This window comes from Leucopleurus acutus (assembly GCF_964270905.1).
Source record: "Leucopleurus acutus genome assembly, chromosome: X".
NCBI classification, from domain to species: domain Eukaryota; kingdom Metazoa; phylum Chordata; class Mammalia; order Artiodactyla; family Delphinidae; genus Leucopleurus; species Leucopleurus acutus.
Genome location: NC_139148.1, coordinates 117,366,278 through 117,510,456, shown reverse-complemented (window position 1 = coordinate 117,510,456; position 144,179 = coordinate 117,366,278). Strand labels below are relative to the sequence as shown.

General features: G+C 41.3%; 1 protein-coding gene and 1 pseudogene across 2 annotated transcripts; one reads left to right on the top strand and one right to left on the bottom strand.

Moving 5' to 3' along the window:
• Nucleotides 1-33,543: 33,543 nt before the first annotated feature.
• Nucleotides 33,544-35,055, top strand: GPR101 (G protein-coupled receptor 101; the record flags this gene model as incomplete). Its single annotated transcript, XM_082865181.1, has 1 exon — nucleotides 33,544-35,055. One exon carries the CDS (start codon nucleotides 33,544-33,546, stop codon nucleotides 35,053-35,055), a length of 1,512 nt encoding a protein of 503 aa, XP_082721307.1.
• Nucleotides 35,056-44,358: 9,303 nt separating this feature from the next.
• On the bottom strand, nucleotides 44,359-142,502 carry LOC309978642 (transmembrane 9 superfamily member 2-like; annotated as a pseudogene). Its single transcript has 19 exons — nucleotides 142,314-142,502; nucleotides 136,953-137,008; nucleotides 135,330-135,443; nucleotides 132,174-132,244; nucleotides 131,716-131,720; nucleotides 131,525-131,654; nucleotides 117,142-117,269; nucleotides 112,383-112,494; nucleotides 99,803-99,882; nucleotides 96,285-96,393; nucleotides 95,196-95,327; nucleotides 94,102-94,221; nucleotides 93,840-93,897; nucleotides 76,381-76,495; nucleotides 76,012-76,056; nucleotides 74,584-74,732; nucleotides 71,999-72,110; nucleotides 69,082-69,253; nucleotides 44,359-44,426 (listed from the first exon to the last, which is right to left on the bottom strand). The product of its transcript is annotated as a transmembrane 9 superfamily member 2-like (transcript).
• Nucleotides 142,503-144,179: the final 1,677 nt, after the last annotated feature.

The window sequence follows — 144,179 nt, the reverse complement described above, 5'->3', positions numbered from 1 at the left end:
AATAATTGCCATAAGGAAGGTCGCTAACCCTGACCGGGGTAGAGAGGGGTCCTCCAATACAAGGTATATCCAGTAAGGACCAAAACAAACAAACAAAAAGAAACCAAAACAAAAATTGATGTGGGGCGGGGGGAGGAGAGAAACTGCAGTTTGACCCAATCGTATATCCAGATCGTACGAAAACGATTTATGCAACAGAAAGGTAAAAGTTTGCTGGTTGGCTTTGCACTTCTCAAACAGGTTCTAAATTAACTTTAACGTCTGCTGAAATGCACCAATTGGCAAACTTTCATGGCCTTAATTGATACTGGGGCCCAAATTACAGTTGTACCTGTAAGTCTCACTAAATTTCAACAAGGTATTCTCTATACTCTTAGGGAATTACCAAACATCAAGTATAGGGAGAAATGGTGTGCTTCACCTTAACCATCGGAACCGCTGCCTTGACTAAATTCCCCACGGTCACAGGGCCCATTGCCCTAACATATCCCACAGTGGGCACGGATGCTCCAATCTAATGAGTAATAAATTGAAATAAAATTAAATATTTGGTATTTACAACTGGTGTGACAGAAACAGAACCACATGGACCTCCTCCCTGATTAAAATCAGCCAAGGGAAGACATACATGGGGCCAAGTCCAGGAAAGTTCCAAATGTGGAGCTTCCAGCTGTCCTCTCTCCACAGAGTCATGGACAGTCTTCCTTTCCTGGCACCAGTATGTGACGATACACATGGAGTATAGCCCATCAGGGAAGCTCACCTGAGCCTTGAGTCCAGAGTCTTTACTGGGGCTTGATTGCATAAGCCTGGCTGGCCATCCATGTGGCTGACCTCAATCTCCAGCCCCTCCAGAAGTCAAGTGATACCCCATGACCCAAAGCTCCCACACTAAATCAGACTGTTAGTGTGGCCCAAGGCCCTGAGACAAACAAAGATATTCCTATCAGGCATGGCATTTCAAGGGCTTAGATATTAACTCCAAGAAGCTGAGGGCAAAGGTTGGACCTGTCTTTGGGCAAGATTAAATTCTGTACTACACAGCTCTCATAACTAATATTATTGAAATTACTGGATCCAATCCACCAATCAACAACTGGAAAATGTTTTGCTATTCAATATTTGGTGAATGTGTTCTATTCAGCGGCTATTTCCACAGTCTCTCAGCTGAAGTTTGCCCTCATCTTCAAAGAGACGTAATACACCTGACCCAGCTACACACGGAGTATCTCAGCAACGCTGCCATTGCACACAATCTGTGCAGGGAAGATCTCAACAGCATCCAACTTTTCTTAGGAGCACAGGTATAATATCCCACTGATGACATCTTCCTCTGAAGGGATTCATCTGACACACTCATTCAGGACACAAAAATATTCACAAAGGAGCTCACAAAACGGGATGAGCCACTGCCCCACACCGGGTACTAAGCAGGCCCCACCATTTGGTTAAACTCCTGGGAATCATTTGGCCAGCCAAGGGCCACTCCACCCTGACACTGTCAAGAAACCACTACTGACTCTTTCAGCACCCACATCACTCAAACAAGCTGAACAACTTTGAGGCACTTTGGGGTTCCCAAGGCGACGTATTCTTTGTTTACAAATTTTACTTAAGCCCACTTATGCTGTTACTTACAAATCAGCCCACCTTGAATGAGGTTCCCACCAACAAAAGGCTCTAGAATGTGTCCAAACTGCAAGACAACAGGCAATCCCATTAGTGTCTTCCAGAGAGTCCTTCACTGTAGAGGCTTCAGCAACCTCCTCTCATGCCTTCTGCAGTCTCTTGACCACCTAGGATGGCTACAAGTTGTCTATGGAAAAAACCTTTCTTTTTTCTGGTGCAAAAACTGTTCGCCTCAGCCCCACGCTACATGCATTAGAGCAACAACTGCTGGCTATTCGAGCGTACAGGGCCCTTCTGAAGATGGAGACTGTCCCAGGAGACTCTCTGCACCCAGTTGCCCGGGATGCTTTTGATCATGGCAGCGGCACCCCTCCTTATTGAAATGAAAATGATATTTACATGATGGGGCCAAACCTGGGCCCTCTGGCATATCCCACCTATAGGAATGTGTGGCCGCCTCTGTCCTCAGGCCCCTGACAGATCCAACGGTGCTGAAGGAGACTACCCCTGTCCCAGACTCAACAATCACCTGGGGAGCCCCTTGGGATCAACTACAGATCCGAAAAGGGAGTCTGTACACTTTACAGATAGCAGCACTGCTGTTCATCGTCTAAACTAGATGTCCCTAATCAGGGACAGGACCCAAGTGTCATCAAAACAGACCCAACTGCAGGCCATCATCTTAGCACTAGAGGATACCCTGGCCAACAATCGGTCCCATCTGTATTTTTTTTTTTTACAGACTCTTGGGCCACTGCCAATGGTCTGGCCGCCTGGTCTGACCAATGGCTACAACAATTCCTTATCCAAGGTTGCCTATTTGGGGTAAAGAACTCGGAATTTATTGCCTCACAGATACCGGAAATATAAATCAAGGTCACACATGTCTTTGCATGCATTTAACGCTACAATACAAGGTCTCAGCAAGGCATTCCTTATCCTCTTCAGAGTTCCACACAGCACTGATAGTGAACGAGGCATTCATCTCACTTCTCGGCATACACAATGCTGGGCTCTCGAACAAGGTATCCAAAGGAACGTTCATCACCCTCACCGGTCTCAGGCTGCAGGCCGCACAGAGCACCTTAATGGCTTTACTTAAACAAGTTCAAATTCAATGAAATGAAATATGGCCCAATTCAGTCATCAGTGAAACATCAGAGATCAACTGTAATAAAGATTATGACTCCACGTTCTATGTTTGATCGCTGATGGCTTTCCGGCCCCACCTCCCCTTTCTCTTTTGCCCCACGTTTGCACAAGCCCAGAAGAAGGTCCAGGTGATCCCTCCTTTCGTGCCAGCAGGGAAGTTCAAGCCATCAAAATCTCAGGGAACCCTCACCCCTACCCCATGCCCTAATCACAATGAAACCAAATAAAACCACGAGCCTCTTCCTTCATTCAAGTTAAATGGACCTGCTTGGGAGCCTGCCCTGCTTGCCCCAGAAAGTCTCACGATGGAATGGCTGTTTCATTCCATCCTGGCACATGTATGATATCATCAGCCTTGACTTCAAAACCAATCTGAGGCAAAGAGTTGATTCCATCCTCCTCAGGGCAACCACAAAACAGAGATTCTATCAATTAATAACTAATATAAAATGTACCATCCCATTTGTGATGAAAGCCAACCGCACCTCCAGAAGTAATTGACTTCTAGTCACAAAGGGGGATTTTTGCCACTGTATCCATGAGGAAAGAAGACATTTTAGAAGCTTATATAACATGTCACATACCTCCCCCACTCCCACTTAGGTACAGATTAATTTCCCCTTAAATGTATTTGCAAAAGCTTACTTTTCTAGCCAGGCAGGAAAGAAGGCAACATTCAAAGTCATCATCTGTACAGAAATCCTGATAAAGAGTTTTAAAAAACTGCAAAGTCACAGCTAGCCTGGTATTGTTAATCCTTGAAAAGGAGAGTCAGCGTTGCCCAAGAAAGCTTTGTTAATACGATAACCGTGACACACTTGGCCAACAACAACAACAACAAGTAACCGTAGTAGGATTGAAATCCTGAGTAGGTTTTATAGAAATGAAGGGTCTGTAAGAGGTTATACAGTGAAAATGATATTGACAAATGCCATGGCAACCAAAACTGCTTGTCACCTTGTGAAAATTAAAATCTTCCTGATGGGGCTTCCCTGGTGGCGCAGTGGTTGAGAGTCCACCTGCCGATGCAGGGGACACGGGTTCGTGCCCCGGTCCGGGAAGATCCCACATGCCACGGAGCGGCTGGGCCCGTGAGCCATGGCCGCTGAGCCTGCGCGTCCGGAGCCTGTGCTCCGCAACGGGAGAGGCCACAGCAGTGAGAGGCCCGCGTACCGCAAAAAATAAATAAAATAAAATAAAATAAAATCTTCCCGATGGTCAGGCATTTGGTGTGTGTCTGTAAATGAGTGTATGAATAAAAAGCTTCCCTCGAAATAAAAGCCATTCCAGGGCTGCTAGCACTGTTCAGGAAAGGGGGAACTTCGATTCTGGAAATGGCTGTTTTGCAGTCTAATCCTCCACAGAAGATAGCAATTTCAGCTTCCGATGAAAACAGAAAGGAGAAATCTGTATTCATGTGAGCATGTTGTGTGGAAAGGCGCCTCCAGAGCCAGCCACTGCACCGCCCGCTCGTCAGCCACGCTGTGCTCCCAGGCAGGGCTCTGCAGAGATACTGTGTTTCCGCACAACGAGACTGCGCTTTCTCCCTTTGCCAAACACTGAGCACAGCCCTCACTCACAGAGTTCTTTCTGGGTCTAACTTCCATTCTTCTTGCCCTGGTTTCAGTGCTTCTCATTTTTCTGGAGATTGTTTTCCTTCTGCCTTATTGGTAGATTTGATGATGGTTCAGCATCCTGTCAGCTTTGAGATAAGTCCTCAGCTCTTTAATCCAGCCTTGTCCGTGGCTTTATAAACTCAGAAGTATTTCCATTCCATCACTACGTTCACCCTGACATTAGTCCCTCTTGAACATAAGCGCTCCTCTCTCTCTCCTAGAGTCACTGCGCTTTGCTATTCCCATGTGGAAGGAATTCTAATGGAAGGCTTCCTTCTCCCTCTGCTTCTCCCCTCCCCCCTCCACACACATGTGAGACTTCTCAGGACCCACATTCTCCACAAAGCAGAAAGCACTACAATAACTTGAACGCTTCCTGTGAGTTGTCCACTGGATGACCCCCTCTGATCCCCATTCAGCCCTACAGGTTGTCATCCCTCTTCTCCGTATGAGGAAACTGAGGCTGGGAATCAGAGGGGAACCCTTGCAGTACTAGCGCTCTTCGCAACTGAGATCCCCAGCTTAACTCTTAGCTGCCCCCGGCACTCCTGCAGCCTCAGGCTGCCACAGCTCCCCATCATCAGGCCTGGAGATCAAAGGCAGGGTCACAGGGGGCCAGGCCACTCCCTCCATGCCTCCCAGCTTGAAAAGTGCTAATAACGCCATGAAAATATCCAATGGCCCTTTCTGGGAGTCCAGCCTGAGGTCCACCAACCAACCCCATCTTCCAAGAAGACCAAGTACACGAAACAAACAAACCAGTGCCCCTTTGGCTCTCTGTCTCCTTCTCTCAGGGGTCCAGCTCACGTCCCGCTAAACCAGAGGTATATAGGCCTGTGCTAAGTCCTGAGCAGTGGGAATCTTCTTCAATATTTCTCCTGGTATTCCCTCCCAAATCTTCCCCTTGCAAGGAGGTTGCACAGTTACACAGAGGAGCAAGCGTTTGAACACCGGCAGAAGAAATCAAGTTTGAGCTTTGCACATGTGCAACAATAAAATTAAAAATATAGAGGACAGGTGATGAAAAAAGAAGGAGAAGATAAATGCACATTTAAGAAGACCCACACAATGGGAGTGCTCCTGTAAGCCTTGGGTTTTCTTAAAAGTGACATGCAATTGTTTCTTGCAATTTTATTTCTCTTATCATTTTCTCTCTCCAACCTCTTACAGATCTGCCTTTCACAGAAAACACATTTGGTGATGGGTACTGAATTGGAACACTCTACTTGTGATAAACCTGTCCTGCCGAGTTTACATAAAAGGAGAGGAGAGGGGAGGAAAAAACTCAAGTAAGAGAAGATAATACCATAATTGAGACAATAATAATTCTTCTTCTTACTTTTGCCGTTAAAAACATTTTAACACTTTAAGGGATGAATACATAGCCTCCCAGCCTCTGCTATTCAATAATACAACTCATTACGAGGGAGCAGAGAGAAATCTCCGTGGCATTAAGAACACCGAGCAAGGGGGAAATGAAGGCCGGTGTTACAAGCCCTATGGCCAAATTCAGAAATGAATGATAATTAGATTGCAGTTCAAAATGCGCAGGCGATCCAGACACACTTTTTGAATCCCATCCACATCTGCAGAAGGAAGAGGCAGACGACGCCTGGAATGCTGTCTTTCGAAAGTATTAATGATGCACTATAAATTTCGTCCACGTATTAATAATTCAGTCCTGATTAAACGCCGGTACTGATAGCAACCCACATTTCCACACAGCGGGCCCTCGCAAATTTATTTTCCCTTTGTTAAATCCCGTTTACTTAATAGTTTGTTGAGACATCGACTGAAGCTGCGCGGGGGTGAAAATCCATTTCTACGTCTGATCAGATCCAGGGTTTTCTAAACGGCAGCGCCGCGTTCCACTGACACGCGGGCATCTCGCCGGCTTCCCGGGGCTGCAGATTACGTTTAGTTCCCAGTTGGTGACCAGAGGGAGAACCCCCCTTTCTCCTCCGAGTGCTTCCCCAAGCGCAAATTGTGGCGAGGGCAGCAGATGGCAGCGACCTGGGCGCTGCAGGATGGGGGCTGGCAGTGGCACCGTCTGAACAGGACGGGCACCGTGGTCCCGAGGGGGCGCGGTGGAAACCCGGGCTGTGTTATCCTGCAGGAGCCGCCATCGGGAGGAGACGGCGCCCTCGGGGCAAAGGCCTAGCTCCCAGAGAGCGCCCCGTTTTAGGCACAGTTTTGCTAAAGAAATAAAAGACACGGAGCGCCCCTGGGTCTGCGCCCTGTGGTCCAGGGGGAACTCAGGACACACGGGAAGGGAGGTGGAGGCGCGCGGCGGTGCCAGGGATCTTCGCAATCATCTTCTCTGGGTCGGGGCGGGCTGGGGGCGCGGGCACCCGCGCAGTGACCGCTCCGGGGCACCAGAGGGCGCCATGCGCACAGCTTGCTTGCGCCGCGAGCCGGGCACCGGCGGGGAGTTGGGGGCCTCCGGGAGGGCAGGGACAGGAGCGAGTCTTAACCTGCCTGCCCGCCCGCCTGAACAACCGGCCCTCCCCCGCCCCCGGTAGCGCGCGGCCCCGGGCCTCCCTCTGCAGCCCACAGGGAGGGGCCTGCCCTTCTCGGAAACATCCGATCAGATAACATCTGATGACAACCCAGCAAAACGCAAATGAAGGAGGGGGAAGCATCCATAACACCCACGGGAGCTCAAGCAAATGTCATTTTTAAACTGCTGAGGATGAGCAATTGCCGTCAGACCCTATCCTGCCGCACCTCACAAATCCCTTAGAGCTGGCTGCGTCCTGAGGTAGACCCCAACTCCGAGACGCAAGGCGCCACACACCAAGGGGGCGTCCTGGAGGGATGCACAGAACTGCATCACAATTATCCAAATAGCGCCTACTATTTGCCATTGCTGCTCTGAGTACTTTCACATCAATCATTTTATTTAATCCTCAAAACAATCCCACAAGGCATCCTTAGCCTCACTTTACAGATGCGGAAACTGCAGCTCAGAAGGGGTATAGAATCTGTCCGAGTTCATACGAAAACCACGTTCTTTTCACCGTCCACACCACCTCCCTGATAGGGAACACAGCTGGCCAAATGACTGCTTACACACCCCTTCAAGCCAGCAAGAAATACTGGAGCTAAAAGTATGTATATGAGTTCATAAAGCTAACCCTGGCTCTAATCCTTTTTCACTTTGGAAATAACCCCCAAACCTTCCTCCAGTGTCCTCTGAATGCTGTACCTCAGCCTCGCTGAAGAAAGCCTTCCCCACTTAAGTTAGGAAGTGATTGCACACACCAGGAGCCACAGTGGCCCCAGACACCCAGAGTCTTTTAGACTCTCAGGCATGGGCTCTTGCCAGCATTTGCAAGATCTGCTTTCTGTGCACAGAGGAATGGAAAAGCATCCAGCAAGTGGTCCAGAGGTATCACCAAGCACACTGGTATGAGCTGCTGATGCCAGGGTCCTACCTCCTTCCAGAAGCCTGTGTCAGCTCCTTCAGCCCACATTAGCTTCTTCTGCCTGTGAGCTCCCCCCAGCACTTAATGTAGGAGCCATCCTGTAGTGACTTGCTTGTTTCCATCTCCTGTTCTCTGATTCTCTCACGTGTGTCCATCTCCCCAGAGAGCTGGCGAGAACCATGGGAGCAGAGGCCATGTCAGCACTGAGCATGTAGCAGCTCTCGGGGACTTGTGAAATTGAATTATGGTTGCATCTCTGCTTACAACATCTATCACTTTCCACCAATCAAACAAGGTGCCCCTGTTTGCTTTTTCTTCTAGTTTTGGGGTTTGTTTATTTGAAACAGTGAGGCCTGCTGACAGGTAGAGTTTATAACAAGACAACAGTAATTGTGAAAATGTGAATTATTTCCTTTGCAAAATGTAATGTTCATTGTGTCCTCTCTTCTTGTTTGGATCCCTGTTTCACATTTCTTTTACACCTGTATTTTGATAACAGGTACTCATCTATGCTATAGAAAGCCAAATACAAATGAATATTAATAGGAAACACCACTGTCTGGAAAATTCCCATCTTCTCCACCATTTGCCAGAACGTGCTTAGAGTGTTGTGTAGCAATCAGATGCGCTGGGCTGGCTATCTCTCCCTCTCAATCATAATGCAGTACCCAAACTGGCTGTTACTGATAAGGAATGGAAAAATGGGCAGTGAAGAGGAGGAAGCAAGGATTGATAAGGAAACATGAAGAAAAAGGTGGAATGGGGGGAGGTGCTGGAAACTGGGAAAGCAACGAGGCAGTATGTATATTACAGAACCCAATAACTGGAGAGATGAAGTGTTATGCACTGAATATTTGTGTCCCTCCCCCCAAATTCATATGTCAAAATCCTAACCCCTAATGTGATGGTATTTGGAGGTGGGGCCTTTAGGAGGTGCCCAGGTCACAAAGGTGGAGCCCTCATGAATTGGGTTAGTGCCCTTATAAAAGAAACCTCAGAGAGCTCTCTCATCCCTTCTACCATGTGAGGACACAGTGAGAAGACAGCAGTCTATGAACCAGGAAGCAGGCTGTCACCAGACACTGAATCTATTGCTGCCTTGATCTTGGACTTTCCAGCCTCCAGAACCATGAGAAATAAGTTTCTACTGTTTAATTTCTGTTTTGTTATAGCAGCCCAAAATAAGACACAGAGGAAAGCCTAAAGAGTTGGGACTTCTTGCTAGACCAGGTATGCCACCCAAGCAGTTCCTTCCCAAATGAACACAGAAGCTTCAGAGTTTCCAGATCCACCCCACCATGCTGCCTCAGCTTGAACATGAGTTCCTCAGGCTAGCTAGGTGCTTTGGGTAGAAAAGGACAAAGAGAGTCTCATTCAGGCTTCGTTCTAGTTAATGATCCCCAGTGGCTGCTAACATCACAAAGAGCGAGACGACTGGACATCGTGCATCTCCTGACAGAAGCACATGGCACCATCTCTGAGGAAGTCTTGCCAAAAGGCAAACGAGAGCCTGATCAAACATTGATCCAACTACCAATTTACAGGAAATACAAAGGACAGAGGAACATGTTAAAAGACATCATGGGGATGCAATGAGCAAGATCCAGACTCTGGGAAACTCCACAGAACAAATGATCTCATTTCTTCAACAAATAAATTGGAGAGAGAGGAGGAGAGAGGATAAAGGGAAACCTGTAGATAAAAAAGCTTAAATACGTATCAAGCAATTACAATGTGTAGATCTTATTTAGATCCTGACTCTAACAAAACATATAACTAAAAAAATCCTACAGCATCTAAGAGATAATTGGAAATTTTAATCTCATGGGATAGCTTATGGTGTTAAAGAATTATTATTAATTATTTTACATGTGGCAATGGCGTTGTGTCTATGATTGGGTTTTTTTTAAGGCTCCTGTGCTTGATCTAGAGATACATACACAAGCATTTACAGATGAAATGATAATATCAGAGGTCTGCTTCCAAATGTTCTAGGGGTGAATATTTACAACAGCATTATTCATAATAGACAAAAAGTAGAAACAACCCAAATGCCCATCAGGTAGTGAACGGATAAACAAAATGTGATATATCCATACAATGGAATACTACTCAGCAATAAAAAATGTGCGAACTGCTGACATATGCTACAGCTTCGAAAACATTATGCCAAGTGTACGAAGTTAGAAGCAAAAGCCGCATATTGCATGATTCCATTTATATAAAATGTCCTGAAAAGGCAAATCTATATAGAGAGAAAGCAGATTGGTCATTGCAGGGGGCTCAGGGCGAGAAAGAGAGTTCAGGAAAATGAGCACAAGGAATATCTGTGGGGGTGATAAAAAATGTTCTAAAACTGGATGTTGCGATTGATATTTGTACAACCCTGTACATTTACTAAAAGCCATTGAGTTTTACACTTAAAGTGGGTAAATTTTATAGTTTGTAAATTATGCCTCAATAAAAGCTGTTTTGCTTTTAGTGCTCCAGAGGATGGGAGGAAGAAGGAGTGGGTGGGAATTAAATGAAACAAGATTGGCCATGATAATTGCTTAAGCTGGGTGATTGGTATATGGGGTTTATTAAGCTATCATCTTTAATTTTGCATATGTTTGAGAACTTCCACAGTAAAAAATAATTAAAAAGTGAGAGGAGGAATTTGGAAGTTGAAAGTCATCAGGAGCTAAGGCTTCTCTGGGGACCTGCTACTCTCGCCATTTCTCTTTCTCATGTGTCACATTATCTCTCATGGTGTCTCTGCTCTCTTGCCTGTGCCCCTCAAATGACCAACTGACCAAGGCTCTCAACATTCTCTAGTCCAAATCCCAGAGGGCACTGTCTGCATGGTCTGGCTGATTGCCAAGGCCACTCTTAGGCCAAGCCCTTGGTGCCAGCCTCGGTAGGGACCACTCTTGGGTCAGGCGTCCATTTTTGGTCCAAATAGCCAAGAAAGAAAGGAAAAGAAGGGAAGGAAGGAAGGAAAGATGGGAGGGAGAGAGGGAGGGAGAGAGGAAGGGAGAGAGAAAGAAGAAAGAAAGAAGGAAAGAAGGCAGGAGGAAGGAAAGGGGAAAGAAAGAGAGAAAGGAGGGAGGGAGGAAAGGGAAGGGAAGGGAGGAAGGAAGGAAGAAAAGTGCACACACACACACTGATATGTATATATCTGAGGAGAGGGCTGTGGAATAGGCTCTGCGCTAGAAGTGAAAGTTGAGTCAGACGCTAGCATGTCCCGTCTGGCCCCCACTCCTGTTGCCCACAGAACATAACAGAATGTGTTACCTTTCTGGAACTGCCCCTCCTGGATGCGGCTCTAGCAGTTGAGTTTGAGACCCAGAGCATGGCCTGTCAAACAAGAATGAACAAAAGTGATGGGATGGACCCCAGCCTAGCATTGGATGGCAAAGGTTAAAGAACAAGTCAAACTCTTCTCAAGGGCCCACAAACGTAAGAGTGAACCTAAAGAAAGCCAAGGAATCCCCAGCAACCTACAGTGGTCATTAATTCAGCTTGCCCGGCACCCCTCCTCAGCACCTTTTCTCTGGTAACCTACTCTCAAAGTTTTCTCCCAAAAGTCCTTGACCATAAAGATGATACGAGAGGTCTAAGAAGAAAGAAAGAGAGAGAGAGAGAGAGAGAGAGAGAGAAAGAAAGAAAAAAAGAGAGAAAGAGAGAGGGAGGGAGGGAGGGAGGAAGGAAGGAAGGAAGGGAGGGAGGGAGGGAGGGAGGGAGGGAGGGAAAGAGAAAGAAAGAAGGAGGGAGGGAGGAAAAAAAAACTTCTCTGCCTTCTTGTGGTGGGGCAAGTAAGTGACGGTGAGTGGTCTGTTAGCAGCAGGTCACTCCTGGCGCCTCTGAAGTGGTTGATTATAAACATTTCCTTGGCTATTACCCCATGAGCGTACCTACAACCACCCACAGAAACGGCATGTTGCCTTCGGCAGGGAAAGTGCTACATTTGAGCAAAGAAAGCTATTCAGCCCCCAAGCCCCATTGGCTTGTCCCACTTGAATACACCACAGGCAAAGTAGGACTCTCCTCCTGCCACAGTTACACTTCAGCTGCCACTCCAGCTCTTTGGCTGGGTCAATGCCAGGGGTAAATTCATGATGCCAAACAGATGCCCAAGACTGACACGATGAATTCCAACTAACTGACCCCTTTTTCCTCTGCCTGTGAGCCCCAAAGGAGCATTTCTCTGACGGTACCCCAGTCTAGCCAAAGCCGTTTCACAAGCTCCACCTCTCAGACAGTTACTGCTCACCATGGTGGGTGTGTAGAGCCAGCACTCAACCCAGCTCAGTCTTCAGAAAGGACATTCTGCTTCAAAATGGACCAAACCCAGGTACATTAAGGACGAATCTGCACGCACTGAAGTGCTCTTTGCCCAACTCCCAATCTCCGCTCTCTGGATCCCAGCTTCCCCCTCACATGTCCCCACAGCTCCATTGGCACAGATGAGCAAGGTCTCGCAAAGGAAATCATGTCTCCATCAAGAAAAAATATCAGGGTGAGAGAGGTTTTCCCTAAGGATGTTCCCCCTCCTATACCATTTACTTTTCCTTAGGCTGCTGCTTTTTTAGGTCACTGGCTCTCTGAGTCTACTCATTTCATCCATTAGTTCTTCACCCTCATTCAAACCACTGCCTTGCATTGGAACATAACTTCGCTCTCAATTGAGCTTTTAGCTTACTCTCCACTGGTCTGCTTTTTCATGGATTCTGGCTGGTATAATAGGAAGCAATGGATTCTCTTCCCCATTTGCCAGCCACAGAAGCACTTCCCGGTGATTCTACGTCCACCAGCAAGCCCCCCATCACAGAAAGCTCCTTGACCTGAGATGCCACGAGAATCTGCCCATTGGCCTTCATTCCTTCTCCTTTTTACTGCTAGCAGGGCTTAGCACAACTTCTCAGCTATAGAATTACTATCCAAGGGAAAATGGCTCCTTCCAGACACAGTCAAGGCTCTGGATCAATTCTGGTGGTTTGTTGATCACCCACACTGGTCCTAGTCCATGAACTCAGAGCATAACCAAGCCGCAAGGGAGGACGCTGAGCTCAGTGCTGGCCGGGAGCCACCTTCTAGGGCAGGAGCTAGCAACCAAGGATCCCTAGACTCCAGACTGCTTGGACTGCCTTCATAGGTCATGAACCCCCTACAACTGGGTTCCAGTTGGTGTGTGTGTGTGTGTGTGTGTGTCCGTGTACGTGCATTTTTTGGTGGACAGGGTCCCTAGCTTTCATTAGTTTCTTTCATTAGTTTCAGGGGTCCCTTATTCAGAAACAAAAAAGTTCAGCATGACTGTACTCAAAGAAACACTACGCTTGGTCAACAGTAATCCCCACCCCACCCCTTTAATCGAAAAGATTAAAGAGCCAGAGTACAGGGCTAGGTGTGATGAAACAGAGAATGGAAGTTTGGGACCCTTTTCTCCAGAGCCACATAGCCCAGTCCCAGCCACCAATTCTGATCTAAATCCTGATTCCAGGGTTCAGATACCGGAAGGATCCAACAATCTTGCCCAAGGCTCACTCGATCTGAATCTAACTCTTTACTCATGGACAGGGGTGCGTGTTGAAAACACAGTAATGGAAATTGCATCATCGGGACCACATTTATACACCCCTGTCCTTCCTATGGGCCAGTCCTCTCATTAAAAGGATGAAACAGCCCAGAGAAGAGAAATGGCCTTCCTACTATCATACAGGAAAACTGTGACTGACACAGGCTAGAAGCCAGGTTCTCCCCATATTGCCACATAGCACCTATCGGTTTCATCCGTCCTCTCCCTTCACCCTAGGCCACTATGGAAGATGCAGGCCTATCATTAGTAAGAGATACTGATCAGGTCATTTTGAGTAAGGCTTCTAAAATGTTGATCCCGGAATAATCAGGGCCAGCATCCCAGTGGAAGAGGGAAAGCCAAAGAAATCCACCACAGGCTGACTTACTTCATTCTGACCAAATGTGAGCATTCGTTAGGAAAGAATGTGAAAGAGTTAAGTACGGCAATAACCACAAGAGGCATGTAGATAGTTTAGAAAACATCTTATTGAAAATCTAGGGCAATGTGCACCAAGAATCCAAAATATCAGAGACGTTGAAAGAACTATCTTTGGGCAACTAAGGAGCAGAGGCAAACTAAAACTCTGGGGGACCAGAGGAACTGAAGAGGAACCACGCAAGATACCTGAAAGCCAAAGTTAAGAGCCTCTTGAGGTCTAATCTAAGAAGAATGCCAGCAAGAAAATCAGTGGGGACAACTGACAGTTGGGATAACAGCCATGCTTGGGAGGCCAAGAAGTGAACAAACACCAAGCAGGGTACCACTGGGATGTCTGCTCCCCAGCTCCCACTGGAAGTGTCCAAGTCATGAGACCACATAGTAGCAAATGCTGTGGATGTCCAAGGCCTGCAGAATGGCCTAAATGTGCACCCTTCACTAGGACTCAGGGGCAGAGTGTCTCCATGAAACTAGGCCAGAAGGTGCAGTCTGTCCTCACCAACGGCCCCCACAACAAGGCTGTCACGTTGCCAGTACGAGTTCCATTGATAATGGTCCTAAAGAGATCCCGGGTCATGGGCTGGCAACACATAATTTTTTAACAGAGGATGAGCTCAATGACCATTTGGAAAACCGTTTACGCAAGATGAATGCATGCCTGGCCGATCTATCAGAAACGTTTAAGCACTAAAATCATGCATGGATAAAAAAAGAGAATGTGAAAACAGAAGATTTTGACATAGTTCCAAACCACCACGGGAGTCAGGGTACCGTCATATCATGGATAAGCGATGGGCACAGGGACAAGAAACAGAGATAAACCTGATTTTCTCTGAGAAGAGAAGTCTAGACACCATGGCCTCCCCCAAAAAACTGATGGAGAGATCTATCTTAACTGACTTAGGCGAAAGTTATGTGGAAGAAAGTCAGGCAAAGGGGAGAGGCTTTGCTTCCCACAGCGCAGCCACAGTGCCAGCCTCCGAGCGCCTGTAGCTCCACGTTCATTCGTGGGGGCTGGTAGGATCGGAACCCCATGCTAGACAGAAAACACGAGCCTCTAACGCTGAGAGGAGTTTATGTGGCTGGGCAGGAGTGCCGGCGCGGGCGACTCTTCCTGCGGCAGTGTGGGTTTGAGGAGGCGCCTCGCGGGGTCGAGGCGTTTAGGTGCGTGGCCTCCCCACTCTTGTTGGGTAACCCAGACCTTGGAGCCAGATTTGCTGGGTTTGTACCCCAGCCCCAATATTTATGTGCTCTATGGCTTTGGGCAACGCAAGTAGCATGAATCTCCTCAGCACAGAGACAAAGCTTCAGTGAACTCATTGCAGAGCGGTGGGGGAAGCCGGATTCCATGACGACAGAAGCAGGGTTTGTGGCAAGAATCACGGCTTGCAGGCCGCCCCAGGCGGTCTCGTCTTCCTGCAGCTTGTAGACCCTCAGGCTTAGGCGCTGTTTCAAGCACACAGCCTTGAGAGAGTAAGGCGTTCTTGAGACCATCTGTACCGAATCCGGGACTGAACCCAGTGAACACCTCTATATAAACGCTTAAGATTATGGCAGCACATGTGGAGACCTACTCTTTTAGCCACCGGCTGCTGGAGACAGTCTCATAGACAAAATGCTCCCAAGTCATCCTGTTCTAGCTGAACAGCTACTGCAGACCCTCATAATCTGACTTCAGAATGGAGACCGCCACATTCACTGCCATGCGGCTGACAGAGTCTTGGTGCTCCGGCCGGGTGTCAGGGCTGTGCCTCTGAGGTGGGAGAGCCAACTTCAGGACACTGGACCACCAGACACCTCCCGGCTCCACGTAATATCAATCAGCAAGAGCTCTCCCAGAGATCTCTGCCTCAATGCTAAGACCCAGCTTCACTCAACGAACAGCAAGCTCCAGTGCTGGACGCCCCATGCCAAACAACTAGCAAGACAGGAACACAACCCCACCCATTAGCAGAGAGGCTGCCTAAAATCATACTAAGTTCACAGACACCCCAAAACACACCACTGGACTCAGTTCTGCACACCAGAAAGACAAGATCCAGCCTCAGCCACCAAAACACAGGCACCAGTCCCCTCCACCAGGAAGCTTACACAACCCACTGAAACCAACCTTACCCATTGATGGCAGACACCAAAAACAATGGGAACTACGAACCTGCAGCCTGAAAAAAAGGAGACCCCAAACACAGTAAGATAAGCAAAATGAGAAGACAGAAAAACACACAGGAGATGAAGGAGCAAGATAAAAACCCACCAGACCTAACAAATGAAGAAGAAATAGGCAGCCTACCTGAAAAAGAATTCAGAGTAATGATAGTAAAGATGATCCCAAATCTTGGAAATAGAATGGAGAAAATACAAGAAACGTTTAACAGGGAGCTAGAAGAACTAAACAGCAAACAACCAATGATGAACAACACAATAAGTAAAATTAAAAATTCTCTAAAAGGTATCAGTAGCAGAATAACTGAGGCAGAAGAACGGATAAGCGACCTGGAAGATAAACTGGTGGAAATAACTACTGCAGAGCCTAATAAAAAAAAAAGAATGAAAAATATTGAGGACAGCCTGAGAGACCTCCAGGACAATATTAAACGCACCAACATTCGAATTTTAGGGGTCCCAGAAGAGGAAGACAGAAAGAAAGGGCCTAACAGAATATTTGAGGAGATTATAGTTGAAAACCTCCCTAATATGGGAAAGGAAAGAGTTAATCAAGTGCAAGAAGTGCAGAGAGTCCCATACAGGATAAATCCAAGGAGAAACACGCCAAGACACATATTAATCAAACTATCAAAAATTAAATACAAATAAAAAATATTAAAAGCAGCAAGGGAAAAGCAACAGATAACATAAAAGGGAATCCCCATAAGGTTAACAGCTGATCTTTCAGCAGAAACTCTGCAAGCCAGAAGGGAGTGGCAGGACATATTTAAAGTGATGAAAGGGAAAAACCTACAACCACTATTGTTCTACACAGCAAGGATCTCATTCAGATTCGACAGAGAAACTAAAACCTTTACAGACAAGCAAAAGCTAAGAGAATTCAGCACCACCAATCCAGCTCTACAACAAATGCTAAAGGAACTTCTCTAGGCAGGAAACACAAGAGAAGGAAAAGACCTACAACAACAAACCCAAAACAATTAAGAAAATGGTAATAGGAATGTACATATCGATAACTACCTTAAATGTAAATGGATTAAATGCTCCCACCAAAAGACATAGACTGGCTGAATGGATACAAAACAAAACCCATATATATGCTGTCTACAAGAGACCGACTTCAGACCTAGGGACACATACAGACTGAAAGTGAGGGGATGGAAAAAGATATTCCATGCAAATGGAAATCAAAAGAAAGCTGGAGTAGCAATTCTCATATCAGACAAAATAGACTTTAAAATAAAGAATATTACAAGAGACAAAGAAGGGCACTACATAATGATCAAGGGATCGATCCAAGAAGAAGATATAACAATTGTAAATATTTATGCACCAAACATAGGAACACCACAGTAAATAAGGAAAATGCTAACAGCCATAAAAAGGGAAATCGACAGTAACACATAGTAGGGGACTTTAACACCCCACTTACACCAATGGATAGATCATCCAAAATGAAAATAAATAAGGAAACACAAACTTTAAATGATACATTAAACAAAATGGACTTAATTGATATTTACAAGACATTCCATCCAAAAACAACAGACTACACTTTCTTCTCAAATGCACATAATAAGGTCACAGACACCCCAAAACACACCACCAGACGTGGACCTGCCCACCAGAAAGACAAGATCCAGCCTCATCCACCAGAACACAGGCACCAGTCCCCTCCACCAGGAGTCCTACACAACCCACTGAACCAACCTTAGTCACTGGGGGAAGACACCAAAAACAACAGGAACTACGAACCTGCAGCCTGCGGAAAGGAGACCACAAACACAAGAAGTTAAGCAAAATGAGAAGACAAAGAAACACACGGCAGATGAAGGAGCAAGGTAAAAACCCACCAGACCTAACAAGTGAAGAGGAAATGGGCAGTCTACCTAAAAAATAATTCAGAATAATGATAGTAAAGATGATCCAAAATCTTGGAAATAGAATGGAGAAAATACAAGAAACGTTTAACAAGGACCTAGAAGAACCAAAGAGCAAACAAACAATCATGAACAACACAATAAATGAAATTAAAAATTTTCTAGAAGGGATCAATAGCAGAATAACTGAGGCAGAAGAACGGATATGTGACCTGGAAGATAAAATAGTGGAAATAACTACTGCAGGGCAGAATAAAGGAAAAAGAATGAAAAGAATTGAGGACAGTCTCAGAGACCTCTGGGACAATATTAAACGCACCAACATTCCAATTAAAGGGGTCCCAGAAGAAGAAGAGAAAAAGAAAGAGACTGAGAAAATATTTGAAGAGATTAGAGTTGAAAACTTCCCTAATATGGGTAAGGAAATAGTTAACTAAGTCGAGGAAGCACAGAGGGAGGAACACTCCAAACTCATTCTACGAGACCACCATCACCTTGATAACAATACCAGACAAAGATGACACAAAAAAAGAAAACTACAGACCAATATCACTGATGAACATGGATGCAAAAATCCTCAACAAAATACTAGCAAACAGAATCCAGCAGCACATTAAAAGGATCATACACCATGATCAAGAGGGGTTTGTCCCAGGAATGCAAGCATTCTTCAATATACGCAAATCAATCAATGTGATAGACCATATTAACAAACTGAAGGAGGAAAACCATATGAACATCTCAATAGATGCAGAGAAAGCTTTCGAGAAAATTCAACACCCATTTATGATAAAAACCCTCCAAAAAGTAGGCATAGAGGGAACTTACCTCAACATAATAAAGGCCATATATGACAAACCCACAGCCAACATCGTCCTCAATGGTGAAAAACTGAAACCATTTCCACTAAGATCAGGAACAAGACAAAGCTGCCCACTCTCACCACTGTTATTCAACATAGTTTTAGAAGTTTTAGCCACAGCAATCAGAGAAGAAAAAGAAATAAAAGGAATCCAAATTGGAAAAGAAGAATTAAAGTTGTCACTGTTTGCACATGACATCATACTATGCATAGAGAATCCTAAATATGCTACGAGAAAAGTACTAGAGCTTTTTTTTTCCTTAAATTCCATATATATGTGTTAATCAGTGAATCTGGTAAAGTAGCAGGATACAAAATTAATGCACAGAAATCTATTCCATTCCGATACACTAATGATGAAAAATCTGAAGGAGAAATTAAGGAAACACTCCCATTTACCACTGCAACAAAAAGAATAAAATACCTAGGAATAAACCTACCTAGGAAGACAAAAGACCTGTATATAGAAAATTATAACACACTGATGAAAGAAATTAAAGATGATACAAATAGATGGAGAGATATACCATGTACTTGGATTGGAAGAATCAATATTGCGAAAATGACTCTACTACACAAAGCAATCTACAGATTCAGTGCAATCCTTACCAAACTACCACTGGCATTTTTCACAGAACTAGAACAAAAATTTCACAGTTTGTATGGAAGCACAAAAGACCCCGAATAGCCATAGCATCCTTGAGAAGGAAAAACGGAGCTGGAGGAATCAGGCTCCCTGACTTCAGACTATGCTACAAAGCTACAGTAATCAAAACAGTATGGTACTGGCACAAAATCAGAAATAGAGATCAATGGAACAGGATAGAAAGCCCAGATATAAACCCACACACATATGGTCACCTTATCTTTGATAAAGGAGGCAAGAATATATAATGGAGAAAAGACAGCCTCTTCAATAAGTGGTGCTGGGAAAACTGTACAGCTACATGTAAAAGAATGAAATTGGAACACTCCCTAACACCATACACAAAAATAAACTCAAAATGGATTAAACACCTAAATGTAAGGCCAGACACTATAAAACTTTTAGAGGAAAAAATAGGCAGAACACTCTATGACATGAATCACAGCAAGATCCTTTTTGACCCACCTCCTAGAGAAATGGAACTCAAACAAAAATAAACAAATGGGACCTAATGAAACTTCAAAGCTTTTGCACAGCAAAGGAAACCATAAACAAGACCAAAAGACAACCCTCAGAATGGGAGAATATATTTGCAAATGAAGCAACTGACAAAGGATTAATCTCCAAAATTTACAAGCAGCTCCTGCATCTCAATATACAGTGGAGAAAAGACAGCCTCTTCAATAAGTGGTGCTGGGAAAACTGGACAGCTACATGTAAAAGAATGATATTAGAACACTCCCTAACGCCATACACAAAAATAAACTCAAAATGGACTAAAGACCTAAATGTAAGGCCAGACACCATCAAACTCTTAGAGGAAAACATAGGCAGAACACTCTGTGACATAAATCACAGCAAGATCCTTTTTGACCCACCTCCTAGAGAAATGGAAATGAAAACAAAAATAAACAAATGGGACCTAATGAAACTTCAAAGCTTTTGCACAGCAAAGGAAACCATAAACAAGACGAAAAAATAACCCTCAGAATGGGAGAAAATATTTCCCAATAAAGCCACTGACAAAGGATTAATCTCCAAAATTTACAAGCAACTCATGCAGCTCAATATCAAAAAAACAAACAACCCAATCCAAAAACGGGCAGAAGGCCTAAACAGACATTTCTCCAAAGAAGATATACAGATTGCCAAAAAACATATGAAAGAATGCTCAACATCATTAATCATTAAAGAAATGCAAATCAAAACTACAATACGATCATCTCACACTGGTCACAATGGCCATCATCAAAAAATCTATAAACAGTAAATGCTGGAGAGGGTGTGGAGAAAAGGGAAACCTCATACACTGTTGGTGGGAATGTAAATTGATACAGCCACTATGGAGAACAGTATGGAGGTTCCTTAAAAAACTAAAAATAGAACTACCATATGACCCAGAAATCCCACTACTGGGCATATACCCTGAGAAAACCATAATTCAAAAAGAGTCATGTACCACAATGTTCACTGCAGCTCTTTTTACAATACCCAGGACATGGAAGCAACCTAAGTGTCCATCGACAGATGAATGGATAAAGAAGATGTGGCACATACATACAACAGAATATTACTCAGCCATAAAAAGAAACGAAATTGAGTTATTTGTAGTGAGGTGGATGGACCTAGAGACTGTCATACAGAGTGAAGTAAGTCAGAAAGAGAAAGACAAATACCGTATGCTAACACGTATATATGGAATCTAAAAAAAGAAAAAAAGTTCTGAAGAACCTAGGGGCAGGACAGGAATAAAGACATAGACTAGAGAATGGACTTGAGGACACTGGGAGGGGGGAGGGTAAGCTGGGACGAAGTGAGAGAGTGGCATGGACATATATATACTACCAAGTGTAAATTAGATAGCTAGTGGGAAGCAGCCGCATAGCACAGGGAGATCAGCTCGGTGCTTTGTGACCACCTAGAGCGGTGGGATAGGGAAGGTGGGAGGGAGACGCAAGAAGGAGGGCATATGGGGATACATGTATACACATAGCTGATTCACTTTGTTATACAGCAGCAAATAACACAACAATGTAAAGCAATTATACTCCAATAAAGATGTTAAAAAAAATAGAAAGTCAGGCTAGTAAAAACTTCACGTTTCCAGGCAACACCCAGCCCTTCTGGGTAGTAATATGTTAAGCTCTTTAGATTAAACTGCAGAAGATGCTGAGAGGCTGGGTGAGTGGGCTGAAAAGAAGCAGGTGAGCGTTGGTGTAGGCAAGTGCAACATAATGCTCCGAGAAAAAGAATCCCATTAACCACTCAAAATAACACACCGAGCAATCAAGCCTCCTTTGTACAAATCCTTGGGACATCTGCCTCCAACACGAAAGGGCTAACTCCACTATTAGACAAATGGAGTGACATAGAGGTCATCCAGCTAGAGATGAGGATATGGAGGCCAAGGTACAGAGCTGGGACTAGAACCCAGGCCAGAGGACTTCACCAGGAGCACGGCCACTGATCAAGAGTATTAGCACTGACGTATCAGTGGGCAGATCAAGGGTCTTGGAAACAGTGTGGTGTAATGGAGGGAGCACAGGTTTTCGAGCCAGACACATTCACACTTCCCTCCATTTCTAGCTGTGTACAAATTAAGCAAGTTGCTTAATCTTTTTGAGTCTCGGTTACCTCAACTGTAAGATAGGAATCATGACACATACTTTCCAAGGTTGTTATGAGGAGTAGAGATATTTTAAAAGTGCTCTACAAAAGAATATGAATAGACATTTCCCCAAGGAAGATACACAAATGGCAATACACACATGAAAAGATGCTTCACATCACTAGTCTTATGGAAATGCAAATCAAGACCACAATGAGATTCCACTTCACATCCACCAGGATGGCTATAATTTAAAAAAAGCGGGGGGTGGGGGGGAATAACAAGTGTTGGTGAGGATGTGCAGAAACTGGAATCCCAATACACTACAGGTGGGCGCGTAAAATGGTGCAGCTGTTGTGGAAAACAATTTGGCAGATCCTCAATAAATTAAACAGAATCACCATATGACCTAGCAATTACACTCCTAGGCGTATGCCCAAAAGAATTGGAAACAGATGTTCAAACAGAAACTTGGACATGAACGTTCATAGCAGCGCTATTCACCAAAGCCAAAAGGTAGAAACAGCTCAAATGTCCATCAGCTGATGAAGATATAAGCAAAAGGTGGTATATCCATACAATGAAATATTATTCAGTCATAAAAAGGGATGAAGTACTGACACACATCACAACGTGGATCAGCCTTGAAAACACTATGCTAAGTGAAAGAAGCCAGTCACAAAAGCCAACATATTATATGATTCCATTTATATGAAATGTCCAGAACAGGTAAATCTAATAAATTAGAGACAAAAAATAGATTAGTGATTGCTTAAGGCTAAGGAGTGGGGAATGCGGGATAAGGGGCTGTTAGCTAAAGGGCTTCTTTTTGAGGTGATGAAAATATTCCAAAATTGAGTGTGGTGATGCCTGCACATATGTGTGAATATACTCCAATCAGTTGAGTTGTACACTAGGTGGGTGTGTGGCATCTGGATTATACCTCAATAAAGCTATATAGATAAAAATAATGTGTTCTACAGACAGTGATGTGTCAGTAAAGGTTTAACACCTGGCTTTCAGAGAAAAATGTCCTAATTGGCAGTGTTTGATGATTTCCGTGGTAAAAGTACTCCCTTGGGCAATTTCAGGTGACCAATATGATGTCAGTCAACGTGGAGTTGTGCAGAGATGTGTGGCATTACAGTATAATAGAGTATTTGCGATATACACATACAATGGACTTAAATAATCTCAAGATAACAGATAATAGTCAAGGTGATGAAACAATTAGGAAGTGATGTGTTTTGGGTATTTATTACCTTTTTTTGAATGTAATTCATTTATGTTTATGTAATTTAATTTTTAACCATCACTTGCAAAATTCCTGAAAATGGAACAAACCAGTACACCCGCTCTCACAAACCAGTACAGACTGTCTCTAGACTGTCTCTACTACACTGTACCACAGAACACTCTTTTTAAAGAATTTCACATGAGCAACTTCTAGAAAAATGCCACCCTTTGCATTCCTCTGGGCAACAGCTCTAAAATTTATATGGTCGTTACTGTTTGGCTTGAAGAGGTTGATTTCTCCCCCTCTAATGCTGATATCTGAGCATGGCAGAAATATTTTCCTAAACGTAGAAACATAATCCTATTTTCTGTCAACTCCATTTTAAGGCATTTTGGCCCCATGTCTACAGCCAAAAAGCAACACTAACAGTTCGAGGACGGCACGTGAGCACACTTGAGGAACTGTCTTTCTCTGGTCAACCCACAGACTCCGCAGCTCCCTTCTGATTCTTAACTTCCATCAAGCTCATTGCTTTGAATCAAACTTCCAAGTCTTAATTCAATGAAAAACAAAATACAAATTCGCTGTTGAAAACTCCACAGCCCCTAATATTTAATGCAGAGCCATGGGAGGTTTGAAGTGTTTGGTACTTTGAATATTCAATACTAATCAGTGATACATTGGTTCTAGCCACCCAAGCCCTCCACTCAAGGAATACGCGTTGTAGAACACGGTAGGCCGTTCCAATGCTCCTGGCACCTGACACTGCACCAAAGTTATGCTGTGAAACTAGAGCCTTTGGGCAAGTTGACTCAAGAAGAGTAAGTGTGGTTCCAAAGATGAGAGGGTTTAAGTCTTTCCTGCCCTGAGGGTGACAGTAAGCAAAGCAGCTACAGAGAGTGGGCTCTGAAGTTATCCATATGCTATTGGGGTGACTTGGAGCAAATTATTTAGCTTCTCTAAGCCTCAGTGTTCTCATCTATAAAATAAGGAATATTAACGATAGCCACCTCACAGGACTGTTGGAGAATTAGATGAGATAAGGCATATAAAGTTCCTCACATATCAGTGTTACATTTTAAAGAATTGCTTAGGATAGGGAGGCAAAACAGTGTAGCAGCTAAGCACCCAGGCTGTAAATTCAGAGTCAGTCCTAAATTCAAATTCTAGCCCTGCCTGTTCCAGAGTGACTCTGAGTAAGCCACAGCTCCTTTCCAAACCTTTGGTTCCCCACCTATAAAGTGAGGCAAATGATCGCAGTGCTCATTAAATGATCTGGGAGAGTTCAAGTGAAAGGTACACTGTTAAATCCTCAGTAAATGAGAACTGCTAGCCTGCCATGAAGGGATGGACACAATTCTGTAAGCATTTGGGAAGAGTTCACATTGTGTTCCCATCACAGAGGGAAGGTGGGGCAAGAACACCGATTACTAAAACACAATGGTACACTGATGAGAGCCAAGACGGGGTGCTGGGAGGCCTGATGGTCCCCTTAGAGAAAGGTGAGTGTTCTAATGCTGGAGGTGGGATCCTGGACACACAAACCACTCGCTTTGGGGTTTTTTTCCCTCAGGGACTTATTTTTACATACAGCTTTATTTAGGTATAATACATGTAGATTAAACTGCACGTATCTGAAGAGTACAAGTTGATGAGTTTTGACATAGGCATATACCACAAACCATCACCACCATCAACATAATGAACATTTGTGTCATCTCCAAAAGATTCTTCATACCCCGTCCCTCTCTTCCCCCGCTCCAAGGCAACCACTGATCTCCTTTATGTCACTTTAGTTTGCATTTCTGGAATTTTCTGTAACAGAAATCATACAGTATGTACTCTTTTTTGTGTGGTTTCTTTCACAGCATAATTATTGTGAGATTCATCATGTTGTCATCTATATCAACAATTTGTTCTCTTTTGGGCTAAGTATTGGGTTGGCCAAAAGGTTTGTTCAGGTTTTTCCGTAAGATGTGGAAAAATCCAAATGAACTTTTTTGCCAACCTAATAGTATTCCGAGGTGTGAATATACCATTCACCTGTTGATAGACACTGGAGTTGTTTCCAGTTTTTATCTATTACAAATAAGGGTGCTGTAAACATTCATGTACATCTTTGCATGGACAAAGGCTTTCATTTCTTTTAGGAGTGGAAGAGCTAGGTTATATGGTCAGTGTATATTTAATATTTTCTTAACCAGCCAAACTCTTTTTCAATGTGGCTGTCCTATTTTACATTCCAAAAGCAGTGTATGAAAGTTATAGTTTTTCCAAATATCCTCATCAACTATATGGCAAGGATTTATGGAGAAACAGGGAGTATTATGATGTGCCTTTGTATGGTTTTCATGTTTCTTGTGCTTGAGTTTTGTTGAGGTTCTTGGATCTGTGGGCTTATAGTTTTTATTACATTTGGAAAAGTTTCAGCCTTTATCTCTTCAAATCATATTTCTGTCTCCCTAACTTCTTCTGGGACTCCACTTACACATATATTAGGCCACTTGAAATTGTCCCACAGTTCACTGTTTCTCTGCTTACTTTGTTTTCTATCTTTTTTTCTCTGTGTTTCATTTTGGACAGTTTCTATTTCTATGTCTTCAAGTTCACTAAACTTTTCTGCTGCAGTGTCTAACATGCTGATAATGTTATCCATTGTATTTCTAGCTCAGAAATTATATTGGTTATCTCTAGAAGTAAGATTTAAATCTATTTTCTATCTTCTATGTCTCCCCTTGACATGCCTATTGCTTTCCTCTACCTTCTTAAATATATGAAATATATTTTTAAGCCATTTTACTGTCTGTCGTCCAATTCCCCCATCCATGTCTATTTCTTTTGATTTCCATTTGCGTGGAATACCTTCTTCCATCCCCATCCATGTCTATTTCTATTAAAGGACTTTTCTTCTCAGTATGGGTCATATTTTCCTATTTTGCACACATTGTAATGTTTTATTGGAATTCAGACTTTGCAAATTTTACCTTGTTGTGTGCTAGAGATTTTTGTACTCCGTTAAATATTTCTGAGCCTTGGTTTGAGTTACAGTAAAGATACTTGGAAACAGTTCAACCCTTTCAAAGCTTGCTTTTAAGCTTTGCTATGTGGGACCAGAACAAACTTTACACTAAGGTTAACTTGGCTCCACTGCTGAGGCAATCCTCTCTGAGTACTCAGTCTGATGCCCTGTACATTATGAAGTTTCTTCTCTCTGGCTACTGAGAGACTGAACTATTCCCAGCCCTGTATGAGCTCTAGAAATCACTCCACCTACCCCTTTTGAGTCATTTTTTCCCCAGCCTTGGGTAGTTTCCTCACATGTAGTCAAAGATTTGAGGGGTACCTTTTACAGTTCTCAAGAGCTCTCTCTCTCTGGGAGGCTCCTCTCTGGTACATTACCTTGCAAATTCTTGCCACTCTTACTTACCTCCCTGAATTCTGACCTCTGTCTCCTCAGTTTAGGCAGATGCCTAGGTTCAGCCTGGGTTCCCAGCTGGTAAACTTTCTCTAGGTAGTAAACTGGGGCAATTGTAGGGCTCACCTCATTTGTTCCCCTTTTCTTGAAGACCACTGTCCTGCATTCCTGTTTTCCAGTGTGTGACAACCATCATTCCATATATTCTGCCCACTTTTTTAGTTGTTTAAGGTGGAAGGATAAATCCAGTCCCTGTTACTCTTTCACAGCCAGAAGCAGAGGTCCAGCTTTCAGTTTTTAAATAGTTGAGTTGGATTAGTTTGGGGATTTTTAATAACACCCAGATATAAAATAGATGGAATCAGTCAAAAACTGACAGGATCCTTTGAAATTACCTAACACCTACCCCACCAGATTTGGTGGATTAACAGAACTGAGATCAGACAGAGGAGCAGATCTTCCCAAAGTCACACACCTAATTCTAGCCACAGAATTAGGACTAGAGATCAGGTCTCCTGCTCTTTATTTTTATTCCATTCAGTTATTTTCTGCTGATTTTCTCTTCCAAACCATTTTATTTGGATAGTTATAGCTTTGAAATCTAGACCTTCTGTCCTGCCCAAGCCCACAAAGTGGGCAATATTAGCTCACACCCAAATGGTACTTAATTTCAAGTGAATTTTGCAAACACAACCCCGAGGGTTAGACTAAAGTGAATACCAGAGCAGCTCATAACACTGAAAAACTTAAAATACCCCCGTGGGTAGGCACTCCAGAACAAAACCATATATTTTTCCCCACTGACTTATTATGAACTCACTATGCAGGAAGGAGTGTGACTTAGAATTTAGATTGGCTACTTTAGTCATTTCACCACCTATGGGAACCATGTATCTTACAAAAAGAAGCCATTATCACTGCAACTGCATTTGTCTTCCCACAATTTTAGCAATTCATCTGGATTCAAAATTTTTGTCTGGGCTGGGTCTCTGGGAGCCTTTCTTTCTGTCTTGCCTCTTGACCCTTCCAAGAAGCAGCCTAGGAAATGCCCCTGCGTTGGAGTCAGAACAAGTTTTACCTCTCAGCTCCAATATTTACTTGCTGTGTGACCTTGGGTAAAGTTACTTAACCCCTCTGTAAGGACATGGAGGGTACTGGCATACATTGATTCTAAAGCACATTTCTTTTCGCATTTTAGCATCTTTAAAATCAAGATGCATATTGCCAGCAGCGGTGTGAAGGTTAAATTTGCAGCTTTTTATTCTTAATGGTATATGATGTCTTGGATTCTAAAAATACTGTATTAAACTCTAACTTGTAGAGTCTCCTCAAGGATTAAATAGGATAAAGCAAGTATAGGGCTTGGCATGCGGCAGGTGCTCAAGGACTCTTGCACTCCCATTGTTACTGGAACCGATACCTGGCTGGGTCCTGGGCCTCTGACTTCCCTCACCTGGCAGTTGGTACATGCATCGGGGCAGTGAACAAGTCTGGGAAAACCAGGCTGGCACGTTGCTGGCTGGTGTTGCAGCTTATGATTGTCATCAGGCCCTAGAGCCTTTCTAGTAGCTTCCTGCCCTCCAGCCCTGCCCCATTAATACCATTTGCCTGATCTTACCTCTGCTGCTACAGAACTATGAAGGTAGGGAAACGGACTAGGCGGCTTCTTGAGCCATCATCCCAAACTCTCCCTGTCTCATCCCAAAGAACCTCCCCAGAATCTAACAAAGCTTGTCAGTTGAAGGGCTCTCCCAAGGCCATCAGAATCAGAGCCTGCGGGGCCTGAAGCCAAATCCACATTCCCCAAGGGCCCCCACATACCTCCACTTGGGATGCTGATACTTGCATGCCTTTGAAATTCAAGGACACCAACTCTACTCCTGCCTGGAGGGAAAAAAAGAGGAAACAGACACCTGAGGATTAACAACCCTCAAACAACTCCCTGTACAGAAAAGTGGCTTATATTTCTTCCCCAGGACTCCCTAGCCTTTCGTACTGTCTCCGGCAGGCAGGCTGGCTTTGGTTGCAGAGGCCTCATCGCATTGACTCCTCTGCTCCCCATCATGTCCCGTGGCACTCAGGGGTGCAGCTGCAGATTCCATGAGGCCACCTCTCTGAGGCACCCACCTTTAACATGTACCTAGAGGTTTTCTTCCTGTGCCCTGCTGGATCCCAGCAGTCCAGGGAACTCTTGGGACCACAGTGAAAAAGGAGGATAGAGCAGGATGGACTGGACTGGCCTTTGTCTCTGGCTGTTTCTCGCACCTTGACAGCCTCCCAAGTGATTCTAAAATATGGAGTCTGAGTGAACTGTCACTTGACAGTGCGTGCCACCCAGGATTCTGCGCCATGGCCAGTGTGAAGCTAGGAATTAATAACTGTGAGCGATTATCATGGAAACTGTCTCCAAGAAAAACGACTAGGTTTATACCATTCAAACTTGGGAAGATAAAATCAGGCTTAGCCAAAAAGACAAAAAAAAAAAAAAAAAAGACAAGTGATCTACAGCAAATGGTAGGACTTGAAATCCTAAGAGCATCCTGGGGCCTGATTCTACACCTGCCTTGTTCCCTGTCCAAAGGCATGGGGTGCAGGGGGGAGGGGGCGGATCTCCATCAGGCCCATCAACCAACTCAGAATTTTGTGTCATCCTAGACCCTCCCCAACACCTCCTTGCCCTTCTCGCTCCCCACTGTCAATTTGGCCTCTCTATGGGTCTCTGCTCGGCCCCCTCCTTGTGACCTGTCCAGACTGTCTTTCTCTCCTGCCACAGCCTCCTTCCTGCTCTTTCTACATTCAACAGCTCGCCCCCCAACCCAGCCCTGCTTCTAGACCCTGGAAGAACAGAAATCTTACCACATTGCCCTGCACAAAAACCACCAATGAAAAGTGAAAATCGTTTTTAAAATCATACCTAATCTTATCATACACTAGATGATAACTTTAACATATTGGTTTAAGCGCCTTCATATTCTGAATTCATGTATAAAAAATATATAGGCCTTTTTAAACAAAAGTATTTAGGTGACTTCCCTGGCGGTCAAGTGGTTAAGACTCCATGCTTCCACTGCAGGGGACACGGGTTCGATCCCTGGTCAGGGAACTAAGATCCCGCAAGCCAGGCAGCACGGCCAAAAAAAAAGAAAAAGTATATAATTTTATACCCTGATTTTTTTCACTTATTAAACCTCCTTCAAAAAAAATTTAAAAAATCAATGAACAATAATTGCAAAATATTTATCGTTGTTAAGATTGGATGGTGAGAACAACGGGGGGGATATTTTATTATTCTCATCATATTTGTGCATGTTGGAAACTGTGCATAATAAAACAAACCCTCAAAGGCCCTCCAGGGATCTCAGGATGAAGTCCAAAGTCCCCAGACCGACATTCAAGGCCCATGAGGAGCTGCCCCTACCCCATTTTTCCATCTCACCTGCTGGCACTCACCATGCTGCAGCCTCTCTTGGCACCCAGCTCTCCCCTGCAGCCCTCTTTGCCCGTGCATCTCCTTCTAGAAGAACAGTTCTCCCCTTCTGTCATGCCTAGAAAAGGTTTCATTATCCCTTGGAAACCAGATGCAAATGACTCCTCATCTGGGCCACCTTCCTGGACACGACCCTCCCTTCTGGGGGCCAGGTGAGCTTACATTGTGGTGTTTGTCCGCCTGGTAAAGAGCAAACACTCGATGTGTACGTGTTTGGGAGAGTCCAGAAAGTCTTGGTTAATAGAGCAGGTGCAACATTTACTTGAACTTAGGCAAGTAGGGTAATCTCTCTTGGCTTCTGCTTCTGTCTCTGTAAAATGAGGATAATAGCAGTACTTATCTCACAAGGCTGGAGGAAGGATTCGGCGGTATTCTCTGTGGAAACAGTTTACCACAGTACCTGGCACAGAGAGAGAGAGAGAGAGAGAGACTGACTTACAGACAGACTTCAATCAAATAATAAAGTGGATAATTAAGCAGCTTGTCTTAGAGGAAATGCTCCCAAGGCCTAGAGGAAAGGAACTGCCGTTTAGCTCTTGCTGGGAGCTAGAGAAAATTGTGGCAAATCGGTGATATCAAAGTCACTTCCTCTCTCGGGCCCAGGGGCGGTTCATACTTGAGCGGGGTGGGTGTGTGTGGGGGTCTTCCAAGGTCAAGGCCCCAGGGCCCGGCCCAGTTTTCTGCTTCTCTTCAGAAGAACTGTGCAGGTCTGGGGCCCGGCCCTGGCCCGAAATCCGGGGGCTACAAAGGCATGGCATTTGCAGGAAAATCAGCCCCGTTGACGATCCCCAGTCTCTGAGGTCTCCAGTGAGCTCGGACCGCCCGGGGCGTTGATGCGGGGTGAGAATAGCTAAGCGGGCCCTGCGCAGTGCCGCCCGCCCCTCCGGGCGCCCGCGGCCTCGTGCGTCAGCTGCGCGGGCGGGGGCCGGGGGGAGGGGGGCGCCGCAAGGTGAGGGCCCCGTGCTGCCTTAAGACGCCGCGCGCCCCCGCCGCCGCTCAGAGCTCGCAGCGCGCCGCGCCGGCCGGACGGGCGGGCACGGGCGCCCCGCTCTCGCTGCTCCAGCCGCCCGGTGCCAGCTCGCGGCCGCCGGCGCCTCGAGAGGCCGCCCGGTCGAGCGCGCCGAGTCCCGAGGGACAGGCACGCAGCTCCCGCGGCGCGACGCCTTCGGCAGCAACAGGTAAGCGGCCCGGCTCCGCTCCCCGCGCCGCGGCCCCTGCGCCCCGCCCGGCCCCGCGCTCCGGCGCCCGGGACGCCCTGTCCGCCGCCACCCGACGGCGCCTGCGCTGCCCCGCACGGAGGCCCCCGGCGCAGCTCCTTCTCGCCTCCCCTCGGCCGGCCCCTCGCCCTCGCGTTTTCCCTCGCACTTTCCCTCGCGCCCACTCCCCCCCCATCTTCTCGATGTTTCCTCGTTCTTTCTCACATTTTCTGCTTCCCATCCTCTCTTTTCTTATCCTCTCTTTGATGATTTTTCTGTCTCCGTCTCTCCCAGTCTCTCATTCTCTTTCTGTCTCTCTGTCTCATTGGCTCATTCATTGACTCTAGGTCTCTTTTCTCTGGCATTTTCTCTGTTTCTCTGTGTGGCTGTCATTCTGTCTCTTATCTCTTTCTGTCTCTCTGTGTCTCTCGTTTTTTTCTCTCATTCTCTTTCTCTCTCTGCCTCTCAATCTCTTGCGCTCTCTCTCCCCACAACCCCTGCCTCCTCCCCCGCTCTCCCCGAGCTCACCCGTCCCTACACCCGCCGCCGCCGATGCCGGGTGGGCTTGGGAATGCAGGGAGGATCCCGAATGGCGCGGGGGGGGGGCGGTCGCAGTAGGCATCCTCCCTGCCTCCAGCCGCGGCTGCGCTGCTGAGAAACTGGGAGGTTTATCCGCCACAGCCCGCGGTGGCCAAGGTGGCAGCTGGTTTCCATGGTAAAATAAAGTCGACAGAGAGATAGAGATCAGAGACAGTGATCCAGCCAGAGAAAAACCGAGGTGAGGGATCGTCGGAGAAAAATGGAGAGAGACAGAGATGCACACACACTCAAACACACAAGGGAAGTGTTTAGCGAGAGCCCCCGGGAGAGAGTGAGAGACAGAGAAACCGACTCCCTTTAAGTGCACGCGCTGGAGAGAGTCTGAGCAACGCAGAGACAGAGATAATCAGGAGAGACAAGTAGATTTTCAGAGACCCACTTAGAGACACAGACCGCGATAAAGAGAGAACTTAACGCATGGGGAGACAGAAGCCGCAGGGGGGAGACAGGGAGAGACACAGAGGGGAGAGGATCTGAGAAAGACAGAACAAGAGCAACCAGAGACGGGAGACACGGAGAGAGAGAATCCGAGGGAGACATGGTAACAGGAGAGTTGGAGAGACATGGAGACGGTCAGAGACACATTCAGCGAGTGATATTGAACAGGTGCACTGGGGACCCACAGAGATTGTCAGGGAAATAGACTGTGAGAGAGAAATGGAGAGACGAGACAGCAACAGGGGAAGACGCAGAAGCGCACGCACTAGCGAGCGACAGAGACAGTGAGAGGCAGGGATACAGAGACGAGAGCGCATCAGAAAGAGACGGAGGGAGAGACAGGGACAAGACTGGGAGAAAGACGACGAGAGACAGAGACACGCACACACAGCTAAAGAGAAAGTGCGCTGGCGAAAGAGACTCAGAGAGAAACTGAGACGGAGAAGCCGACCGAGAGTGGGAGGGCGAGATGGGATCAACAGAAAGGAAGGTGAGAGGAGAACGACAGACTGGCAGAGACAGACAGACAGTGCGCACGTGCTAGCGAGGAACTGAGAAATAGGGACAGGCCACAGAGTGAGAGACAGGGGTGAGAGAGTCAGAGAAAACCGGTGAGATACACACACACACACACATACACACACACACACACACACACAACACACGAGGTACAGGAAAAGTGCGCTAGTGAGAGACACTGGAGAGAAAGAGACAAATCGACACATGTAAACAGGCAGGGACGGAGCGCGCGCGCATGTGCTAGCAGGAGAGCTAGCGGAGAGATCTGCGGAGAGACCTCCAGAGAGACCCAAACTTCGAGACCCCCAGATAGTGTGGGAGACGCGCAGAGAACGCGCGCGCGCGCCAGCGGAACACAGGGGTGGGGGTCGGGGGGACTCGGAGACCCCCAGAGGGAGAGGCAGAGAGACCCAGAGTAAGAGAAGGATTCATAGAAACTGCCCGAACGCGGACTGGAGCCGCGCGAGGGCCCCGGGGCCGGGGTCCTGCAGCGCCGCTGCCCGGCGCGGAAGCGCCCCTCTTCCTCCCCGGCAGGGGGACTAACCCAGCCCCGCGTGTTTCTTTCGTCCCCAGCCTAGGCGGTGAGTGTGGTCCGTGCGCCCCTTCGCCGCCCGCCGGTGCCCGCTCCGCGCCTGCACCTGCCTCCCGCCCGCCCCCGCCGCCGCCATGGCGTCCACCTGCACCAACAGCACGCGCGAAAACAACAGCAGCCACACGTGCGTGCCCCTCTCCAAAATGCCCATCAGCCTGGCGCACGGCATCATCCGCTCGAGCGTCCTGCTCATCTTCCTCACCGCCTCCTTCGTGGGCAACATAGTGCTGGCGCTCGTGCTGCAGCGCAAGCCGCAGCTGCTGCAGGTGACCAACCGCTTCATCTTTAACCTCCTCGTCACTGACCTGCTGCAGATTTCACTCGTGGCCCCCTGGGTGGTGGCCACCTCCGTGCCCTTTTTCTGGCCCCTCAACAGCCACTTCTGTACCGCCCTGGTTAGCCTCACTCACCTGTTCGCCTTTGCCAGCGTCAACACCATCGTCGTGGTGTCGGTGGATCGCTACCTGTCCATCATCCACCCTCTCTCCTACCCGGCCAAGATGACCCCGCGCCGGGGTTACATGCTCCTCTACGGCACCTGGATCGTGGCCATCCTGCAGAGCACACCCCCACTCTATGGCTGGGGCCAGGCTGCCTTTGATGAGCGCAATGCCCTCTGCTCCATGATCTGGGGGGCCAGCCCCAGCTACACCATTCTCAGCGTCGTGTCCTTCGTCATCATCCCGCTGATCGTCATGATTGCCTGCTACTCTGTGGTGTTCGGTGCAGCCCGCCGGCAGCACGCTCTGCTCTACAACGTCAAGAGCCACAGCTTGGAGGTGCGAGCCAAGGACCACGTGGAGAATGAGGACGAAGAGGGAGACAAAAAGGTTGAGTTCCAGGGTGAGAGCGAGTTCCACTGCCAGGATGAAGGTGAGGTCAAGGCCAAGGAGGGCAGTGTGGAAGCCAAGGATGGCAGCAGGAAGGCCAAAGAAGGGAGCATGGAGACCGGTGAGGGGAGCGTGGAGGCCAAGGGCAGTGAGGAGGTCAGAGAAAGCAGCTTGGTGGCCGGCGAAGGCAGCACCAAAATTCAGAGCAGCAAGAAGGCAGACAAGGGCCGCCTAGAGGTCACCCAGTGCAACATTGACTTGGGTGAAGATGACATGGAGTTTGGTGAGGATGACATCCATTTCAGCGAGGATGACATTGAGGCGGTGAACATCACAGAGAGTCTCCCAGTCAGTCATCGAAACAGCACCAGCGACCCCCCTCTGCCCAGGTGCTACCAGTGCAAAGCTGCTAAAGTGATCTTCCTCATCATCTTCTCCTACGTGCTGTCCCTGGGGCCCTACTGCTTTCTAGCGGTTCTGGCCGTGTGGGTGGATGTCCAAACCAAGGTACCCCAGTGGGTGATCACCATAATTATCTGGCTTTTCTTCCTGCAGTGCTGCATCCACCCCTACATCTATGGCTACATGCACAAGACCATCAAGAAGGAGATCCAGGATATGCTGAAGAAGTTCTTCTGCAAGGAGAAGCCCCCCAAAGAAGACAGCCACCCAGACCTGCCCGGAACCGAAGCCGGCACCGAGGGTGGAACTGAAGGCAAGATCATCCCTTCTCATGATTCTGCCACTTCGCCTTGAAGTTGGTTCTAAGGTAAACCTTGAACTGTCCACAGAACACACGAGCAGCTTTCTCTTAAATGGACCGTCCACAATCGCATTAATGCCAACCCATACCATTCCAGGCAAAGGTTCTGCACACACCCTCTCGCAACAAGGTAGATAAATATATGGAAGAGGTAGGAACTGGGGTCTTCCCTTAAAAATGTGCCCCTGAGAGAATGGACTTGAGGATTCTGACTGAAATTTCCCCCCCCAAAAAAAGTTATTAGGCTCTAAATTTCTTAAAGCAACAAGGGCTATCCATTTTGGACCCGTGCCTGGTATTCTGTCTGTCTCCCCAGAGCTACCATGTGTCAACTTTTGCTCTGGGGGAAAAGGAAGATGATACTGGTGAACTTAAGGACTTCTGAGTTCATGGGCAAGGGCTACAGCCCATGTTCAAGGGAAAGAAAAGCAATGGAGCAAGTCATTCATGGAGCCCAGGAAGCATGACCTGACTGACTGATCAACATATGAGACAAATTCTAGACTGAAGGGCCCCCAGAATCTGGTGCAAAGGCTATTACGGAATCTAAGGGCACTGTGTAGTTAAAAACCAAGAAGGTTTCTAGATCCTCTAAAGGGATCCAGAAAAGTGGAAGAGGATAATAGGGCATGTTTGAAATGGAAAGCTAAGTCCAAGGGAGAAGATGGAGAAATCACACACATCCGTGGGGTTAAACAGTTGACTTTTTTCTATAAAATCCTGGGTTTGTGCATGGGCTGAGACCAAAATTGTCTCATGCGAGTGGAAAATTGTCATGTGACACTATTTTCTGTCTCCTATTTGAATAATAGTGGGACAGCAATCATGCCACCAGTTTCCAATTTTCCCTTTTGTGATCAAATTGAGATGCTCATAAGAATCCTCCGGATCTCCTCTGCCAGTCACTTGTGTGTTTGCTTTTCCAAATAGACCAAAAAGGCCTACTTGGAAACAGTATTTCCGGGGAAAGCAGTATTTCCAGGAAAAAAAAAAAAGAAATTCAACTAGGCGTGGCCAGAGTCCTGCAAAACTCACACTGCCCATCAAGAGTGATGTGCCCACTAGAAATCTCTTTTTTGTGTCCATGAGATCATAGACAAGACATATGATCTCCTCATGGGGTGAAAGTAAGGCAGGATAAACGTTTTCCTTCCTCCGGGCGCACCCATGCATCTTTTCCACCTGTGGCTCTCTCTAAAGCCTTTAAGCTCTCCACAGATGTGGGAGAGAAGTACAGTCAGAAATGACAGAATGGTTTCTCAATACCTGGCAAGCATCTGACCTATTCCAGACAATCGTAAATCAAAGCGTTCAGCTCAGACTTATCCTAATTATTGCTGTTGAAATGTATCACTTTGGGAAAATCTTTACAATATCTAAATTACCCCTAGGGTCAATACAGAGGAAGAGTTTTCAAGCCCCGAAATCACTTTGGGTGGGAATGTACTTGTTTATTTCTGAGGGCACAGACCATATCGACATCACCAAATGACACGGAACCAAAAAATGGTCAAAACGGTATTTTTGATCCACATGAAGATCAAATTAAAGCAACCCTATGGTCAGTCATGTGTTCGAGCAGAAATCCAATGTTAATATGCGTGGAGGGAGAGGAAGGAGTATTTGATTGAAAAAAATGGTTAATCCGGTGGTTGTATACAAAGATGGCCATATTCAGAGTTTAGTCTCATTCTTCTGGGATGACCATGTCTGTATTAGAACTCAAATTTCGTTCATTTAAAAGCCAAGCTCACTTATATTTTATCTCTTCCTCCTGACAGATTCCAACATGAGCATCTCAAGGGGGAGAGGTAAACAGCAGTGTATTGGGGCTGTGAATAAGTCTGCATGGGAATTTGGCATTGCCATGTTCAGAATTTAGGAAAGGAGCAGGGTAGACCCAAATAGCATTGAGCTGACCCATCAGTTCGCTATATCCACGAAAATCCTATTGATTTCAACCCCGTTAATTTGGAACTTGTGGTTCAGACAAGACATGGGGGCTGAAGGTTACCTTTGCAAATCATTTATTTTTCTACCAAAACATATAAAGTGAATTAATAGTCATAAATTTATGATACCAGTTTATTGCCAAACTCTTGTATCGACCTGTCCTCAAAGGATATCTGGGTGAAGAAATGGCCTGTGTGACCAGTCCTTCTATGCGGGGAGGGGTATTGCCTTGAAGATCTTTCATGGTCAAAGGAGTTCGAGGTTGCTGTAGCCTGTCCTCTGAGTAGAAATGCTTACCTGGGTAGGAAACAGGATTTCAGACATAAGTGTCTCCAAATATTTTGTTGAAACTGAACTTCTTGTTTTATTTTTAAAGCTCAGCCCCTTCAAAGTGTATCAGAAAATTGTTTGCCAAAATCCCAAATCAAAGTGGAAGCAGAACCTGTCCGAGTGTGGTAAGTTCGTGTAATGGCACACACGACGTCCTCCAGGGCACCAAGGCTCACCGATTTCCTTTTGCAAGTTCCTCTTTGCCCTATTTTAGTCATCGTTCATTCTCATAGCAAATTGGCTTTTTCAAAGGTGAAAACCTTTTGAAAATAGGGAACTGGAAAAGAGGACCTTTGAATTCAGAGCATTCCGCTTTGCTGACATGTCCTTCTTAATGAACAATAGGGCCTCTAGTTAGCTTGGAGATAGCAACTGCCTCAAGTTTTATGCTGTTTTGAATACAACACTATCAACTTAATGAGGTTTTACTGCGCATACTGTTTTGTCATTTGGAAATCTGAAAGCACACACAAAAGTCATCATTAGCCTCACAGATCCTCATGTGCAATAGCTTTCCCTAAATGTTTTTAAAGGAGGTATTCTTTTGCCAAGGCCACTTCATATGCGCAGTAAAAACCCATTAAAGTCCAGGAGCCAGACGAACCAGACTTTGAAATGATGTGGTTTCCAATTTAATGATTTCCTTAGTTAAGAATAATAGAGCCTCCAGTTTGCCAGGGAGTCGCAGGTGCTTTGACTCACACACCAATTTCAGCGAGCTTGGGAAGGCAGTAATAAGGAGCAAGCCCCTGGCTTCTGTGACTGTGAGGGCCCATCTTCTTACGGCACCACAAATACCAGCTGCCCGGAAGTCCTCTACACTTCCGCTCCCCCCCACCCCCCCGCCTACCTCCCACCATCATGCCCACTGCCTTCACCTGCCTCACTCCCCCTGCCCCCGCTGTGCTGGCCCTTCAGGAACATCCCATGCTTGAAGCTCCGTGTGCTCACTCACCCCTGTTCATCCCTGCCCACCCAGAGCTGACAGGTTCACAGGGACCCAGGGGCCCGTGGCAGCAGGGAAGGACCGAAGTGAGCAATAGGATTAAAGGTATTTTCCTGTCTCCTCCCCAACTCCAATCCAATTTAGAGATGACGGGATACCTACTTCAAATTCAACAGGTAAGGAAAAGTGCCGTTTTATAATAGGAGGAGGTAGGCACCTCATACCAAAAAACACACACTACAACACATCTTTGGGAGCACATTCAACCCTGTAGATACTGTCCAATTATTTCAGCAAAAAAAAGAAAAACACTAAAAAAAAGTACCTATAAAATTGTAAGGTGCCTGATATTGCCTTATTTTCTATGTAATTAACCAATTAAGCTAGGTAAAGTTACTTCAAAAGATTTTTTTCATACTACCTGAAGAGTAATATACAAGATTAAACTGGCTTTCTTTCTTAGACTTTGCCAAAATGCTCTTTAAAATGTCTGAAATACACCATTTGGAAGAGAAAAATTATGCCATCATCTGGTAATTTGAATGCTCCAAGATAAAACCCACAGAGGTTGTTGGGATAAAAACAGAGAGTACCAATTTCAACTAGTGGACTGTATTTTTTTCTCATAACTGCCTTCCCCCATATTTTGAGGAAAAAAATCAAAAGAAGTGTTTTCCCCTCATAATGTCTTTTTTATTGTATTCCTCTTTAAGACAAACCCTCGGGCTGTCGGGAGAGGCTTCTCTAAGCAAAATGTCTTTGCCCCCTAGAGCAGACAAAAGATTAAAGGAGCAGTTGGCCGTGAGCCAGTTACCAAGATGATAAGAGAAAATCTGGTCCGTCATGGCTTTTAACCCTCTCAGTCCTTATCTGTGTCTCTCTCATTTTCTGTGGGCCAGACAGGTGCTCCTGGCCCCCTCAAAGCCCCTCCAAGCTTAGGCATGAGGGGACAGAAGCAGTGAACCACAAAGAACAGATCATAGCCTAAAAGTCAAAAAGAAGAGAGGCTCTTGTCATAAATTCTTTCCAGTTACTTACAATCTCTTCCTCTACGGCAAAGGCCCAGCTTGCTTACAGCAGTCTTCTGCTAAAAGCAGCAAGACTGGCTGAAGGAAGAACTAGGAGGCTAAAATCCATAGCTAAAGTTCACTGCCCTTTGGTAAGTAGAATAAGAATCCTCAAGGTAAATGAAGGTCACCAATGGGTGTCAAATGTTCCCATCACTGCCTCTCAAAGCTTGCATATCTCAAAGTATACACACCAAGGGGAAAACGCAGTAACTTGTACACTCACAAGAGGTTTGCTATGGCCAAGGATTCGTTACTGGATCTCTCTTGTTCTAAAATACAGGCAAAAACAAGATTGGTTTTAGTTTGGTGCTTCAAAGTTGAGTGGATTCCCCCCTCCCTTCATCTGTGCTACAACTTTAATGTTAAAAATTTGGTATTTTTGTCTGTTTCAGTGGTGTATTCCTTTCTGTAGTAATTCTTCTAAATGTAAGCTATTACTGTATATAAAATATGTGTTCTTGGAGATAAGGTGCTAGATATTAGATTTATGTGTCCGTAGATAGTGTCACCCTCAAAATTGGGTAGTACGTACATGTAAAGTTAGTTAATAAAATGCATGCAGAATTCTATTTGTGACCCACACCTTGGTCAGTTTCTGAAGTAGAACATAGTATATTTGTGTGTAAAGTTTTCTTTTTAAAGTGTATACTGCAGGATGTATAAGAGGCTCCAAGGTGGGGTGGCAGGAAGTGGTGCCTTTCATTCCTTAAATCCCTGGTATAATATACGACAGGTGAGAACTTATTCTGGTACAGTTGGTCATTACTGTGACTTAATCGTCTTGGCCAAAGTCCTCGCTGGCAGTTCTCCACAACATGCTTGGCACTGGTACGCCTGTTTTCCATTCATTGTATAGAATGCAGAATCAAAAAAGACAATCCTTTCATCCTTAAAGAGCAAAGGCCCCAGGACAGGCTATTGGAGTCCTGTTAGCAGGATGGAAAGAATGATGTAGTCTCAAGATCCAACCAGTGCCCGACTGTGAACTGGCAGGGTTTGCATCGAGCAGATCTATATTGCCACCATCCCTGCCCTCCCAGAGCAGAACCAAAAACCAGAAAAAGGCTGCCCTGTTTAGTTCTTTTTTTTTTTTTCTTTGATCGGTTGCCTGAGAGATAAGAGAGCATAGATGGGTAAATACATAAAGAAGTAGTGGGACTCCTCCGGGGGCCACAGCTAAGATGTTTGAGAATTACAATCGTATAGCAATGGCATTTGCATCAGACAAGAAAAGAGAACTATGAGATGAGTTTATTATATTTTAAGAATAAAAATATTAAAGCTGAAAGCTATATATATTGAATAATTTCTGAAACTGCCTTTAATACCAAATTTTATGTGCTGTTTTTGAGACAAAGCAGGAGGAAAATGCATTCAGTCAATAAACAGTTTTCTTTAGTATTTTAAATTTTGAATTTGAATTTTTCCTTTTCCTTATCAAAAAATATTTGTAATTTAAAAGTGCCTTTTCAAAGGATTGCCAAACGACAATCCTGGGGCCAAGTTCCCACTGGCACAACTTACCTTCAGGTGCACAAAAGGGGTGGACTTAATCCTCCTCCCCCCAGCAAGAAGAGAAACCCCTTCACACCCCAGTCAAATTCATACATCATTACTGTTACACGGGTCAGTAGTCTCGGAGACTCTGCCCAAGGACAAGGTTTCATATATTGGTTGGCTTTAATTGGATCCTTTCTAAAATGGTTACAGTACATGTTCTTGCTGGACAGGAATAACGGACTCCTGCTTGGGGAATACAGAGAGATTGATGTTTGCGGTTTAACTATATTATTAAGTAATGTTTGTGTTTCTTAAATAGGTGCTGTTAATCTGTCCTTGGTATATTCTTCTTAAATATGCTGAATAAAGTCTAATTTTAATGCGTGTATCTGGTTATTATGCCAAGCTCCATGGAAAACACATAAGAGAGGGAGACACATAACTAGTTCTCTATCCCTTCTCTTTTGCTGGAACAGAGGAAACGGGGGAAACTAATTGTAGTACGCAGCAGAATGAAACAGACGGGCTCCAATGCTTCACATCGCACTATTCCAATACAAGGAATATGCAGTGGGAGGGGGGAGTCATCTTGAGGGGCTTGCTGGAAGAGGGGAATCTGCTGCGTCCTCTGTGAATAAAAAGGATTCCAAAGTGAGGGTGGTCAGGCTTGGAAAACAAACTTATGGTTACCAAAGGGGAAAGGTGGGAGGAGGGATAAATTAGGAGTTTGGGATTAATACACACTACTATGTATAAAATAGATAACTAATGGGAACCTACGGTAGAGCACAGGGGACTCTACTCAATATTCTGTAATAACCTATACGGGAAAAGAATCTGAAAAAGAATGGATACATGTATATGTATAACTGATTCACTTTGCTGTACTCCTGAAACTAACACAACATTGTTAATCAACTATGCTCTCATACAAAATAACATTTTAAAAAAAACAACAAAGTGGGGATGGGTGGGCAGAGTGGAAAAATGGGGCCAGGCGGTTTGCGGGGCTCCCAAATGCCAGCCTTAGTCTCAAGGCCGTGAGGTTTGGGGGGTTGGGCTGAACAGGCTTTGTTTTAGGAAGCAGTACTGCCCAGCACCTGGCTCACCCCCACCGGGCTCCTGGCCCTTCCATCTTGCTACTCATGACCAGGACACCTCCCTCGGCACAATTCAGCCACACCAACACCGTTGTCACCCACCCCCCCACACACACACACACATACACCCTGAGTCCCGACTCACCAGGGTTTACACAACAAGAGGCAGGAGCATGTTCTCTCAAGCCCCAGTTTAAGAAACTGGCGCAGCCTCTAACACCAACCATGACATATGAAAACACCAGGCACAGATGAGATAAGCAAATATGCCTAAAGCTTAAGAGCCCACTAGTTTCTCTCAAGTCCATGTGCTTGACCTACTAGTAGCCCTTCTTCCCATAATCTCATCAGCAGTGGTACAAGGAGCTGCGCCCTCCTGCTTCCACGCTCGCTCGCAGGCTCAGGGAGCTATTCATCCCTGTTTCAATCAAAGGAAAGTGCTCTTCTCCAATTTTCACTCCAAAATCTAAATACTGACTTACGCGCTGTTATTTCGAGATGTTCAAAGATGGCTGCCATGAGACCCGCCCGTGGTCGCCTTTAACCTTGGTTTATGAACAACGTCCAGGTGATGACCTTCTCGTGCTGCAGAAATACATTTACCATCTAGAAAACTACTACCATCAGTGCAAGCAAGTGAGCTCGTGAGCTCCGATCAAACTATTGGGCAGCAAACCTGGTGGGAGCAGAGTCCCCCGAAGCTGGAACACTGCTTAGTGCACAGTATTTAGAGAAGGGGCCAGGTTCCAAGGTATCTGTCGCCTCAGAGAAGTTCCTCCTCTCAGGCAGGGTTTAGGGCTCGGCCTTCGATTCCGAGACTGAATGCAAGAGGGTTGAGAGGGGGCTTCCCTGGTGGCACAGTGGTTGAGAATCCGCCTGCCGATGCAGGGGACACGGGTTTGAGCCCCGGTCCGGGAAGATCCCACATGCCGCGGAGCAACTAGGCCCGTGAGCCACAACTACTGAGCCTGCGCGTCTGGAGCCTGTGCTCCGCAACGGGAGAGGCCGCGACAGTGAGAGGCCCACACACCGCGATGAAGAGTGGCCCCCGCTCGCCACAACTAGAGAAAGCCCTCGCACAGAAACGAAGACCCAACACAGCAAAAATAAATAAATAAATGAATAAACTCCTACCCCCAACATCTTCTTTTAAAGAACCGAGGGCTGATCCCTAGAGCAGATCAACATTTAAAAAAAAAAAAAAAGAGGGTTGAGAGGATCTGAAAATGCCACTGTCAAGAGACACCTTTGACTTTCTGTAGCCCCCCCTCCCCCCCCCACCCCTTCCAGTCTGCTCCAGGCCCCATCACAACCCTGCTCCTTCCAATGCAGAGGAAGGCCTACTACTGGTTACTGAACTAGTTTCTTCTTCCCTGAGGCAACTAGTCAGCTCTTACTCCGTCTCCCACTCTCTCAGAATGCAGCCCCCTGACCCTGTCCCTCCTCATTCCGGACTCCCCTTCAAGGGCAACACCACCTCTTTGCTCCCTGCACCCCCCAACACGTATTCCTCAGCTCCACGGCGGCTTTGAGAACGTTCATGAATTGAAGGGTATGTGTAGATAGTTTTCAAACGTTTACCTCAATAAGACCAATATTTATCAATAAAATTTATCACAGAACAATGTATGATTTTCATGACTGCTCCCCCCAAACTGCAAGCTCAAAGAATGCTTGCAATACAAATTCCCATAATTTGGGAAGTTGTAACTCCAGATTATTGTTGAGTAGAAGCAAAGAAATCCAAGAAAATTGACTCCAAAGATTTTGTATCTACACACAACTAAGTCACACTTGCACATTCTCAGCCTCCAAAGGCAGCAAACAAAAAAAGACAACCAACAACCAGAAATGTGCCGATTTAATTGAGGAATAAGACAGCAGTATCTGGTATTCCATAAATTCTATATGCTAAACCAACGCATATTTTTAAGTGATCACCCAGATACAAAGGTGTAATATAGTTTGTACAATCAACTTAAATTGGAAAATTTCACATTTTACCTAAGAGTTATTTGACAGTAGTTCTGATGCTCTAAGCAGATAAAGAAGAAATAAAGGAAAAAACTTTTCATCCAAAAATCCAGTCTACTCAACTTTAATTTTTTAAGGAAATGTGCTTCCTTTGTTCTAATTGCTTTAAATCAAACCCTTTTATGGTATTGTTTCAGGAAAATATTACTTAGAATGAACCTACCTTCCAACCTGTTTTTTTTTGTCCATACAATCGTATTTTGTGTCATACAAACTGAGGCCGGACAATGAGGTTTTTAAATTGATAGATATTAAAAACATGCAATTGGAAGCATACATATATATCTCTATAGATGTTCATATAGCTACAGATATATATTCAAAAGCAAGGGTGATGTGCCTGGAAGCCTCTGGGGACATTCTTTAATCCACTTTCACCACACTGTAGATTTTAGTAATAAAACAGAAGCAGGAAAAAAATCCAAGTGTCCCTGAAACAAAATGAAAAATATCCTTGTTAACCAGACATTATAGAACATCAAATTAGCTTTCTCAAAAACGCAAAGCAGGGCTTCCCTGGTGGTGCAGTGGTTGAGAGTCCGTCTGCCGATGCAGGGGACACGGGTTCGTGCCCCGGTCTGGGAAGATCCCACGTGCCGCGGAGCGGCTGGGCCTGTGAGCCATGGCCGCTGAGCCTGCGCGTCCGGAGCCTGTGCTCTGCAACGCAAGAGGCCACAACAGTGAGAGGCCCGCATACCGCAAAAAAAAAAAAAAAACCCGCAAGCATGTCCATTTTGAGGTGGGGCACTCATTCTCTAAATCTCAAGACTCGGACTTTATCAAATAAAAATCACCAGGCTCTCTTGCTGAGCAAAGAGGATGAGCAGAGGGGCTGGAGGCAGTCACCTGGAAAAGGGTGAGAAGCCATTTGACTGAACACTGCAGGTCTCTAACCAAAGCAAAGTAATAAAAATGAGTAACTTAAGTTCTCTATTTCAAAAAGGATCGAAAGAGTGCAAGGCTACTTTCTTTTTTTTTCTTTTTTTTAAAAATAAATTTATTTACTAATTTTGGCTGCGTTGGGTCTTTGCTGCACACAGGCTTCCTCTAGTTGCAGCGAGCGGGGGCTACTCTTCGTTGCGGTGCGCGGGCTTCTCATTGCGGTGGCTTCTCTTGTTGTGGAGCACGGGCTCTAGGCGCGCAGGATTCAGCACTTGTGGTTCACTGGCTTCAGCAGTTGTGGCTCGCAAGCTCTAGAGCACAGGCTCAGTAGTTGTGGCGCACGGGCTTCGTTGGTCCGCGGCATGTGTGATCTTCCCGGACCACGGATTGAACCCGTGTCTCCAGCATTGGCAGGCGGATTCTTAACCACTGCGCCACCAGGGAAGCCCCCAAGGCTACTTTCTAACACAATAAGCTTTGTATAACTTGCTTCAATTTTAGAAAATGTAAATAACCATTATCTACGTAGCAAAAGCAGGAATAATCTATTTACTTACATACTCAGAGAATATATTAGTTTTCTAAATCAAAGTTTTGCATAATTAAGCTTGAGAAATGGCCCATCTCTGGGGACTTATCCTAAAGAAATGATCCCATAGAAGAAAAAAATTACACGCAAAAGGTGTTCATAATACTGATTTATAACATTGAAAAGTCAAAATGCCCCCAAACAGATGACTACCTAAACGACGAACCAAGAAGAAATAAGATAGGCATCAAAAATGACAAGTATAAAGACATATAAAGCAGCATGGGGCAATATTTATAATATGGTGTCAGGTGAAAAAAGCCAGACCTCAAAGAACTCCCAGGCATCACACCTATGAGAACACTGCATAAGCCTAAACCTGTCGACTACAGCAGAGCATGAACAAAAGAAGATACCTTTATATCTTAGGGTGACATGATTATGGACAAATTTTTCTTTAACATAGAATTCCATTGATGTTCATACTATAAAAATAAATCTTCAGATGACATTAAGGTCTAATGACTTAATTGAAGAAAACTCTAATAAGATTTCCAAATCCCATAGTCTAAATGGGGCACCCTAAGACAATTCAGTCATCTAAGAAAACATCTTAATAACAAGATCACAGAAAGCTTTAGGCAGGGTTTTTTACCTTTTTCTATGCCGATTGCTAAATTTATCAATAGAATAACTTTCCATCCTATATACCATCATGCCACTTCCCTCCCATCCTACAAAGCTCCTTGTCAGGAGTCAGTATGGTACAGTGATAAGACCATGGGCTCTGGAGGGACACAAATCTCCTCTGTTGGTTACTTGTTGATCTTGGGCAAGTGACAGTCTTGCCAAGCCTCAGTTTTCTCAGCTGAAAAATGGGGACAATAATACCTATTCCTACTTTTGGCTTCCTTTTTTGAATCCAACAACTTCAAAGGTTCAGGTGCATAGCTAACATATGTCTCTGAATCTAAAACACTCCTGATTTCAATTTGCTGCATATTATTCCCATAAATCATTAAAATGTCTATGAATTCTCAACTTTTTGATGCTCTATTTAAAGTACCAAACTGTCTCCTACCCGAAAAACAAAAATCCATCAACCCTCACATTGTTCTGATAGTTGGCTGAGCTAAAGAATCTGGAGTTAGGCAGACAGTTAGCTGTATGATGTAGAGCAAGATACCTATCTCCTCTGTGCCTCATAAGTGAAAAGGAATCATGTCCCTGCCCAGCTAACAGGCTTGACCTGACAAAAAAAGGGTAAAATACATTAGAGGCACCCAAGAAATGATAGCTGTCACTGATGTTCTGATCTGGGGCTTGAAAAATATGTTCACATGGGATTTATTTGACTAGTGTGGAAGTCCTCAACATCACCTGTAGCTTGGAATCACCGGGGGAGATTTAACAAATACTATTGCCTGGGTCAACCCCCCCAGCTATGCTGATTTAATTGATCTGGGATGCAGCCTGAGTGTCAAGAGCTTTTAAATCTCCCCAGGTCCTAACATGCAACCATGGTTCAGAACCTCTGGGCTAGCCTGTCTTCCTCCCTTAAGTATGAAGAGAGGTGTGGAAATCTCTCTCCTAAGGGCCACTGTACCACACAAGTTAAAAGCAACGTAAAGGATCTGGAGAAATTAAAATATTTTTTTCTACAGCTCAATTGCTTGTACTACAACTTGAGGGTAGAAAAAGGGAGATGGGACAAAACGGGAGAAAATGATCACTTTGGTGTCTTTGCCTACTTTTGCCTCAGGACAGAGAAAGTACTAAGCCAATACTAGAAGTGTCCTAGTTTCTTTCTAAACCTCATAACCTGTTTTCATTAGGTGGGGTGATACATAACAAAAAGACAATCCAACCACATGATCTTGAATGAGGCAGTCCAAGACAAGCAGAGAAACCCATTTTCCCCCTGTCCTTTCTCTAATTGCAATTCTATAATGAAAAAAATTCACAGTCTGATCTAGAACTGGCATCCAATACACATTTCCTCCAGGGCTTTCCCAAAGTAGTCATGTGCACTTGAAAAAGAAGAAACTAGCTAAATAAAACATTTTGAAAGTCTATCACATTCTATGCAATGTGATACAAACAAACCTTTAAAGAGCTTTCCACAGTCCCTTTGGGGACTAAATTCCAATATACATTAATTTGAGAACTGGCAGCTGTGAATAAGACACACGCAGAAAAGATTTTCCTAAAGCTGGAATTAAAGCCATTGCACAGAGGAATAAAGAGAAAGTGTGTTTGGAGGAAAGGGTCTTGGGGACCTTGATTCTCCTCAGCCACATTTGATCCAGTATTCAGTAAGCACTTTCTCTGGGCCCAGCACTTGCCAGGTAATGTAAAGGATAGAAAAGGGGGCTCTGGTGGGGAACAATGTCAGTGGCCGCACAACATATCACTATTTATACGGAGGTCGCAGTCCGAGACTTGGAAAGGACCCCTAACCCCTTGTCTTTCTCGCTTCCACATCTTATCAGTCACCAAGACCTGCCAATTCAAACGTGGAATTTTTTTTGAAGTGAAAATATTTTATTTACATGCTTATTTAAATACTTCTTTTCCTCAACTAAATACTTACTGTGATAACAGAATACAATTGCTTTCCCCCTCTCAGGTGGTAACCTGTGAAATTTTTTGTTTTGGTGTTTACATACATAGGAAAACATCTTTATAACAAGTTTTAGAACTAAAGAGGAGACTGCGATTCAGTAACACTGCCACACCCATTAAAAGCGCCAGCGAGTGGATGAAAATATTACCAGAATTCATATTACATATTAAACCACATTTTTTCACGTGCACGTTATTGTTAGGATTGGAAGAAAGTGGTGTTATTTACTGCAGAAACTCTTAATAGATACAATTTAATATAATGTATAATTTAATATAATGTATAATGTATAATGTATATGTTATACTCATTCTTGCATAATTGTATAATTTGTTACGAAAATAAACATCAGAGATGGTAAATGTAGTTTTCACTGATTCCTTGATTGTTTATGTTTACTTTCCGAGCTCGATGCTCTATCATTTATAAATTAATGTTTTCTGTGATCTTTTCTCTAAAAACTTTATTATCACTTCCAGAACATAATTGGCATTGATTTTTCTTTTATGGGAATCTTCTGAATCCATCCCCTCCATCCATCTGTCCATCTCCGTAGCCATTGGGTCTTAAGTCACACTCTCTTCATCTCTCATCTAGAAAACTGTCTCCTAGCTTGTCTTCACTTCCAGTATCCCTCTCAAATCCATTCTCTGTCAGAGTGATTGTGATATTTCCAAAACACAAGTTTGATTGCCAGGTCCCTACTTACAAACCTTTAATAGCTTCCCATAGCAAAAGTACTTAAACCCCGGAGCGTATCAGAAATCTTTTAAGCTGCTAAAAATACAGATCAGCAAGGATTCTGATTCAGGGGCTTTGGGATAGGCCCTGGGCATCAGATTTATTGGTTTTAGGTAGTTTTAAATAATTTCCACAAGGGAATGTAAGGCACACCCAAGTCTGAAAATGACGACTATATATGATAAAAATTCCAACTCCTTAGTCTCAGCCCACAAGGCTCTCCAGGATCAGACCCTGGCCCGCCACTTTAGGCCTTCTTCCTGCCACTTGATGCCTTAAATTTTAAACTCCCCAACCCCAAATTACCTGAAGATCTCCGTGCTTTCACAAAACTCCAGGTTAACTCTATTAGGCTCCTTACCACGATGCGTGGAAATGATCTGTTTAGCGGTCTTCTCTCTCCAGATGATAGCCTTGAGGCTAGGGTGAAGTCTTACTCAATTTTGTACCCCCAGTGCATAGCATAGTGTTGGGCACATTGTAGGTGGACAACAAATGTCTCTTAAACTGAACTGTTTAAATTAACTGCTTAGCAATGTAAGCTCCATGAGGATAGGGATTTTGATCACTGCTAAAGCCCCAGCCTCTAGGGCAGTGCATGACATACAGTAGGTGTTCACTATATTCTTCTTGAATGAATGAATGAATGAATGATGAATAAATGGCAGGAACTTGGAGAGGGCATCATAGAGAATGTGCTATAAAGCTGGATTCAGAGGCATTTGAGGATGGGAGACAGCTATTCCAGATAGAGGGGAAGGTACCCATAAAGGCCTGAAACAACTAAAACCCCGGCAGTTTTAAGGAACAGTGAGAACCATGGCAGAGGGGTTGGAACATTAAGGGTGAGTGATCAGAAAATTAAGGGAATATTAAAAAGAGCATATAGGAGAAAAGACCACAAAAGTAGGTGGGGGCCAGATAATGAATGATAAGTTAAGAACTTTGGATTTGATACCATAGGCAACTGGGAGCCAGCAAAGATTCATAAACCAGAGAGTGAGATGAACAAATTTGTTCATGACCAAGACAGTGACAATGACGATGATGACAATAATAATGATAATAGCTGATATTTACTAAATATTTATTATATGCCTGGCTCCAAGTTAAGTGTTTCACCTGTGCGATCACTCTGAGATACGTGCTATTATTTTCTATAAAGAAATGGAGGCTCAGAGAAGTAAAGCGACTTGCCTTACAACACACAGCCAATAAGCAGTACAGCTGAGACTTAAAGTCAATTCTTCCCTGACTGTTCTAGGGTGGAGATAATCAATACGGGCTGAGATGACCAAGAGCTGCTTTGTACAGAAAAATACCTCAAAGAATAAGCAGCAGTTGGACAGGAAATGCTTGAGGATGGGAGTAAGAAATCAACTCAGGTATGAGATGCCAGAGAACATAAAATGCACAAAACAAGAATGCCAGAGAATGCAGCTTTTGCTTACCTCTGGGGAAAAGGAATACTTCCCTTCCTTTGAAATTTTTTAGTATGATGCTCAAAACTAGAAGAATACTGGCTACCACAGGGCCCAGGTTTAGAATAGGTCTGTAACTACTTGCACTGGGAAAAATGATAAGACCCTGAGGTTTTCAATATCCTTGAGAATAGAGAACACTCTGTCCTGTTAATTCCTATAGCACCTGGCACTTTGGTCCATAAATATAAGCTGAAATCAAAATCAGCTGGAATTAAAGAAGTAATGGAATTATCCCAGAGATTACACTGGCCTTGACTCCCTCTATCCTAGAATAATGTGGAAAAATTGGAAGGATGTGCCTCTATTTTTTTTAAAGAAGGGCTGGAAGGGTTGAAGGGGCATGGAAAAGACTTGGGATAGTCTCTTTTCATCATCTATTCCTGAGGGCAATACTTCATTGCTTTACATGCACCTGTCTTCATTCTCCCAATTACAGGAAGTCCACCTGATCAAACAGAGGCCCACAGAGCAGATTCCGCAGGCATCCTTTGGTGGCTGGTTTAGCCCCACCTCAAAGAAAGTACCTCTTTCTTAAGGAGGACACAGAGAGTTGTGTTTAAGAGAATGAACTTTAGAGTCAGACCAACCTGGGTTTGAATGAATCACAGCTCCCACACTTACTAGCTGAGTGACCTTGAACAAGTCACTTAATCTCTCTGAGCCTCAGTTTCCTCATACATGCAATGGGAATAACATGACCTACACCTCATAATAATCAGACAATTAGGTGAAAATTAAGTGAGATAAATGTATGTTTCCATATTCCCTATTAGCACATTGCCAAGCCCATAAAAGAAGTAGTTTAGTAAATATTTGTTGGTTGGTTAACAATTAGCACTAATACATCTTTATCCCTTGTTGATCTTTTGGCCTTTAGAATTGAAATTTTTAATAAGACAGAGACAACTTGGTATAATAAAGCACAAAAGGCCCACTACAGCTAACATTTGTGTGTTAAGATAATTGGACTTTTCCTTCAATACAGTGTATTTCATCTTGCACTGTGTGAGAACATTCTTCACTTTAGTGATACAATATTATACGGTAGACACTCTCAAAATACATTGAACTTCACTCGCTTCTTTTAGTGAATAAAAATATATTCAAAGCACAGACAGTGAGAAAGCCAACAGAAAAGCACTCTGCACCCGGCTGATACTTCTTCTGGGTCCTAGAAACTCTTTGCATCACACTGGCTTCAATTACTGCACAGTGATTGGTGGCTCAGAGTCTCAGACTCTAAACATGTTCTCTTGAGATGAACAAAACTATGTTTTGAAAGTAGCATTAACTCCCAAGTAAAAGTGAGGTCCAAAAACAGTTCACTCTAGACCAGATTTCTTAACAGCAGTACTATTAACATTTTGGGCCAGATAATTCTTTGTTGTTCAGGGCTGGTCTGTGCATCATAAGATGTTTAACAGCATCCCTAGCCTCTACCCACTAGATGTCATTAGCATCCTCCCAGTCATGACAATCAAAAATGTCTCCAGGGCTTCCCTGGTGGTGCAGTGGTTGAGAGTCCGCCTGCCGATGCAGGGGACATGGGTTTGTGCCCTGGTCTGGGAGGATCCCACGTGCCATGGAGCGGCTGGGCCCGTGAGCCATGGCCGCTGAGCCTGTGCGTCCGGAGCCTGTGCTCTGCAACGGGAGAGGCCACAACAGTGACAGGCCCACATACCGCAAAAAATGAAAGAAAAAAAAGTCTCCAGATATTGCTAAATGTCCTATACGGGATAAATTTGTCCCTGGTTGAGAACCACTGCTCAGGAATAAAAGACTGTGGCTGAATGCAAACATTTATATAAAATATTTAATTTACTACCCAATGGCAATACAGCCAGGATTTATATTAAACCATAAATTCCATTATCATAATAGAACATAGCATTTAAACACAAGGAGAAGGAATCTTAAGTGTTAGATTATTGTGATCTTATGTCTGTTACATCAAACTAGAGATACATTATTTCGATTAATTTTCTTAAGACTTTAATGCATTTGTTGATATCGAAAACAAAACTTGATGCAAATAAAAAATCACTAACTATCCTCCAATCAAGATCAAGTATCCATACGTGTGCCAACCACGAACATCCATTAGAGATCTGAGTAAAGTGATCAAATTAGAAGAGATCACAGCCTACTTGGTCATGCACAGACTTAGTTTCTTTAATAGCCAGTTTCTTAACAGCTGGTTAAACTAGTTATACTAAAACCAGTTAGGATTTTGGGCAAGTCACCGAACTTTAACTGAAATTTATCTTTGTCTCTACAATACAAGGTTTCCATCCTTGTACCCTCTGGTGACATTATTGGCATATTGTGGCTTATCCTTCTTCTTCCTGTTCTTTGAATCCTATTTCAAAATGTTATTTACACATCTGTTAGTGTGCTATGAACTGAAAATTGGGTAGAGGAACACCAGCCACAATGTACATCACTTCCTTTGCCTCAAAAAATGAGAGGAAGAAAACAATGGGGTGTCATTTTAGACATACTGAGTTAACAAAAAAGAAAACCACTTTTTCAGGGTTTTTTGGTTATTGTTTCTTTAAAAATAATATTCAATGCCAGCCAAGGCTGTAGAGAAACCGATACAATACTGCTGATGGCAAAAAAACCATAAGGAGCCATAAAAATATTTACGCTTTTTGACCCTGTCATCCCATTACACAGACTATCCTAAGGAAATAATCCAAAATGGCGGGGATTCAACAGTGAGGAAACAGTTAAGTAATCTGCTCAATAGATTAAACAGCCATAAAAATGGCAAATATAAAGGATATGTAGAAACATAGTCAATATTGAAAAGTGACAGCTATGAAGTCTTCTACTTCCATTGTGATGCCATGGATGAATTCAAATACCAAAGAGAAATGTGATGACCACAAGGAACGGCTTGGGATGAATGCGTGACTATCCTAAATGAGTGTGAAACTCTTCAGCATTTTTTACATGAGTGGATATTGCTAATTTTAAAGTTCTCATTTAAAAAAAATCACTCTCAGAAAGATTTGTCTACAGCAAGAAAGAGTAATCAGCAATTAAGAACTATACTTTTGTGTACATCTATATTCTTTATTTTTTTCATCTATATTCTTAAGACTAATTATTTAATTAAGGATGTCTTCCTCAAAAGTGAAACACCATGAACAGAGGCAATAAGCCTTGCTTCCTGCTGTGAACCTCCAAATGTAACGATGAAATGTAAAGAGATGCCATTTAAGAGTCTTACGCAGAGAGGGCTTCTTAAACAACAGTTCTAGAAAACTGACGTCAAAAGCACACTTCATGATTTAACTAATTTTTTTCCTGATATGAACAATAACCAGGATTTACTTTGGAGGTTTCTCCTACCCATGATTTAATTTAAAAATAGATATGGAGATCTTTTTTTCTCTCTCTCTCCCTCCATATGAAAAATAATTTGCTCTGATTCATGATGATGACATAGGAAGATCCTGAACTCACTTCCTCTCATAGACACACTAAATCTACAGCAATATATGGAACAAATTCCACTGAAAAAACCTGTCAGAGAGACCTCTTCACATGGGGCAAATGAGAGGGAAACCACATCGAAGAGGATAGGAAAGGCTGAGACACAATCTCACCATAAACCCCAAACCCGGCATGGTGACGCACATTCGGAAGGGAACTCAAGACCTGGAGCTTCTGAGGAGCAAAGCGTTCATACCCTATATGGAGTGTTCCACCCTTTAAGATTGGCACCTGTAAATAAACCCCCCAAACATTTGGTTTTGAAAAACAACAGGGCTCGCACCCATGAGACCCAAGGGGCTGATACAAACTGAGGTTTGGCTCTTAAGGGCCCACACACAGTCTCCAAAATATACAAACAGCTCATGCAGCTAAATATCAAAAAAAAACAACCCAGTCAAAAAGTGGGCAGAAGATCTAAATAGTCATTTCTCCAAAGAAGACATACAGATGGTTAAAAAGCACATGAAAAGATGCTCAACATCACTAATTATCAGAGAAATGCAAATCAAAACTACAAAGAAGAATCACATCACACCAGTCAGAATGACGATCATCAAAAAGTTTAGGGCTTCCCCGGTGGTGCAGTGGTTGAGAGTTCGCCTGCCGATGCGGGGGACATGGGTTCGTGGCCCGGTCCGGGAGGGTCCCACATGCTGCGGAGAGGCTGGGCCCGTGAGCCATGGCCGCTGAGCCTGCGCGTCCGGAGCCTGTGCTCCGCGGCGGAGGAGGCCACAGCAGTGAGAGGCCCGCGTACCGCAAAAAAAAAAGTATACAAACAAGAAATGCTGGAGAGGGTGTGGAGAAAGGGGAACCCACTTATGCTGCTCGTGGGAATGTAAACTGGTGCAGCCACTATGGAGAACAATATGGAGGTTCCTTAAAAAACTAAAAATAGAGCTACCGTATGATCCAGCAATCCCACTCCTGGGCATATATCCAGAGAAAACCATAATTTGAAAAGATACATATACCCCAATGTTCACTGCAGCACTATTTACGATAGCCAGGACATGGAAACAACCCAAGCGCCCATCAACAGATGAATGGATAAAGAAGATGTGGTACGTACATATAATGGAATATTACTCAGCCATAAAAAAGAATGAAATAATACCATTTGCAGCAACATGGAGGGACCTAGAGATTGTCATACTGAGGGAAGTAAGTCAGACACAGAAAGACAAATATATGATATCGCTTATATGTGAAATCTAAAAAAAAAGTGTACAAATAAACTTATCTACAAAACAGAAATGGAGTCACAGATGCAGAAAATAAACTTATGGTTAGCAGGGGTAAGGATGGGGAGGGATAAATTGGAGGATTGGGATTGACATATATACACTACTATATAAAATAGGTAACTAATAAGGACCTATTTTTTAGCACAGGGAACTCTACTCAATACTCTGTAATGGCCTATATGGGGAATAGAATCTAAAAAAAAACCCAGGATATATGTATATGTATAACTGATTCACTTTACTGTACAGCAGAAACTAACACAACATTGTAAATCAACTATACTCCACTAAAAAAATTTTTTTAAAAAACGGGCCCACACGCAGACTCACCGGCTCCAGGGCACAGAACAGAAGCAGCCTTTTGAAAGGCACCCAGACTTGATGTGAAAGACTCCTTTGCTAATTTTAAAGCATTGGTCTGAAGGGATGGGGCCTGCTGGGATACTCTCAGGGACAGAGGCTGGTGGGTACCATCTTCTGCTCTGCCTATGCCTACGTAAGCTAGCTGGTACCATCTTTTCTTCTTTTATTTTTTCCTTTCTTTGCAGCAGGTGTCATCTTTATGCTTCAGCCAGTGGGCACCATCTTCCTCCAAATCCCTCTGCCTTGCTAAAGCCAGCAGGTGCCATCTCCCTCACCTCTTATTTTATTTCCCATTCTCCTTTCTCTTCTTGGTTTCTTTTTCTTTTACTTTCATTTTTTTCCCTTTTTTTTCTGTGCGCGCCATCTGTGCACTTCCCCTTTGCCTTGCTCCAGTCAGTGGGTGCCTTCTGCATGCTCTCCCCGGCCATACTCCAGAGTGCTGTATCTCCCAGAGCAGAGCTTCTACACACATCCGGCACCCCAGTTTTTACATATGGTGCCCTGATTTTTGCAGCTGCTGCCAGGGGACACCTCTGCATTGCCCGGCTCTGGTGGGCAGTGGGGCTTATGCTCACACGTCCAACAGGACTGTAACCAATGGAGAAAGAGTTCTTAAACAGCTACCACTCCCCGGGCCCAGCAAGAGGCAACAGACCCAGGGGCTCCTATTACCTTATCATCACAGCTTCAGCCTGAGGGGCAGGCTTCTAATTAAGCCCACATCTTAGGGCTGACTGTAAACCTTCCCTGAGACTTTGGAGGATGGGAACTCTTATATGAGTCTGGTGCCCCAGTTTTTACATTTAGTGCCCTGGTTTTTGCAGCTGCCTCCCAGGGATACCCCTTGATCGCCTGCCTCTGGTGGCCAGGAGGGCTGGTGTTCCTCGGTCCCATGGGACAGAAACAACTGGAAAGACAGTCCTTGGCAACTACCACCCCCAGGGCACTACACAGACAGCAGACTGAAAGACCTCCACAGGCTTTTTGTGAAGGAGGCCTACTTGCTACTCCTAAATCTTCGGCCTTAGGGACAGGCGTTAGGTTTGGCACACATCTGGAAGCTATGGAGCTGCTCTCAGGGAATGGACGCTGAGGAACATCACCTTTGCACTCTCCCTCTACCTTGCTACAGCTCACCAGTGCCTCCCAGAAAGGAGCTTATACACTCATCTGGAGCCCTAATTTTTGAGACTGCTGCCCGGCAGACATCTCCAGATCACCTGGTTCAGGGAGCCAGTGGGGTTTACACTTGCAGTTCCACAGAAGATATATGTCTATTCTTTTTTTTTTTTTTTTTTTTGCGGTACGCGGGCCTCTCACTCTTGTGGCCTCTCCCGTTGTGGAGCACAGGCTCCGGACGCGCAGGCTCCGGAAGCGCAGGCTCAGCGGCCATGGCTCACGGGCGCAGCCGCTTCGCGGCACGTGGTATCTTCCCGGACCGGGGCACGAACCCGTGTCCCCTGCATCGGCAGGCGGACTCTCAACCACTGCGCCACCAGGGAAGCCCTATGTCTATTCTTTAAAAGCTGCTGCCTGAGGGTCTGGCTTTCAATCAGTCTGAATCTCGGTGCTGACTGAGATCCTCCCCTTTGAGATGCCGAAAGGTTTTGGCACACCCTCAACTACTAGGAGCTACTAAAAATGAAATAGGCTGATAGACCTAGAGACTGTCATACAGAGTGAAGTAAGTCAGAAAGAGAAAAACAAATATCGTATATTAACGCATATATGTGCAATCTGAAAAAACTGGTAGAGACCAGCAGTTCCCAACCTTTTTGGCACCAGGGACCGGTTTTGTGAAAGACAATTTTCCCACAGACCATGGTGGGGGGACTGGGATACAGTGGTTCAGGAGGTGATGCGAGCGATGGGGAGCAGCAGAAGCTTTGCTCACTCACCCACCGCTCACCTCCTGCTGTGCAGCCCGGTTCCTAACAGGCCACAGACCCCTGGTATAGACGATCTTATTTACAAAGCAGAAATAAAAGACACAGACTTAGAGAACAAACGTATGGATATGGTGGGGGGGATGAACTGGGAGATTGGGATTGACATATATACACTATTCATACTATGTATAAAGTAGATAACTAATGAGAACCTACTGTATAGCACAGGGAACTCTACTCAGTGCTCTGTGGTGACCTAAATGAGAAGGAAATCCAAAAAAGAGGGGATACATGTATATGTATAGCTGATTCACTTTGCTGTACAGCAGAAACTAACACAATATTGTAAAGCAACTATACTCCAATAAAAATAAATAAATAAAATAGGCCACTTGGATAATCACAAAAGATTGAGAGACAATCAAGAGCTAGGGCAGATTTCAACAGTGAGCTTCATCTCCTACACAAGGCCAACCCTTCAAGGCTGGGAGAGGTGGCTATTTCATCTAACGCACAGGAACCAACATAGTCAAGCAAAACAAAGAAACAGAGGAATATGTTCCAAACAAAAGAATAAGAGAAAACCTCAGGAAAAAAAAACATAAGGAAACAAAGTTAAGTAATTTACCTGACAAAGAATTCAAAGTAATGGTCATAAAGATGCTTACAGAACTCGGGAGAAAAATGGATGAATACAGTGAGAATTCCAACAAAGATGTATCAATAGAAAATATAAGAAAGTTTCAAACATAAACCACAGAGCTGAAAAATACAATAACTCAACTGAAAAATACACTATAGGGGTTCAATAGCAGACTAGATGAAACAGAAAAAAGGATCAGTAAACTCAAAGATAGGGCAGAGGAACTCACCTAATCAGAGCAAAAAAGAAAAAGAATGAAAAAAGTGAAGATAGCTTAAGGGACCTATGGGACACCATCAAGTGGACTAACATTTGCATTATAGGAGTTCCAAAAGGAGAAGAGAGAGAGAAAGGGGCAGAAAAATTATTTGAAGAAATAATGGCTGGAAACTTCCCTAACCTGGGGAAAGAAACAGATGTCCAGATCCAGGAAGCCCAGAGTTGCAAATAAAATGAACCCAAAGAGACCCACTGAGACACATTACAATTAAAATGTCAAAAGTTAAAGACAAGGGGAGAATCTTAAAAGCAGCAGAGAAAAACAACTTGTTATGAACCCCCATAATACTATCTGTAGATTGTTCAGCAGAAATTTTGCAGGCCAGAAGGGAGTGACAATATATTCAAAATGATGAAAGAAAAAAAATCCAACCAAGAATACTTTACTTGGCAAAGTTATCATTCAGAATTGAATGAGAGATAAAATGTTTTCCGGGGTGGGGGTGGATAAACTGGGAGAATAGGATTGACATATATACAGTACTATATAAAATAGATAACTAATGGGGACCTACTGTATAGCACAGGGAACTCTACTCAATACTCTGTAACGGCCTATATGGGAAAAGAATCTAAAAAAGAGTGGATATATGTATATGTATAACCGATTCACTTTGCTATACAGCAGAAACTAACACAACACTGTAACTCAATTATCATCCAATAAAAATTAATTCAAAAACAAAAGGTTTCCAGACAATCAAAAGCTAAAGTAGTTCATCACCACTAAACTGGCCTTACAAGAAATGTTAAAGGGACTCCTTTATGCTGAAAAGAAAGGGCACAAATTAGTAACAGGACAACTTATGAAAGTATAAATCTCACTGGTAAAGGTAAATATATATTAGTAAAGGTAGTGGATTCATCACTTATAAAGCTTGTAGGAAGGTGAAGGGGCAGGAAAATCTTTTAATTATTAAAACAATTTAAAAACCTAATGTAAAGGTTAAAGACAAAAGTAGTAAAAATAAGTTAGGTGATACACATAATAAAAAGATGTAAAATGTGACATCAAAGACATAAAACATAGAAGGAGAGTAAAAATGTAGAGCTTTAGAATGCTTTCAAACTTAGGGTCTTATCAACTTAAAATAGACTGTCATAAGTTGTTATTGGGTTGGCCAAAAAGTTCCTTTGGTTTTTAAGTAAAAATAAAAACCACATTTTTCATTTTCACCAAGAACTTTATTGAACAATGTATTCACTGTTTTGTTCCACTACATTCTGCCATTTTTCAGGCAACTTCATAATTCCATCTTCCCAAAACTTTTTATCTTTTTGAGCAAAGAACTGTTCCAGGTGCCTTTTACAGTCTTCCAGGGAATTGAAATTTTTTCATTAAGAGAATTTTGTAAAGACCGAAATAAATGGAAATCCAAAGGTGCAATATCTGGTGAATTCGGTGGATGAATCAGAACTTCCCAGCCAAGGTGTAACAGTTTTTGCCTGGTCATCAAAGAAACATGTGGTCTTGATATCCTGATGGAAGATTATGTGTTTTCTGTTGACTAATTCTGGACGCTTTTCGTTGAGTGCTGCTTTCAGTTCGTCTAATTGGGAGCAGTACTTGTTGGAATTAATCGTTTGGTTTTCCAGAAGGAGCTCATAATAGAGAACTCCCTTCCAATCCCACCATATACACACCATCACCTTCTTTGGATGAAGACTGGCCTTTGGTGTGGTTGGTGGTGGTTCATTTCGCTTGCCCAATGATCTCTTCCATTCCACATTATTGTACAGTACCCACTTTTCATCGCCCGTCACAATTTGTTTTAAAAAATGGAACATTTTCATTACTTTTAAGTAGAGAATCGCATGCAGAAATACGGTCAAGAAAGTTTTTTTCACTTAACATGTGTGGAACCCAAACATCAAAGCGATTCACATAACCAAGCTGGTGCAAATGATTTTCAACGCTTGATTTGGATATTTTGAGTATGTCAGCTATCTCCCGCGTGGTATGACATTGATTGTTCTCAATAAATGTCTCAATTTGATCGCTATCAACTTCAACTGGTCTACCTGACCATGGAGCATCATCCAGCGAGAAATCTCCAGCAAGAAACTTCACAAACCACTTTTTTTTTCACAAACCACTTTTGACACGTCCAATCATTCACAGCACCTTCGCCATACACTGCACAAATCTTTCTTTGTGTTTCAGTTGCGTTTTTAGCTTTCTTGAAATAATAAAGCATAATATGCTGAAAATGTTGCTTTTTTTCTTCCATCTTCCATATTAAAATGGCTACAAAAAAATCAGGTTTTTTTACTATTTATTTATTTATTTTTGGCGGTGTCAGGTCTTAGTTGCAGCATGCAGGATCTTCGTTGCGGCTCATGGGCTTCTCTCTAGTTGTGTTGCATGGGCTCCAGAGCACATGGGCTCTGTAGTTGCAGCATGCAGGCTCTCTAGTTGTGGCTCACGTGCTCAGTAGTTGCAGCATGCGGGCTTAGTTGTCCTGCAGCATGTGGGATCTTAGTTCCCCAACCAGGGATTGAACCTGCGTCCCCTGCATTGGAAGGCGGATTCTAAACCACTGGACCGCTAGGGAAGTCCCCCAAAACGCAATTTTGATAAGTTTGTTTTTTAAATGCACGCTGATATGACAGCTGTCCCAATACAATCTAACAAAACTGTTTCGAATGAAGTTAAAGACAACTAAGCGCTACTAGAGCCATCTTATGGAAAAAACCGAACGAACTTTTTGGCCAATCCAATATATATAGGCCTCATGGTAGCCGCAAAGCAAAAACCTACAGAGATATACAAAAGATAATGAGAAAGGAATCTAAGCATACCACTAAAGAAAGTCATCAAACCACAGAGGAAGAGACAAGAGAAGAAGAAAGGGACAGAGGAACTAAAAAACAGCCAGGAAACAAATAACAAAATGGCAATAAGGACATACCTATCAATAATTAAATGTAAATAGACTAAATTCTCCAATCAAAACACATACAGTGGCTGGAATGGATAAAAAACAAGACCCATCTATATGCTGCCTATAAGAAACTCACTTCAGACATAAGGACACACAGACTGAAAGTGAAGGGAATAAAAAAAAAAGATATTCCATACAAATGGAAACCAAAAGAAAGCTGGGGTAGCTATATTTACACAAAATAGATTTTAAAAAGAAGACTGTAATAAGCTAATAAGGGCATTACATAATGATAACGGGTACAGAGGATACGTATCTCAACATAATAAAGTCCACGTATGACAAACCCATAGCTAACATCATACTCAAAGGTGAAAAGTGAAAAGCTTTTCCTCTAAGATCAGGAACAAGCCAAGGATGCCCACACTCACCACTTTTATTTAATAGAGTATTGAAAGTCCTAGGCAGAACAATTACACAAGAAAAAGAATAAAAGGTATCCAATTTAGAAAGGAAGAAGTAAAACTGTCACTATCTACAGATGACATGATATTATGTATAGAAAACTCTAAAGACTCCACCAAAGAACTATTAGAACTAATAAATGAACTCAGTAAAGTTTCAGGATACAAAATCAACGTATAGAAATTTGTTGCATTTCTATACACTAATAATGAACTATCAGAAAGAGAAATTAAGAAAACAATCCCATTTACAATTGATCAAAAAGAATGAAATACCTAAGAATAAATTTAACCGAGAAACTGAAAGACCTCTACACTTAAAACTGTAAGATGTTAATGAAAGATTGAAGAAAACACAAATAAATGGAAAGATATTCCATGCTCATGGATTGTAAGAATTAATATTGTAAAAATGTCTACACTATCCAAAGGAATCTACAGATTCAATGCAATCCCTATCAAAAGTCCAGTGGTGGATTTCCCTGGTGGTCCAGTGGTTAACACTCTGTGCTTCCAATGCAGGGGGCGCAGGTTTGAACCCTGGTCTGGGAACTAAGATCCCACATGCTGCACAGCATGGTCAAATAATAATAATAATAATAAAATAAAAGTCCAGTGGTAATTTCACAGAAATAGAACAAACAATCCTAAAATTTGTATGGAACCACAAAAGATCCCAAATAGCCAAAGCAATCTTGAGAAACAAGAACAAAGCTGGAGGTATCAATCCCTTCATTTCAAACTATATCACAAAGCTATAGTAATCAAAACCGTATGGTATTGGCATAAAAACAAATACATAGGGCTTCCCTGGTGGCGCAGTGGTTGAGAGTCCACCTGCTGATGCAGGGGACACAGGTTCGTGCCCCAGTCCAGGAGGATCCCACATGCTGTGGAGCAGCTAGGCCCGTGAGCCATGGCCGCTGAGCCTGCACATCTGGAGCCTGTGCTCCGCAACAGGAGAGGCCACAGCAGTGAGAGGCCTGTGTACCGAAAAACAAAACAAAACAAAACAAAAACGTAACTCAATGGAACAAAACAGAAAGCCCAGAAATAAGCCCACACATATATGGTCAACTAATTTATGACAAAGGAGCCAATAATATACAATGGAGAAAGGATAGTCTTTTCATAAATGGTGTTGGGAAAACAGGACAGTCACACGCAAATGAATGAAACTGGACACAAAAATTAACTTAAAGTAGATTAAAGACCTGAATGTAAGACCCGAAACCATAAAGCTCCTAAAAGTAAATATAGGAGGTAAGCTCCTTGACATCAGTCTTGGTGATGATTTTTTTGGACTTCACACCAAAAGCAAAGGCAACAAAAGCAAAAATCAACAAGTGGGACTACATCAAACTAAAAAGTTTCTGTACAGAAAAGGAAACCATCCACAAAAATGAAAAGACAGCCTACTGAATGGGAGAAAATACTTGCATATCATATATCTGATAAGGGGTAATATCCAAAATATATTTTTAAAAAAACTCATCCAACTCAATAGCAATAAACCCCCCCAAAAAATCCAATTTAAAATGTGTAGAGTGGGACTTCCCTGCCGGTCCAGTGGTTAAGACTTTGCCTACCAATGCAGGGGGTGAGGGTTCAATTCCTGGTCGGGGAGCTAGGATCCCACATGCCTTGCAGCCAACAAACCAAAACATAAAACAAAAGCAATATTGTAACAAATTCAACAAAGACTTTTTAAAAAAATGGTCTACATCACAAAAAAATTTTTAAATGGGCAGAGGATCTGAACAGACATTTTTCCAGAGAAGACAAAACAAACAGAAGGCCAACAGGCACATGAAAAGATGTTCAATGTCATTAATCATCAGGGAAATGCAAATCAAAACCACAATGAGATATCACCTCACACCTGTCAGAACGGCTATCATCAAAAAGATAACAAATAACAAGTGTTGGTGAGGGTGTGGAGAAAAGGGAACCTTTATACACTGTTGGTGGGAATGTAAATTGGTGCAGCCACTGTAGAAAACAGTATGGAGATTCCTGAAAAAAATGAAAATAGATCCACCACAAGATCCAGCAATTCCACTCCTGGGTATTTATCCGAAGAAAACAAAAACACTAATTCAAGATATATGAACCCCTATGTTCACTGAAGCATCATTTACAGTAGCCAAGATATGGAAGCAACCTAAGTGCTCATCAATAGATGAATGGATAAATAAGATGTGGTATATGTTTGTGTGTGTGTGTGTGTGTGTGTGTGTGTGTGTGTGTATATATATATATATATATATATATGTATATTATATATATAATTCAGCCATAAAAAAAGAATTAAATCTTGTCATTTGGCCATTTGGGACAACATGGATGGACCTAGAGGGTATTATGCTAAGTGAAATAAGTCAGACAGAGAAAAACAAATACTGTATGATTTCACTGGTATGTGGAATCTAAAAAATGGAACAATTGAACAAACGTAACAAAATAGAAACACACATAGATACAGAGAACAAACAGGTGGTTGCCGGGGGTGGAGGGGTAGGTGGAGGAGTGAAATAGGTGAGGGAGATTAAGAGATACAAAATTCCAGTTACAAAATAAATAAGTCATGGGATTAAATGTACAGTGTGGGGAATATAGTCAATGATTATGCAAATCTTTGTATGGTGACAGATGGTAACTAGACTTATCACGGTGATCATTTTGAAATGGATAGAAATATCAAATCACTATGCTTGTGTACCAGGAACTAACACAGTGCTGTAGGTCAATTATACTTCAACAAACAAACAAACAAACTCATAGAAAAAGAGATCAGATTTGTAGTTACCAGATGTGAGGGGTGGGTGAAGAGGCATTGGATGAAGGCAGTCAAAAGGTACAAACTTTCAGTTATCAGATAAATAAGTATTAGTGTTGTAATGTACAATGATAAATATAATTAACACTGCTGTACGTTATATACGAAAGTGGCTGAAAGTAAATTTCAGCAGAAGAAAAAAATTTTTTTCTATTTCTTCAATTTTGTAACTATATGAGATGATGGATAGTCACTAAATTTACTGTGATCATCATTTCATGACTATGTAAGTCAAATCATTATGCTGTACACTTTAAACTTATACAGTGCTGTATGTCAACTATATCTCAATAAAAATCTCAAAAAAAACGGAAAGGAAAAAAATATATACACCCTCCAGAAAGATTTTAGGGCTGTTACGATAGATGTAAGCATTTTATTACAAAAAAATGGGCAGAGGATCTGAATAGACGTTTCTCCAAAGAAGACATACAGAAGGCCAAGAGGTACATGAAAAGATGCTCAACAGCATTAATCATCAGGGAAATGCAAATCAAACCCACAGTGAGATATCACCTCACACCTGTTAGAATGGCTATTATCAAAAACACAAGAAATAAAAAGTGTTGGCGAGGATGTGGAGAAAAGGGGACCCTGTGCACTGTTGGTGGGAATGTAAATTGGTGCAGCCACTATAGAAAATGGTATGGAGGTTCCTCAAAAAATTAAAAATAGAACTACTGTAAGATCCAGCAATTCCAGTCTTGGGTATTTATCCAAAGAAAATGAAAACACTAACTCAAAAAGATACATGTACCCCATGTTCACTGCAGCATTATTTACAATAGCCAAGATATGAAAACAACCTAAGTGTCCACTGATGGATAAATGGATAAAGAAAATGTGGTATATGTACACAATGGAATATTATTCAGCCATAAAAAAGAATGTAATCCTGCTTTTTGTGACAACATGGATGGGCTTTGAGGGCATTATGCTAAGTGAAATAAGTCAGACAGAGAAAAACAAATACCGCATGCTCTCACTTACATGTGGGATCCTAGTAAAAAATAACAAAACCAACCAAGCTCATAGATACAAAGAACAAATTGATGGTTTCCAGAGGCTGGAGGGTGGGGAGAGGATGTGGGCAAAATGGGTGAAGGGGGTCAAAAGGTACAAACTTCCAGTTATAAATAAGTCATGGGGATGTAATGTACAGCACAGTGACTATAATTAATAATACTGTACTGCATGTTTGAAAGTTGCTAAGAGAATAAACCTTAAAAGTTCTCATCTACTCCAAAAATTTTGTAACTGTGTATGATGACAGATGTTAACTAGACTTACTGTGGTGATCATTTTGCAATATATACAAATATCAAATCATTATGTTGTACACCAAAAACGAATACAATGTTGTATGTCAGTTATACTTCAATCTAAACATTTTTTTAATTTAAAATAAAATAAAATAGATAGGGAAACATTATACCATAATGGTATCTCCTGTATTTCATGCTCTATGTAATTCAAGAAGAACCATGTGCTTAGCACTATGAAAGATATAAAATAGGCATACGATGTGGTCCCTGTTCTCGAGGAGATTCCAAGTTAGGTGGGGAGACATGCTAAAAAAGTCAGGAGGAGGGCTTCCCTGGTGGCGCAGTGGTTAAGAATCTGCCTGCCAATGCAGGGGACACGGGTTCAAGCCCTGGTCCGGGAAGATCCCACATGCCGTGGAGCAAATAAGCCCATGTGCCACAACTACTGAGCCTACGCTCTAGAGTCCGCGAGCCACAACTACTGAAGCCCGTGCACCTAGAGCCTGTGCTCTGCAACAAGAGAAGCCACTGCAATGAGAAGCCCGCGTGCCACAATGAAGAGTAGCCCCTGCTCGCTGCAACTAGGGAAAGCCCGTACGCAGCAACGAAGACCCAATGCAGCCAAAAATAAATAAATAAATTTTTAAAATATATATTAAAAAAAAAAGTTAGGAGGAGACACGCCTAAACTCAGTAAATGGTTCAGTTTAAGAGGTTTAGAAAATACGCTGAGTAGGCAGAACAAGAGCCCAAACACCAAGGTAAGTTTAGACCTTGATAGAGAAGTATGGTAGTATTAAGGCCTTCAAATAAGAAGAGTGATATTATTACATTAGTTCCCTATTTAAACCCCCTCAACTTCCCATCATTCCTACAATAAAATCTAAATTCCCTAGTACAGTAGAGTTTTTAAGACCCTGGTAAGATCTGCTAGCTCCTTATGTCTCTAATCACTATTGCCACCTAGTGCCACCTTCCTTCTCTTGCCATCTTGAACTTCTCTGTGTTCTTTGAAGATGTCATACTCCTTCTCACTTTAGGACTTTTGAACATGCTGTCACCTCTGTTTGAAACACTTGATTATCCACCTCTTCTTCAATATCATTTCTTTCACAAAGCTCATCAAACCCATAATTCCTTCTTTGTCCCCCATCCATTAAAATATAAGATCCACAAAAGCAGGGGACCTTACCTGTCTTCTTCACCACGACGTCCCCAGCACCTAGCGCAGGGTCTAGCGCAGTGTAAAACAGAATAAGAAGCTTCTGAAGAAGAGTAAATAGGGGAGTTGTAATTAATTATAAAGCATGGAAGGGCTATGTTAAGAATTCCTGCAAAATAAGCCAAGGAGATGAGAGATTAGACATGATGGTCAAAGGAAGAGAGAAATTAAGATGAGTCAGTTGGGGGGAAAGGAAGTGCTACATTCACTTTCTGGGGCATGTCGAGTTGGCAGTACCAATGCGACATGCAAATGTTCAGAATATAATTGGAGAGAGGTTATGACTAGAGATACAGATTTGGGAGCTGTCAGCACTGAGGAGATAAGTGAAGCCCTGGGACTAAATAAGCTCTAAAAGGGAGAGTGTAGAAAGAAAGGACTGAAATGCTGAAAGCTGAACCCTTGATAAAGGCTAGAGTTAGGTGACAGGAAGAGGGAGGAAAACAAAAGAATTCGCAGCGTGGTACAAGAAGAAGAATGCCAATCATGCTGGGAGAATTTCACAGAATAGGTGTTGAGTAGTGTTTAGCTAAGAAGCCAAGGAGGATGAAGACCAGGGAAAGGCCTTAGATTTGGCAAGAGACCACTGAGAGCCTTGGAGAGTCACATATTAGTGACAGAAGCAATTCAAGTGGTGGAGCCAACCAAAGGGCACAGATTTTTGTCAGCAATGTGACCATTTGGGATGACATCTAACTTCTGAAAGAAGCTGTTGTAATATAAGACTCCCAGAAAAAGGCAGCCTGAGTCAAAGTGTTAGGTAATGAAGAAAAGAAAACATAATCCATCTAACTGCACATTACACAAATAGAAAAGCCAGTAACTCACAAGGGGAGAAACCCAAAACAGAACACGCGAGGGGCAGAGACAACACGTTCGCACAGCGATACGGATGAAATTCGCAAACAATCTTGAGAAAAAGAAACCAGACCCCAGTGAAGCCAGACTTAAAATAGTAGATCTCGTATGATTCCATTTACCTACAAATCAAAAACAGGCCAAATTAACCGATGCTGTTAAAAGTCAGGATAGTGGTTGCTTTTTGGGAAAGGTGAATGGAAAGAGGCCCGACAGTGGTTTGGGCGTGCAGATCACGTACTGTTTATTAACGTGGGTGTCAGTTACAGATTGTGCTCACTGCTCTACACTTATGATGTGTGCACTTTTCTGCAGGCATATTTCAGTAAAAAGCTTAAAAACCTCAAAAACAAACATGAGGAGGCTGGTAGACTAGAATGGTGAGACACTCTCAGGCCTTCGGTTTTAAATAGAACTTTTTTAGTTCCCCAACCAGGGATCAAACCCGGGCCCCGTGCAATGGAAGTGGAAGAGCGGAGTCCCAACAACTGGACCGCCAGGGAGGTCCCTAAATAGAACTTCTGGTGGCTGAGAGATGAGAGAAGGCCTGTCCAGTCTTCTCTTTACTGAGGAGTTGAGAGCAGCAGTATACGAAAAGCACAGAAAGAAGCCACCAACCAAGATGCCCAGTTTCTCAGATAATGTCTACATGTGTCTTAAGGCTTTGATTTCTGACAAACTTCCATTGTTAATTTTTCCATATTTGTTGAGGCTGAGAGTTAAAATCGGAGAAAAATATTTGAAATGTTCCAAACTTATCTACACAAGTGATATGACTTGAGCTAAAACCAGAACTTAAAAGTGAGGCAGGTAGAGGTGGACCGCTGCTTCCCTTGGGTTAGAAAGGGAGTAAAGCTCTCCATCTTCATTATTTCTCCAACTGGATCATCTTAGAAACCATGCCATTTTTTCACCTGCTTCAAGTATTAATTTAAACAAAAGTTTCCATCACAGCGGAACCCAAATAACAATCCCAAATGAGTAATCCTGAGAAGTATACATCTTGTTCCTCACCTATAATTGCTTGTATTGACTTAATCTAATTTTACTCATTTAAAAGTTATCCAAGTCGGTTAATTTTTTATGCTTGGGAGCTAGTCAAAGGTGATTACACATAACTCTTACTGTGCTTTGGAACACATCCCTACTGTTTAAAAACATTCACAAGAGACAGTCTTACAGCTAAGTACATAAGGTCCCTCCAGCTCCCCGGGCTTTGCAATCTTTTATCTCCAAAGCATAAAAATGAACATGATGACTTTGATCCCTCTTCCTTCCATTAATTGTTAATTGATGCTTATTATATTATGGCTATCGCCAAGTCTTTTTAGAGAATCTGAAATACACAAAGTAATTCTGTGCTTACCTGTGAAAAGGAAGAAAATCAAGACCATGATCATCGTGTACCCAAAGTACAAAATGGTGTTTGCAATGCCCGTGATTTGAAGTTTGGTAAAGAAGTAATAAACTGCATACAAAAGAAGGTAAACAGCTGTAAAACTGCTGGTAAAAAAGGCTCTCCACCACCAATGATAATCCTGCAAAAAGAGGTAGAAAAAACAAATTTTTAGATGAAATTCTAACTATCCATGGGTTAGCAATTATTGTAATAACAAGAAACATAAAATAGGCTCTGTAGGATTATGGATTAAAAGAAATAAAGGGGGAAGTTTTATAAGAAATTTAATATAATATGTACTGTCTGACTAATGTACATCCTGCTTGGGGAGCCCTAACAATGATAAACTCTTGGTTTCCAGGGGGACAATGTGTGCCCTCGGGGATTGTACTTCTAATGTGTGCATCCTTTCTCTGCAGATGCTGCCTCGGCCCTGGAAGGCTTTCAGGTCAGCTTCAATTTACTGGCCAGAGTTGTGCTGGGCCTGAATTGATGCCTCAGGCCAGGTAAAAAAAGGTGAATATAGAAATTTAAGATAGACCTTTTTTTACCATTTCAGTTTTATTGGGATTTTTATTGAGATATAACTGACATACAACACTATCTAAGTTTAAGTTATACAGCATAATGATTTGACTTACATACATCATGAAATGATTTTCACAGTAAATTTAGTGAGCACCCATCATCTCATACAGATACAAAATTAAAGAAACAGAAAAAAATGTTTTCCTTGTGATGAGAATTTAGGATTTACTGTCTCAACAACTTTCATATATAACATACAACAGTGTTAATTGTATTTATCATGTTGTACATTACACCCCTAGTACTTATTTATCTGATAACTGCAAGTTTGTACCTTTTGACCACCTTCATCCAATTCTCCCTCCCCCCAACCCCTGCCTCTGGTCAACACAAACCTGATCTCTTTTTCTATAAGTCTGTTTGTTTCTCTAAGACAGACCTTTATGGTTAATAGGATTTGTTTTAACTGGCTAAATTCAGGACCCATGGAGGCATGACTGAGGTCAATAATCAGGTTAGTCTCATCCTGTCCCATGGGCCCTTCCTGATAGTAATTTTACCATAAAGGCACGGTGGTCAAGGGCCAAGGGGATAAAGTGTGCAGAAAAGAGTTAACATAGCAGGTCTGAGGTTGCTATCTTTGGAAGGGTCTGCTTACAAGGTTGACTCTTGGCTTATATCTGGGAATTTGGCATTTAATCATTCCCTGACTGATGAGACTGGTTTGCTCCACCTAGACTGTACAAACAATGTGATTTATGGTGAACACTTGCTTTCCTTTTCAGAGTCTGGAATTTTGGGAGTTGCTAGGCAGAGGGTGCCTATGTGACTAGCTCCCAATAAAAACCTTGGATGCTGAGTCTCTAATGGGCTTCCCTGGGCAGACATGTTACACATATATTCCTGCATTTTTTTACTGCTGGAGAAAGGAGCATGCTTGGTGTGTCCCCTCATGAGAGAGAGAAAGCATAGGAAGACTGCACATGGATTTTTTCCCAGGTTCCACCTGTGTCTTTTTCCCTTGCTGATCCTGTTGTGTATCCTTTTGCTGTAACAAACCCTAGCCAAGAAGACATCTATACCCTGAGTCCCATGAGTCCTTCTAGTGAGTCACCAAACATGTGGGTGGTCTTGGGGGCCCCCAAAACATTTTCTAAGGAATAAAAATATACACATTATATGCCTATCAATGTATGTTTCATTAATGACTGTTGCAGATTTTCTATGACAAAATGTACCACAGAATGAATGAGTAGCTACGTATAATATATACATAATTATATATTTTTTACCTTTATTCTTATAGCTCAAGAAAAAAATGCTCTAAGACATCATGTATATAATAATCATTCCCTAAACTCTCTTGTCACCTTTAGAGAGTCACATTAAACTACCAAAATAAGAGGATTTAGGGGATTTAAGAAAACATGTTCAGGGACTTCCCTGGTGGCACAGGGGTTAAGAATCCACCTGCTAATGCAGGGGACATGGGTTTGAGTCCTGGTCCAGGAAGATCCCACATGCCACGGAGCAACTAAGCCTGTGCGCCACAACTACTGAGCCTGTGCTCTAGAGCCAGCAAGCCACAACTACTGAGCCTGTGCTCTAGAAACCGTGAACTACAACTACTGAGCCCACGTGCCACAACTACTGAAACCCGCGTACCTAGGGCCCGTGCTCTGCAACGAGAAGCCACCGCCATGAGAAGCCCGCACATCACAACAAAGAGTAGCCCCCACTCGCCGCAACTAGAGAAAGGCCGTGCACAGCAACGAAGACCCAACACAGCCAAAAATAAATTAATTAATTAATTAACTTAGAAAAAAAGAAAACATGTTCACCACCAGCTTAGTTATCCAAAATGACATCAGGAAAAAATTGGGGATGGCATGGGGTAAAAAGAATTATTTATGCCCATGGTAACCAAAAGGCAATGAAATGAAAGAGAAAGGGCCTTTAGCAGAAATCTCAAACCCATAAAATGCAATCCTGGCCTAAGCTGCAAGAAAATTTTAATTGTTAAAAAGAAAACATCATCGAACCAGATCTTTTATATGTCTAAACTATCAAATCAGTTCCCTATATTTTTCTATGTTAACTGAATATTACGCAGCAATTATAGTAACTAGCCAGAGAGAAATTGCTTTCTGTTGAAAATTTTCCATCAAAGTATCATTAACTTGATAGATGCATTAAAATTAAAATGTGTCATTAGAAAAACACAATATAAAAGTGATCCCAAGTTATAGAAACCATGCAGTTAACATTTATTTCAATTCCTTTCTCAACACAGACCTCTAATTCCAGTAATGCAAGTTTAGAAAGCTTCAGATACATTTGTTTCCTATGTCTTTACCTCAGTACACAAATGAAAATAACACAGCAGAACAGTAGCTTCTGAACAAATAATCAGGAGAATTATAAAGACTAAGAAAAGGAACCCAAACATGAAGTACATCTGATGAGACCTGAAAAGAAAAATGACAGCTTTAAAGTAACCTTTAACTTAACAATACACACAAAAAGATCCGTCCAACTCTATACAGTAAACTGTCACACACTTTTCTCACCTTGGGCTTTTCATTCCAAACCTTCATCTATCCATGCAGTATCATCAAATCCATGTAGTATCCATGCAGTATCGAGTGTGTGTATATATATATATATATATATTCCTTTACCGACACAGCTTCAGAGTTTGGTCATATCCTCTCTCGTCAGAATCAGTGTTGCTACTTACCCATATTTCTCTGATCCTATAATTTAGTTTTCACTTGAGACCCATCAATTTTCTCTATACACATTTAAAAACATGCTTTCTCTTTAGAAATGGAAGGTTGTAAATGCCATAATACCAGTGACTACATTATACAACAGAAAACCACAGAAACACACGCCATTTTGCTTTTGGAGGTCTGTTGACAGGTAGCTTCCCCAAATAGGTCTTTATAGCATGACACACATAATTCTATTAAATATACTTTCAAACATGCATCTTTAAAAACATCTATGTGTGGATTACATTTAGGTCAAACTTCGAAGGAATGAAGTAATTTCTTTCATTATTATAGAGCGAGCTGACTAAATTGGGATAAGAAATACACATTTTTAAAAGCCTTCTGAAGAGAAGAAGAAACTGGTGAACTGATCAATATCCCATTTTAAAACCTCATGTAAGATATACACCTGGGAGTGAGGATGAAGGATGGAGGTAGGAGAGAATCACCTCTAGAGTTAATAAATACATACAAAGTTGTACACAACAAGCGTGCTGTTTCTCATTGAAACAAAAATTAATTCATCTATTAGAGAACGAACTTATGGTTACCAGGGGGAAAGGGTGGGGGGAAAGGGATAGTTAGGGAATATGGTATTGACATGTACACATTGCTGTATTTAAGGTGGATAACCAACAAGGGCCTACTGCATAGCACAGGAAACTCTGCTCAATATTCTGTAACAACCTAAATGGGAGAAGAACTTGAAAAAGAATAGATACATGTATACATACAACTGAATCACTTTGCTGTACACCTGAAACTATCACAACATGGTTAATCAACTATACTCCAATATAAAGTAAAATGTTAAAAAAAAATTTTTTAAATTAATTCATCTAAAGAATCTTTCAGTTTCGCTTTAAAGTTACTTTTCCTTCAAAAACATCTGGAAAATTTGGTTACTGTAATCTATTTCGCAGCATGTTAAATATTTAGTTGCTGACAAGGTAACAGATTTTATTGCTTATCTTTTAAACAATTTTGACACAATGCTGTTTAAAAGGTGAGCAGTTAATGTACGTGATTAAGCCTAATTTCCAAGGACTTCAAAGTTTTGTCCAGAAGATTCCTTTGGGACAAAAGTGTTATAAACACACACAGTTGGCGACTGCATTTTATTTATTTTATTTTATCTTATTTCATTTTATAGTGCTTTTGCCCCCTCTCCAAAAATCCTTCCACAGTAACACCCCACTTGGCCAACTCCCGAAACCAAAATGCTGTCAAGAATCAGGAAGTAAGAAAAAAAGGGACTTGGAGCAACTGAAATAGCTGTCACAAAGCAGGGGCACTAAAGCTGTGGCACTTTAATCAGAGAGTACCTGTTCCTACTTCACATGCATCTCTAACTATCTTGGCTATTAGACTTCTTAAACTACAACAGATTAAAAGTAGCAGATAAAAAGAGGAAAGTTATAAGGAAAAGGCATCTGACATCAGAACTAAAAGTTGACAGAAAGGAAGATAGAAAACCATTACTTATAGCTCAATACAGATGAAGACCCAAAATCAGTGGTCTTCAAATTATTTTTAGCATGAAATCTTGCATGGAAGGCCAGTATGGAAAACAGATACAAATCAGAGCTGCCCCTTCCCATCTTTACGCACCTCCCTCCAAGGGACACCCCCATCCCACCCCTTGCAAAATCTCAAAGAAGTACAGTTTGAGACCAACTTTTCTAAGTCACCTGGAAAGGCTTAAAAAGAAGTTATTAAGGGCTTCCCTGGTGGCGCAGTGATTGAGATTCCGCCTGCCGATGCAGGCGACACGGGTTCGTGCCCCGGTCCGGGAAGATCACACGTGCCGCGGAGCGGCTGGGCCCGTGAGCCACGGCCGTTGAGCCTGCGCGTCCGGAGCCTGTGCTCCGCAACGGGAGAGGCCACAACAGTGAGAGGCCCGCGTACCGCAAAACAAAAAAAAAGAGGTTATTCATTTCCAAAAAGCAAATCTTTATAGACATTTCCATCCAAAAGTAGCTTTATAATTTTGTGAATTAAGTCTTAGTTTCCTAGGAAATTCCCTCAGGTCAGATTGCTATTTCCTGGATAAAACAGGGTAGCAAGTAAAGTTTTACCACACCAGAATTTAACCTCTTTGACATATAAAAAATTAATTTATTAACATTTAATATTTTTGAGATTAGGAAGATACAATACTCACCAAATACTGTTTAGAATGCAAAAGAGTTGAATAAAAATACAGCCAAAAGGTAAAATGCCACTGATGATGAGGCCCAAAAGTGGTTTTCTAATGAAAGTCTGTTGAGGAATCTGACGGGGAATCTGGTTTGTGCGAACTGGATACCTAAACTGCTCGAAAATAAATGAAATGAAAATCAGAATGAAACAAAACTGAAGTAAATTTATACAGATACCATCAAAATACACAATCTTGAATCTGAATAGTTCCAAGAGCAGTTATGTGGGCAGAGGCTAGACCAATGCTGTGCAACAGGAATACTATGATGCAAGCCACAAATGCAGTATCAAATTTTTTAGTAGCTGCATTTTAAAAAGTAAAAAAAAAAACCAACAGGTAAAATTAATTTATTAATATATTTTATCTGATCTAATGATCTAACATGTCCAAATACTATCATTTAAATTTATGATCAATATAAAACTTATTAATCAGATATTTTGCATTCCTCTTGTTGTTGTTCTAAATTGTTGAAAACCAGTGTGTATTTTACACTTACAGCACATAATTCAGACTAGCCACATTCCAAGTACTCAAAAGCCACAGGTGTCTAGTCGCCAGCATACTAGATAGGACACAGCTAAACAATAAGGATGTTTAACTTTTCCTACAAATTTCAAGGGAGAGATTGGACAAAACTTACTAGTGACTATTGCAATACGAAATAATATATGATGTCCGAAAGTTCTCTCTTAGAATTTGTCTAATAATTTGCCTCTGAAAATTTGTTAATAGCTTTCAGAAAATTTTCTTTTTCTGCTCTCTGTGGAACTCCACCTCCTGTTTTGTTTTGTCTTATTTCTCCCCTGCTATATCTTTATAATACAACCCTTTTGCAGTGTGGCCTCATTTAGTCTTTTTGGTATACTGTTCCTTTTCCCTATACGTGGAATAGGCTAACTTCAGATCTGTAAACTGGATTAGATGAAAACTATTACGTATAGAATGGATAAACAGCAAGGTCCTACTGTATAGCACAGGGAACTATATTCAATATCCTGGGATAAACCATAATGGAAAAGAAAAAAATCTGTAAACTGAACAGCCTCATTTCTTGGATTGTATCTTAGCTTTCTTCCCCCAACTATATAGTCTTATTATTTTTCTGACTTTCTTAAAGTCAGCCTTCCTACAATATATCCTTTTAATTTTGCCCATCAGAGAGAGAGGGAAATATAAACAACCCATAAAATGAGAAATACATTAAAGAATGCCTTTTAAAGTGTTACTGTCTTTCATTTACAATTTGTAGGAGTCTTTTATCCCTAAATGATTATTCTTTGTCATTTTCTCCAATGGTACATCTTCCATTCCATGTATAGTCTACACACATGGAGGTATTATTTCAGACATCACTCAATGGTCAAAAGAAGTATTTTTAAAGTTTACCTTTTTCTTGCTTCCAATGTATGCACCCAAAAATGATAGTGGGGGCTTCCCTGGTGGCGCAGTGGTTGAGAATCTGCCTGCCAATGTAGGGGACACGGGTTCGAGCCCTGGTCTGGGAAGGTCCCACATGCCGCGGAGCAACTAGGCCCGTGAGCCACACTACTGAGCCTGCACGTCTGGAGCCTGCGCTCCGCAACAAGAGAGGCCGCGACAGTGAGAGGCCCGCGCACCGTGATGAAGAGTGGCCCCCGCTCGCCGCAACTAGAGAAAGCCCTCGCACAGAAACGAAGACCCAACACAGCCAAAAATAAATAAATAAAATTTAAAAAAAAGAAAATAAACTTGTTTAAAAAAAAATGTTAGCAGTACTGAAATTCCAAACCACGTTGTGAGGATACCTATCAGGGTACCAAAGGAGACGGCAGCTGATGACCCTTCCACCCAAAGAATTAGATTCATGATGAAGAGGTCAGCAAAGAGGATACTAGAGGAGAAAAGTCATCAGAAAACGTTATGATTTCAGGAAAATGTTACAAACATACTTGATGTGAATGTCAGAACACTCTTTTGGTGGGAAGGATATCACAAATTACTACGCTAAACCCTAGAAGAATATTAAATCACACTGTAAAAACCCAGTCATTGAGCTGGAGCGTAAACTCAATACCATATAATAAGATAGCAGTTTATTACAGGACATAATTTCTACATTCCACTCATCTTTTCAGCTCAAGAGTCTAGCAGAAAATAAATAAGGTGTGGAATAATATACCACTGAAAAACTCAATATGCAATATAGTGAACACAATTAAGAAAATACATATATTAAAAACAGATTTTAGGGGACTTCCCTGGTGGCGCAATGGTTAAGAATCTGCCTGCCAATGCAGGGGACACGGGTTCAAGCCCTGGTCCAGGAAGATCCCACATGCCGCAGAGCAACTAAGCCCGTGTGCCACAACTACTGAGCTTGCACTCTAGAGACTGCGTGCCACAACTACTGAAGCCCGCATGCCTAGAGCCCGTGCTCTGCAACAAGAAAAGCCATCGCAGTGAGAGAAGCCTGCGCACCACAACGAAGAGTAGCCCCCGCTCGCCGCAACTAGAGAAAGCCCGCGCGCAACAACGAAGACTCAACACAGCCAAAAAATAAATAAAAGTAATTAATTAATTTTAAAAAAAGATTTTAGAATCCTAGACTGAATGAAATGGACTATTAAAAGCCTCAAGTCAGGGGCTTCCCTGGTGGCGCAGTGGTTGAGAATCTGCCTGCTAATGCAGGGGACACGGGTTCGAGACCTGGTCTGGGAGGATCCCACATGCCGCGGAGCAACTAGGCCCGTGTGCCACAGCTACTGGTCTCAACCCGGGACAGTATAGTATGCTCTTGGACATTGGTCTTAGCAATATTTCTTTGGATATGTCTCCTCAGGCAAGGGAAACAAAATCAAAAATAAACAAGTGGACTGGATTAAAAAAACTCTTTCATAGTGAAGGAAACCATCAACAAAATGAAAAGGCAACCTACTGAATGGGAGAAGATATTTGCAAGTGATATGTCTGATAAGGGGTCAGTATCCAAAGTATGTAAAGAACTCACACAACTCAATATTTAAAAAAACCCAAACAATCTAATGAAAAATGGGCAGAGGACCTGAATAGACACTTCCAAAGAAGACAGAGAGCCAAAAGACACATGAAAAGATGCTCAACATCGTTAATCATCAGGAAATGCAAATCAAAACCACAATGAGATATCACCTCACACCTGTCAGAGTGACTATCACCAAAAAGACAACAAAATCAAGTGTTCACAAGGGTGTGGGGGAAAGGAAACCTTCATGCACTGTTGGAGGGAATGTAAACTGGTGCAGCCACTATGGAAAACAATTTGGAGGTTCCTCAAAAAATTAAAAGTAGAACTACCAGGGGCTTCCCTGGTGGCGCAGTGGTTGAGAATCTGCCTGCCAATGCAGGGGACACGGGTTCGTGCCCTGGTCTGGGAGGATCCCACATGCCGCGGAGCAACTAGGCCCGTGAGCCACAACTACTGAAGCCTGAGCGTCTGGAGCTTGTGCTCTGCAACAAGAGAGGCCACGATAGTGAGAGGCCCGCGCACCGCGATGAAGAGTGGCCCCCGCTTGCCACAACTAAAGAAAGCCCTTGCACAGAAACGAAGACCCAACACAGCAAAAATAAATTAATTAATTAAAAACAAAAGTACCAATGCCACCGTGGATCTGAGGATTAAATTAGTCAGTGCTTTAAAAAAAAAAAAAAGCCTCAAGTCAGACAAGTATTCATTTAAAACAAAGAGTTTTACAAATATTTCCTGTAAGAAATTTCATTAAAATTATCTTACACACATCTTTATTTTTTTCACAGCCTTCCTAATAAAGATTCTGCCGTACAATTTCTATTAATAGCTCTAAGTAATGGGGGAAAATTTTTTACTATCATGCAGATATTTTCAATTTCTTTTTCTTTGCCTTCAGTACAGGAGGTAAAGAAATTTTAAAGGCTGCCTCACATGTAGTGCAGATAGGGCTTGAAGTTATTAAAAGTCCTTTTAAATTCCAGCATAGTGTAGGAGGCATTTTCAGGAATGGTGGCCAGTTTGATTTGCTTTTAAAAAATATATTTGCCGGGCTTCCCTGGTGGTGCAGTGGTTGAGAGTCTGCCTGCCGATGCAGGGGACACAGGTTCGTGCCCCGGTCTGGGAAGATCCCACATGCCGCGGAGCGGCTAGGCCCGTGAGCCATGGCCACTGAGCCTGCGCGTCCGGAGCTTGTGCTCCGCAATGGGAGAGGCCACAACAGTGAGAGGCCGCGTACCACCAAAAAAAAAAAAAAATATATATATATATATATATATATATATATACTTGTCAAGGGGGAGGGGTGTGGGAGAGAGTAGGAGTGGGAGTTGGAATTAACAGATGCAAACTGGTATCTATAGGATGGATAAACAACAAGGTCCTACTGTACAGCACAGGGAACTATATTCAATATCCTGTGATAAACCATAATGGAAAAGAACAACAAAAAGAGTGTATGTATGTATAACTGAGTCATTTTGCTGTACCGCAGTAATTAACACAACACTGTAATTCAACTATACTTAATAAAAGATAAATAAAAAGTATATTGAGGGCTTCCCTGGTGGCGCAGTGGTTGAGAGTCCGCCTGCCAATGCAGAGGACATGAGTTCGTGCCCCGGTCTGGGAAGATCCCACATGCCGCGGTGCGGCTGGGCCCGTGAGCCATGGCCGCTGAGCCCGCGCGTCCGGAGCCTGTGCTCCGCAACGGGAGAGGCCACAGCAGTTAGAGGCCCACGTACCGCAAAATAAATAAATAAAAATACTATGTAATATTTCACAGCCTAACTAAGTGTAATGAGATCACTATGTTAAGTCTAGGAAATAAAGCATCATATATCTAAAGGTGAATAATTTCAAATGTGCTGATAACGTTTTTGTTATTACTTTTTCATTTGAAATGTTTTATGGACTGGCTTAACTCTGTTTAAATTTTATTTTTCACTGTTGTGTTTATGGTTTATTTTGTATAACTTTTTATAATAAAATAATTTAAATTTTCCAAAAAAAATAAAACAGAGTTTTAAATTAGTCATTCAAAATCAGCAGGTCAACCCCTAAGTCTACTGGATAAACCCCCAGGCAAGCCCAGCTACTGTGCTTGTATGTGTGCCAGACAAGTTTGATCACAGCTACAAGCTGAGTATGGCTGTGGGTGGGTATGGATGTGAGTGTTTCTGAAAGCCTAAAAGATGAGGTTGAAAAGGTGGGCAGAGGCTAGATTGTGGAAGGCTTTGAAAGTCAGGTTAAGGAATGTAGGCTTTATCCTGTCAGCATCAGGAAGCAACTGAAGGGTTTTTACACTCAAAGCTGTGAGGTACACAGCGCAGTTTTCCAGGAAGGTGAACCTATAGCATTTCGAAGGACAAATCTAAGGGAGGAGACACTAGAGGCAAGGAGACTAAAATGTTAAGAATCTGTACAATGTGGTGATGGTTAAAATGTAAAGGATGGATATAAAAGACCTGAAGGATACAAAAGACGTGAAGAATTAAAAGACTTTGGGTTAAAGATGGCAGATTGAACTCACACATTTAGCTCTGCTCCCTCCTCAAAACCCTGATAAAATTATAGCAAAGGAATTTTTAAAAGGCATAAATACAAAAGGATGGGGGATACAGGGGAGAAGACATTGACAGCAAATTTTGGAAACCAGATAGCGGACAAATAGTAACCAAGTTAGTAGAAAGTGGGAACCTGTATCCGAAGTCATCAGTAGGGAAAGCTGAGAGGCAACTCAGTTTATACCACAAGGGACTTCCCTCGTGGCCCAGTGGTTAAGAATCTACCTCCCAATGCTGAGGACGCGGGTTCGATCCCTGGTCAGGGAACTAAGATCCCACATGCTGCAGGGCAACTAAGCCCGTGTGCCTCAACAAAAAATCCCGCGTGCCGCAACGAAGACCCGACGCAGCCAAAAATAAATAAATAAAATTTTTTTAAAAGAAATTTTATACCACAGAGCTCCAAAAAGGTTCAGGAATTTGCAGTGCCAGGTACCTCTACAAGTAGGGGTGAACGACTGGCTAACACCAGGAGGACTGGTTGAAAGTCAGCCTTAGATGCTGAAGACCTGCAGAGCCAAACAACTCCCCTTGAAGACCTCCACGTTAGACGGGAGGGCTAGTCCCTTAGAGAAGATCCCTGAAGCTCAGAAGAAAACTTTACCAAGAAAATATATGATCTTCAGAGAAATTAAAGAAGACTTTGCAGCCATGAGACAAGAAGAGGAAATTTTAAAGGACTTTTGAGAAAATAGAAGAGGTCTTAGGAATTAAAAATATGACAATAGGTGCTTATATGTGGAATCTAAAAAAAAAATACAAAGAACTTATTTACAAAACAGAAAGAGACTCACAGACATAGAAAACAAACTTATGGTTACCAAAGGGGAAAGGGGGTGGGGATAAATCAGGAGTTTGGGATTAACATATACACACTGCTATATATAAAATAGATAACCAACAAGCACCTACTGTATAACACAGGGAACTATACTCAGTATTTTGTAATAACCTATATGGAAAAGAATCTGAAAACGGATATATATATATATGTATATGTATAACTGAATCACTGTACTGTACACCTGAAATTAACACAACATTGTAAATCAACTATACTTCAGTTTTTAAAAAATGACAAGAGGAATTTAAACCTTAATAAAAGGGTTGGAAGATAAAGCTGATGAAATGTCTTAGAAAGCAGTGTTTAAAAAAAGAAAGAAATGAAGAACAGGAAAAAAAAAGGAAAATTAATGATCAACCCAGGTATATGAAAAACAGAAGTTATGTGGATAGACAGAGTTCTTTCTGAATGTATTTTAGGGATATTAAGTAATCTGCTGAAGATTGAACAGCTGATAAGAGGTAGAGCTGGGATTCGTAATCAGATGTGTATGACTTTTTTAAGAGCAAGCTTTCTCCATTCCACTGTGCTATAATAAAGTCTCTATGGTAGGAACCAACTTGACCAATCACGTCTATCTTCTCCTACCCCAAACATTTTGTCAAAGATCAGAGCCAGGGAATGTGGTGACAGCCACTTCATGCTGAACCAGGTTAGGCTTTGAGGTCTACTGTTTAGAGAATCTCTGGTTTTGTTCTTCAGTTGTAAATTCTCTCAAGGTCCATTCTAATTTTAGGATTTTAAGGCTGCCTTCACATTTATGATGTATTTTCAATTTCTTACTTAGGATCACTGCCTTGGATGCTTCCCCCTCTCTCATTATAAGTGAGTTGGTCCTTTCTAAACCTTCAGTCATTTGTTCTTTCATTTTACTACTTCTACTCCACCTTTCCCCCTTGTGTTCACGGTCTCTTCTGTCTATCAACACTTTTTTCAGTAAACATATCTATCCATACTTTGCTCCTGTTGAAGATGTAGTTTCCAGTCCTTTCAAAAACAACATATACAACAACAAAAGCTCCACCTTATGTCTCATCAGTTTTTGGCATCTCAATAAGGGAGTCTAGTTTCCCATGACTTAACCATACTTCTTAAAATGTTTTTTAATTCCTTTCTGCTGTAATGAATTTGTTTAGCCACGATATTCCTCTGCCACATTTCCTAGCTTTGGAGAGACTCATTTCAGCTGTTATCTTTCTATGGCCAGAAAAATTACTTCTCACTTGACAAATCATAACCTCCCTTCTTATACATAAACTCAATTAACCCGTCTCAACAATTTCCCTTTTGAAAGTACACTCTAGAATGTTGATATGTGTTTAATGATTCTGTAACTGCCCTTCAATTTCAGGTTTTTATATTCTAAGTGTGAATTCCTTTGTCAATCTCTAATTATTTCTAGACCTTTTCATGGAATCTTAAACAGCAAAACTAAAAGGAAACTTAAAAGGTAACCTGGGTCCACCTCCTACTCGAAACATTTATTCACACATTCATTAAACATTTATTGAGTACCTATGTGTTCGGCCCTGGTGTTCCAAGATAAATAAAACAAAAATCCTTGCTCTGATAAAGCTCAGTCTAGTGGGAGACAGAGATAAACAAATAAATTACAACATAGGAAATGCTATAGCAGATGATAGGCATAGAACAGTAGGAACAGAAAAGAAAAGAGTGACTAAAAATGCTTTGTAGCTCACAAAACAATTTCACAATCCATTAGTTCATTTACTTCTCTAAATGACTCTGTGACACAAGCATTACAAGTAAGCAAATGGACAATCAGAAAGGTTATAGGACTTATCCAAAGTCACTCACCTAATACTGAGTACTGGAATTCAAACTTTCTAATTTTAAAATTTGAGTACATGCCACGGGTTTGTGCCCGGTCCGGGAAGGTCCCACATGCCGCGGAGCGGCTGGGCCCATGAGCTATGGCCGCTGAGCCTGCGCATCCGGAGCCTGTGCTCCGCAACGGGAGAGGCCACATCAGTGAGAGGCCCGCGTACCGCAAAAATAAATAAATAAATAAATATATAAATAAATAAATAATTTTACTTTCTTCAATTTCTCTTAGGAAGCGTATGTTCATTAGTTTAACTGCTTCTCCATTTAAATTCAAATCCATTTTCTAACATCTTTATTGGAGTATAATTGCTTTACAATGGTGTGTTAGTTTCTGCTTTATAACAAAGTGAATCAGTTATACATATACATATGTCCCCATATCTCTTCCCTCTTGCATCTCCCTCCCTCCCACCCTCCCTATCCCACCCCTCTGGCTATCTATTTTACGTTTGGTAATGTGTACATGTCCATGCCACTCTCTCACTTTCTCCCAGCTTACTCTTCCCCCTCCCCATGTCCTCAAGTCCATTCTCTAGTAGGTCTGCATCTTTATTCCCGTCTTGCCCCTAGGCTCTTCTGACCATTTTTTTTCTTTTTTTTAGATTCCATATATATGTGTTAGCATACGGTATTTCTTTTTCTCTTTCTGACTTACTTTACTCTGTATGACAGTCTCTAGGTCCATCCACCTCACTACAAATAACTCAATTTTGTTTCTCTTTATGGCTGAGTAATATTCCATTGTATATATGTGCCACATCTTCTTTATCCATTCATCTGTTGATGGACACTTAGGTTGCTTCCATGTCGTGGCTATTGTAAGTAGAGCTGCAATGAACATTTTGGTACATGACTCTTTTTGAATTATGGTTTTCTCAGGGTATACGCCCAGTAGTGGGATTGCTGGGTCACATGGTAGTTTTATTTTTAGTTTTTTAACGAACCTCCATACTGTTCGCCATAGTGGCTGTATCAGTTTACATTCCCACCAACAGTGCAAGAGGGTTCCCTTTTCTCCACACCCTCTCCAGCATGTATTGTTTGTAGATTTTTTGATGATGGCCATTCTGACCGGTGTGAGATGATATCTCATTGTAGTTTTGATTTGCATTTCTCTGATGATTAATGATGTTGAGCATTCTTCCATGTGTTTGTTGGCAATCTGTATATCTTCTTTGAAGAAATGTCTATTTAGGTCTTCTACCCATTTTTGGATTGGGTTCAGGAACAAGACAAGGTTGCCCACTCTCACCACTATTATTCAACATAGTTTTGGAAGTTTTAGCCACAGCAATCAGAGAAGAAAAAGAAATAAAAGGAATCCAAATTGGAAAAGAATAAGTAAAGATGTCACTGTTTGCAGATGACATGATACTATACATAGAAAATCCTAAAGATGCTACCAGAAAACTACTAGAGCTAATCAGTGAATTTGGTAAAGTAGCAGGATACAAAATTAATGCACAGAAATCTCTGGCATTCCTATACACTAATGATGAAAAATCTGAAAGTGAAATTAAGAAAACACTCCCATTTACCATTGCAACAAAAGGAATAAAATATCTAGGAATAAACCTACCTAAGGAGACAAAAGACCTGTATGCAGAAAATTATAAGACACTGATGAAAGAAATTAAAGATGATACAAATAGATGGAGAGATATACCATGTTCTTGGATTGGAAGAATCAACATTGCGAAAATGACTCTACTACCCAAAGCAATCTACAGAGTCAGTGCAATCCCTATCAAACTACCACTGGCATTTTTCACAGAACTAGAACAAAAAATTTCACAATTTGTATGGAAACACAAAAGATCCCGAATAGCCAAAGCAATCTTGAGAAAGAAAAATGGAGCTGGAGGAATCAGGCTCCCTGACTTCAGACTATACTACAAAGCTACAGTAATCAAGACAGTATGGTACTGGCACATAAAACAGAAAGATAGATCAATGGAACAGGATAGAAAGCCCAGAGATAAACCCACGCACATATGGTCACCTTATCTTTGATAAAGGAGGCAAGAATATACAATGGAGAAAAGATAGTCTCTTCAATAAGTGGTGCTGGGAAAACTGGACAGCTACGTGTAAAAGAATGAAATTAGAACACTCCCTAACACCATACACAAAAATAAACTCAAAATGGATTAAAGACCTAAATGTAAGGGCAGACACCATCAAACTCTTAGATGAAAATTAGGCAGAACACTCTATGACATAAATCACAGCAAGATCCTTTCTGACCCACCTCCTAGAGAAATGGAAATAAAAACAAAAATAAACAAATGGGACCTAATGAAACTTCAAAGCTTTTGCACAGCAAAGGAAACCATAAATAAGACCAAAAGACAACCCTCAGAATTGGAGAAAATATTTGCAAATGAAGCAAATGACAAAGGATTAATCTTCAAAACATACAAGCAACTCATGCAGCTCAATATCAAATCCATTTTTTTACTGTCCATGTATATGCCACGAGGCACTGAAATTCTCTGGTAACCTATCACATTCTAAGAACTAAGAATCCCAGTACCTTATGATTCTGTCTCTCATGTACCTAAGAGAGCCCCTAAACCTCTTGAGGGAAACATGTTCTTTGTATCATGCCTGGTTTATTGCTTTTAAACTGCATTCAGTTCTACTAACAGAACTAGGAAACTGAATATGTCTTGCATTTTAAATTATTTATGATTCAGTCATTTACTGAGCACTTACTCTCTATAAGCACTCATACTTCATACAAGGCACTGGGCTACACACTGTGAAAGATACAGAAATGAGTAAGACATAGTACTGACCCTCATGAGTCTTTGAATGTAAAATGAGAGATAAGACATATCACAAATAACTCCAATCTAAGAAATACTGTTGTAAGTGTTGTAATAATGGTAATAGACATTGTACAATTTCAAAACATGAAAGTGGTAGTATTTGAGCTAGAAATTAAAGAATGAACAGAAATTTGTCATTGGAAAATTGGAACGAAGGGATTACAAATAGATGGAATAGCTTGAGCAAAGGCATGATAATAGAAGAAAACAGTAGCTAATAACCACAGCTACCATTTGTTAAGCACTTATTATGTGCTAGGCACTGTTCCAAATGCTTTAATACATTATCCCATTTAATCTTCATAACAACCATATGAAGTAGATAATACTATTATTTCCATACTGCAGATGAAGAAGCCTAAGATTAGAAAGGTAATAATATTAGTAAATGATATTAGTAAATATTATTTAAAACTCCTTTTTTGGCTATCAAATTTAAAAGACAGCTGCATAATGCAGTAATTATAAATCTGTGTTGATGAGTATACAAAGCATTAAGATGTAATTTGTATGACAATAACAGCACAAAGGAGGGAGGAGGGAAAGGAGCTATATATGAGCATATAATATTTTTAATAATATTGAAATTAAGTTGGTACTAATCTGAACTAGATTGTTATAAATTGAGACATTAATTGTAATCTATAACGTAACCACTAAAAAGAAGCTCAAAATAATAGTAAAAGAAAGGACAAGGGAATAAAAATAGTACACTAAAAATATCTATTTAACACAATAGAGGGCAGTAATGAAGGGACAAAAAAGACCTAAAATTTATAGAAAGAAAATAGCAATATATCAGATGTAAATCCTACCTTATCAATAATTTCATTAAATGTACATGGATGAAATATTCCAATTAAAAGGCACAGGTTGGCAAAAGGAACCCCCCAAAAATGATCCAAATAAATATATGATGTCTACAAGAGACACAATTTTGATTCAGAGACACAAACAGATTGAAAGTAAAAGGATTTTACATACAGTTGACACTTGAACAAAATGGGTTTGAACTGCACGGGTCCACTCATACATGGATTTTTTTCCAGTAAATATATACTACAGTGCTATACAATCTGCTATTGGTTGAATCCGTGGATGCAGAATCGTGGATAGAGAGGGCTGACTCTAAAGTTATACACAGATTTTTGTGCAGGTGGTCAGGGCCCCTAGTCCCCATGTTGTTCTAGGGTCAACTGTATACAGATATATCATGCAAACAGTAACCAAAAGAGAGCTAGAGTGGCTATACTTCTAACAGACAAAATATATTTGACTTTAAGACAAAAAGCATTATGAGAGGTAAAGAAGGACTTTTATAACAATAAAAGTATCAATCTATCAAGAATATATAACAATTGTAAACATATATGTACCTAACAGCAGAGCCCCAAAAATATATGAAGCAAAAACTGACAGAACTGAAGGAAGAAACAGACAATCCAACAATGATAGCTGGAGACTTGAATAAACACTTTCAATAATGGATAGAACAACTAGACAGAAGATCAACAAGAAAATGAAAGACTTTAACAACACTGTAAACCTCCTAGACATAACAGACATCTATAGAACACTCCACCCATTGACAGCAGAATACACATTCTTCTCAAGTGTACATGGAACGTTCTCCAGGATAGACCATATGTTAGTCCATAACACAAGTCTCAATAAATTTAACAGTTCTGAAATCACCCAAAGTCTAATGTAATTGAAAGGAATTAAAGAAGACCAAATAAATGAAAAGACATCCTGTATTCATGAATTGGAAGACTTAATATTGTTAAGATGGCAATATCCCCCAAATTGATCTACAGATTCCATGCAGTCTTATCAAAATCCCAGTCAGCTTTTTGAAGAAATTGAAAAGCCCTTCCTAAAACTCACATGGAAATGCAAAGTTCCAGAACAGCCAAAATAATCTTGAAAAAGAAAAAAGCTGGAGGACTCCCACTTCCTAATTTCAAAATGTATTAAAAGCTACAGACTAAAATCAAGACTATGGGTGGGATTCCCTGGTGGTCCAGTGGTTAAGAATCCACCTTCCAATGCAGGGGACGCAGGTTCGATCGCTGGTTGGGGGACTAAAATCCCACATTCCGTGGGATCTATGCCCATGCGCTGCAACAACTGAGCCTGTGTGCCACAACTAGAGAGCCCACATGCCACAACTAGAGAGCCCATGCGCTCTGGAGCCCATGTGCCACAACTAGAGAGAAGCCCATGTGCCACAATGAAGAGCCTGCACACCACAACAAAAGACCCCGCATGCCACAACTAAGACCCAACACAGCCAAAAATAAATAAATAAATAAATAGATTAGAGATAATCTCAGAGATTACAAATACACAAAAAGGAGCAACAAACTTATAAAAAAAGGAAAAAAGGGGCTTCCCTGGTGGCGCAGTGGTTGGGAGTCCGCCTGCCGATGCAGGGGACACGGGTTCATGCACCAGTCCGGGAGGATCCCACGTGCCGCGGAGCGGCTGGGCCCGTGAGCCATGGCCGCTGAGCCTGCACGTCCAGAGCCTGTGCTTCGCGGCGGGAGAGGCCATGGCGGTGAGAGGCCCGCGTACCGCAAAAAAAAAAAAAAAAAAAGGAGAAAAGACTACGGGTACTGGTCTAAGGATAGACATATAGACCAATGGAATAGGAGTGAAAGTTCAGAAATAAACCCACAGATTTATGGACACTTCATTTTCAATAAGGGAATCAAGACAAATCAGTTGGAGCAGAAGAGTCTTTTCAACAAATAATGTCAGAACAACTGGATATCCATGTACAAAAGAATGAAGTTAGATCCATACCTCACACATACACAAAAATTAACTCAAAATGGATCAAAGACCTATATTTAAGATGTAAAACTAGAAGACTTTTATATGAAAACATAAGCATAAATTTTATTTTTCTTTTTTTGCGGTACACGGGCCTCTCACTGTTGTGGCCTCTCCCGTTGCGGAGCACAGGCTCCAGACGCGCAGGCTCAGCAGCCATGGCTCACGGGCCCAGCTGCTCCGCGGCATGTGGGATCTTCCCAGACCGGGGCACGAACCCGTGTCCCCTGCATCAGCAGGTGGACTCTCAACCACTGCACCACCATGTAAGCCCAAGCATAAATTTTAATGACCTTGGATTAGGCTTCTTAAATATGACACCTAAAGCACAAGCAACCAAAGAAAAAGTAAATAAAGTGAATGTCATAAAAATTTTAAAGTTTTGCACTTCAAAGAACACTATCAAGAAATTGAGATGACAATTCACAGAATGGAAGAAAATATTTACAAATCATATACCTGATAAGCAACTAGTAACCAAAATATATACAGAACTCTTACAATTCAACAATAAAAAGAAAAATAATCCAATTTAAAAACGGACAAAGGATTTGAATAGACATATTTCTAAAGAAGATATGCAAATGACCAATAAGCACATGAAAAGATGCTCAATATCATTAGTCATCAAAAAGTGTAAATTAAAACTACAATGAAATATCACTTCATAATAATTAGGATGGCTATAAGCAAAAACAGTAACAAGTGTTGACGAGGGTGTAGAGAAATTGGAACCCTCATACATTGCTGGTGGGAATGTAAAATGGTACAACAACTTTTGAAAATAGTCTGGCGGTCTCTCAAAATAGTAAGCATAGTGACCATATGACCCAGTAATTCTACTCCCAGGTATATACCCAGTATCTACCCAGTAGAATTGGAAGCATATTTTCACTCAAAACATCACATACAAATGTTCATAGCAACACTATTCATATTATCCAAAAGGTGAAAACAGCCCAAATGACCATCAACTTATGAATGGGTAAACAAAAAGTGGTATATTGATACAATGGAATACTGTTCAATCATAAAAGGAATGAAGTAGTGATACATGCTATAACATGGATGAACCCTGAAAACATTATGCTAAGTGAAAGAAGTCACACACAAGAGGCCACAATTTTTATGATTCCATTTATATGAAATGTCCAGAAGAGGCAAGTCCATAGAGACAGAAATTAGATTAGTAGATTGCCAGCTGAAAAATTCCAATGGCATTTTTCACAGAGATAGAAAGAGCAACCGTAAAATTTGTATGGAACTGCAAAAGACCCCGAATAGCCAAAGCAATCTTGAGAGAGAAGAATAAAACTGGAGGCATCACATTTCCTGATTTCAAACTATACTACAAAGCTATGGTAATCAAAATAGTATGGTACTGATATAAAAATAGACACACAGACTAATAGAACAGGATTAAGAGCCCAGAAATAAATCCCTGCATATACTGTCAACTAGTATTTGACAAGGGAGCCAAGAAATTGATAAGTGCTGTTGAGAAACTGAATAACCACATTCAGAAGAATAAAATTGGATCCCTATCTTATACCACTCACAAAAATTAACTCAAAATGGATTAAAGACTTAAACATAAGACCTGAAACCATAAACTCCTAGAAGAAAACATAGGGTCAAAACTCCTTGACGTTGGTCTTCACACAATTTTTTGGATATGACACCAAAAGCACAAGCAACAAAAGCAAAACTTAAGAAGCAGAACTACATCTAACTAAAAACCTTCTGTACAGCAAAAGAAACAATCAATAAAATGGAAAGACAACTTACAGAACGTGAGAAAATATTTGCAAATCATATATGTGATAAGGAGTTAACATCCAAATTATATAAAGAACTCACACAACTCAATAGCAAAAAAACAATCTGGTTGACAAATAGGCAGAGGACCTGAATGCACACTTTTCCAAAGAAGACATACAGATGGCCAACAGACACATGAAAAGACGCTCAACATCACTAATCATCAGGGAAATGCAAATCAAAACCACAGTGAGATATCACCTCACACCTGTCAGAATGGCTATCACCAAAAACAAGAGATAAGAAGTGTTGGCGAGGATGTGGAAAGAAAGGAACCCTCGTGCACTCTTGATGGGAATCTAAATTGGTACAGGCACTAAGGAAAACAGTATGGAGGTTCACCAAAATTTTTAAAATAGAATTACCATATGATCCAGCCATCCCACTTCTGGGTATATATATAAAGGAAATGAAAACAGGATCTCAAAGGGATAGCTGCACTCTCATGTTCATTGCAGCATTATTCACAACCTACTCAAGGCCTCATTAATTAGAAAGGGGCAGAATTGGGAAATGGACCCCTATGTGTACAGAGCATAGGGGGTGTGTGTGTGTGTGTGTGTGTGTGTGTGTGTGTGTCTGACTCTAAAGCCTATGCCGGTAGCCTCTAATGCTACCTCTCCACTTCAAAATATGGTTATGAGTTGTTGTTATTGTTGTTTATAATTAAATTATTTAAAAATAGGTAATGCATGCATATGGTACACAATGTGAAAAGTAAAAAGAAACAGAGAAACAGTGAAAAATAAGTATAAAATAGTCTCCTTCTCACTCTTGTCCCCCAGCCACCCAGGAGACAACCACTGTTAACAGTTGCTTTTCAAATTAAAAAAAATTTTTATTTTCACAAAAGTGGTTTGCCCCTGCATCATTTCATAGCCCATGTAACCCTGAGCCATGTTATTATGGATTCCTACTCTAATTTTTAAATTTTTCTGTGTAAAACATTCTTCAAAATTGATCCCATAGAAAACATGATAAAAACAGCTCATAGTGCATTGCAAATGCTAATGCTTTTCAGACATTAATTATTCAGTTTAGCTAATCAAGCTTAGTGACACAGCATATTCTAATTCTTTTATATTTTCTATTTCAATGATGTAACTTCTTTTTACAATAAGATGGAACATCTGTCTGATGAAAAATGGGCCATTATTATTCATCTGAAGCCACGAAGGCAGTTTCAGGGGAGATTTACATTTATTTCCTCTACAGTGCCTAGCATAATGCATTAAATATAGTAAAAAACAAAAACAAGACAAAATTTTTTAAAAACACAATAAATATGTTGAATGAGTAACTAAATAATGAAGAGAATAGTACATGGTTTGTTGACTAGTTCTTGCTTGCAATATCCCTTGCATGACAATCCAGTATAATGACTTTAGCACAATGGCACTTTGTTGCCAAAGTTATTCAATTTCAGATTCATCTGAGTCTTGAACTTGAAGCAACAAATATCTGAAATATTGTCAAGGACATTGCTTTCTTCCATAAATATATTAAAGCATTCACCTCAGGAAAGACCACCCATTCTAGTTCCCTTGAAAAGAGTTAAAGAAAAAGCAGATGGCTGTATTCAAGGTGGTAAGGGGGAGGGGAGTGCATTGTCCTTATTTTAAATAAGTCAAAAACTGCGGTACATGTATTTGATGTGTAAACTTATAATGTTCAGTCTTTTCAATGATATTACCTTTTTCCCTGGAGTTTAGGAAAAAACAAGCCACATGTAGATAAAAGATTATGAGCCTACTGAATATATCATCTATCACTGCATTGAATTGTTTATGGCATTATACTCAGTCACAGAGCATTTGTTCTCATTTTGTCACTAATTAGTATATAATATAACTGAATTTACTATGTATAAGTTTCATTATAGGACTTCCACTATTGTGACACACTCTAGCATCAAGGACATGGGAATTTTACAACAAAAGAAAATTAAAGTACCACATAACAGTTAAGATATAATCCACTACTTTTTCCTTAAAAAAAAAAAACTTGTCCTTCAGAACATATCAAGGAAAGAATTTTTTTTAATGGAACTTGCTATGGACTGAATTGTGTCCCCCAAAATTCATATGTTGAAACCCTAATCCCTAATGTGACAGTATTTGGAAATGGGGCCTTTAGGGAGTGATAAGGTTTACATGAGGTCATGAGGGTGCGGTCTTCATGATGGCATCAGTGCCCTTATAAGGAGAGACACCAAAGAGTTCTCTCTCTCTCTCTCTCTCTCTTTTCCCTTGCCATGTGAGGACACAGCAAGAAGGCAGCTAGCAGCAACCAGGAAGAGAGTGCTCACCAGGACCCGACCCTGTTGATGCCCTGATCTTGGGCTTCCCAGTCTCCAGAACCGTGAGAAAATAAATGTTTGTTGTTTAAGCCACTCAGTCTATGGTATTTTGTTATGGCAGCCCAAGCTGACTAAGAAAAAACATATTAAAGAATTTGGAGATAAAACCTTAAGCAAGTCAGCACCTTATCAGTGAGGTATTATGGGAAGAGCACTGGATGGGATGTAAGGGGTGCGTTCGGTTATATACAGCCTGGGCTTCATGACTGACTTCTTGTGTGACCTTGAACATGCTGGTTCCACATCTCTATAATTAGGGGACTGGATGAGCTCCCATTATGGCCACTGTGCAGCACCACCCCGACTCCCACTCTGACCATGACTGTGCCTGGGGACTATAGTCACTAATGACACTGCAGTAACTAGGTGAGACATGAAGAAATAATCACTGAAGGCAAGGACGAAGAGAATAACACAATGTAGTGTATAAATTGCCACTCTAACGTGATATATAAAGCAAGATGCATAACTGAGATGAGCATTTATGAAACCTGCTTCAAAAACAAAGATCAAAATGGAATACCGCAGCACCATCGTCATCTCTTTGTACTAGGGTTTAAGATGTACAGAAAGATGAAAAGAATGCAGATACATCAGAAAAAGAATGCTGAAGCCACAGAAAAAACAGTGGTCATTCAAATCCTTTCCACTCTTCATTATCGTGTAAAATGATTTTTCCAAGATAAAGTATAAGAAAGGGGCTTCCCTGGCGGCACAGTGGTTAAGAATCTGCCTGCCAATGCAGGGGACACGGATTCGAGCCCTGGTCCAGGAAGAACCCACATGCTGTGGAGCAACTAAGTCCGTGTGCCACAAGTATGGAGCCTGTGCTCTAGAGCTCACAAGCCACAACTGCTGAAGCCCACGTGTCACAACTACTGAAGCCCACATGCATAGAGCCCACGCTCTGCAACAAGAGAAGCCACCGCAATGAGAAGCCCATGCACCGCAACAAAGAGTAGCTCCCACTCACCACAACTAGAGAAAGCCTGTGTGCAGCAACGAAGACCCAACTCAGCCAAAAATAAATAAATAAATAAATAAATAAATAAATAAAGTTATTTAAAAAAAAGTATAAGAAAGAGTATAATTGCGTAGAGAAAAGAGAATGTGAGATACTAACCCAGGACACAGTAGTGCCGTCAGCAAAAAATTTGTCTTCCACTTAATACCTCTAAATGCTGAGGAAGTAAAGGACAGAAGAGTTACTGGAGCAACTGGATTTAGTCCACTTTACAAATACTTTATAGTAACTAACACACAACTACATTTTGCTAGGTCAGCTAAAATTCCCCATGCAATTTCTGAATTTTTAATTTTACAGCTTTTTAATTTCTACATTTAACACACCAACTTACTGGAATAATAACAGTTGCAATGCTTACTCATATACATCTTAGCAGATACGTATCCAGCAGAGGTTCCCAGAAGGACCCATAACAGAATAGCACTGGTCATTAAAGCACCTCGATTGGCAGGGGAAAGGAAACCAAGACAGGCCAGAACTAAAGGCACAAAAGACAAATATCAAACCAGTGACAATAATGGCCTCAAAAGCACATAGGACTTTATAATAAAGACAACCTTATGAAGATATTTTTATGAAACAGCATACAAGGAAATTCTCTGATGTTATTCTCTTAGCTAATTTTTTTGACAATTTTTTCTTAATGAAAAAGTCTGATTTTCCATACAAGGCAAATGATATGTTTTCAATTTAGCCTTTAATCTCACTGTTTAAATCAAAATTAAACAAAAAATCTTCCCCTTCCCTACTCCAGTAGTCACTGCATAAACAGCAAATCATTTTTCCCACAAAAATTTCCTTCTGTTTCCTTTTATTCAAGGTAAGGGGGAAAAAATCAAAGGGAGACTTGGTCTCAGGAAAATATAACCTTAAGAGCTAAATTTTGAAATTATCACTGACATCTGAAACAGCTAATAAGCCATTTATTTACAGCAGCTTTGTTTGTGAAAATCAGCACTCTGGTTATCAAAAACTGACAAACTCCATTTTTAGTTGCTAAATGAAGGCAGCCAGAGTTCCTCAGCCACTGTAAGCCTACTAACGATGCCATTGCGCTTATACATTTAAAGACCAGCACTCAGGCTTGCCATAGCATTTCAAAATGCTAGTCTTTGAATTATAACTCCCTGAGTTCATTTAAAATATGATTCTACCCACATGCTGATTTTCAAGAACGCATCTACCTTGCAAAGCAAGGAACAAGTGTATTGGACATTACAATAAATTACTCAAAACTGAAGAAGCTATGAAAGTTCCTTGATATAAGAACATATTCAGACTCATATCCTTAATTTGAGAAGAAAGAAATATAAGTACTATAAAACACACATTTCCTTAAACTTTAGGGTAGAATTTTCAAAGTTCTTTTGTACACATGAATCAAAGTTTAACATATGTTAGCAGCTCACTAAGAATGTTGAAGAAGACACATATTGATCTGAGATTACTCACATAAAGTAATAAATGTCATAATCAAAACTTGTGTTCTTGACCCAGGAAAACTGACAGCAACATTCCACTCCTTGGAGGTCTGAATACATCCCCATGAACCAGCTTCCAACCAAATTCCTTCTGGGCGTCTTCCTGCATATGAGAAAGTCTTTAATAAACACGGGAGTTACTAGGACAGAAAGTTACAAGAGCTCTGAAAGTTAGAGAAAAATGAATTTTCCTCTAGAGACAGACTAGCTGGAAACCAATGGCTCATTTTGGATACAGTAGGTCTCTGGCAGGTATGTGACCCTGCCATACAAATGAGCTATTCCCTTACCTTAAGTTTTGCATTGGAGGGAGTGTGTTAATTATATAAAGGACACAACTGGCTTGATTTTCATGAAGAAAGCAACACGATTTAACATACATAAAAGATTCAACCAAGGGACTTCCTGGTGGCACAGTGGTTAAGAATCCGCCTGTCAATGCAGGGGACAAGGGTTCAATCCCTGGTCCGGGAAGATCCCACATGCTGCGGAGCAACTAAGCCCGTGTGCCACAACTACTGAAGCCTGCGTGCCTAGAGCCCGTGCTTCACAACAAGAGAAGCCACCACAGTGAGAAGCCCACGCACTGCAACAAAGACCAACGCAGCCAAAAATAAATAAATAAATTTTAAAAAAAAGATTCAACCAATTCTATAGAAATTAAACATTCATCAATACACAAATGATTACAAGAGTCAAAACAGTATAAATTGATAAAACTAAATTTACCCTAAATTGTAGTATTTTGCAGTGTTTCGTATACTTATCTCATGCTGCAAATTAATGAAAATCTTAAATAATGATATTTTGAAAGGTCAGAAACATAAAAAGGAATATAACCAAAGAGTTGATAGCAAATAACTCTCTAATAAACTTACCTGTACTTTTTAAGAATCAACACAACACTCTGTACTTTGATTCAGCATAATATGCAAAATTACTAGACATCAAAATGCATTGTATTCAAGGTGTTATACTCTAAGTAGAACTATAACATTGAGAACTGGGCAAAGCAGGCACTCAAATATTTGCTGAATCAAATATGTGCATTTTTACTTACGGGAAAACTCATCTAATTATATCTGATAATATCTTTATGGAGAGTCCTTAATATGATCATAGCCACCATTCCAGATAAGAAGACAGCAATAACAATGGAATTCATAATACTAGAAAACATAAAGAAGGAAAAAGAGAAGTTAAATCTCAAGTTTCTTATTTGAATACTAAAAAGAAAATGTGTGCACACGTAAAAGAAAGACATTCAAATTATCATTATGTCGATCAGTTTTCTAAGGTTAAATGTGGATCAAAGGTTGAATACATCAATATATTAAATGAACTTAAAGCTCTATCACAAGGGGCTTCCCTGGTGGCGCAGTGGTTAAGAATCCGCCTGCCAATGCAGGAGACACGGGTTCGAGCCGTGGTCCGGGAAGATTCCCACATGCCACGGAGCAACCAAGCCCATGCACCACAACTACTGAGCCTGTGCTCTAGAGCCCGTGAGTCACAACTACTGACGCCCGTGTGCCTAGAGCCCGTACTCCGCAACAAGAGAAGCCACCGCAATGAGAAGCCTGCGCACCGCAACAAAGAGTAGCCCCTGCTCGCCGCAACTAGAGAAAGCCCGCGAACAGCAACGAAGACCCAACGCAGCGAAAAACAAATAAATAATTTTTTTTTTAAACAAAACTCTATCAGGGCTTCCCTGGTGGCGCAGTGGTTGAGAGTCCGCCTGCCGATGCAGGGGACGCAGGTTCGTGCCCCGGTCCGGGAAGATCCCACATGCCACGGAGCGGCTGGGCCCGTGAGCCATGGCCGCTGAGCCTGCGCGTCCGGAGCCTGTGCTCCGCAGCGGGAGAGGCCACAACAGTGAGAGGCCTGCGTACCGCAAAAAAAAAAAAAAAAAAAAAAAAACAGCTCTATCACAAATGTGCATTACAAATAAATCAGTAGAAGCAACACTATTCTTAAGGTTATTTTAGAACTTTGTAAGAGTACATTCCCAAAAAGAAACAAGGGGAAATGAATAAGATCAGGAACACAGACGTAGTTCCAGAACATGAAACTGAGAATGGAAGTTCAGGAATCAATGTTGAATTGATGACTGACTGACTGACTTCTTAGCTGATGGACTAAGGCTTTTAACTCTATCAAGTCTTTATCAAGCTTCGGGGTAAAGACCCCATGGACCACTTACCTACCATCTCTTACATACTGTTTCCAAAACTGAATCTTAAAATCTATGCCCAAATCAAAATCAAGACCTTCTGCCATCCCACTGCCCAGACAAATCCAGACACATCAAAAAAGTTTCACCAGAATCTATGAAAAGGCCAGCACTGTTTTAGAAAAATGCCATTAAGATAATGTCTAAAATATCTGTTAAATGTCATAAGTAAATTAGCTTGAGACAGAAACTAAAGTACATTTATTGTTACATTATAAATATTAATACTACTAGAGATTAGCCCCACAATCTATCTGGATGCCCTTCGCTTTCACAACCCCTTTAAAGAAAGCATTTAAATAAATTTTATCCAGGGACTTCCCTGGTGGTCCAGCAGTAAAGAATCCGCCTTACAATGCAGGGGATGTGGGTTCCATCCCTGGTCAGGGAACTAAGATCCCACATGTCGTGGAGCAACTAAGCCCACGTACCACAACTACTGAGCTCGTGCGCCTCAACTAGGAAGCCTGTGTGCTGCAAACTACAGAGCCTACGCACTCTGGAGTCCATGCACCACAACTAAAGAAGAGAAAACCCGCACACCGCAACTAGACAGAAGACCACAACAAAAGATCCCGCATGCCTCAATGAAGATCCCATGTGCCACAACCAAGACACAATGCAGCCAATAATAAATAAAATAAATGATAAGTAAATCTTTAAAGAAATAATAAGTAAATAAAGTTTATCTGAAGAGAGTTCTGGGTGGTGTGACAAAATGGGACCTGGACTATTGCCCAAAGAGAAGATTTTGTAGAAAAGCTACAGTATGATAATAATAATGAGGAGGAGAAGGAGGTAGAGGAGAAGGAAGAATAAGGATAGAAACAGGAGGAGAAGGGGGTGCTATTCTCACTTTAAAGGCAATAGCACTGTAAATCAACTATACTTCAATAAAATAAAATTTTTTTAAAATAAAGGCAATGGCATATAAGGAAAATCATCACCTCAGAAGACCATACTCATAGAATCACACCTTTCCTTACTTTCATCTTTATCTTTATAGTCTTCTTCCATCCAAAACTGGTTTATTATAGGATATGAGGATAACGGGGAAAAAATACTACATACACAGGTTCACCTATTTCTCGTCGGCTTCTCTGATCAGTCTCCTAAGTTACTAACTGAAGATCCTACTCTCGTTTCAGCGCTTTATGACAGCCCCAATCATCACGTTCTCAGTTGGTCCATCCTTCGATTTCATGTTGAAACTACTCCTTCCACAGTCATGAAGGACTCCTAACTCTGTGGTCTGTCCTGTTGAAGATTCCTGAGGAATCAAGTCCCTTCACTCTGAATCCACTAGAATATAAGCTTCCTGCGAGCAGAAGCCTGTTGGCCTTATGCACCGCCATGTCTGAGAGCCTCTCCTAGTGCTTGGCACCCTAATAGGGATGAAAAAGAATATGTGGAGAATGAATCCACCTTCACTCACAGACATTATCTCAACACAGTCCTCTCGTCTATATGACCTGCCTTGACCACTTGCAATGTTTTGGTTTCTCAATCTTTTCATCTTTCTCTGCTCTCTTCCCAGTCTTTCATGACATCCTGACTTTCCTCCACCCCAGCTGGTTACTGCTTTCTCTTACACTCTAGTTTGCTCAGACTTTGACCCCACAAATGAAAGCGTCTCTCCTGTTTTCATTCCATCTTTTGCACAGTGTCCACTGCCACAGCCCTATCCTGCCTACTTCCCAGCATGGACTACTCTTTACGTGCAGACATCTTATCTCTAGGTCATCTCAGCCTTCTCCTTCCCCTCAGCATAAACATTAGTATATTTAAAACAGATTTTCCTTTTTTCTTTCTCTTTGCATATGTGGAGAGGTGGGGGAGAGGAAGGAGAAGGGAAATTAGCCACAGAGAAGAAAAAATGTCACTCAAGATCATCTTGGATGGGGGTGGGAGGAGGGGGAACTGGATGAAGGTGGTCAAAAGGTACAAACTTGCAGTTATAAGATGAAGTACTAGGGATATAATGTACAACATGGTTAATATAATTAACACTGCTGTACGTTATGTATGAAAGTTGTTAAACAGTAAATCCTAAGAGTTTTCATCACGAGAAAAAATCTTTTTCTATTTCTTTAATTTTATATCTATAGGAGATGATAGATGTTCACTAAACTTACTGTGGTCATCAATGTAAGTCAAATCATACAGTACTTTAAACTCATACAGTACCGTATGTCAATTATATCTCAATAAAACCAGAAGGAAAAAAAAGATCATCTCTGGTGACAAAATAATTTTTAAAATACATATAGGTATGTATGTGTGTGTGTGTTTGTATACATTTCCTACCGGGAAGCTACTTATTCTTTATTTCATAAAGTGCTTACCTAAACCACTGAATGCTGGTATGAGACATGGACTCCAAAATATAATCCCATCTAGAACCCCACTTGATATGTTTGTTTTCCTAAAAACAAAAATACAAAATCACATGACCAAACTTTAACTGACTTTTTACTGGTTATAATCCTAAAACAGACAGAAAGTTATTGTGCCGGTACTTTCTCTATTCCTTTACTGCTAACTTCATGGAATCATGCAATCTAGCCTGATATTTTTATCATTTTTTTATTTACTGATATTCTACCTCATTTCAGAAAGGGACTAGGAAAAAAATAATTTTAGCTTACTGCTGTTCACCAGAAATAGCATCTTTTCGCTACTATTTTTCTGTAACCCTAAATCCACCCCATACTTGTCCAGACCACATTTTCATCTTAATTGCAACTTCATACCATGCTTACAAAGGTATACGTAATGTCACTGTACTTTTGTTTGTAAATTCAAAAACGTAGAAACAACCAAAAATTCCCATCAGAATGGGAATAAATAAACTGTGGTAATCCATGCTAAGGAATACTACGTAACCATTAAAAGGTATGATGTGCATCTATAGGTGACAATATGTCTATGAAATAGCATTAAGTGAAAAAAGAAAGGTGAAAAGTATATGGGAAGACAAGTTATGTACAGCAAGATTCCATTCCCCCCACAAAATTATATTCATATTTTGTAGATGCAGACATTTTTCTGGAAGAAAAAATAATGGTTATACTTTTGGAGCGAGAGACTAGAAATTGGGGGGAGGGTACTAAAGGAAGGGAGAATTTTACTTATACATTTTCTATATGGTTTGCAGTCTTCACCACATACAAGTATTATCAATATTATTATTTAAATTGAACTCAACATTTGAACTAAAAGACAACTTGCATCACTGCAACACACAAAATCCACCTCCTGCAAATAGGTTTATTATTAGGGTATTTTGTTTAATTAGAAAACAGTATTCAATTTCAGTCATTATTTCTTATAGAATATTTTAATATTTTACATTTTTGTATGTTAGGCATTTTGAAATATTTTAGCAATGAATTTATAAAAGTTGTTTTAATACCGTAGTGCTCAGTACAGAACAAAACACAAGAAAATATAATCACCAGCTGTTTCTGCTGGTGTGCAGTCAAACTCAACCTTTCAATAGCTTTCTTATAAAATATCCCCAATAAATGATCTTAAATGATAATCCCCAGTAAACATTTAAACCATTAATGCAGTATTATTACCCCTTAAATTAATGGCATGCTCTTAGAAAAAGGAAAACACTGGTACAAGTTTACCAAGTTATGTTTGAAATGACTTATTATTTAAAATTAGGTATCTTTAAGTGTTTTTTCTGAAGTTTGGGGGTGGGTATGAAGCAAGCCAATATACACTGCTTTAAAAAAAACTGAAATGATGGGTTTTAATTGAACAATGGATTTTAGTTGACACCTGATGACCTGGTGATCATGGTTAACATTATCCATGAAAGGTCAGGTTGACATTATGTGTCTACTGATGTGAGCTATCACTTTTGTGGTCTTCCTGTCGAGAATCCATGGCCTGAGCCTGGTCATGAAGAACCATCAGACAGACCCAGGTTGATGGTCATCCTACAGACTGTAAGGTCTGTACTCTTCAAAAATTTTAAGAGGGACTTCCCTGGTGGCACAGTGGTTAAGAATCTGCCTGCCAATGCAGGGGACACGAGTTCGAGCCCTGGTCCAGGAAGATCTCACATGCCGTGGAGCAACTAAGCCCGTGCACCACACTACTGAGCCTACGCTCTAGAGCCCGTGAGCCACAACTACTGAGTCCACGTGCCACAGCTACTGAAGCCTGTGCTCTAGAGCCCTTGAGCCACAACTACTGAGCCTTCGTGCCACAACTACTGAAGCCTGTGCGCCTAGAGCCTGTGCTCCGCAACAAGAGAAGCCACCACAATGAGAAGCCCGCACACTGCAACGATGAGTAGCCTCCTTTCGCCACAACTAGAGAAAGCCCAAACACAGCAATGAAGATCCAACACAGCCAAAAATAAATAAATAAATAATAAATAATTTTTTTAAAAAATTTCAAGAATATGAAACACAAGGAAAGACTAAAGAACTGGTCCAGTTTGGAGGAGATCAAAAACTAAACATAACATGTAATCCTGGATAGGATAGTGAACCAGAAAGGAGAAAAGTGACATTGTTGGCCAGCTGGTGAAATCTGAATGGATGAATGTGAATCAGATGGTAATGTAATGCCAATATTGATTCCTGGTTTGCACGGTTGTATGCTAGTTATATAGGAGGGTGACCTTGTTTTAGGGAAAGATACTCTGGAGGGTATAGGGGTAATGAGACAACATCTAGCTCTCAAAAGATTCACAGAAAGACTAATGATAATGGACACACACAAAGAAGAGTGAACAATGGAGCAAATGAAGTAAAATGTTAACAATTGGGATGTCTGGTTAACAGAACTATGGGAGTTCTTTGTGTTATTCTAGCAATTTTTCTGTAGTATGAAACTGTTTTGAAATAAACTATTTTTTTAAAACCTATAAGAAACTCTGAATTTATAGAACTGACAAATCCAGGGATAAATACTCATTGTATGAAAGGATTCATCTTAGCCATTTTATTAAAATATTGTTCCTATACTAAAATGTGACTTAATTTTTCAAAATTTGAATTGCATGCATCTCTTCACCAGACTGTCCACCACCTTAAGCAAGTAAACTCATATTAAGCCTTTTAAAAAGGAGTGAAGGGGCTTCCCTGGTGGCACAGTGGTTAACAATCCGCCTGCCAATTCAGGGGACACGGTTCGAGCCCTGGTCCAGGAAGATCCCACATGCTGCGAAGCAGCTAAGCCCGTGCACCACAACTACTGAGCCTTCATTCTAGAGCCCGCGAGCCACAACTACTGAGCCCATGCACCACAACTAATGAAGCTTGCGTGCCTAGAGCCTGTGCTCCACAACAAGAGAAGCCACCGCAATGAGAAGCCTGCACACCACAACGAAGAGTAGCCCCCACTCACCGCCAACCAGAGAAAGTCCACACGGAGCAACGAAGACCCAACACAGCCAAATAAATAAATAAATAAAATTTTAAAAATATATATGTGTTTAATAAAAATTAAAAGAAAAAGAATCCACCTGCCAATGCAGGGGACATGGGTTCAAGCCCTGGTCCGGGAAGATCCCACAGGCCGTGGAGCAGCTGAGCCCATGTACCACAACTACTGAGCCCACGTGCCACAACTACTGAAGCCCACGCACCTAGAGCCCATGCTCCGCAACAAGAGAAGCCACCGCAATGAGAAGCCCGAGCACCACAATAAAGAGTAGCCCCCGCTCGCCGCAACTAGAGAAAAGCCCGCACACAGCAACGAAGACCCAACGCAGCCAAAAAATAAAATAAATAAAAAGGAGTGAAATAAGTGAGGGAAATTGAAATAAGTGAGGGAAATTAAGAGGCACAAACTTCCAGTTCCAAAATAAATGAATCACGAGTATGAAATGTACAGGGTGAGTAACATAGTCAATGATTATGTAATACCTTTGTATGGTGACAGATGGTAACTAGACTTATCATGGTGATCATTTTAAAATGGATAGAAATATTGGATCACTATGTTGTGTAACAGGAACTAACATAGTGTTGTAGATCAATTATACTTCAAAAACAAACAAATAAATCCACAGAAAAAGAGATCAGATTTGTGGTTACCAGAGGCGGAGAATGGGGAGAGGGAGAATTACGTGAAGGCAGTCAAAAGGTACAAACTTGCAGTTATAAGATAAATAAGTACTAGGGATGTAATGTCCAACATGATCAATAGAATCGACACTGCTGTATGTTATATATGAAAGCTTTTAAAGAGAGTAAATCCCAAGAGTTCTCATCACAAGGAAAAAGCATTGTTTTTTTATTTCTTTAATTTTGCGTCTATATGAGATGATGGATGTTCACTAAACTTACTGTGGTCATCATTTCATGACATAAGTCAAATCATTACGCTGTACACCTTAAACTCATACAGTGCTGTGTATCTATTATATCTCAATAAAACTGGAAGAAAAATAAAATGTAAAAAAAAGGAGAGAAACTTTCAAATATGCACTATGAAGTTTGGCTTTTAAATACAAAGAGAGCCTAGAAAATCTGCAGTTGTTAAATCAAGCAGTTTTTGCACCAAACATTGCCACCTGCTGGAAATAACAGTCCACAACACATACTGCTCCTCCATAAGAAAATAAATCGTTTTAAAATCCTAAGGTACATTTGAGACAAAATGACAAATGCAAAAAGATAACTAAATGGTGGAACCCATTTTTTTAATACATTTAAAATTAATGAATTATTCTACATCCCAGAGTTTCAAAATCTTTTATAAGACATAGCAATTGTCATAAATGCATACAAGGTAAGCAGGTCTTTAATGCTATTTATAATGAAGTCACAAGAAGCAAATGTAGAAATGTAGACGAGAATTCTTGATTCAGGACACAGCACATGATGGGTTTCACTCGGTAAAAATACGGGCAGGGAATCAAAGAATCAAGCTGGCGGGTAACTACAGCTTCTTTTAGTCTAGCTGTTTTCAACAGGGGAAGCAGCACCCTCTAGGGGGCATAATGAAAAGGTGTGGGGATGCTACTGGTATTTAGCAGCATAGTATTGAATAGAGGGCCAGACGTCCTGCCTGGGACCAGGAGACCCACACAAAGAATTAAGAAGAACTTCTAAAAGCCCCATCCAACATTCATGTGAGTGAAAAACTGCTTATGATTATCTGTGCCTAGATTCTAACTTCATTTTACAGATAAAGTATTTTTACATAGTTTTAATATACATTGATTTTTCCCTCAGCAATGCAACTACCACGTAAATTGAGGGAAAATGGTACTATGTTTGGCTTGAAACTTCACCAAAATTGATCAACATTTGAGAAAATCATGGCATCCTTTAGAAAGATGTGATATTTGAGCCATCAATGTACAATATTCTCATAGCCATATGCATTCGTAGATGTCATGTTTACAATGATTATACACATAGGTGCATGCATCTGACAATGACTGAAATATATACTGAAACATACATTATTTTATTAAAAACTAATTTATCTTTATTTCTCCTTTATATTATAGTTAGGGTGCTATATTGATGCCTATTGAAACTATGTGTAAGTGAGGTTTAATTATCTAGTATCTATTAATATAATTTTACAATAGTAAAGGGAGAATGATAAAACATTTGTTATTAAAAGAGGACATCGGTCTGATAGGGTTGAGAACTACTGATCCAGCTCCATTCCCTCACTTCACTATGCAGAAACTGAAGTCCAGAAAGGAAAATGAACTTGCTCAAGGTCACAGTATGAGTTTGAAGCAAACCAGCACCAAAATTCTCTGATTCTCAATTCAGTTATTGGTCTATGGTGCCTGAAAATCAGGAATGCATTTTGCAAAAAAAAAAAAACCACAACTATATATGTGGCTAGGGTCCCAAGCTAGCCCACAACTAAAGCTTATATAACTCACATACGTAGATACATAGCTAAAATTAATGTGATTAGAGTGAAACCAAAACATCTTTGGTTGGTGGTATAAAAACAGTTAAGTTTCTAAAGTAAAATACGGTGACTAGAAATACTTTAGCCATTCAAAATCTGGCCCAAACCTATCTTTCTAACCTTTCTACCAATACTATATAAACAATTAAAGTCTGGGGTACTAGACTGAATCTTTTTGGCCTTTATATACCCCAGGGCTTAACACCTGGCACGTGGAGTGCATTTACTGCCTGTTGCTGAATGAACAAACAAATGAAAAAAGTTTTGTTTCAATCAGACAAGTCTATTCACTGTTCCCCACATACACCATGTACATTCTTACCTGAAAAGCCCTTCCTCTAGCTCCTCTCCAGGTTCCTAAATGCCAGGTCTTTTAACTCAGTTTATAGGCCTTCCCAGAATGCCTTGCACACTTCTACCCCTTCTATCCAAATTATCCTCAGCATCCTTCAAGGACTAGCTAAAGGCCTCTCTCTTATAAAGTCTTCTTGGTCAATTCACCCACCATAACTCCTTCCCATTCTAAACTCACACGATGTATTAAAGAGACTGTGTTAGAAGCCTGGATTCTGTAGTCAAGCTAATCTAGATTTATAATCCTTTACATTTGTGACCTTGGGCAAGTAACTTTATCTCTATGAGTCTCAGTTCTATAGTCTATAAAATGGAGATTTAAAATAGTACCTGCCTTCAGAGGACTATTGTGAATAATAGTTAAACTAGGTACTTTATAAAAATTACCATGCTAGGCACATAATAGGCCCTCAATAAATATTTGTTATATAAATGGATGAATAAAAGGTCCTCACTCAAATGTTAATCTTTATGGTCCCATCCTTCAATAACTTCTGAACAAAATTGTTATATAAACACCAAACTTTGTACCCACTTGGGAACATGTATTATTTTCTGAAAACATAAAGTACATAAGATGTTCAATTAAAAAGCAAAAAGACAAAACTTTTATAACTAAAAATTGCTATATTTTCCTCTGAACCTTTCTGTGGCCAGTAGCTGCCTGACCAGGGGCTCAGGCCAACAACTCGGCCGATGACCACAAGCTCTGCATCCTAACAGCAGTTTGCAGGTGGCTGCACTAAGGTGGGAGAGGCGGCGCAGGAGGATGGAGATCGCAACCCAGGTGGCTCAGGCGCCATTGCTGCTGTATGGCACTGACATCTGTAAGTCGTTTGACGTGTTCAGCTTCTCCAGCCAGGCCCCCCAGCCCCGCCCCATCCCTGTGTCAGGATCACACCTACCCCTCCCCTAGCCCGAGACTGTCTTTGTGGAAGGCTTCTGCAGTCTGCAGGAGGGTGAGAGACTGTAGTTCACCCAGCCAGGTGCCTGGGATCAATCCATGTCACAGGACCTGGTGGGATTTTCTGTATTGAGAGTGAGAAGCAACAGAAGGTGAAAAACAAGTAGAAGCACAGACCAAAGGGGACAGTCCCTGAAAATGTGGAGGTCTAGATCTTTGCCAAGATGGCAGCAGCTAGTCACACATGGCTATTCAGCACTTGAAACGTGGTCGGTCCTAAGTGAGATCAGCTCTAAGTGTAAAACACACACCAGATTTCAAAGACTTAGTTCAAGAAAGAAGAATGTAAGATATTTCTTTATCAAAAAAATGCTATACAGACACTATATACGGGCTTCCCTGGTGGCACAGTGGTTAAGAATCCGCTTGCCAGTGCAGGGGATATGGGTTCGAACTCTGCTCGGGGAAGATCCCACATGCAGTGGAGCAACTAAGCCCGTGTGCCACAACTACTGAGCCTGCGTTCTAGAGCCCGTGAGCCACAACGACTGAGCCCACGTGCCACAACTACTGAAGCCCGTGCACCTAGAGCCTGTGCTCCGCAACAAGAGAAGCCACCGCAGTGAGAAGCCCGCACACTGCAAAGAAGAGTAGCCCCCGCTTGCCGCAACTAGAGGAAAAAAACCCGCACCCAGCTGTCTGATTTCGAATTATCACTCTTAATTACATACACAAAAATTTTCATGGTAGTTCTCAGCACGTGGTAGTATTCTAAATGACTTTTATTCACATTTTGTGATTTTTCTATATTTTCTACAATGAACATGAATAACTACTATAATTTTTTTTTTACTTAAAACAACAGAAGTTTATTCTCTCACAGTTCTAGAAGCTAGAAGTCCAAAATCCAGGAGTTGGCAAGGGATGGTCCCTTCTGAAGGTTATTTTTTTTTTTTCTTTTTAATAGATAACTGACAAGGACCTACTGTATAGCACAGGGAACTATACTCACCATCATGCAGTAAGGGAAAAGAATCTATAAGGGAAAAGAATCTAAAAAAGAATATATATATATATATATATATATATATACACACATATGTATAACTGAATCACTGTGCTGTACACCTGAAACTTACACGATATTGTAAATCAACTATACTTCAATAAAAATTTTTCTAATTAAAAAAAATTAAAAATAAAAATTTCTAGTTCAATAGGATTTTGTAAGCTACTATAAGACACAACAACCATGTACACCTAGGGTACACAATGTGGAATCTGCAGCAGGATATAAATGTTACTCCAGAATGGTACTCCATAGTCAAAGACGATTATAAAATGCTGAGCTAGACTCAGTCAAAGGTTTCTTTATTAGGAGACTTTTAAACATTAATGTGCTTTGTGAAGCTAAGAAAGGAGACAGTAGAAAGTAGCATTTTCCAAACTTATTTGACTAGTATTCTTGGGAATGCACTTTGAGAAATGTTGATGTGTACGATTATCACTGGGTAAAAAAAAAAAAAAAAATTCAACCTAAACCCAAGACAGAAAATAAAGAAACAGCACCATCAGAGATATCCATCACCACTCTTCCTGGAGCCCTCCCCACAACTATAACAGCAACTTTCTGGTGTTCAGGTAAAGAATATTGTGGTTAAAAGAAATTAAAGAGAAAAAAAAAAGAATATTGTGGCTTGGTGCGTTCTCACTGTGTAAGTGCACTCTGCATACATGAGCTACTCTCGTATAAAACATTAGTAAATCAGGTGCTCCTGTATCTGAGAGAAGGGATAGGAAACATTGTGTGTCTACTACGGGCTAGCTAAATATTTTATATGTTAGCTCACTTATCTCTGACAGCAGTCACGTGAGGTAACTATTTTAGCCCAATTTTACAGATCAGGAAATATAGGCTCAGTGTAACCTACCGAAGTTCACACAGCTAGGAAATGTCAAAACCAGGATTCAAACCTTGGGTGTGTCTGGTTCTTTCCACTGTACCACGTCTGGAAGCCAAGAGCCTTCTAAGCACCCTAAATGAGTTTCAATGGGAAAGGAAAAACTCCTCTTCTGGAATACCTCCCAGGATTAAGGAAACTTAAAGAACAAGGAGTTGAGACCTAACCTCAAATAAGGCAATTCCCCAAAACCCCCATTTGGTATAGCTGCATCTGAACTTGCACTTCAGCTCTTTTGACTGCCACAGTTACTTCCTGACAGGCAGGTAGACCACTAACACCATACCATGCAGGCTCCTGGCATGAATCTAAACTTCAATTTAGATGTGCCTTCCCTTGGCTTTTACTGTAAACATAAGCGTTCCTACACTTAAATTTTTTTATTTTGTTATTTTTTTCTTCCAGTTTAATTGAGATATAATTGACATACAGCACTGTATAAGTTTAAGGTGTACAGCATGATGATTTGACTTCCATACATCATGAAATGACGACCACAATAGGTTTAGTGAACATCCATCATCTCATATACTATAGATACAAAATTAAAGAAAAAAAATATGTTTTCCTTGTGATCAGAACTCTTAGGATCTACTCCCAACAACTTTCATATATAACGTACAGTGTTAATTATATTTATCATGGTGTACATTACATCCCTAGTACCTTTTGACCATCATCATGTGATTCCCCCCTCCCCCCATCCCCTGCCTCTGGTCACCACAAATCTGATCTCTTTTCCTATGAGTTTGTTTGTTTGTTTGTTTTTGAAGTATAATTGACCTACAACTCTATGTTAGTTCTTGTTACACAACATAGTGATTCAATATTTCTATACATTTCAAAATGATCACCACCATAAGTCTAGTTACCATCCTATACTTAAAATTTTAATAGCCAACTGATAAGTGATAAAAATGTATAAGGGTTTCAGCTCTTTAATCAACTTCTGATAATAGGTTAGACTTAGAATACTATTCCCAATCACTGGGGAAAGGTTATTTTAATTTCTTCAGGGTGTATTTCATTCCTTTCCCCAGATTACACTTCTGTGTTTCATCCAGAGATTAGAAGACTGGACTATACTTATTGGACTAGTAAATTGCCTGTTTTCACCAATTGTACTTTGGGTAAACTGCAGGATGTAGGATCAAGTAAGCCTGACCTCTAGCTGGATGATTCAAAGTACACACACACACATTTCTAACATAAACGTTTCTCATTTTCTTTACAGTAACTCTGTAGGCAGAAAATATAATAGACCTTTAATATAGAAAGCCAGAATGGAATAGTGGAAAAACTATGAGTTTGGGGCCAAACAGACCTGAGTTTGAATATCACTTCCACCTCCTGCTAGCTACGATCCAGAGAAAATTACTTCAGCTCACTGGGCTTCAGGATCCTCATTATAAAATGGAGATAACATTTTATAGGTGATACATAGGGACAAAAGCAAGGCATCCCCAAACTGGAATTGCTTTCAGAATGAGATTAGGAAGAATCGTGTTATAATGGCTGTCAGGCCATCTATAGAAATGACACGGACCAAGTACAATTTGTAAGTGTTCAAAGAGATTTGAGACCTAATCCCAAATAAGGTGATTAGGGTTTTGTCTCAGGAAATCAAGTCTAAAGCCATAAGAAATAAGCCTTATATAAAATCAAGTATAATGAAAGCTGAATCAAAACTATGATGCATAACCTTTAAAAACTATAAAGAGAAATACATATATCTACATAGTCATAAAAAGTTTTCCCTATGAAAGGAAAGCTCCAAAGTTCATCTTCTGGAGAAGCACCTCTAATACTGTCCAAGGCTAAGAGTACCTGACCCATGAATATGAACCAGGTATCTGGTCCATGGGCAAGCATAGCACTAGTGCACCTGAATATCATCTTCTAATACTCTCTTACTTTTGCTCTGGGGTCCTATACTCACCAAGAAACTTTCTATTTATTCTATTCTATTTATATTTGCTTTCTCATATATCTTTATTATAAGCAGATGGGCTAACCAGCTGACATGAATGGTGTGGTCCACTAGACATTTATATTCCTTCGCATAAATTACAAACTTGGTGTTCTGGTTTATATATTGGATCCTTAGGAGTGTGCCTAGTATGAATCTACCTCCCTTTGTTATACTCACAGAATTAAAATTCTGAAGCAAGATTTTTAAAACTGACAAAAACCTAGTATTGCTGAGTGTGTGAGGAAACAGCAGATCTTCAGGCCTAGCAACTTTTCTGCAAAAGAATTTGGTAAGGTATTATCAAAATGTGCACACCCTGTTACCTAAATAATCCTACTTCTAGGAATTTTAGTCTAGGAGATAGTCAGACATATAAAAAAGTAAGGATGGGCTTCCCTGGTGGCTCAGTGGTTGAGAGTCCGCCTGCCGATGCAGGCGACACGGGTTCGTGCCCCGGTCCGGGAGGATCCCATGTGCCGCGGAGTGGCTGGGCCCGTGAGCCATGGCCGCTGGGCCTGCGCGTCCGGAGCCTGTGCTCCACAGCGGGAGAGGCCGCAGCAGTGAGAGGCCCGCGTACCGCAAAACAAAAACAAAAAAAAAAACAAAACAAAACAAAAAAAAGTAAGGATGCTCATTAAAGCATTGTTTATAATAATTAAAAATTAGACATTTGGGTTGTTTTTATCAATATGGCACTAAATAAGTCAATTACAGCCTGTATGTTAAATATACTATGTAGTCAATAAAAAGAAGGCTGTGACTCTGTATTTATTGACCTGGAAAGATGTCCATGACATACACATTAAGTGAAAATAGCACATGTAATATCCCATTTGTACAAAGATGTACACATTTTAGCACCACATGCAGTGTTTTCCTTATATATTCTACAGAAAATTATATCCCCATGAGTTCTTGCCATGGTCTATGAAATGCTGCATATTACAATCATCTTTTGAAACTTCACAATGCTTTTTAACATACTGGATACTCATAAAGCCATTGTTTTAACGTTGTTTAACCTAGCATTATCCAAAGTAACCTCATCATAGATCCCTTTTGCACATAACACCTTTTAAAATACCAAGCTAAAATAAATAAAATATGAAAGAACTAGTTTACAGAAAACTCTTTGGAAAACGCTTCGAAGAGCTGATACATTGTTCACCAGAATGTTAACAGTCAATCTGTCTATCTACCTATCTATCTATTTACCAAAAATACATAACATCTTTATAAAAATAGCTATTTAAAAAAGGAAAAATTCCAGATGTACAAATAATAATGAATGTTATATGTTGAGGACCTACTCTGTGTCATGCTAAGGGCTTTATATATTCTGAAAATGAGGATGAAATGACATGAGAAGAACTCAAGCCTCAGAGATCACATGACTTGCCTATGCTCATGCAGCTTAGTAAGTGGCCAAGCCCCAATTTGAACTGTAGGTCAGTCCAAATGTCCAATATGTCATCCCTTTTCACTACAATAGATTGTGTCTCTTCCACAAGATATTCGTCCTTGAAGGTCTCACTGCACCCCTCTGGTTACCCATGTACCTCATTCAAACCTCAGTATGAAGTATGAGAAAGTAAAGTACTGGGCAAGGTACCTGAAATGTAGTAGATTGAATACAGCAATTCCTGTAATTATTGTCTTTTGAATAGTTTCAACATAAAGAACTTACCTACTTTCTTGGGCTCCTAAGCTGTGTTACACAACTTTAAATTGACGCAAATTAAGGTTTTAATACTAATGAAATATACGATATTTATATACTTGATTGGGAAAAAAATAAGATGATGGCATGGAATACTTACTTCAAATTTCACAGAATAAGTGTAGGTTACATTCAACTTATCTGTATATTCTCCAGGAATTTCCATAGGGGGTCCATCACAAGTTAGGTGGTTTTCATCTGAATGTTTATAGCTAATAAAAGAGAGGGGGAAAAGGAAGGGAAAGGAATTTTTATACCAAACTGACATCGTAAATTTCTGATTCATGGCTCTTCAGGCACGTTAACAATAGAAGGCTGAAAAAAGAATAGGCCTTTCATTATATTCTGCATTTAAAACTCTTTACGATTTAAAATATTTTTTGTTTCTAAATGTCCCTAACACAAAAATAAGACTCAGTATACTGCCCAAAACACAATACTTAAGAACCTTCTCTTTGCCTGTGGATAGATTTTTTTAAAATCCTTCTATTAGCAAATGGCTTTATTTTTCATCTTTTATTGCATCCCCCTTTCTATATACTAAAACAGAAAACTATCTTGTAACCTTAGCTATAGAGTTAGAAAATCAAATAGATGATGCAGAAATCATATTTATAAGCACCCAGAGATTTGAGGGCCTACTGTGTGTAAAATGCCATGCTTAATGAGGAAAGGTGCTGAGTATATAATCTGTGTGAACCTTTTGTGTTTGAAAAAGAGAATGATTACTAAAACCAGAAGATGGAAAACAAAAACTAGAGAAGTTTGAAACTAGACAGGACTGGTGAAGCTAGCAAATGCCTGGTCAGAAATAGAGACTCTTCTGTCACTTGAAAAGTAAAAGAGGAATAAAGGGTCATAGAAAATCACAAGGAGAAACCATGATGCTTCCATTTTGAATTATTTACTCAACATACAGTTTACCCCTTGGCTTCTGTCTAAAGAATAATATGTAACCCTTATGGGATTGTTATCTGTAAGTGTATGTGCACAATAAAACCACTCGCTCACGATTGCAAAGGTTATTGGTGTGTGCCTCTTTTTATTCATCCCTGTAACCCTACTGTCTGGTACATAATGTGCCCTTATATTATACGTGTTTGTAAGATGAATGCATTCTACTTAAAGCGAAAATACAATTTAAAACAGCTATGAATTAGAGAAATAATCATTGTTAATGCTACAGATCAAAACTTAACATTAAAGAGAAAAATTAAATTACTGCATGATAATGCGTATCAAGGTTCACTGTTTAAGTATGGGTCCTGAACCCAGTACAGGAAAGCTCTGCATTTCATATGAGAGATTATGCAGCAAAAATTGTGCTAAGATCTCTAATCAAGGTAGAAGCCCTATTTTTAACCACTGGCCTTATATATCGGTTGTATAAGGCCTTACAAGCCATTTTCAGAACTTTGACTTTTACTCTAAGACGGGAAGTCACTGGAAGGCTCTGAGCAGAGGATTCACACGAGTTGAAATTTAAAAAGGAATGCTCTGAATGCTGTACTGAGAACAGACTGTGAGAAGACAAGTCTGGCAGCAAGGAGACCAATTAGGTTTTTGCAACAATCCATGTGACATATAACCATGTCTTGGACCAGCTGATAGTGGTGAAGGTGATGAGAAGTGGTGGATTCTGAAAATATTTTAAAAATAGAGTCACATGGGGAATTCACTGGCTGTCCAGTGGTTAAGACACAGGGCTTTCACTGCTGTGGACTCGGGTTCGATCCCTGGTCAGGGAACTAGGATCCTGCAAGCCGCGTGATGCAGCCAAAAAAAAAAATTCAAGCCCATGATCTGCCAAAGGGTTGGACTAGACATAGGGTATAAGTGAAGAATGATAAAGAGGAATCAAGGGCGATGCCTGAGCAACTAGAAGGATGTAGTTGCCATTTACTAAGATGCAGAAGACAACAGGAGAAGCAGATTTGAAGGGAAGATTAGAAGTTCTTTTGGGAACATGTTAAGTTGGAAATGCCTACTAGACATCCAAGTGGACGGGTCAAGTAAACAGCCAGATATACAAGTCTAGAGACCTAAGCGTCATTGAGGTATCTGATGTGATGAGACAGGGTAAGATCGCCAAGGTGTGAGTATAAATAAAGAAGAGGCAAAGCTCAAAGACTGAGTCCTGGGGCCCTCCGACATTAAGAGGTTGGAGAAATGAGGGAATTCCCTGGCTGTCCAGCGGTTAGGACTCCATGCCCTCACTGCCAAGGGCCCAGGTTCAGTCGGGGAACTAAAATCCCACAAGCTGCGTGGTGAGGCCAAAAATGAAAAAAAAATAGGTTGGAGAAATGAAAAGACTGATGAGCAACCAGTAAAACAGGAGAAAACCATGAAAGTGGTTACCCAAGAGCCAAATGCGGCGGGTGTTTTAAGGAAAAAGAGATGATCAGTTATAGCAACCATCAGGGAAATTAACAAAGTACAGAACCTGAAAGAAAACACAAGACTCTAGACCCAGAAAACCATTAGGCCTAACTCACGTCTATGACCACGTCTATTGCCTAATTCTGAAAAAGATGAATTTTAACACAGTCATTCTCAGGGGGCTCAAATAAATGAGCTTTACTGTGATTAGATAAAAGTTTTATTGCATGCATACATAAGCTATTACTATGGGCAGTATAGAATAAATGCAGCTCTAGAAAGTGATTTTCTTGGCTTTTTTACTCTATCTGAGCCTAAGAATATGAGATGTGATTATAAGCATTAAATGTGATTTTCATATAGCTGATGAGATTAGCTTCCTGTATCATACTTTGTATGTTTACTACCTTTTTACCCAAATGACTTTCAACATGAGTAGCCATTCTGAGTCAGACCTCACAGCCCATCAACCTAAAATTCTGTTCCCAGATATCAGAAGTGACAGACACAAAGAAACATGGGCAGTTGCTCTTGGTTAGTATTCCCTGGCCTCTCTTAGTAGCTCTATTTACCCCGTTATTCATAAATATGTCCTGATCCTTTTAATCCTTCTTTTATTTCCTGTCTGCAACGCCTTATGAAATAAATCTTCAAAAATTTTTAACGTAGCCACTAATTTAAAAAGAATATCTTTTTACTAAGATAAATCAGAGTTGGAAAGTACCAGTGTTCTTCATCTTTTGGGGTCTGTTTATCTAATGAAATGTACAGACGCCTTTGCCCAAAAACATACACATCAATAAAAACTGGGAACAGATACAGATAGTTTATAAACATGTAAAACAATGCTAAATGTCACTCATAATAAACAAATAAAAATTAAAAATATTAAAAAAATAAAATAAAATAAAAATTGGGTTTGATGCATCCGTATCTATATTAAAAACTCCTGATTCAGCCCTCTCCTATTGCAGATGAGGAAATTTAAACCTATGAGATCAAGTTAACCTACCCATGGTCAAAAGCTTGGCACAGTACATTCTCTAACTATTCTTTCCCTTTAGCCATCAGCTGTGACAGATGGAACAACCTTGGCTAAAGTAAAATAGGCCAGTAGGCTTAAAAACAATGAAGTCTGATTCATCTCGATGAACTTAGGGTTGACTTCCAAAATGGAACCAGCAGAGATGAGACAAAAACCAAATTTCCAAATTCCTTGTTTGTGTTCAGAAAACCATACCACACTTACCTCCTTTAATATACTTCACATAAGTTTCAAAGGATCACTCTTCCCATCCTAATATTTCAGGTTTTATAATATTTTGCCCATATGGATCATGATTTGATACACTGTATGATATATTCCCCCTCTATCTCTTTTAATTGAAGAATACTATTCTTATCCTACAGTTTCAAAGAATCTTAAAGTTGGAACATTAAAGGTCACCTGTCCAGTCTCTTACTCAATACAGAATTGCCCTTTACAATTCATTAAGCACTCACTTACTAGGGACCAGACACTCACTTACTAGGGACCAGACATTAAGCACTCACTTACTAGGGACCAGACCTATGCTGGGTGCCTAATTATGAAATCTCAAAGAGCTGGGTCATCTAGGCTCTTCCTACAAACGTGTAGGGATTAACTACTCACTAATTCTTGAGGTTGCTTATTCAAATGTTAGAGAGCTCTAATTGCTAGCAGATTCTTCCTTATACCCAGCTGATACCTGCCTAATAGACTCCACTGGTACTAGAATTGTCCTCTGATGAAACACAAATCTTAATCTAATCTCTTTGTCATATGGCAGCAACTAAAGAAGAGAGTTAAGATACCCTCAATAAGTCAATTCTCTTCCAGATCTGTCAGTTCTTCCTCACATTACATGTTATTCAGATGCTTACTATAGGTTAAATGGAATAAAATTGCCTATTTGATTTTTCTTTTTTTAATTTTTGGCTGCGTTGGGTCTCCATTGCTGCGTGCAGGCTTTCTTTAGTTGTGGCGAGCGGGGGCTACTCTTGTTGCAGAGCATGGGCTTCTCACTGCAGTGGTTTCTCTCGTTGTGGAGCACAGGCTCTAGGTGCACGGGCTTCAGTAGTTGCAGCATACAGGCTCAGTAGTTGTGGCACGCGGGCCCTAGAGCACACAGGCTTCAGTAGTTGTGGCACGTGGGCTCAGTAGTTGTGGCTCATGGGCTCTAGAGCACAGGCTCAGTAGTTGTGGCGCACGGGCTTAATTGCTCCGCAGCATGTGGGATCTTCCCAGAGCAGGGATGGAACCTGTGTCCCCTGCATTGGTAGGTGGATTCTTAACCACTGCACCACTAGAGAAGTCCCTGACTCTTTGATTTTTCAAACTCTATGTCTAAGGCTATATCACACATGTATCCTAAAAATAAAAATTCTGGTGAGATCTTCTACATTTTGAATTAATTTTTAAATTAATGGAACTAATTAGAAAGAGATTCTATAATTACCTTTTGGGATCAAGTCTAGCAATAACCAATCTTACAATACCCCAATTTGTTTCACTTTCCCCGTGATATGTAATGGTAATATCGACATGGCTGAAGAGGTAGAAAGTATTACTTTTGTTGAATTCAGACTGCAGAAAGATAAAGAAATTTGAAAGAAGTTTGAACTTTTCCTACAAACTAAAAAATATAAAATCTAATCACGGAATGAAAATGGAATATGTTACTTCTAAAAAATCAAGCTATAAATTAAGCATACTGAAGTGTAAATGTGTTTTTATAAGATAAAAACTGCAGCCCTGAGCATCTGGCCTAAAATTAAGATGTTAGTTAATTCTACAGTTTTAAATAGTTGTTACAAAGGAATAATAGCACAAATGTAAAATTCACAAATGCATGCATCGCTGGATTTTTAACCACACAAAACTATGAAGTAATACAAATAAACTAATAAAGTGTTATCAGTACTTAAAGTTTAAGCCTATCAAGAGTTTGGGCTTGGGCTTCCCTGGTGGCGCAGTGGTTGAGGGTCTGCCTGCCGATGCAGGGGACACGGGTTCGTGCCCTGGTCCGGGAGGATCCCACATACCGCGGAGCGGCTGGGCCCGTGAGCCATGGCCGCTGGGCTTGCGCGTCCGGAGCCTGTGCTCCGCAACGGGAGAGGCCACAACAGTGAGAGGCCCGCGTACCGCAAAATGAGTTTGGGCTTATTTATGGTAAAAGTAATGAAGCAAGAAAAAAGAGAAGGAAGATGTGTTTCAGAATGTTAACTGTGGAGCCTCTGAGGCAATAATTTTTCCTCTACTTCTTTAGATTTTTCTGTACTTACGAAATTTTGTATAATGAGGATATATCTACATTTATAATCAGAAGCATCAAACAGATAAAAACGGAGTGAAACTCTCTCTACCAGCCAAGTATTCATTAGTTCACTCCCTAGTAGCCACAACTATATCTGAAGATAATTATCTTAGTCAATTCTTCTTAAACTTGAAAGTTTATACAAATTGCCCAGGGATCTTGTTAAAATGCAGATTCTGACTTGCTGCAGATTCTGACTTGCCTAGGGTGAAGCCTGAGATTCTGTATGTCTAACAAGCTGATGCTCCTGGTCCTGGAACACACTTTGAGAACCAGTGGTTAAGGGAGAGTGAGGGACTATTTTTCCATAAGGATTTGGGGGGCAGTTTTTGTATAAGAGTTGTGATGGGTTGGACTGTGTCCCCCCCCCCCCAAAAGACAGGCTTAAGTCCTAACCCACTGTACCTGTGAATGTGACCTTATTTGGAAATAGGGTCTCTGTAAGACAAAAATCAATTTAAGATGAATGAGGCCATTCGGGTGGGCTCTAATCCAATATAACCAGAGTCTTCATAAAAAGAGGAAAAGGCCATGTAGAGAGAGAAACACACAGGCAGAAGGCCATGTAAAGACAGAGGAGGAGAATGGAGTGATGCAGCCACAAGCCAAGGACTGCTGGCCATCACTAGAATCTAGGAGAGAGGCATGGAACAGATTCTCCCTCAGAGCCCTCAGAAGGAACAAGCACTTCTGCTGCCACCTTCATCTCGGACTTCTAGTCTCCAAAACTCTGAGACAATAAATTTTTGTTGTTTTAAGACACGCATTTTGTGGTACTTTGTTACAGCAGCCCTAGCAAACTAAGATAAGGGTTAACAATATGAACTTTGCAATCAGACAGCCATTTACTAGCTATATGATCACAGACAAGTCATTTAACCTCTTTGAGTCTCAGTTTCCCCTTTTTAAAATTGGGGACAATAATAGGATTGTCCATAAGATTTTTGAGAGGATTAAACAGAATAATGTATGTAAAGTACTTGGTGCAGTGCTTGGCATAGAAAGTCTAAATACTAGCTATTATGTCACCCAGGCCTTCAATCTTCAGAGAATGAGTACAAATGAGCCTTGTCAATTACCATGTTGAGTAATCTACAACATGCAGGACTCCTAGATTATGATGAATCTCAGAATTGAGAGTGATAGACCTGAAGGAAATTTAGAGATCATTTAGTACAGTGATGATAAAGAAGACGGTACGAGTGATCCTGAGGCGGTGTATCAGAATCAGCTTGGGATGGAAAGTAAGTACTGCTCACCACAATACTGTCCGTAATTGCAAAAACATAGAAACAACCAAAAATGTCTATCAGTACAGTTAAATGAAAGATGGTATAAACATACAGAGAAATAAAATGCAGCTAGTAGAGCATGTACTGGTACAGAGGTATGTGCGTGAAACATACTAATAGAAGCAGCACAGCATAGGGGTTAAAGACTCCACAGTCAAACTGGCTAGGTTGAAAGCTCAGGAATGACATGTGCTGGCCTGTGTGACCTTGGCCGAGTTGCTTAATCTCTCAGTGTCTTGGTTTCCGAACCTATACTGTAGAAATCATAACAGAGTGCTGTGAGGGTTAAATCTGCCCATGGAAAGCATTTCAACCACCATCACGCATACTCAATCTGACAGATAAAGTGGTAACAAGGCCCTTCAGGATCTGAATCCCGCTTGTCTCTCCAGACTCATCTGCTGCCATAGCCTCTACTTATAATCTGAAAAGTTACTAAAGAGAATTCTTTATTCTGTGCTCTCATAGCACTCAGCTCATATCTCTGCCACTTACCACATCAAATTGTACTCAGTGTATTTACATGTTTGCATCCCCTAGTAAATTGTGTTCCCCAGTAGATCACAAGCCTATGAACTTTGTCTGGATCATTCATTCATTCAACAAATATTTTTGAACATCCACTATGTGTCAGGCACTTCTCAAATATATCCTCAGAGCTAATATCCAGTAGATGCTCAAAAACTATGAGGCAGTTTGGTATGGTACAAAGAGATCAAAATTTGGATCAAGAAACATTGGGATAGAATTCAGATTTTGCCACATACTATCTTTTGTACGTGAGTCTTTCTGGGCCTTAGTTTTCTTAGCTGTAAAATGGGGCTATCATCACTTAATCCATAAAATTGTTGAGGATTAAGTGAGAAATTATACAGAAAGACCTAGCACAGCACCTGGCACAGAGTAAGGAAGTCATTAAATGTTAGTTTCCTTCCTACTAGATATTAAAATTATGCTTTAAAACTTTAACTAGATTTCCAATTCCAATCTTATTTGGGCCAAATCTCCTGCTAAAAACTACAAATGATAAATATAACAAATATCTCCTTAAAAGAAACATGAGCATGGAATGTACAACACCAGTAGTTAACCCTAATGTAAAGTATGGACTTTGGATGATTACGATGTGATGGACCAATGTAGGTTCATCAGTTTTAACAAATGTCCAATTTTGGTGGAGGATGCTGAGAATGGGGGAGACTGTGCATGGGTGGGGCAAGGGGTAGATGGGAAATCTCTGTACCTTCCTCTCAATTTTGCTGTGAACCTAAACCTGCTCTAAAAAGTAATGTCTTTAAAATTTAAAAAAGAAAAAAAGCAACATGAGGTGACAAGAAAGTAAGGAACTACCATGCCAAATTCTAAGGGAAAGTAGGAAGCCAGAGAGGTCAGCTGGGTAAGGGAGCACTGATGCTACTATTGCCCTGAGGTCACCTGCTGAGCTGGGCAAACTTGAACTTGGGTTTGGGTAGCTTCATGGGATGAGGAGGCGGGAACTCAGGGAAGGCCCTCCCAGGTGAAAAGGCTAATATGAGACCCTCTGCACATTAAGCTGAGACCACCCACCCCCTCCAAAAGTAACATCCTCAGGGTAAAGGTGAGCCAGAAGTGAACCTGCTCCTATAGTCCCAATGGACTATTGGGAAGATGGCCTTGAAGCTAAACAGAACAAGGCAGAGGTGGGGGGAGAGAAATAAAACTGTCCTTAAAAAGTTGTGGCCACAGACCAGCCCTGATATAGAGTTGCAGGCTGGATTCACATCATCGTGGTGGCCCCAGAAAGTTCAAGTTATGAATTATTTTAAGGTGGTCCCAGACTGGTATTTCCCAAAGACTCCTTGTGGAAGTAAAGGAAAATCCTCTCTGGAGGAAAGTACTTCGACCCTAGGACTCAAAGAAACTCCACAAACAATCTTCGAGAACAATAAATATGTAGTCCAAAAAATGGAGCATACAAGGAAAAAAGGAATTATGAGCAAGAATCAGCAGAGACCAACTTGTAAAGAGTTCAGTTCCAGAAATGATCACAAGCAGATTTAAAATTAACCAAATTTAATATATTTTAAAGACATCAAATACAAGTGTGAAAGCATGTGCATGAAACAGAAAAGTACAAAATAATGACCTAGCAGATCTGAAGAACAAAACTTGTAGAAATGAGAAGATGATTACTGAAATTCTCTTCTCTTAAGAAAAGGAACAAGTGAAAAGAGAATTTATAGACTAGAAGATAGACCAGAAGAACACAGCACAGGAAAAAAGTGGAAAATACAGAAGGGAAGTTAACAGACATGGAGGAGGGGCTTTCCTGGTGGCACAGTGGTTAGGAATCTGCCTGCCAATGCAGGGGACATGCGTTCGAGCCTTGGTCCAGGAAGACCCCACATGCCACGTAGCAACTAAGCCCGTGTGCCACAATTACTGAGGCTGCGCTCTGGAGCCCACAAGCCACAACTACTGAAGCCTGCGGGCCTAGAGCCTGTGCTCCACAACAAGAGAAGCCACTGCAGTGAGAAGCCCACACACCGCAAGGAAGAGCAGCCCCCTCTCAACACAACTAGAGAAAGCCCACGCACAGCAACAAAGACCCAACACAGCCAAAAATAATAAATAAAATAAATTTATTTTTTAAAAAAGCAAAAGAGAGACATGGAGGAGAAAATAACATTTAACATAGCTTTAATTGGAGTCTGAAAAGGAAAGAAAATATCTCACCATGGCTGAGAATTACAGAACTGATAAAAGGCACCAATCCAGGAAACTTAAGGAATTACAAACAGGATTAAAAACAAAGCAAAACAGGGACTTCCCTGGTGGTGCAGTGGTTAAGAATCCACCTGCCAATGCAGGGGACGCAGGTTTGAGCCCTGGTCCAGGAAGATCCCACATGCCACAGAGCAACTAAGCCCGTGTGCCACAACTACTGAGACTGTGCTCTAGAGCCCACAAGCCACAACTACTGAGCCCACGTGCCACAACTACTGAAGCCCATGCACCTACAGTCCGTGCTCCACAACAAGAGAAGCCACTATAATGAGAAGCCCGCACACCGCAACGAAGAGTAGCCCCCGCTCACCACAACTAGAGGAAAGCCCGCACGCAGTAATGAAGACCCAATGCAGCCAAAAAATAATTAAATAATTATTTTTTTTTTAAAAAAAAGCGAAACAAAAATCCATGACCAGACACAGAATCATGAAACTGCATAACACCCTCTAAAGAAAGAAGTGACTGGGAGTTCCCTGGTGGCCTACTGGTTAGGATTCTGGGCTTTCACTGCCTCGGCCAGAGTTCAACCCCTGGTCGGGGAACTGAGATCCCACAAGCTGTGTGGCACAGCCAAAAAAAAAAGAAAAAAAAAACTGTGACTAATAAGTAGGTATAAATGAAAGGACTATAACAGAAATACAAACCTTAAATATTAGAAGAATTACAACAATAAAAATGTAGACCACATAAAGACTTTTCAAATAAATATTATATTTCATGGAATCTAAAATGCCATCACTTATAAAACATCGTTACAGACTTCCCTGGTGGCACAGTGGTTAGGAATCTGCCTGCCAGTGCAGGGGACACGGGTTCCAGCCCTGGTCCAGGAAAATCCCACATGCCGCGGAGCAACTAAGCCCGTGTGCCACAACTACTGAGCCTGTGCTCTAGAGCCCGCAAGCCACAAATACTGAGCCCACATGCCACAACTACCAAAGCCCGCACGCCTAGAGCCCGTGCTCCGCAACAAGAGAAGCCACCACAATGAGAAGCCCATGCACTGCAAAGAAGAGTAGCCCCCGCTCACCACAACTAGAGAAAGCCTGCACACAGCAAGGAAGGCCCAATGTAGCCAAAAATAAATTAATTAAGTAAATAATTCTTTTAAATTTTTTTTAAAAATCATTATTTTATGTACTGCCAAAAAGAAACACTGTCAATTAACCTTTAACATGCCATCAACTGGAAGACACATCTTGATTTCATAAATGTTAAAATATGGGGAAACATGAGTCTTAGAATCAATAAAAAGTGAAATATCAAAATAGTAAAGAAAATGTAATAAAACAGAACTGAAAGCAAATGTCATATCAATACATGTAAATGGGCTTAACTCACCTATTAAGAGGAAAAGATTTTTCAGAAGATACCACAAAGCAAAACTCAACATGTTGTATAAAAGAGACACATCTAAAAGAGATTCTGAAAAGTTAAAAATGAAAGGATAGGCAAAGTTACACGAAGCAAACGTATGCAAAAAGAAAGCAAGAGAGCTGGACTTCCTCCTCCAGACATGATTGAATAACACGAGACTAGATTTACTCTTTCACCTTAAACAACTTTTTCAAATGGGTAAAATATACGAAACAACAGTTTTCAGACCTTGGACAACAAAGAACATTAAAAGAGTGATCACCCAGAGAAGGGGAAGCCTCACGCTTCCTTCCCAGAGAGGATTTCCAGGTTGTGGTGCAGGGAAAGGGTACTCAAGCAGAGCCCTGCAATCTCTCCCAGTTGAGAAGACAAAGTTCAAAGTCCAGAGAGGCCAAGGGGGCTAGATTTTGTGGGGCAGATTACCAGAGAGAGGAGAGCCGCACAGAGATTTCTGGAGATAGGCAAGGGGTCTCTTTCATCAGAGTATTGTAGTACAGGCATGTAAGGCGTGCCAGTTATTGATTTATTGCCTCTCATCCCCAAATTCATGCTCTTTGACCTCTGTGAAAATTATCTGGGCCCTTTCAATATTTTAAATAGTTCTCCTTCGCAACCTGCCACTGAATGAAGCTTTATCAGTGGAGGGCGCTGGATAGTCACTGCAAGAGAAAAGGGTTTTGTTTCCTGGTTGATGAATGCTCACTCCGCAGCTCCTGTTTCTTCAGCCTCAGCAACCTCTAAGGAATTAATGGATCCACTTATCATAGTAAAAGAGAGAAACAAAAGACATCAGGTGGAGGGGGGTGAACAGGCAGAGTACAGAAGATTTTTAGGGCAGTGAAACTACTCTGTATGATATTATAACAATGAATACGTCATTATACATTTGTCCAAACCCATAAAACGTACAATACCAAGAGTGAACTCTAATGTAAACTATGGACTTTGGGTGATAATGGTGTATCAATGAAGATTCATCAATTGTAACAAATGTGCCACATTCTGGTGATATCACGTGCCTCCTGATGAAAGAACACATCACTACTTTACCTTGCCAAAGAGATCAAACCTGAATCTAATCAAGCCGCTGGCTCCATCTACCAATTTGAAGGAATCAGGGACAGAGGAAAATGCACCATTGTTTGGATGAATAATAAAGGAATGGACAAATGGATAGAAAGGTGACAAATCAAACACAGAAAATGCTAATTATAGAATCTAGGTGCTGGGTTTATAAGTGTCCACTATATAATTCATTCAACTGTTTGTGCATTTGAAAATGCTCACAAAAAACACTGAAAAAAGATACATAAAATGATCAAGTCTAAACTATAGCATCTAGGGATGTAGACTTGGGTGACAAAACCATAAAAGAAACTCAAGGAAGTGATTAGGGTAAAACTTAGGATAGTGGTTATTTTAGGGGAAGGAAGAGTGTTGTAACTGGGTAGGGACACATGGATACCTTCTGGGGTGGCTGGTCAAATTCTATTTCTTTTTTTTTTTTGGCGGTACGTGGGCCTCTCACTGCTATGGCCTCTTCCGTTGCGGAGCACAGGCTCCGGACGCGCAGGCTCAGTGGCCATGGCTCACGGGCCCAGCCGCTCCGCAGCATGTGGGATCTTCCCAGACTGGGGCACGAACCCGTGTCCCCTGCATCGGCAGGCGGACTCTCAACCACTGCGCCACCAGGGAAGCCCCAAATTCTATTTCTTGATCTGGCTGGGGTTTACAAAGGTGTTCCCCTTATAACAATTCATTACACTTTATATTTGTTCTGTATGGTCTTCTGTATCTGTATTTTACAACGAAAAGTTTTTTTTTAAAGTCCATATCCTTTGACCCAGCAATTACACTTATATGAATTTATCCTAAGGTCATAATTAGAAAAGCGTACACAGAGGTTCGCACAATAATAACTATCATTTACTGAGTGCCTACTATGTGTCAGACACTGCTCCAAGAACTTCACAAGTCTTATCCTATTTATCCTCACAACAATCCTATGTGATATATACTATCCTTATCCCCATTTTACAGATGAGACTCAGAGAGGTAAAAGAATGTTCACTGCAGCATCATTAATAACAAAAATTGAAAACAGCTAATCATGATGGAATGGATAAAAAATTACGATCCATCCATACAATGGAATATTATGAAACTATTAAAAAGTATAATCATTTTCTCGTTCTTGTATTGCCTCTCTCCATATATATGTGTGTGTATATATACATAATATACAAAATGAACATGGAAAGAAGTCCATTATAAACTTCTAAGTAAAGACAAAGAAGCAGATTACAAAAATATATATATTACAATCTCACTTAGATTAAGAAATTACATATACATAAAAAGAATCTATTAAAATTGAGGAGGATTACATGAAGACTGCACTTCATACTCTTTATACCTCTGTGTTGTATGAGGGTTTTACAAACATGTATTACTTTTTTTCCCCCTTTTTTTTTGGCCACAATGCACGGCATGCAGGGATCCTAGCTCCCCAACCAGGGATGGAACCTGGGCCCCCTGCAGTGGAAGCTCAGAGCCCCAACCAGTGGACCACCAGGGAAGTCCCCAAACAGGTATTACTTTTGTAATCATCGTGGTGGTGTTCGTACAATGCTAGTGTACTTAATGAATTTAAAACTTTTTATTGATAAGACAACCATATTTGCCACTTTGATTCTAAATACCTAATTCAGCAGTTCTCAAACTTTTTTAGTCTCAGGACTCCTACTCTTAAAAATTATGAAAAACCCTAAAGAGTTTTTGTTTATGAGGGTTATATCTACCCATAGTGATCAAATTAGAAATTAAAATGCGAAAATTTTAAAACACAAGTGTACAGAAGCACACATTCCATTAGCCTTTAGAGTGATGACATCATCACACTTCACATAGCTTCTGGAAAATTCCACTGTACACTCATGAATAAGTGAGAGTAAAGAAGGCAAAAAACATCTTAATATTATTATGGAAATAGTTTTCACCTGGCAGACTCCCTGAAAAGTTCTCAGAGAGTCCCAGACCTCACTTTGAGACTAGCTGATATAATTAGTCCTGCAAAAAAGATGAATTACACTATAACACTATAAACAACTTTTCTGAAACTTCCCTACAGCTTTAAGTTTGCAATGGAAGGAAGTCTGCCTGTAAAGGGGGGAAGGAGAAGGACATCAACATCTATCCAAAATAAATATCCTTAGGGACTTCCCTGGCGGTCCAGTGGTTAGGACTCCATGCTTCCACCGCAGTGGGCATGGGTTCAATCCCTGGTTGGGGAACTGACATCCCACATGTGGTGCAGTGTGGCCAAAAAAAAAAAATCCTTAAAATAAAAATGAATGAGAAAATTCTCAAGAAAGTGTCCCTCTATATATAAAAGGGATGACAAAAGACAACTGCTGGTTTCACTTAACCTTGGTAATCTTAGGGTGGCAACCCACAAATGTTGATAAAAGTTACTGCTACTCTGGCCAACTGGGGCTCTTTCATCCTATTGGTCCATTTATTCTTCCCAGACCTTCAAAGATGTGGTCTTTAAATGGTTCCAAAGAACCATTCCAGGGAATTCCTTGGCAGTCCAGTGGTTAGGACTCTGTTCTTTCACTGCCGAGGGCCCGGGTTCAATCCCTGGTCAGGGAACTAAGATCCCGCAAGCAGGGAAGTGCAGCCAAAAAAAAACATTTCCATATAGACTTCCATATAGAGTATCAAACACAGACTATATTAATGCAAATTTCTCCTACTCATTAACTCCTGCCTTCTGCCACTTTTCCCTTACTTTAAAAGAATTATCAATTAAGCAGTTGTTTGCTGCTTTTCCTCCCACATTCCCTATGTGAATGTTTCCCATTGTGAGAAATACATATCACTGGGGATATAAGAGATAATTTTAGGTAGTAGGTGAAATAACAATCTGTACTCTACTTTTTAATCTAGTTACTTGAAAATAGATGAATAAAATATATAAGTAGTACACTAAGCCTGTCATTTCTGTAATTTCCTTCTAAATAAATTTAAGTTAAATTATGAATAAATAGGGAGTTCCCTGGTGGCCTAGTGGTTACGATTCTGGGCTTTCCCTGCCAGGGCCCAGTTTCAATCCCTGGTCAGGGAACTGAGATCCCACAAGCCGTGCGGCGCAGCCAGAAAAAAACGACAGATAAATAATAATACAGGTGCCTCAGATGTGGCAAAAATCAACAAGGTGGTGCATGAATGACTGAAATTCAAGAAGCACTGCCCTTTTCTCTGGACAGAAACAATTAAGGGCACCACCAATTAGACACCAAAACAGAAACCTGGCAGGCATCCTCTGCTCCTCTCTCTCCCTTCCCCTTCATCCCCACTGCTGATCCACATCGAGTCTCCCCCTTCATCCCCATTGCTGAACCACGTCAAGTCTCCACATGTAACACAGATTATAAGCAATGCTGCCCTGGTTGAGCCCTTCCATGCCGATTCAGCCTCCATGGCAGCCCCAAGACACTTCTATTACCCTAGGGCCCAGTAGAAAACAGTTTGAAAACCACAAGACAGATTTCAAAAACAGTGTGATTGAGACTTCCAAGATAAAAAGATCTGAGTTACCATTGCAACAAAAAGAATAAAATACCTAGGAACAAACCTACCTAAGGAGACAAAAGACCTGTATGCAGAAAACTATGAGATACTAATGAAAGAAATCAAAGACAACACAAACAGATGGGGAGATATACCTTTCCTGGATTGGAAGAATCAATATTGTGAAAATGACTATAATACCCAAAGCAATCTACAGATTCAATGCAATCCCTATCAAACTACCAATGGCAATTTTCAGAGAATTAGAACAAAAACTATAAGATACTAACGAAAGAAATCAAAGAGAACACAAACAGATGGGGAGATATACCATTCTTGGATTGGAAGAATCAATATTGTGAAAATGACTATACTACCCAAAGCAATCTACAGATTCAATGCAATCCCTATCAAACTACCAATGGCAATTTTCACAGAATTAGAACAAAAAATTTTATAATTTGTATGGAAACACAAAAGACCCCAAACAGCCAAAGTAATCTTGAGAAAGAAAAACGGAGCTGGAAGAATCAGGCTCCTGGACTTCAGACTATACTACAAAGCTACAGTAATCAAGACAGTATGGTACTGGCACAAAAACAGAAATATAGATCAATGGAACAGGATAGAAAGCCCAGAGATAAACCCACACACCTATGGTCACCTAATCTATGACAAAGAAGGCAAGAATATACAATGGAGAAAAGATAGTCTCTTCAATAAGTAGCACTGGGAAAACTGGACAGCTACATGTAAACGAATAACATTAGAACACTCCCTAACACCATACACGAAAACAAACTCAAAATGGATTAAAAGCCTAAATGTAGGGACTCCCCTGGTGGTCCAGTGGTAAAGAATCTGCCTCACAATGCAGGGGACATGGGTTCGATCCCTGGTCGGGGAACTAAGATCCCACATGCCGCAGGGAAACTAAGCCCTCGGGCCACAACTACTGAGTTCATGCACCTCAACTAGAGACCCCGTGTGCCACAAACTACAGAGCCCATGTGCCCTGGAGCCCGTGCACCACAGCTAGAGAAGAGAAAACCCACATGCCACAACTAGAGAGAAGCCTGCACACCACAATGAAAGATCCCACATGCCCACAATGAAGAGCCCGCATGCCACAACTAACACACGGCACAGCCAAAAAATAAAATTAATTAATTAATTAAATGTTAAAAAAAAAAAGACCTAAATGTAAGACCGGACACTATAAAATTCTTAGAGGAAAACATAGGAAGAACACTCTGACATAAATCACAGCAAGATCTTTTCTGACCCACCTCCTATAGTAATGAGAATAAAAACAAAAATAAACAAATGGGACCTTAAAAGCTTTTGCATAGCAAAGGAAACCATAAACAACACGAAAAGACAACCCTCAGAATGGGAGAAAATATTTGCAAATGAAGCAACTGACAAAGGGTTAATCTCCAAAATATATAAACAGCTCATGCAGCTCAATATCAAAAAAACAAACAACTCAATCCACAAATGGGCAGAAGACCTAAATAGACATTTCTCCAAAGAAGACATACAGATGGCCAAGATGCACATTAAAAGATGCTCAGCATCACTAATTATCAGAGAGATGCAAATCAAAACTACAATGAGGTATCACCTCACACTGGTGAGAATGGCCACCATCAAAAAAATCTACAAACAATAAATGCTGGAGAGGGTGTGGAGAAAAGGGAACCCTCTTGCACAGTCGGTAGGAATGTAAATTGATACAGCCACTATACTATGGAAAACAGTATAGAGGTTCCTTAAAGAACTAAAAATAGAACTACCATATGACCCAGCAATCCCACTACTGGGTGTATTCAAAAAGACACATGCACCCCAGTGTTCACTGCAGCACTATTTACAATAGACAGGACATGGAAGCAACCTAAATGTCCACTGACAGATGAATGGATAAAGAAAATGTGGTACATACATACAATGGAATATTACTCGGCCATAAAAAAGAAATGAAATTGAGTTATTTCTAGCAAGGTGGATGGACCTAGAGAGTGTCATACAGAGTGAAGTAAGTCAGAAAGAGAAAAACAAATATCGTATATTAACGCATATATGTGGAATCGAGAAAAATGGTACAGATGAACCTATTTGTAAAGCAGAAATAAAGACACAGACATAGAGAACAAACAAACGTATGGATACCAAGGGGGAAAGGGGGCAGTGGAATGAATTGGGAGACGGGGATTGACATATATACACTATTGATACTGTGTATAAAATAGATATCTAATGAGAACCTACTGTATAGCATAAGGAACTCTACTCAGTGCTCTGTGGTAACCTAAATGGGAAGGAAATCCAAAAAAAGGGATACATGTATACATATAGCTGATTCACTTTGCTGTACAGCAGAAACTAACACAACATTGTAAAGCAACTATACCCCAATAAAAATAAATAAATAAAATTAAAAAGATCTGAGTTGGAGTCCTATGTCTGCCACTTACTAGCGGTATGCCCTAGTCATGTCCCTTACCGTCTCTGAGATTGAATTTCATCATCTGTAAAACAGCAGTAGTAGATTCTAGCAACAGGGCTATTCTAAGGGTTAAATTAGTCACTGTATATAGAGTGATATAACATTGCTCCTGGCTCATAACAGGCATTCAATGCTATTTTCCTTACCATTGCATACAGGACCTCCTGCCATGATCTGGCTTCTGCCTACCCGCCCCCCACTTTTTTTCTGGCCCTGCGGCTCAACATGCAGGATCGTAGTTCCCCAACCAGGAATTGAACCCGGGCCCCCTGCAGTGGAACCATGGAGTACTAATCACTGGAACGCCAGGGAATTCCCCCAACCCCCTTCTGCGCTTCATCTCTACCTGCACCCCCCAAACCACAAATCTTACGTCACAAACACACTCGATTATTCACAGTCCCCCAATCACAGTATGCTGTTTCAGACTGCCAAGCTTTGGACCACACTGATTTCCCTACTAGAAATGCTCACCCACCCATTCATCTGACAAATACTTTTTCATTCCCTCCATTATATCCTCACTGCCCCTTAGTCTCCTAGCACATAACATTTTATCACAGCGATTTGCTTACAAGTCTATCTCCCTACATAGGACTGTGAACTTCTAGAGGGCAGGGACCACTTGTCTTTGTATCCCCAACACCTAGCCCAAAACCGAGAAGATGGTAGGTGTCCCATTCATGTTTGTTAAGTGGCTATAATAGAAAGCAAATTGTAAATGAAGCAACATTCTTATATTTCTTTTTTTTTTTTTTTTTTTTTTTTGCGGTACGCGGGCCTCTCACTGTTGTGGCCTCTGCCGCTGCGGAGCACAGGCTTCGGACGCGCAGGCTCAGCGGCCATGGCTCACGGGCCTAGCCTCTCCGCAGCATGTGGGATCTTCCCGGACCGGGGCACGAACCCGTGTCCCCTGCATCGGCAGGCAGACTCTCAACCACTGCGCCACCAGGGAAGCCCCAACATTCTTATATTTCTGTAGTAAGTTCTCAATACTTACATGGATAATGCAAGCATCTTTCGACATGCCATGTTGGGTAATAAAACATCCTATTGGAAATCCTGGTGTGCAGTACTTTTTTCCATCTTCCATATCACGACACCATATCACTGGCATATTATCAATAATCCTAAATATAAATATTTTTAAGGAAAAGATTTAAAAAGCATTTCAAATCAAGCAATACTAACATCATCTTACATACATTTAAGTTCAGATTTTTAATCAAACTCAAGTCACAAAAAATAGTATACAATTTCAGTAGATATTAAATAGTTATTAAAACTACTTCTGAAAGGAAGTGAAAAATTAAGTCATGTGATTTCAGATGCCAAACACAACACTGATGTTGATAATTCAGTTATATTCCTCTCTTCAAGAAATCCAGTTTTTGGGCTTCCCTGGCGGTGCAGTGGTTAACAACCCACCTGCCAATGCAGGGGACACAAGTTCAAGCCCTGGTCTGGGAAGATCCCACATGCCGCGGAGTGGCTGGGCCCATGAGCCATGGCCACTGAGCCTGCGCGTCCGGAGCCTGTGCTCCACAACGGGAGAGGCCACGACAGTGAGAGGCCCACGTACCGCAGAAAAAAAGAGAAAAAAAAACTTTAAAATAAAGACTATTACAAGAGACAAAGATGGACAGCTTTTTCTTTTGATTTTCATTTGCTGTATCATAAGATTTTACACAAACTTTTACACGTTTCTGTCTTGTTAAAACTATTAAGAAAGAAAATTAAAAATATTAAGAGATTTGACTAAATTGTATAAATCAACTGTCACAAAACAAGCACTTTATCTTACAAATAAAACTTTTCTTCAGAGACTTCAGTATGCCATCATTCTCAGCACTATCTCCTCTGCATTTCAGTTCATACCTAAAATGATTACAGTAGACACACACACACACACACAGACACACACACTGCTTTCACCACTAAACAGAAGAATTTGCCTTCTTCAGTGTTATAAAAGGTGGGGTAAAAGTCCATTGTAGCAGGAATTCCCTGGCAGTCCAGTGGTTAGTACTTCATGCTTCCACTGCAGGGGATGCAGGTTCCATCCCTGGTTGGGGAACTAAGATCCCGCAAGCCTCACAGTGCAGCCAATAAATAAATAAATAAAATCCACTGTAGCTTTCTAAAAACTACCCTGATCTACAACCCTTCACTTAAAACTGATAATAAAATTGGTTATAGTGCTGGTTACACAACTCCATGAGTATACTAAAAAGCATTGAATGGATACTTATGAGTGGGTGAATTATTTGGTATGTGAATGATCTCCAATAAAGCTGTTACCAAAAAAAGTGATAATAAAATATCTGATACTTTTAATATGAAACCTCTTGTTTACAAAGTCTAGCTACAGGAGATTATCAAGATGAAGTGCCAATGTGGTTCATCAGAAAACAATAAGCAAGAATAAACAATGAAAATTTAACACTTCATATCCTGAAATCATACAAATATTAACCCTAAAATTCCTTATTGGCAACTGAACTAAACTGTCATGTTTCTTCCATCCAAAGGATAGCATTTCTTGCAAAGGCGCACTTTTCTCTTAGGATAATGGTACTCCACAGGGGAATTGTGTGCAACTTTAATCATCGAAAAGCGAATGCCTAGCACACAGACCAATGGAACACATCAATAGAGAACCCAGAAATAGACCTACACAACTAGGCCCAAGTGATTTTTTCACAAAGATTTAAAAGCAAGTAAGTAGAGGAAGAACTGAAATTGCTGAAAAGGTCTTTCCAGCAAATGGTACTGAAGCAATTGCACATCTACAGGCAAAAAAAAAAGAGAATTTCAACCCAGACCTCACACCTTATACAAAAAATAACTCGAAATGGATCAGACTTAAATATATAAAGTCAAATTATAAAACTTTTAGAAGAAAGTCTTCAGGACCTAAGGCTATGCAAAGTCTTCTCAGACTTGACACCAGAAGCATGATGCATAAAAGGAAAACTTGATTACTGGACCACATAAAATTTAAAACATTTGCTTTGTGAAAGACCCTATAGAGAAGACGAAAACACAAGCCACAGACTGGGAGAAACTATTTGCAAACTACTGTTGCAATAAAGGAATCATAACTATTGATAGAATATACAAAGAATTTTGAAAACTAAATAGAAAAAGAACAGAAAATGGGCAGCATGAGGGAGCCTTGTGCTGATGGAACTATGCTGTGTATTGATTGTGCTGGTGTGTACACAAATCTGCATCTCACACACACACATACACACACACACACACATACACACACACACAAGAGTGCATATAAAACTAGTGAAATCTGAGAAAGGTCTATGCATTGTCCAACGTCAGTTCCCTGGTTTTGCTATTGTACTATAGTCATGCAAGATGTTACCACTGGGCAAACCTGGGTAAAGGGTACACAAGACCTACCTGTTCATTTTTTTGTAGCTTCCTGTGAATCTGTAATTATTTCAAAATAAAAAGTTGTAAAACAAGCTAACGTCTGATGGTTTCACATATATTAAAATTGATCAAATTATATACTTTCAATACGTGTAGTTTATTGTACTTCAGTTATACTTCAATGAAGTTGAGAAAAAAGAAGAAAAAAGTTAGTGCCTTCATAACCATGACTGCTCTTGAAAACATCCTTACTCTATCCCCATATCTATTAAGATATCAAGGGCAATATCAATAGACACTGAGAGTCCAATTACATCTACTCATATCACCCTACCCAAAATATGCAAGAACAAAAAATTAAACTTTTTTTATGAAGCAAAAATAAAACTTGAAAGGTAAAACCTTTGTGTGGAACCACCAACTACTGCAGATAGCTTAAAGAGCATATAGTGTCATCCCTCAGTATCAGTGGAGGATTGGTTCTAGAACTCCCAAGAATATCAAAATCCACAGATACCAAAATCCACCATTGCTCAAGTCCCTCATATAAAATGGTGGAGTATATTATGCATATAACCTACACACATCCTCCCCTATACAGTTGACCCTTGAACAATGCAGAGGTTAGGGGGCCAACCCTCCCTGATGTTGAAAATCTACCTGTAACTTATAGTTGGCCCTCTACATAGATGGTTCCTCTGAATCAGGTTCCACATGCAGGGATTCAGCCAACCACAGGTCATATACTGAAAAAAATCGGGGTATAAGTAGACCCACGCAGTTCAAACCTGTGTTGTTCAAGGGTCAGCTGTACTTCATACCATCTCTACATTACTTATAATACTTAATACACAATGTAAATGCTATGTAAATTCTAGTTTTGCTTTTGGGAACTTTCTGGAATTTATTTCCCCGAATATTTTCGATTCCAGGTTGGTTGAATCTTCAGATGCGGAACCCTTGGATTTGGAGGGCCAACTGTATTAATGTATTCTTCTGGCAACGCCGGATTCTACCTCCTTTCCTCTTTCTTTACCTCCTTTTAAAGCAAAGACTCTGGTGCAATTATGGTTGACCCTTGGATAACACAAGTTTGAACTACCCGGGTTCAGATACATGCACATTTTTCCAATAAATACACAGTGGGCACTCTGATTCCATGGGTTCCACACCCACAGATTCAACCAACCGTGCATGGCAAATGTAAAATTTAATACACGATCCGTGGTTGGTTGAATCTGCAGATGTGGAACCTGCCTATGTGGAGGGCTGACTATGGGCTTGAGCATACGTGGATTTTGGTATCTGCAGTGAGTCCTGGAACCAATCCCCCATGGATACCGAGGGATGGCTGTATATGTAGTCGGTTTTGAGAAGATTCATTTTAAAATAAGATTTAAAATAAGATCAACTGAATAACCTCATAAGGAGATGATGTTATTCGTTCTCCAAATAGTACTTGTCCAAGATTTTCAGAAGAGCTTTTCTTTCCGGAGTCTTGACAGAAGTCAAAAAAAAAAAAAAAAGAGGTTCAAGTAAGGTAAAAAAAAAAATCAGCAAAGAAATCAGTCCTTATAATTTATCTAGCCTCTCCACTTTTTTTTTTTTTTTTTTTTTTTTTGCGGTACGCAAGCATGTGGGATCTTCCTGGACCGGGGCACGAACCCGTGTCCCTGCATCGGCAGGCGGACTCTCAATCACTGCGCCACCAGGGAAGCCCTAGCCTCTCCACTTTTAATGGTAGATCCTTCTAAAAATATGACCCAGAATCTTTCTATTTATGATTTATAGACCTCATTATATGTTCCTCTTTAAACTGTTTAACCTCTGATAATTATGAATTCATTATTTTAAATGCTCATGGTACTGCTCTTGACTTTCGTAATGCAGGTAATCACAATCAAAAAGAAAACAACACTTTTTAGGATTAAACTTCAAATTACATATAAGCACATAAGCACATAATAAGCACATAAGCACATAATAAGGAAACAATGGCTTAAAGTCTGTACTGATTCTAACCTGGGACATTTAGAAACTGTAATTATCAATTCTGATCAAAGGGGAATTAAAAAACAAACACCCCCAAACACATTCCCACATACTCACAAATCAAATAGTTACTAGGTGAAAAGAACTACAATTACCTTTAAGTAAATTTGAATGTAAAATGGCTTAGGTCGAAGATAAAATAAATGGTAGGCCTCTGTAATGTTTTAAATTCTCATACTAACACCCTACATTTACACCTGGTATTTTAATAAAAATCAGACCTGATTTTATTTCTGCTTAATTAGTATAAATAAAGTAATACCAAAGGGAACTACAATCATTTTTTCTAAGAAGTACATCATTTGTTGTTATTCTCAAATGAATGATCATACTGAATCTTATAATAACTACTCACTACTAAACTAAGCACCTTCATCCATTAAAAACCTTAGTATAAACCTACCTTAGTATTTGATATTTTAGAAATAAGATACAACTCTGCAAAGATATTTTTTCAAGTTCAAAGTGTAGTAAATTTATAATTTTCCTTTCTTAGAAAGAAAAGTCAAGTATGGCAACTTCCTAGTTTTTTAAGCACTTGTCTCACCTTGAAAGCTCTCTATTCTAATCATTTTTTCTGTTACGTTTATTATAAAATTACCACTACATTTCTTAATATATTCAGGTTTTTCATTCACTAACTTTAAAAACTTAAGGCGGGCTTCCCTGGTGGCGCAGTGGTTGAGAGTCCGCCTGCCCATGCAGGGGACACGGGTTCGTGCCCCGGTCCGGGAAGATCCCACATGCCGCGGAGCGGCTGCACCCGTGAGCCATGGCCGCTGAGCCTGCGCGTCCAGAACCTGTGCTCCGCAACGGGAGAGGCCACAACAGTGAGAGGCCCGCGTACCACAGAAAAAACAAAAAAAACAAAAAAACTTAAGGCACATTTTAACACAATTATATCATAATTATGATATAAATTAATCACAATTATATCAATTATATTGGATATAATTATAATACTTACAACTTACGTATTATACTAAGGTAGCACAGATTCCACTGAGTCCAATCTATTTACAAATAGTGCTACTGATGACTACAAGAAGGGAAAAAAAATCATTACTAATACAAAGTAATATAAGGTAACACTTGCAAAATACATAATGAAGTAAGTGAAAGGTAATTGGGTCTATTGCTCCCATCAATTTATAACTGTATAGTTGTAAATTTATAACTTAGCACAATGTTATAAATTTATAACACAGTACAGTTATAAATTTTTAAAACAGTATAGCTATAAATTCATAACATTTCATTTATCTGGCATCATCGGGGTCTTTGAATACATAAATTTTTCAGATACCTCAGCCAGGTTAAGGTTACCTCTTAACCTTTTTTAATTATAGAATCCTTTGAGAATAGGATGAAAGCTATGGCTCCTCAACCCAGAAAAGCACACATATTCACCAAATTCCCTGTTCAGCTTTAAGAGGCTTCATAGGGCCCCTAGAGTCCATGGAACTCAAGTTAAGAACTTGAAATAATTAAAGCTACCTGCATAAGTGCTTTTTTTTGCATTATTGTAACCATTTTTATAAGATTATTCTAAAATACACTTCACTCTTTCCTATCTTAAACAAAACATTACGATCACAATTTAACCTTCCTTGATGATTCAGGGTCATTTTGAGCATCAATCATTGCACCTGCTTTGACTCTGTGACATCTCCAGTATCAAATGAGATGAGAACAGCTATTTGCCCCAAAACTGAATGGCAAGAGATAACTATTTACACCCCTGCTACCCACACCCCTCCACCCCTACCAAAGAACATAAACTTGTTTTTTGTAAAGAGTTTCTCTTTCATTTTGGCTGTCAGCTGTCATTATGCCTTTTCTCCCTTCTTTTTTTCCCCCTAATCTGCTATAGGGTAAGCCCTCAGTGTGTGTAATAAATGATCAGATTTGTTAAAACTATGTGAAAAAGGACATAAAAAAGAATGAAATTTTGCCATTTGCAACACCATGGATGGACCTGAAGGGTATTACGCTTCGTAAAATAAGTTAGACAGAAAAAGACAAATACTGTATGATATCACTTATATGTAGGATCTAAAAAATAAGATGGTGCTTCCCTGGTGGCACAGTGGTTGAGAGTCTGCCTGCCGATACAGGGGACACGGGTTCGTGCCCCGGGCCGGGAAGATCCCACATGCCGCGGAGCGGCTGCACCCGTGAGCCATGGCCGCTGAGCCTGCGCGTCCGGAGCCTGTGCTCCGCAACGGGAGAGGCCACAACAGTGAGAGGCCCGCGTACCACTAAGAAAAAAAATAAATTAATTAAAAAATAAAAAATAAGATGAATGAATATAACAAAACAGAAACAGACTCACAGATATAGAGAACAAACTAGTGGTTACCACTGGGGAGAGGAATGTGGGGAAGGGCAAGATAGGGGTAGGGAATTAACAGATACAAACTACTGTGTATAAAAGAAATAAGCTGCAAGGATATATCATACAGCACAGGGAATATAACCAATATTTTATAACTTTATAAAATTTATTTATTTATTTATGTTTTATTTTTGGCTGCGTTGGGTCTTCGTTGCTGCGCGTGGGCTTTCTCTAGTTGCAGCGAGCGGGGGCTACTCTTCATTGCGGTGCGCAGGCTTCTCATTGCAGTGACTTCTCTTGCTGCAAAGCACGGGCTCTAGGCGTGCGGGCTTCAGTAGTTGTGGCACGTTGGCTCAGAAGTTGTGGCTCGTGGGCTCTAGAGCACAGGCTCAGTAGTTGTGGCGCACGGGCTTAGTTGCTCCACGGCCTGTGGGATCTTCCCGGACCAGGGGTCGAACACATATCCCCTGCATTGGCAGGAGGATTCTTAACCACTGCGACACCAGGGAAGTCCTATAATAACTTTAAATGGAGGGAATTCCCTGGCGGTCCAGTGGTTAGGACTCAGTGCTCTCACTGCTGGAGCCCTCGGTTTCATCCCTGGTCAGAGAACTAAGGTCCCATATGCCGCACAGCAAGGCCAAAAAAAAAAGCCTATGTCAAAAAGACTGTCTGAGAGCATGAAGTTAGTTCGTGAACATTATAACATCTCTTCTGGCTCTTCACAGGACGCTTTTGCTTACTTCCCTGGATCTCAGCTGTGCTCTTGATAATTTACCAGACAGGAATTTTTAAATCACTAAAACAGCAGAACTTGGGTAATTCTTTTTCAAAATTTCATATGCTGCTTTTTAAAAGATTGAACATCTGCTATCATCTATACCATGTGGTTAGATTTTTCTTTTTTAAAGACAAGGACATGGAAAGTTATCACACTTGGGAACACATGTAAATAACCTTACTATAACTCTGTAAACAAGAGAATTGTATCTACACTTAGCGAAATCTAATCAGAAATTTAGCAATAGCAACATATATGAGTTATAGTTTTATAAAGGTGAATAGGCAAAGGTTTCTAAAGGACAGCAGATAATTAAAGATAATAGTTCTCATCTAGAGTCCCCAAACTGACAAAGTACATAAGATTTCAATTATATTTTAAAATGCAGGACTTCCCTGGTGGCACAGTGGTTAAGAATCTGCCTGCCACTGCAGGAGACATGGGTTCAAGCCCTGGTCCGGGAAGACCCCACGTGCCACGGAGCAACTAAGCCCGTGCGCCACAACTACTGAGCCTGCGCTCTAGAGCCCGCGAGCCACAACTACTGAAGCCCGCGTGCCTAGAGCCCATGCTCTGCAACAAGAGAAGCCACGGCAATGAGAAGTACGTGCACCACAACAAAGAGTAGCCCCTGCTCGCCACAACTAGAGAAAGCCCACGCACAGCAACAAAGACCCAATGCAGCCAAAAATAAATATAAATAAATAAATAAAAATTTAAAAATAAATAAATAAAATACATATTTGGAGCTTACTATATTTATAAGAACCTTCATAGTTTCTCAACTCAAGTGGAAAAAAGATAGATTAATCAATAAATGGTGTTAAGACAACTGGTCACCAATCTGAAAAAAAAATTAAGAGGGCTCCTCTCATATATTACAGCAGAAAATGTTAATCTTATTTAAATGTTAAAACTAAAACCATAGAAGTAATATAAGAAACCATAGGAGGGCTTCCCTGGTGGTGCAGTGGTTGAGAGTCCGCCTGCCGGTGCAGGGGACATGGGTTCGTGCCCCGGTCTGGAAAGATCCCACATGCCGCGGAGCGGCTGGGCCCGTGAGCCATGGCCGCTGAGCCTGCGCGTCTGGAGCCTGTGCTCCGCAACGGGAGAGGCCGCAACAGTGAGAGGCCCACGTACCGCAAAAAAAAAAAAAAAAAACCATAGAAGAATTATTTTATAACCTTGGCTGGTATGGTAAAGATCTCTCAAATAGGGCACAAAACTCAGAAGTCATAAAAATTTGACAAATAGAATAAAAGCCAATTTTTCTAAACGACAAAAGAAAAAAAAAACAATAAGCAAAACCAAAGACAACTGACAAACTTGGAAAAAGGATGCCACAAACAAGGAACTAGTTTCCTTATTTAAGAGTTTCCACAAATCAATTTTTTAAATGTTCAACTTGGGACTTCCCTGGTGGCACAGTGGTTAAGAATCCGCCTGCCAATGCAGGGGACACAGGTTCAAGCCCTGGCCGGGGAAGATCCCACATGCTGTGGAGGAACTAAGCCCGTGTGCCACAACTACTGAGCCTGTGCTCTAGAGCCCACGAGCCACAACTACTGAGCCCATGTGCCACAACTACTGAGCCCACGCACCTAGAGCCCATGCTCCGCAACAAAGAGAAGCCACCACAATGAGAAGCTCGCACACTGCAAGGAAGAGTAGACCCCGCTCACTGCAACTAGAGAAAGTTAGCATGCAGCAACAAAGACCCAACGAAGGAAGGAAGAAAGAAAGAAAAGAAAGAAATTCGTTGAAGATTATATTTCTTTGCTAGGAAGCCTGCTGAAATAAAGAGCCAGCACTAGGTATTACCAGTCAGAGAAAAGGCAGGTGTAAAGTAATTTTTAAATGCTATTTCTTAGTTACACGTGTTTCACAAGATCATGGCGCAAAACACCACCATCAATACTTCTCACAGGAAAAGGCAAGCTCCAGGATTAAGAGCAAGTTTGCTGCACCTAGAACTGGCCTCTAAAAACCCCAACTTTCAACTTGGCTAACTCTACAGTCAAACCACACCTCGCACTGTTCTCAACTCTGTAATGCCTGTGTGGTTCCTTCTAGGAGAACATTACCCCACACACTCGACTGGGCAAACTGAGGTCAGAAAATAAGTCTTACTATTCATTAATACTTTTTGAATTGATTACTTGCCAAAAAAAATTTTTAGAGTGAGTTTACAGTTACAAAAACAAGACTGCCAAGGAAGGGAGTCAAAAAATTATTGGGGTTTGGTGGACATGCAGAAGAGGAATTGTGCCAGAAATCTCTGGCTAGAGAAAACTCGTAATGGTAATGGTTACCATTTATTTAAGGCTTACCAGGTGCCAGGTGTTTTTGTCAGTGCTTTTCATACGTTGTCTCATTTTATTCTCACAAGTCTGAGAGGTAAACAATATTATCTTGCTGTTTGCGGAGAGGGCCCAGGAGAAACCAACGTGAATTAACAAGAATTAAGGAGGTAAAAGTGTGTGACCACAGGAGTGAGGGGTGACAGAAACATGGTGGGACTATGTCTAAGGAAGACCTAGTGAGTGTGTGAATCTTGAAAGGCAGATTATATTCAGTATAAGGGGGACAGTAGGGAGAGGAAGTGGGAGAGAGGGAGAAGACACAGAGTAGGAGAGGAAAGAACCTTCGAGCGGGAGGGGGAGGGGAGGAGTTATGATGGAGGAGGAGTTGAGAGGTGGAGGAGCAGCCAATTGGAAGGGGGAGAGGTAGGAACCAAGGGGAGGGGGAGTGGCTGAGAGGGAGTAGGCGGGACAGGGCAGGAGCAGGAACTAACTAGAGGAACCAAGATAAGGGAAGAGGCCGGGGCCGAGAGGGAGGGCGGAGCCTAGAGGGAAGAGGGGAAGGGAGGGGGTGGAGTCGAGAGGGAGTGGAAAGGAAGAAGCCCGAGACCGCGGACTAGGAGCGGAGAGAACAGCGTAAAAGGAGGAGCTGTGAGGTGGGCGGAGGAGAAGCTGAGAGGGAGTTAGAGGAAAAGAGACGAAGGGGGAGGAGCCAAGAGGGAGGGAAAGAGGATCAAGGAAAAAGAGAGGTCCGGATCCGCCAAGTGCGAGGCTCAGCGATTAAGACCCTGAAACACACCCACAGAGGGGGCTTTGGCATTCTGGGTCAGAGTCTGAGAGCTCCCAGCACTGGTCGACCCCGGTGTGCCCCATACTGCAACCCGAAGCCTCCCCTCACATCTCACTTCCCCCCTCTAGTCCTCACCTTGCAGGTAGCAGTCTCTCAGTCTGCCTCGAAGAAGTTGACCTGAGCCAACGCGGGAAGATAAAAAGCCGCGCAGCGGGCGGCCTTAAGCCCCGGGAGCAGCCCCAGCCCCAGCAGCCACCTGAGCCCGGGGAGGGTGGGCCACAGACGACAGAGGTTGGTTCCCAGGCAGAAACCACGAGTACACATTCTAGGAGCCGGTTCAGCGCTTGAGGACACACACCATGCACGAGATCGGAACCAGTGGAGGGGAGAAGCGGGAATGATAAGGAAGAACCGTGGACGGACAGGGAGGAGCCGAGACCGGCTGGTGGGACTAGAACTCCAGGGAAGGCCACTTGTTCGGGCGAGACATTGGCTCGGAGCCCGGTTGCTAGACGGCCTGGCTGGCTTTGTGAGCGCGCGGAGCACGCATGCGTGCGGGTCCCCGCCGCGCCTTCCACCGCCCCTCACCCCTCCTCCCTTCCCCCCACCTCCCTCTCCGTCCTCCCAGCATCCCCAGCCCAGCACTTTCCCGCGGTTCTGGCGGTTCCTCGCGCGCGCAGCCTTCAGAGCTGCCTCGCGGTGTCCGGGGGGCGGGGGAGGAGGGAAGCAGCCTGAGAGGTTTCAACTTCCCAGCATCACAGAGTCTCGCGTCCTCCTGATTTTGCCTCTCTTAGTACCAATAGCAGGGTTACCGCCCCGCCATCTTCAGTTCTTGCTGCCAGGGTGGGCGGAGGGGAATTCCTGGGCCTTGCTGCCCAGTGTGGTGGTTATTCGGCGCTTGAAATGCAGCAAGTACGAAACTGATGTCTGTAAGTGTACATTGTACACTAGGTTTCAAAGAATTTGCACGGTAAAAAGAATGCAAAACCTCTCCAACTTCATATTGATTACATGTTGAAATGATAATATTTGGAGTCTCTTGCATTAAATAAAACATTAAAATTAATTCCACCTGTTTCTTTTTTGTGGCTTAAGTTTTTTTATTGAAGTATAGTTGATTTACAATGTTGTGTTAGTTTCAGGTGTACAAGACAGTGATTCAGTTATACATATGTGTATATAGCTATTCTTTGTCAGATTCTTTTCCATTATAGGTTATTATAAGATATTGGATATAGTTCCCTGTGCTATACAGTAGGTCCTTGTTATCTATTTTATAATAAGTGTGCATCTTTTAATCCCAAATTCCTAATTTATCCCTCCCTCTATTTTTTGTGTGTGGCTACTAGAACATTTAAAATTACGTATGTGGCTCTAGTTATATTTCTGTTGGACGGAGCAGGTCTGGGGAAGGGGGAAGAAAGGGAAAAAAACTGGAGAAGAGAGGGGAATAAAGGGGGTTGCTCTTAAGATTCTTAAAGTTTTCTTTCTCTAAGCGGCAGGGATCTTATTTTGCGACCTCTGTAAGACTCTTTGTTGCCCTTACCTTCTGCTCCTTGTGCTGTCTTATAATGCAAAGTGCCTGTACTTGGACCTAGAAAGTATTGTAGGTATCATAGGACAAAGATAGTAGAAGAGCGTATTATTTTTCCTCCTTGTGTCTCAAGAGCTTTGGAGAACAAGAGGTCATTTGTTTATGCTGAGACGTGTGCGCCTCCCCAAGGGCCTTTCTGTGCAAGTTCCCTGGCTCCAAAAGGTCTGCATCTTCTGCTGATTGGCAGGGGGCAATTCAAGACAGAACAAAGGCAGCTAACTGGCCAATAGCAGAGGCAGGTCGAAATTTAGCGAGTTAACTCCTGGATTAGAGGGGTAGAAAAAGTTGTAGGACAAAGGAATGGAGAAAATGTACCAACGATCAGAATTAGGGGAGTTGTTAGTAAAAACATTGAACGTGGAGGCTTCCCTGGTGGCGCAGTGGTTAAGAATCCGCCTGCTGACGCA